Source organism: Eschrichtius robustus, chromosome 21, assembly GCF_028021215.1.
Source record: "Eschrichtius robustus isolate mEscRob2 chromosome 21, mEscRob2.pri, whole genome shotgun sequence".
NCBI lineage: Eukaryota > Metazoa > Chordata > Mammalia > Artiodactyla > Eschrichtiidae > Eschrichtius > Eschrichtius robustus.
Genome location: NC_090844.1, coordinates 21,839,679 through 21,983,857, shown reverse-complemented (window position 1 = coordinate 21,983,857; position 144,179 = coordinate 21,839,679). Strand labels below are relative to the sequence as shown.

Below are 144,179 nucleotides of genomic sequence, written 5' to 3'. Positions count from 1 at the left end.
TTGATGATGGCCATTCTGACCGGTGTGAGGTGGTACCTCATTGTAGTTTTGATTTGCATTTCTCTAATAATTAGTGATATTGAGCATCTTTTCATGAGCTTTTTGGCCATCTGTATGTCTTCTTTGGAGAAACATCTGTTGAGATCTTCTGCCCATTTTTTGACTGGGTTGTTTGTTTTTATGATATTCAGCTGCATGAGCTGTTTGTATATTTTGGAGATTAATCCCTTGTTGGTTGCTTCTTTTGCAAATATTTTCTCCCACTTTAAGGGTTGTCTTTTCGTTTTGTTTATGGTTTCCTTTGCTGTGCAAGAGCTTTTAAGCTGAATTAGGTTTCATTTGTTTATTTTTGTTTTTATTTTCGTTACTCTAGGAGGTGGATCCAAAAAGATGTTTGCTGTGATTTATGTCAAAGAGTGTTCTTCCTATGTTTTCCTCTAAGGGTTTTATAGTATCTGGCCTTACATTTAGGTCTTTAATCTGTTTTGAGTTTGTTTTTGTATATGGTGTTAGAGAATGTTTTATTTTCATTCTTTTACATGTAGCTGTCTGGTTTTCCCATTTATTGAAGAGCCTATTTTTTCTCCATTGTATATTCTTGCCTCCTTTGTTGTAGATTAATTGACAATAGGTGTGGGGTTTATTTCTGGGCTTTCTATCCTGTTTCATTGAGCTATATTTCTGGTTTTATGCCAGTATCATACTGTTTTGATGACTGTAGCTTTGTAGTATAGTGTGAAGTCAGGGAGTCTGATTCCTCCAGCTCCGTGTTTCTTTCTCAAGATTGCTTTGGCAATTTGGGGTCTCTTGTGTTTCCATACAAATTAAAAATTTTTTTGTTCTAGTTCTGTGAAAAATGCCATTGGTGATTTGATAGGGATTGCATTGAATCCGTAGATTGCCTTGGGTAGTATAGTCATTTTGACATTATTGCTTCTTCCAAGCCAAGAACATGGTATATCTTTCCATCTGTTTGTGTCATCTTTGATTTCTTTCATCAGTATCTTATAGTTTTCCGAGTACAGGTCTCTTGCCTCCTTAGGTAGGTTTATTTCTAGGTATTTTATTCTTTTTGACGTGATGGTAAATGGGATTGTTTCTTTTATTTCTCTTTCTGATCTTTCATTTTTACTGTATAGGAATGCAAAAGCTTTTCTGTGTATTAATTTTGTATCCTGCAACTTTACTGAATTCATTGAGCTCTAGTAGTTTTCTGGTAGCATCTTTAGGATTTTTTATGTGTAGTATCATGTGCTCTGCAAACAGTGACAGTTTTACTTCTTCTTTTCCAATTTGGATTCCTTTTATTTCCTTTTCTTCTCTGATTGCTGTGGCTAAGACTTCCAAACCTATGTTGAACAGAAGTGGCGATGATCTCGGGTGACCTCAGCCTGCAGTGGCTTGAAGCAGGATCTCAGGTCCCAGACCAGAGATTGAAGCCAGCCCGTGGCAGTGAGAATGCCGAATCCTGGCCACTAGACCTCTAGGGCCAGTGGCCAGTTCCAAGGCCCTGGGTCATCTGCTTTGTGGAAAAGAATTTTAACAAAGAGACAGAAGGTAGTGAAACAAGTAAAGTGTTTATTAGGAGGAAAAAAAAGTACGTGTGGATAGACAGACACAAGCAGGCTCAGAGAGAGTTGCACCCTTGGGGTAGTTCACATTACTTAAATGGGGCAGTTCTTCCCGGTTCCCTCTGGCCAGTCATCCTGCTTTGCCTGGCTCTGAGTCCATATTTGGTCTAACTCAGGGCCCTCCCCTGTGTGCGTGTGCATCTTTTAGACAAGATGGATTCCAGTGCAGGGGTTTCTGGGAAGAAGGACATATTATGATCTGGCACCCCCTCCCTCTTCTGACCTCTGGGGAACCTTTCTGTTGCATGTGCAGTCGGGAGGGTGTCCTTGACCTCAAGAATGAGAGATATGTGGTTTCTTTATCTTCTCTCCAAGCAGGACTCAGCTCCCCTTGCTCCTGCCGTTATGTTTATCCTGGAGTATCTGTCCACAGGGGACAGATTCCAGCTCCTCAGCCTGGGACCCATCCATCTCCTGCCTCAAATTCCCCCTGAGAGACGTGGACCCCACAAAATCTTTACTGGGAAGATGAAGGCCGAAGGTCTATCTTCTGTAGCTTCTTCAGGCTGGCATGGGGCTTACAGACCCTACCTAATTGGAGCCATGCAACTCTTGCCATATCTTGTTGAGGGACCCCAGGGTGACTTCTGCTGTTATTCTGGCAGGGTCTTTTTCAGGGAGCAGCTGGAATCCATGCATCACCATTATCCTGTTGTGCCCTCGAGGAAACAAGCTGAATAGGTAGATTAGAGGAGCAGGGGCTAAAGACTAGTGAAAGACAGTTATAATCCGAGACTCAAGCAGGGGTAAGAATCTGGTTATACATGGTCAACATATTTTTGTTAATCTCAGGGTTAAAATTTAGCATGTTTCTCCGTTTCTAAAATGGAAGTTCTGAACCTGTTGGTCCCAGCCCTCCTACTTGGGCTGAAAGGTCTTAGTTATAGATTTATAACAGTATGGAAGACAACAAAGCACTAGGCGAAATATAACATAAATCAGTATGACTGAAAAGAGGAGGGGTATAAGAAAATGGAAACCTGTCCAAAAGTTTTTAATACCTTGTGGGATCCGAGAGAACAAACTAGAGAACCAGTTTTCAGTTTTCCCGCCCATACTGAAAAACGAGGATTGATGGTTAATCAATCACCTGCTGAAGCCAGGTGGCTTATTGTTGAATTTTCTCAGTGTTGGTTTCTAGCTGGGAAGAGGTGTTACCGCACGTGCGACAGGAAGCATCAGTGGTTGCACATACTCCTCCTTGTTCTGCCAGTAGATACTCCAGGGCCAGTCGGTTGTCAAGTACCGCCTTGGCCAGGGAATCTAGAGACTCTGTAAATCAATAAGAGACTTAGCAGTCTCACTGGCTGTGGTGGTAAGAGTGCGAGGCAAGTTTTGAAGGACGTATTGGTGGGCAGCTGTCCCCCCACCATGGTAACAGTGCATACCCAACGAAATAGGCATCTCCATCTGGGATATTCCCGGGTAAGTTTCGAGTCAATCCAGTGAATGGTTTTAATGAACTGACCCAGTGCTTGGATTCATTTGAGGAGTGGATTGAGAAAGGGGAAATCAAGGTTCCCAGCCTACACTGCGTGGGTGTGGAATGATTGCGTAGACAGTTAGTAGCCCACGGTTGTTTATCTACGTGGCATCCAAAGACGTATCCTGTTGGGGCACAATAGACTAACTGGCCTAAGGTTTTAAAGCTTAGCCATCCAATCCTGTCGTTGTGGAAATATTTTCCAACCATATACCCAGTGCACTCCATCCATTCCGTTCTGTCAATTGCTCCACCAGTATGGATCCTTCTTCCATCAGGTAGTGGGTTAGGGTTTGAGCACAAACGGGCAACTGGACCTCTGGCTTGGGCGAGGGGCATCATAAAACACTGGGGTGTCTTAATGCCAGTTTTTCATTCCCCAGTTTTGACCTCATGTTCTGCTGCTGCTAAGGAAGAGGTAGGCAAGAGACATGAGAATTTTTTCTGTGGGAAGATGAACAATTTGACTCTGTACATCACAGCACTGAGTCTTGGGTCTTTGAAAGTCCATTTTCCCTCAGGAACTTGGCTAAAATTCTTTACGGGACGGACAAAGGGGTCGCTATGGTCGATGACGGACTTAGCTCGCGGGGTAAGCACATCCAGCATTCTGTCAACTGAGGGGAGGAAGCAAGAGTTTGCAAGGTGTGAACCAGGGAGTTGTCTGTCTGTCCTGTGGACAAGGGAAAGAGGTAGAGAAAATCTAAAGTAATTAATACCTTCATAGTTGCACCAATCAGAGTTGGTTTTTTTGTTTTTTTGTTTTTTTCAATCAGAGTTTTGATCTTGAAAAATGACTGGAAAGCACGAGCATTAAAAGAAGTGTTGTAGTGAGTTGAAACCCAGTGGTTAAGTATGGGTCCTGAGGTTTCAGGTGAGTCACATTAAACCACCCAGCATGAGTAGAGGAGTTCTGTCTCGGGCATAGGTGCAGGGCTACAGCGACACTCGTAATAAATTCCGAAAGCAAACGTGAGAGCACGGAGGACAGTGATTATCTAACTCTACCAGAGCATGTCAGTTATTTTGTAAGTGGACTAGAGTTCTGGAAGGCAAAAAGGAAGATAGTGGCTGCAGGTACTTAGCCTTGGGTCTAAGAAGTCTCTTTGTCCTTCCTGAATAGAGCTTTAGGTCTTGGAGAGGCTTCCTCGTCCACCTGGATTTTTCAGGCTGTCCAGGGTCCTCCGTGTCCTATGGAGACTTGCGGGAAGGGGTGGATTCATAGGAATGGCTGGAATGTGGGTCTTCGGGTTCCTGTAACATATCAGTGGAGGCAGGTTTAATCCTGGACAGACGGACCCAACTCGTGACTCCCTGGAGCTTAACTGCTGTAGGGGTGCTCAGCAGGACTTGTTAAGGACCCTTCCACTTTGGGAGTAGCTGGGTGCTGGGGGACTCATTTTTCCAGGTCTCTAAGAGTACCCAGTCCCCAGGATTTACAATGGAGTGACTGGGGCTCTTACCTGGGGCGGGCTGGGTATGTATGTATGTATGTATGTATTTATTTATTTATTCATTCATTCATTCATTATCAGTCATCAGTTTTATACACATCACTTTATACATGTCGATCCCAATTGCCCAATTCAGCACACCCCCATCCCCACCCCACCGCAATTTTCCCCCCTTGGTGTCCATACGTTTGATCTCTATATCTGTGTCTCAACTTCTGCCCTGCAACCCGGTTCATTTGTACCATTTTTTTAGGTTCCACATACATGTGTTAATATACGATATTTGTTTTTCTCTTTCTGACTTACTTCAGTCTGTATGACAGTCTCTAGATCCATCTACGTCTCAACAAATGACTCAATTTCATTCCTTTTTATGGCTGAGTAATATTCCATTGTATATATGTACCACAACTTCTTTATCCATTCGTCTGTTGATGGGCATTTAAGTTGCTTCCATGACCTGGCTATTGTAAATAGTGCTGCAATGAACATTCGGTTGCATGTGTCTTTTTGAATTATGGTTTTCTCTGGGTATATGCCCAGTAGTGGGATTGCTGGGTCATATGGTAATTCTATTTTTAGTTTTTTAAGGAACCTCCATATTGTTCTCCATAGTGGCTGTATCAATTTACATTCCCACCAACAGTGCAAGAGGGTTCCCTTTTCTCCACACCCTCTCCAGCATTTGTTGTTTGTAGATTTTCTGATGATGCCCATTCTAACTGGTGTGAGGTGATACCTCATTGTAGTTTTGATTTGCATTTCTCTAATAATTAGTGATGTTGAGCATCTTTTCATGTGCTTCGTGGTCGTCTGTATGTCTTCTTTGGAGAAATGTCTATTTAGGTCTTCTGCCCATTTTTGGATTGGGGTGTTTGTTTCTTTGATATTGAGCTGAATGAGCTGTTTATATATTTTGGAGATTAATCCTTTGTCCGTTGATTCGTTTGCAAATATTTTCTCCCATTCTGAGGGTTGTCTTTTCGTCTTGTTTATGGTTTCCTTTGCTGTGCAGAAGCTTTGAAGTTTCATTAGGTCCCATTTGTTTATTTTTGTTTTTATTTCCATTACTCTAGGAGGTGGATCAAAAAAGATCTTGCTGTGATTTATGTCAAAGAGTGTTCTTCCTATGTTTTCCTCTAAGAGTTTTATAGTGTCCAGTCTTACATTTAGGTCTCTAATCCATTTTGAGTTTATTTTTGTGTATGGTATTAGGGAGTATTCTAATTTCATTCTTTTACATGTAGCTGTCCAGTTTTCCCAGCACCACTTATTGAAGAGACTGTCTTTTCTCCATTGTATATCTTTGCCTCCTTTGTCATAGATTAGTTGACAGTAGGTGCGTGGGTTTATCTCTGGGCTTTCTATCTTGTTCCATTGATCTATGTTTCTGTTTTTGTGCCAGTACCGTATTGTCTTGATTACTGTAGCTTTGTAGCATAGTCTGAAGTCAGGAAGTCTGATTCCTCCAGCTCCGTTTTTTTTCCGTCAAGACTGCTTTGGCTATTCGGGGTCTTTTGTGTCTCCATACAAATTTTAAGATGATTTGTTCTAGTTCCATAAAAAATGCCATTGGTAATTTGATAGGGATTGCATTGAATCTGTAGATTGCTTTGGGTAGTGTAGTCATTTTCACAATGTTGATTCTTCCAATCCAAGAACATGGTATATCTCTCCATCTGTTGGTATCATCTTTAATTTCTTTCATCAGTGTCTTATAGTTTTCTGCATACAGGTTTTTTGTCTCCCTAGGTAGGTTTATTCCTAGGTATTTTATTCTTTTTGTTGCAATGGTAAATGGGAGTGCTTCCATAATTTCTCTTTCAGATTTTTCATCATTAGTGTATAGGAATGCAAGAGATTTCTGTGCATTAATTTTGTATCCTGCAACTTTACCAAATTCATTAATTAGCTCTAGCAGTTTTCTGGTGGCAGTTTTAGGATTCTCTATGTATAGTATCATGTAATCTGCAAACAGTACAGTTTTACTTCTTCTTTTCCAATTTGTATTCCTTTTATTTCTTTTTCTTCTCTGATTGCCGTGGCTAGGACTTCCAGAACTATGTTGAATAATAGTGGTGAGAGTGGACATCCTTGTCTCGTTCCTGATCTTAGAGGAAATGCTTTCAGTTTTTCACCATTGAGAATGATGTTTGCTGTGGGTTTGTCATATATGGCCTTTATTATGTTGAGGTAGGTTCCCTCTATGCCCACTTTCTGGAGAGTTTTTATCAGAAATGGGTGTTGAATTTTGTCAAAAGCTTTTTCTGCATCTATTGAGATGATCATATGGTTTTTATTCTTCAATTTGTTAATATGGTGTATCACATTGATTGATTTGCGTATATTGAAGAATCCTTGCATCCCTGGGATAAATCCCACTTGATCGTGGTGTATGATCCTTTTAATGTGTTGTTGGATTCTGTTTGCTAGTATTTTGTTGAGGATTTTTGCATCTATATTCATGAGTGATATTGGTCTGTAATTTTCTTTTTTTGTAGTGTCTTTGTCTGGTTTTGGTATCAGGATGATGGTGGCCTCATAGAATGAGTTTGGGAGTGTTCCTTCCTCCACAGTTTTTTGGAAGAGTTTGAGAAGGATGGGTGTTAGCTCTTCTCTAAATGTTTGATAGAATTCACTTGTGAAGCCATCTGGTCCTGGACTTTTGTTTCTTGGAAGATTGTTTTTTTTTGTTTTTTTTTTTTGTATTTTTGGCTGTGTTGGGTCTTCGTTTCTGTGCGAGGGCTTTCTCCAGTTGCGGCAAGCAGGGGCCACTCTTCATCACAGTGCGCGGGCCTCTCACTGTCGTGGCCTCTCTTGTTGCAGAGCACAGGCTCCAGACGCGCAGGCTCAGCAGTTGTGGCTCACGGGCCCAGTTGCTCCGCGGCATGTGGGATCTTCCTAGACCAGGGCTCGAACCCGTGTCCCCTGCAATGGCAGGCGGATTCTCAACCACTGCACCACCAGGGAAGCCCTGTTGGAAGATTTTTTTTTTTTTTTTCACACACACACACACTGTATTTTATTTTTACAAGGGATAAATAGACAGACACCAAGTATTGTACATGGATGACCACAACAAAAGCAACAATGATTGCAATTACCAAACATGAAACACACTCATACTATGTCATAATATTGACATTCAGTCCAGTAATCCTCCACTGTAACAGCTCCTTTACTTTGCAGTGAAAATTGATTTGTATATTCTTTGCCTCTGAGTCCTTGTGGGATTTTTTTTTTTAAAATTCAGACAGAAAGTCACAAAAATTATACTCATCCTCATCAGTTCACTCAGTCCCATGTAATTAATTTTTTTTTTTATCTTGATCTTTTGTTAGCACTTTTATGAGTTCATCAGTTTTTCATTAGAGTTCTGAAAATGCTTATTCATTCAGTTCAGCAGTGCAGTCAGTTACCAGAAACCTGTACTTGTCAGAGTCTTTTCCATGAATTTCTTGAAGGTGAAACCCTTTTATAGGAACATATTTGCAAAATCATCAGAGTACACCCAGAACTGTCTGTAAATGACAAAAGACTTAAAAATGACCACGGTTAAAGATTTGACGAAAGTTCATAATAATGCAGTTGACAAGAAAATTAGTTACTTCTGAGATATACATTTTAAAGTAATAACTAGGATTATTACTTATAACATTATACCAGAACATATAAGATTTTTAGAAATTTCATGTAATGTCTGAAACATTTATATTAACATATTTCCATACATATTTCCATACAAATACAAATATAAGATTTTTAGAAATTTCATGTAATGTCTGAAACATTTATATTAACATATTTCCATACAAATAACCCAATGAAAGTTTAGTATTAGTTGTTTTGTTTGTTTTTTTATACTGCAGGTTCTTATTAGGCATCAGTTTTATACACATCAGTGTATACATGTCAATCCCAATCGCCCAATTCAGCACACCACCATCCCCACCCCACCGCAGTTTTCCCCCCTTGGTGTCCATATGTCCATTCTCTACATCTGTGTCTCAACTTCTGCCCTGCAAACTGGCTCATCTGTACCATTTTTCTAGGTTCCACATACATGCATTAATATACGATATTTGTTTTTCTCTTTCTGACTTGCTTCACTCTGTATGACAGTCTCTAGATCCATCCACGTCTCAACAAATGACTCAATTTCGTTCCTTTTTATGGCTGAGTAATATTCCATTGTATATATGTACCACAACTTCTTTATCCATTCGTCTGCTGATGGGCATTTAGGTTGCTTCCATGACCTGGCTATTGTAAATAGTGCTGCAATGAACATTCGGGTGCATGTGTCTTTTTGAATTACGGTTTTCTCTGGGTATATGCCCAGTAGTGGGATTGCTGGGTCATATGGTAATTCTATTTTTAGTTTTTTAAGGAACCTCCATATTGTTCTCCATAGTGGCTGTATCAATTTACATTCCCACCAACAGTGCAAGAGGGTTCCCTTTTCTCCACACCCTCTCCAGCATTTGTTGTTTGTAGATTTTCTGATGATGCCCATTCTAACAGGAGTGAGGTGATACCTCATTGTAGTTTTGATTTGCATTTCTCTAATAATTAGTGATGTTGAGCATCTTTTCATGTGCTTCGTGGCCGTCTGTATGTCTTCTTTGGAGAAATGTCTATTTAGGTCTTCTGCCCATTTTTGGATTGGGGTGTTTGTTTCTTTGATATTGAGCTGAATGAGCTGTTTATATATTTTGGAGATTAATCCTTTGTCCGTTGATTCATTTGCAAATATTTTCTCCCATTCTGAGGGTTGTCTTTTCGTCTTGTTTATGGTTTCCTTTGCTGTGCAAAAGCTTTGAAGTTTCATTAGGTCCCACTTGTTTATTTTTGTTTTTATTTCCATTACTCTAGGAGGTGGATCAAAAAAGATCTTGCTGTGATTTATGTCAAAGAGTGTTCTTCCTATGTTTTCCTCTAAGAGTTTTATAGTGTCCAGTCTTACATTTAGGTCTCTAATCCATTTTGAGTTTATTTTTGTGTATGGTATTAGGGAGTATTCTAATTTCATTCTTTTACATGTAGCTGTCCAGTTTTCCCAGCACCACTTATTGAAGAGACTGTCTTTTCTCCATTGTATATCTTTGCCTCCTTTGTCATAGATTAGTTGACAGTAGGTGCGTGGGTTTATCTCTGGGCTTTCTATCTTGTTCCATTGATCTATGTTTCTGTTTTTGTGCCAGTACCGTATTGTCTTGATTACTGTAGCTTTGTAGCATAGTCTGAAGTCAGGAAGTCTGATTCCTCCAGCTCCATTTTTTTGCCTCAAGACTGCTTTGGCTATTCGGGGTCTTTTGTGTCTCCATACAAATTTTAAGATGATTTGTTCTAGCTCCGTAAAAAATGCCATTGGTAATTTGATAGGGATTGCATTGAATCTGTAGATTGCTTTGGGTAGTATACTCATTTTCACAATGTTGATTCTTCCAATCCAAGAACATGGTATATCTCTCCATCTGTTGGTATCATCTTTAATTTCTTTCATCAGTGTCTTATAGTTTTCTGCATACAGGTCTTTTGTCTCCCTAGGTAGGTTTATTCCTAGGTATTTTATTCTTTTTGTTGCAATGGTAAATGGGAGTGTTTCCATAATTTCTCTTTCAGATTTTTCATCATTAGTGTATAGGAATGCAAGAGATTTCTGTGCATTAATTTTGTATCCTGCAACTTTACCATATTCATTAATTAGCTCTAGCAGTTTTCTGGTGGCAGTTTTAGGATTCTCTATGTATAGTATCATGTCATCCGCAAACAGTGACAGTTTTACTTCTTCTTTTCCAATTTGTATTCCTTTTATTTCTTTTTCTTCTCTGATTGCCGTGGCTAGGACTTCCAGAACTATGTTGAATAATAGTGGTGAGAGTGGACATCCTTGTCTCGTTCCTGATCTTAGAGGAAATGCTTTCAGTTTTTCACCATTGAGAATGATGTTTGCTGTGGGTTTGTCATATATGGCCTTTATTATGTTGAGGTAGGTTCCCTCTATGCCCACTTTCTGGAGAGTTTTTATCAGAAATGGGTGTTGAATTTTGTCAAAAGCTTTTTCTGCATCTATTGAGATGATCATATGGTTTTTATTCTTCAATTTGTTAATATGGTGTATCACATTGATTGATTTGAATATATTGAAGAATCCTTGCATCCCTGGGATAAATCCCACTTGATCGTGGTGTATGATCCTTTTAATGTGTTGTTGGATTCTGTTTGCTAGTATTTTGTTGAGGATTTTTGCATCTATATTCATGAGTGATATTGGTCTGTAATTTTCTTTTTTTGTAGTGTCTTTGTCTGGTTTTGGTATCAGGGTGATGGTGGCCTCATAGAATGAGTTTGGGAGTGTTCCTTCCTCTGCAATTTTTTGGAAGAGTTTGAGAAGGATGGGTGTTAGCTCTTCTCTAAATGTTTGATAGAATTCACCTGTGAAGCCATCTGGTCCTGGACTTTTGTTTGTTGGAAGATTTTTAATCACAGTTTCAATTTCATTACTTGTGATTGGTCTGTTCATATTTTCTGTTTCTTCCTGGTTCAGTCTTGGAAGGTTATACCTTTCTAAGAATTTGTCCATTTCTTCCAGGTTGTCCATTTTATTGGCATAGAGTTGCTTGTAGTAGTCTCTTAGGATGCTTTGTATTTCTGCGGTGTCTGTTGTAACTTCTCCTTTTTCATTTCTGATTTTATTGATTTGAGTCCTCTCCCTCCTTTTCTTGATGAGTCTGGCTAATGGTTTATCAATTTTGTTTATCTTCTCAAAGAACCAGCTTTTAGTTTTATTGATCTTTGCTATTGTTTTCTGTGTTTCTATTTCATTTATGTCTGCTCTGATCTTTATGATTTCTTTCCTTCTGCTAACTTTGGGTTTTGTTTGTTCTTCTTTCTCTAGTTTCTTTAGGTGTAAGATTAGATTGTTTTCTTGAGATTTTTCTTGTTTCTTTAGGTAGGCTTGTATAGCTATAAACTTCCCTCTTAGAACTGCTTTCGCTGCATCCCATAGGTTTTGGGTCATCGTGTTTTCATTGTCATTTGTCTCTAGGTATTTTTTGATTTCCTCTTTGATTTCTTCAGTGATCTCTTGGTTGTTTAGTAACGTATTGTTTACCCTCCATGTGTTTGTGCTTTTTACGTTTTTTTTCCCCTGTAATTCATTTCTAATCTCATAGCGTTGTGGTCAGAAAAGATGCTTGATATGATTTCAATTTTCTTAAATTTACTGAGGCTTGATTTGTGACCCAAGATGTGATCTGTCCTGGAGAATGTTCCGTGCGCACTTGAGAAGAACGTGTAATCTGCTGTTTTTGGATGGAATGTCCTATAAATATCAATTAAATCTATCTGGTCTATTGTGTCATTTAAAGCTTCTGTTTCCTTATTTATGTTCATTTTGGATGATCTGTCCATTGGTGTAAGTGAGGTGTTAAAGTCCCCCACTATTATTGTGTTACTGTCGATTTCCTCTTTTATAGCTGTTAGCAGTTGCCTTATGTATTGAGGTGCTCCTATGTTGGGTGCATATATATTTATAATTGTTATATCTTCTTCTTGGATTGATCCCTTGATCATTATGTAGTGTCCTTCCTTGTCTCTTGTAACATTCTTTATTTTGAAGTCTATTTTATCTGATATGAGTATAGCTACTCCAGCTTTCTTTTGATTTCCATTTGCATGGAATATCTTTTTCCATCCCCTCACTTTCAGTCTGTATGTGTCCCTAGGTCTAAAGTGGGTCTCTTATAGACAGCATATATATGGGTCTTGTTTTTGTATCCATTCAGCCAGTCTATGTCTTTTGGTTGGGGCATTTAATCCATTCACGTTTAAGGTAATTATCGATATGTATGTTCCTATGACCATTTTCTTAATTGTTTTGGGTTTGTTTTTGTAGGTCCTTTTCTTCTCTTGTGTTTCCCACTTAGAGAAGTTCCGTTAGCATTTGTTGTAGAGCTGGTTTGGTGGTGCTGAATTCTCTTAGCTTTTGCTTGTCTGTAAAGCTTTTGATTTCTCCATCAAATCTAAATGAGATCCTTGCCGGGTAGAGTAATCTTGGTTGTAGGTTCTTCCCTTTCATCACTTTAAGTATATCATGCCACTCCCTTCTGGCTTGTAGAGTTTCTGCTGAGAAATCAGCTGTTAACCTTATGGGAGTTCCCTTGTATGTTATTTGTCGTTTTTCCCTTGCTGCTTTCAATAATTTTTCTTTGTCTTTAATTTTTGCCACTTTGATTACTATGTGTCTCGGCGTGTTTCTCCTTGGGTTTATTCTGTATGGGACTCTCTGCGCTTCCTGGACTTGGGTGGCTATTTCCTTTCCCATGTTAGGGAAGTTTTCGACTATACTCTTCAAATATTTTCTCTGGTCCTTTCTCTCTCTCTTCTCCTTCTGGGACCCCTATAATGCGAATGTTGTTGTGTTTAATGTTGTCCCAGAGGTCTCTTAGGCTGTCTTCATTTCTTTTCATTCTTTTTTCTTTAGTCTGTTCCGCAGCAGTGAATTCCACCATTCTGTCTTCCAGGTCACTTACCCGTTCTTCTGCCTCAGTTATTCTGCTATTGATTCCTTCTAGTGTAGTTTTCATTTCAGTTATTGTATTGGTCATCTCTGTTTGTTTGTTCTTTAATTCTTCTAGGTCTTTGTTAATCATTTCTTGCATCTTCTCAATCTTTGCCTCCATTCTTATTCTGAGGTCCTGGATCATCTTCACTATCATTATTCTGAATTCTTTTTCTGGAAGGTTGCCTATCTCCACTTCATTTAGTTGTTTTTCTGGGGTTTTTCTTGTTCCTTCATCTGGTATATAGCCCTCTGCCTTTTCATCTTCTCTATCTTTCTGTAAATGTGGTTTTTGTTCCACAGGCTGCAGGATTGTAGTTTTTCTTGCTTCTGCTGTCTGCCCTCTGGTGGTTGAGGCTATCTAAGAGGCTTGATGGGAGGGACTGGTGGTGGGTAGAGCTGACTGTTGCTGTGGTGGTCAGAGCTCCTGTTGATGGGTGGGGCTGGGTTCCCTCCCTGTTGGTTGTTTTGCCTGAGGCAACCCAACAGTGGAGCCTACCTGGGCTCTTTGGTGGGGCTAATGGCTGACTCTGGGAGGGCTCACGCCAAGGAGTACTTCCCAGAACATCCGCTGCCAGTGTCCTTGTCCCCACGGTGAAATAGAGCCAGCCCCCGCCTCTGCAGGAGACCCTCCAACACTAGCAGGTAGGTCTGGTTCAGTCTCCCCCAGGGTCACTGCTCCTTCCCCTGGGTCCCAATGCGCACACTATTCCGTGTGCACCCTCCAAGAGTGGGGTCTCTGTTTCCCCCAGTCCTGTCGAAGTCCTGCAATCAGTTCCCACTAGGCTTCAAAGTCTGATTCTCTATGAATTCCTCCTCCCGTTGCCGGACCCCCAGGTTGGGAAGCCTGACGTGGGGCTCAGAACCTTCACTCCAGTGGGTGGACTTCTGTGGTATAAGTGTTCGCCAGTCTGTGAATCACCCACCCAGCAGTTATGGGATTTGATTTTATTCTGATTGCGCCCCTCCTGCCGTCTCACTGTGGCTTCTCCTCTGTCCTTGGACGTGGGGTATCCTCCTTGGTGAAGTCCAGTGTCTTCCTGTCGATGATTGTCCAGCAGCCAGTTGTGATTCTGGTGTTCTCGCAAGAGGAAGTGAGAGCACGTCCTTCTACTCTGCCATCTTGGTTAATCTCCACTCGCGGGCTGGGTTCTGTTGCCGTATTCTTGTATAGCCCTCTGGACCTGGCCTAGGTTTATAATGTATTTAAGATGGGCTTCGGTTTCTGGGCCAGTTAGCATGTCCAGGGTAAGGATTGGCCTTCCATGTGTCATTTCAAAGGGGCTGAACTTTGTGGTTGTTTTAGGGGCCACCCTGACCCTTAAGGGAGCTATTGGCAGCAGGCGGTACCACGGTTCTGGTTTCCTGACAGTTTGCCCACGGTTTTCTTTAGGGTATGATTAGCCTGTTCTACTTTTCATGAGGACGGAGGTCTCCAGGACAAATGCGGGTGGTATCTGATTCCTAAGGCCTGTGAGAGCTGTTGGGTAACCCTGGCTTTGAATGAGGGTCCACTGTCACTCTGGAGGTGGCGGGGTAACACGAACCTAGGAGTGATTTCTTTTATTGATAGAAGTGCTCTAGCCACTTCGGTTGCCTTTTCTGTCCTACTGGGGAAGGCCTCTGCCCATCCAGTGAAAGTGTCTTTAAATACTGATAAGTATCTGAAGCCTTGGAAAGAGGGCACCTGACTGAAACCCATTTGCCAGTCCTCTCCTGGGTAAGTCCCATGTCACTGGGCTGGGCTAACGAGAGGGGGAGGGGGTGAGGCTTGAGGCTGCCTCCGGATTATGGGTGGTGCAGAGGGCGCAGGCTCGAGTAACCCTTCTGAGTGTCTCTGGGAGCCCTTTCCTGTAAAAAGCTGGAAAACCACGGCAGGCATGGAGTGGTTTTCTCTCTCATTCTCTCTCCCCCAGATGGAGGAATCATGTGGCCCTTTAATAATTTTCCATTGGTCAGAAAGAGGTATGAGCAATTTTTGATCTATGTGCCACCAGCCATCTATTCCCTTAGTTCCCCCTTGGTCTCGTGGCCAGGTCTCTTTGGAAGTTGAGTATCTGGGTACAATGCTAGAAGGGGCAAGGGATGGGATCAATGCCATTTCTGTTGTGGGTATCAGGGCTGCTTTCTTGGCTTCCTGATCTGCCCTGTTGTTCCCTTGGGTAATTTGAGAAGTTCCCTTTTGGTGCCCGCAGCAGTGAATGAGTGCTACCTGTTTTGGTTTTTGAACCACTTCTATGAGATGTAAAATCTCAGCCTCATTTTTTAGGGGAATTTCTTGTATTTAAAAATTCTCTTTTTTTTCCAGATAGCTATGTGGGCATGTGAAACAGGGAAGGCATATTTTGAGTCTGTGTATATATTTACAATTTTTCCTTCCCCTAGGGTTAAGGCTCAGGTTAGAACTATCACTTCAGTCTTCTGGGCTGAAGTGTTGGGCGGCAAAGGTTTCACTTCTGTGACATTATGAGCGCTCATGATAGCATACCCTGCCCTCCTGACCCCATCCTTAATAAAGCTACTGCTGTCAGTAAACCATTCTTCCTCAGGGTTTTCTGTGGCTTGATCTGTTAGATTAGGCCTAGAGGCATAGACCTGGTCAAGGGTTTCGAGGCAGGAATGTATTAGTTCTGGGCTGTCAGCGGGCATCCGTGTAGCTGGGTTGAGGGTGCAGCAAGTTTTAAGGGTTACCTCTGGGGAGTCGAGGAACAAAGCCTGGTACTTAGTAAGGTGACCTCCAGTTAGCCCATGGTGGCCTTTGATCTCCAGGATCCCTTGTACTTGATGGGAGGTCTGGACTTCCAGTGGCTGTCCAAAGGTAAGCTTGTTAGCTTTTTCCACTAATTAAAGTGGTGGTAGCTGCGATACGAAGGCAGCCAGGCCAGCCTTGGGCCACGAGTCTAGTTGTTTGGAAAAATAGCCTGTAGTCTGAGGAACTTGCCCTAGCTTCTGTACTAGGATCCCCCCGAGCTGTCCCTTGCTTTTCAGTCACATATAAGATGAATGGCTTTTTCAGATTGGGGAGACCCAGAGCAGGGGCTCTGGTGAGGGCCTGCTTGATATTATTAAAAGCCTTTTCCTGTTCCCCAGTCCAAAGTAATGGTTTTGTATCTGGGCCTTTAGTGGCTTCATACAGGGGCTTAGGCCATTATCCCAAATCCTGGAATCCAAATTCTGCAAAATCCTGCCATGCCCAAAAAAGGTGTTTGTCTTTAGAGTGCTTAGGCCTAATATAGCCTGTTTTCTATCTGGAGATAACTGTCTACTTCCGAGGTTTATAATATAGTGCAGATATTTAACTTGTTGCTTTGAGATTTGTGCCTTTGTCCGAGAGACTCTAACCTCGGGGCCCCAAGGAAATTAAGGACTTCAATTGTATTCTGATTTGAGGCCTCCATGGAGGGACTACATATTAATATATCAATATCTACATACTGTAGAATAGCCCCTTTTAGGTGTTATCTCCCTTAGTTCTTTTCCTAGGGCCTTGGCGAACGAGTGTGGGCTGTCCCGAAACCCCTGAGGCAGTACTGTCCAGGTGTATTGTTGCATTTGGCCTGAGAGGGCATTAGTCCACTCAAAGGCAGACAGATACTGTGAGGAGGGATGAACTGGGATGCAAAAAAAGGCATCCTTGAAGTTGAGCGCAGTAAACCATTTAGCATCGTCAGGGATTTGGGCTAATGTGTTATAAGGATTGGCCACGAGGGGGTGAATAGGGACCACAGCATCATTTACTGCTTTAAGATCTTGTACCATTCTATATTCCCCATTTGGTTTAACATCTGGAAAAATAGTATTGCGTGGAGACTGGCAGGACACCAAGAGGCCATGTTTTAAGAATTTATCTACAAGGGGTTGTAAACCCTTCTTTGCTTCCAACTTTATGGGGTATTGTCTCTTGTTAGGGTAGGCAGCTTCTGGCTTAAAGCTAATTTTACAGGTTGGGCGTTTATGGCCCTCCTAGGGACTCCTTTGTCCCAAACTGCAGGGTTCACTGGTTGGAGAATATGGCTGGGAACAGGCCCTTGATCTACCTTAGTCAGGGTCAAGATAAGGGGCTGCTTTCCTCCTAACTGTAATGTGGGCCACGAGGGAGCCCAGAAGGGCTCTCCCCAGTAGTGGGGTAAGACACTCAGGGACAACTAAAAAGGTATGTGAAATCAAACGCTGCTCAAATTGGCAAGTGAGAGGCCCAGTAAAGTAATGGGGGCGAGGCTTTCCTTGGACACCAGTCACAGTACAGCTTTCGGAGGAAAGAGACCCAGCATGAGAAATCAGGACAGAGTAAGTGGCTCCCATGTCAGTTAAAAAAATCGATCTTCTTACCTGCCATATCATGGACCACCCGGGGCTCCTTGATGGGGATAGACATCTCATGGGGGGATTTGTCCAGCATGGCAATCTCAGGAGTGGAGGCCCCCCTTCGCCTTTGGGACCGAGGGCAGTCCCACTTCCAATGACCTGTTTGTTTGCAGGCTGGGCACGGCCTAGGGGCATTCTTGGGCCCAGTGGCCTGTTGACTTGCACTTGGAGCCTTCCTCCTTGTTGGTCTTACTTCCAGACAGATAGTTGAACTTTCTTGGCCCCCTTGGGTTGTCTTGAGGTTGCAAGGCGTGGCTGACAGCAATGGCTGTCAGTTTTGCATGAGCCCTGTCCTGTCTTTTCTCACGTTTGGTTCTTTCTTCCTCCTCAGCTTGATCTTGATTATTAAATACTCCAAAGGCCACCTCTAGGAGTTGGGGCATGGGGGGTTGTGGTCCTAATAGTAACTTTTGGAGTTTCTACCTAATATCAGGGGCAGATTGGCTGATAAAGGCTTGTCCCAGCAGGGATTGACCTTCGGGAGTGGAGGGGTCAATGTTAGTATATTTTCTAAAAGCCTCCACAAACCATCCATAAAAGAGGGCTGGATTTTCTTTTTCTTCTTGGGTCACTCCTTTAACCCTTTCATAGTTAACTGACTTTTTGATACACTTTCTTATCCCTTCTAATACACATTGGATCATGTGCTTCCTGGCTTCTGTCCCCTCCCAGGAATCATAATTCCAGCAGAGCCCCTGATTTGGGACTGCGACTCCACCCATAACAGAATGTTCAGGTTGGTCCCTGGCCAGCAGGTCAGCGTGCCTCTGGGCTGCTCCCCAATTCTCTGTTTCTCCTCAGGGGTACAGCAAGTAGATAGGACTACTTGGACATCCTTCCAAATTAAATCAAAGGCCAGAGTTAGGGCCTGAAACCCTTCAGCGAACTAGGGTCTTCAGCAAATCAGCCCAGTGTTTGTTTGCATTGGGCTAAATCAGTTAAAGAGAAGGGCACATATATTCCGATTGTCCCTTTGCTACTCGCCACTTCCCTAAGAGGGGATAATTTCCCTGATCCTGGGTGACAGGAAGTTCCACTGCGAGTTACCCCGGAGGGACTAGTCTCTCTTTCTTGGGGTATCGGAGGGTATAGAGGGACATAGGGAGGTGGAGTTTGGGGTCGGTCAGAGAGCTCTGGAGAGGTAGGTGACACCAGAGAAATGGGTGGCTCTGAAGAAGTAGGGGTACTGTCAGGAGTAGGGGGAGCTCGGTTTCCCCCCTGAGAGTTGGGAGTTAGGAGGGGATCATCTAAAATGTCGCGAGGGTTTTCTAGTTCCCTAGGCTTTTGATTACAAGAGCCACCTAGGGCGGGATTTTGGTAAAGGACCATGAAGGCTTGAACACAGGGAACCTCAGTCCACTTTCCTATCTTGCGGCAATAAAGATACAATTGCAGAATGGTATTATAATTTACAGACCCATTTTCAGGCCATTTTTCTCCATCCCGGAACTTAAACAAGGGCCAGGCAGTGTTACAGTAGAATTTGTTTTTCCTTTCTTAACCCGTCTATTTAAAAAAGTTTCTAGTTCTTAAGGATACACTCCAGAGGTGTTTCTTCTGGCTTGGGAGGAGATCCTGCCATGTTGGGTAACCTGCAACCGAGAACAAAAGAGCTCTCCTGGAAATGGAATTTGGTGTCCCAGAAACAGTACAAGCAGGCGCTTGAAGGAGATTCAGAGCATCCTCTAAATTTCCTTCAGTCTTATTGCTGATGGGGTTTGGAGCAACGTCTACTTCCCCATCGACTCCTAAACAGACGTTTCCAGTCATCCTTGGTACCTTGTGCAAGGTGTCCCCCATGTGGCCAGGGGAGGACATCTGAACCAGTGCAGACCGGTTGCCAGGATTCCCCTTAGGGAGTGATGTGTGGTCTATAGAGCTTATGCCCTATGTCAGGTCTTCCTATGCTGGGGTGTATTCCTCGTGATTAAGCATCTACAAAGTTTATAATGCAGGCTTCTGTGTAGTGGCCAGCCCAATAGGCTGTCCGTAGCAGTGTGTAGGCTGCCAAGGCCTGGAGTAAGGGAGTCTGGTAGATGCAAAGAGGAACCCTTGGAGAAATCGGAGTTGGGCGCTATGGAAGATGGCACAGGTTCAAGACCCAAGGGGCCGGGAGGTAGAGAAATTCTCATAGTAGATTTTTGGACATTGAGTGATGTGAAAGACTAGACAACAGAAGAACCCAAAATCCATTACCCTATCTATCTGGAGGCTAAGATAAAATCATCAGGCACTTCCCAATTTTATCTGACACAGGCAACAGTGAGTTTGGCAGCGGCGGGGACGCAGTTTAGGAATGAGGTCCAGAAAATCCTTCCCTGAAACGGTGCAGAGATACAAAGTGAGAAAGAGACCTTGCTGTACGAACGAGGTGGGAAAGAAAAGCATAGAGGAGGGTTCCATATGGGACAGGGAGAGAGAGAGAGAGACAGAGAGAGAGAGAGACAGAGAGAGAGAGAGAGAGAGAGACAGAGAGAGAGAGGGAAGGAGGGAGGGAGAGAGAGGGGGGGGAGGGAGAGAGGGAGGGAGGGAGAGAGGGGGAGAGAGAGGCAGGCACCCCTTGGACTCCTTCACGGTGAGAAATCACGTTTCCACCAGGTCCCAGAGGACAGCGGCAGCAGTCACCCCAGTGTTAGCTGGATCTGCACGGCCTGGGGGATATCCGCTGCCACCGTCACCTGGGGGAGCCATAACGCAGTGAGTGGACCGAGATTAGGCCCCGTGGGTCTTGAAAAGAAAGCGAAGCAGAGAGCAAGAGAAACAGGGCAAGAGCGAAAGTCAGGGGCCTCAAGCAGCAGCTGGGCAAAGCCCGTGGTTTACGTTGAATTCCTAGGTTTGGGCACCAAAAATGATCTCGGGTGGCCTCGGCCTGCAGTGGCTTGAAGCAGGATCTCAGTTCCCCAACCAGAGATTGAAGTCAGGCTGCGGCAGTGAGAACACCAAATCCTAGCCACTAGATCTCCAGGGCCAGTGGCTAGTTACAAGGCCCTGGGTTGTCTGCTTTGGAGAAAGGAATTTCAACAAAGAGAAGGAAGGTAGGGAAACAAGTAGTGTTTTTGAGGAGGAAAAGAAAGTACATGTGGATAGACACCCATGGGTGGGCCCAGAGAAAGAGTCGCACCCTTGGGGTAGTTCAGATCACTTATATGGGGCAGTTCTTCCCAGTTCCCTCTGGCCAGTCATCCTGCTTTGCCTGGCTCTGAGTCCATATTTGGTCTAACTCAGGGCCCTCCCCTGCGTGCACGTGCATCTTTTAGCCAAGATGGATTCCAGTGCAAGGGTTTCTGGGAAGAAGAACGTATTATGGTCTGACACCCCCTCCCTTCGCTGACCTCTGGGGAACCTTTCTGTTGCATGCGCAGTCGGGAAGGTGTCCTTGACCTGAAGAATGAGAAGTATGTGGTCTCTCTATCTTCTCTCCAAGCAGGACTCAGCTCCCCTTGCTCCTGCCGTTATCTTTATCCTGGAGTATCTGTCCACAGGGGAAGATTCCAGCTGCTCAGCCTGGGGCCCATCTGTCTCCTGCCTCAGCAAGAGTGGACATCCTTGTCTTGTTCTTGATCTTAGAGGAAATGCTTTCAGCTTTTCACCGTTGAGAATGATGTTAGCTGTGGGTTTGTTATATATGGTCTTATTATGTTGAGGTAGCTTCCCTCTATGCCCACTTTCTAGGGGATTTTTAAAAAAAATTTTTTAAATGTATTTTTGGCTGCATCAGGTCGCAGTTGTGGCACACGGGATCTTCGTTGAGGCATGCATGCGGGATCTTTCGTTTCGGCATGCGGGTTCTTCCTTGCAGCTCGCAGGCTCCAGGGCACGTGGGCTCTGTAGTTTGCGGCACGCAGGCTGTCTAATTGAGGCACACGAGCTCAGTAGTTGTGGCATGCAGGCTTAGTTGCCCCATGGCATGTGGGATTTTAGTTCCCTGACCAGGGATCGAACTGGCGTCCTCTGCATTGTAAGGCAGATTCTTTACCACTGGACCACCAGGGAAGTCCCTGGGGATTTTTTTTTTAAAATATAAATTTATTTATTTATTTATTTTTATTTTTTATTTTTGGCTGTGTTGGGTCTTCGTTGCTGTGAGCGAGCTTTCTCTAGTTGCAGCAAGTGGGGGCTACTCTTCGTTGTGGTGCGCGGGCTTCTCATTGTTATGGCTTCTCTTACTGCAGAGCATGGGCTCTAGGCATGCGGGCTCAGTAGTTGTGGCTCGCGGGCTCTAGAGTGCAGGCTCAGTAGTTGTGGTGCACAGGCTTAGTTGCTCTGCGGCATGTGGGATCTTCCCAGACCAGGGCTTGAACCCATGTCCCCTGCATTGGCAGGCGGATTCTTAACCACTGCGCCACCAGGGAAGCCTTCTAGAGAGTTTTTATCATAAATGGGTGTTGAATTTTGTCAAAAGCTTGTTCTGCATTTATCGAGATGATCATGTGGTTTTTATTCTTTAGTTTTTTAATGTCATGTATGTATCACACTGATTGATTTGCAGATGTTGAAGAATCCTTGCATCCCTGGGATAAATCCCACTTGATCATGGTGTATGATTCTTTTAATGTATTATTGGATTCGATTTGCTAGTATTTTGTTGAGGATTTTTGCGTCTATGTTCATCAGTGATATAAGCCTGTAATTTTTTTGTGGTATCTTTGGTTTGGTATCAGGGTGATGGTGGCCTCATTGAATGAGTTTGGGAATGTTCCTTCCTCTGCAATTTTTTGGAGGAGTTTCAGAAGCATAGGTGTTAGCTCTTCTCTAAATGTTTGATAGAATTCGCCTGTGAAGCCATCTGGTCCCGGACTTTTTGTCTGTTGGGAGCTTTTCAATCACAGTTTCAATTTCAGTACTTGTGATTGGTCTGTTCATATTTTCTATTTCTTCCTGGTTTGTAAATTGACTTTTGAAGTGATCAAAAGCCTAATGTTTATTCTAACAGTGTTGCCATTCTTCGCATTTTTTTGTGTACCCACCCTATGCCCTTGTGAGATATGTAATGAATATTTAACTCCTACACAATATGAGATATAGTTATTATTTTCATCATTTTATAGATGAGAGAAGTGAGGCTTGGAAAAGGTAAGTGAACTCATCAAAGATTTCATATCTAGCGAATATTAGTAAAAATATTCATTTATCATTCAGGCTTCAAAGATTATGGATAAAAAAGTGTGCCCCTGCTAATATGGAGGATATTCTTCTAAAACAGAAAAAAAAACTTTAAAAGCACAATGGCCTTATGTAAGAGCATATGTTTCGTCCAAATGAAAGAAAAATCCTTAAGAACAGGGATCCAATTCCCTCTGAAGCTGAGGTGACTGGCCCCATTTCATCTTCAGATGTGGCAACACCACCTAGTGGCAAAGAAAGACATAGCCCTAGTGAATGGTTTTCTTCTTTGGACAACTAACCCCGTTTTTAAGAGTGACAGATTCATTTGGGGCTTCCAATTCAAAATCAGATGACCAAATATGTTTATCTCCTTTGCCTGGAAAAATTTCTCAACAAATACTAAGAAGACAGAAAGAGGACAGAAGGTGATGACTGAACAGAACAGAGAAAGTTCAGGCCAACGGCCTGCGTGAGGGGATAACTGATAACCTAAGGTGGCCCGAGGGGCCCAGAACTTAGAGGCAGTCTGATCTGTGAAGAGGGCTGGAAAAGTGGGGAGGGGGTGCGAATTAATTTGTTCACCTGCTGCCCATGCTCAGGAGGTTTACACTCAAGAGGATTTGATCCGAAGGTGCTGATCTCAGGGACATCAGGCCTGCATTAGACCAGGAGGATAAAGAGGCAGGAACTGAAGAAAAATCTGCACCCTGAATGGTGGGTCCTCAACCTCCTTTCCACACGCGACACCTGCATTCCGTTCTGGAGAAACTGAAGAACGCTGGAGAAAAATACAGCCACAGAAGTCCCTCAGGGAGAAGGCTGTTTCTCTGCTGTCCTTTGTGACGGCAATGTTGACCTGAAACAAATGCACAGCTATGTCTCCAGCAAAGATGGGTTTATTCAGGATCAGCAGAGAAATGCAGTTCTGGGGCTGCAACCGTGATGGGCAGCATGTGAGCTTCCCACATGGCAAGGGAAGAAGAGCGCTTTTACCGGGGGGAAAAGGAAGTTGGGAGGGTTATAGCAAACAGAGTCCATGGCTTTTCCTTAGCTGAGTCCTTGCCAGGAAAGAAGAGGAATCTTTCTTCTTCCTCTTGGGCTCTGCTGTGGTCATAGGGCCTGAGAGCTCCCCCTGCTGGTCTCCAGATTCTGTTTAATTGAGGTTTCTGTTCATTAATTTTTTACACCAGCCTTTAACAAACCCAGCCCTACCTGTGTGAGTCTCTCTAAAATATGAATGGATGGCCAGAAGTCATCACACTTTCAAGGAAAAGCTCTGACATGAAAAATGAAGACCAAAACCAGCAAATGGGGAAAAGAGGCTGAGTGGAAACAGAAGATGCAGGAAGGGGACAAAAGCTACACTTAACAGTATCAGAAGAGAATGTTAAAAAAAAAAAAGAGAAAACAGAAAAAGCAATTCTTTGCAGTTTATAAAAATGGTAACTGAAATAACAATTCACGATAAGTTTTGAAGGCTAATGCTGAGGAAATTCCAGGAATGCTGCACATTAAGAAAAAAGGTAGATAGAGATTGGAGACAAAAGAAAACTAGAAGTTGAGAAAAATCTAAGTGGGGAAAATCTGTCTAATGGAATTTTCAGAAAGAGAGAAAAGAGGAAAGAGGTGTTGTGTGATCCTTCAGTGATGTACCTTGGCAGGGCCCTTCCCGTTTATTACAATGGGTACTTAGTAGGTCTTTCAATAAAGTTATGGGTTACCATTCTAGCAAATATTCTGGCAGAGCTTTCCATGTCAGCAGAAACGGAGCTTATTCTTTTTAAATGCTTCATAATACTCTGTTATCTAGAACTGAATAGCATATTTAACTACGCATTTTTCCATTGGTGATCGTTTAGGTGTTTTTCTGTGTCTTGGCATTACAAACCGTGCTGCTATAAACACCTATAATCCTTCTCCTTGCAGATGTTTGAGTATTTCCCTTAGAAGTATACCTCAAGAAAAGATTTCTAGATCACAGAATATGAGTATTTTTAAGTTAAAATCCAAAGGTTGCCCCTTCCTCATGACACCGATTCATGCTGTTACCAGCTGAGCTTGGGGTGCCGTCTCCCCATACCCAAGACTGGATGCTAATAATCTACTAAACTGTTTTCCAGCCTATTAGATTAAAAAATGACATCTCATTATCTTAATTTGCATTTTCCTGACTATTATCAAGGTTGAACAGTTTTATTTACTAATCATTTGTATTTCTTCTGTGAACTGGCCATTTGCATCCTTTGAACATTTATATTGGATTATTTGTCTTTTTCTTACTGATTTATAGGAACTATTTATATATTCTGGACAGAGGCTTCTGTCTTAGAAGTTATCAATGTTTTATTCTAATCAGTTTTGTCTTTTAACTTTGTTAAAAATCCCTGTTATAATGAGACATCCCTGAAGGCAGGGAATTGGTGTTCCTCATTTTTGTTGCCAAGCATCTGGCAGGACATACTAGACACTCATTTTGTGAATGAAAACAGACATGACCTTGGCTTCATGACCGCCCTGAAAGAACATTTACAGGTGCTTGTAGCCAGAGCTCTCCTGGGTCTCGGTGACTTCTCAGATTGCAGGGGGGAAGGACTGGCTTGGATTTAAGATGTTAAGTGGATCACAGGAATGCCAGTGACATACACTCCCAGTCGTTAAGAGTCATGAAGAACCATAATAGGGTATAGATCATTGAGGGAGTATTCTCTGGTTATCTTCCTGAGCCTAAAACCAGGATCTAGTCAATAGGTTAATGTAATAAAAGGAGAGATGTGTGTGGTTGGACTAGCTTACAGAGATGCTTATGTCTTTAGGACCAGAGAACTGTTCAAAAGTTTGATTTGACGATGGACTATGACTTTTCATATTTTAACACCAGTGGCAAGAAAGTCTCAACCAAATGGGAGATAAACTAGTAAAAGATTGTGGTGAGGGTGAAAATTCACTACATGTAGTCTTTAAGTGGTATTGTTTTAATAGACAGCATGAAGTTTGAGATTTGGTATTTATTCATATGTTAGTGTCAATTGTTACAATTTTTGGATCTTTGAAAGCTCATGGGTGGAATTTTTAGATTTCTTTTTTTTAAATAGATCTTTATTGGAGTATAATTGCTTCACAAAACTGTGTTAGTTTCTGTTGTACAACAAAGTGAATCAGCCATATGCATACATATGTCCCCATATCCCCTCCCTCTTGAGCCTCCCTCCCATCTTCCCTATCCCACCCCTCTGGGTCATCACAAAGCACAGAGCTGATCTCCCTGTGCTGTGCTGCTGCTTCCCATTGGCTATCTATTTTACATTCAGTAGTGTATATATGTCGATGCTACTCTCACTTTGCCCCAGCTTCCCCCTCCCACCCTGTGTCCTCAGGTCCATTCTCTATGTCTGCATCTTTACTCCTGCCCTGCAACTAGGTTCATCAGTACCATTATTATTTTTTTTTTTAGATTCCGTATATATGCGTTAGAATACGGTATTTGTTTTTCTCTTTCTGACTTACTTCACTCTGTATGACAGACCCTAGGTCCATCCACCTCACTACAAATAACTCAGTTTCGTTTCTTTTTATGGCTGAGTAATTTTCCATTGTATATATGTACCACATCTTCTTTATCCATTCATTTGTCGATGGACAATTAGATTGGTTCCATGTCCTGGCTATTGTAAATAGTGCTGCAGTGAACATTGTGGTACATGTCTCTTTTTGAATTTTGGTTTTCTCAGGGTATATGCCCAGTGGTGGGATTGCTGGATCATATGGTAGTTCTATTTTTAGTTTTTTAAAGAACCTCCATACTGTTCTCCATAGTGGTTGTATCAATTTACATTCCCACCAACAGTGCAGGAGGGTTCCCTTTTCACCACACCCTTTCCAGCATTTATTGTTTCTAGCTTTTTGATAATGGCCATTCTGACCAGCGTGAGGTGATACCTCGTTGTAGTTTTGATTTACATTTCTCTAATAATTAGTGATGTTGAGCATCTTTTCATGTGCCTCTTGGCCATCTGTATGTCTTCCTTAGTGAAATGTCTATTTAGGTCTTCCGCCCATTTTTTAATTGGATTGTTTGTTTTTTTTTGATACTGAGCTCCATGAGCTGTTTGTATATTTTGGAGATTAATCCTTTGTCTGTTGTTTCATTTGCAAATATTTTCTCCCATTCTGAGGTTGGCTTTTTGTCATGTTTATGGTTTCATTTGCTGTGCAAAAGCTTTTAAGTTTAATTAAGTCCCATTTGTTTATTTTTGTTCTTATTTCCGTTACTGTAGGAGATGGGTCAAAAAAGATCTTGCTGTGGTTTTTGTCAGAGAGTGTTCTTCCTATGTTTTCCTCTAAGAGTTTTATAGTGTCTCGTCTTACATTTAAGTCTTTAGCCATTTGCAGTCTATTTTTGTGCATGGTGTTAGGGAGTGTTCTAATTTCATTCTTTTACATGTAGCTGTCCAGTTTTCCCAGCACCACTTATTGAAGAGGCTGTCTTTTCTCCACTGTATGTTCTTGCCTCCTTTGTCGTAAATTAGGTGCCCATATGTGCGTGGATTTATCTCTGGGCATGCTGTCCTGTACCATTGATCTATATTTGTTTTTGTGCCAGTACCATACTGTCTTGATGACTGTAGCTTTGTGGTATAGTTTGAATTCAGGGAGCCTGATCCCTCCAGCTCCATTTTTCTTTCTCAAGATTGCTTTGGCTATTCAGGGTCTTTTGTGTTTCCATACAAATTGTGAAATTTTTTGTTCTAGTTCTGTGAAAAATGCCATTTGTTGTTTGATAGGGATTGCATTAATCTGTAGATTGCTTTGGGTAGTATAGTCATTTTCACAATATTGATTCTTCCAATCCTAGAACATGGTGTATTTCTCCATCTGTTTATGTCATCTTTGATTTCTTTCATCAATGTTTTATAGTTTTCTGAGTACAAGTCTTTCGCCTCCTTAGGCAGGTTTATTCCTAGGTATTTTATTCTTTTTGTTGGGATGGTAAATGGGATTGTTTCCTTAATTTCTCTTTCTAATTTTTCATTGTTGGTGTATAGGAATGCCAGAGATTTCTTTGCATTAATTTTGTATCCTGCAACCTTACCAAATTCATTGATTAGTTCTAGTAGTTTTCTGGTGGCATCTTTAGGGTTTTCTATGTATAGTATCATGTCTTCCACAGACAGTGACAGTTTTACTTCTTCTTCTCCAATTTGTATTCCTTTTATTTTATTTTTCTTCTCTGATTGCCATGGCTAGGACTTTCAAAACTATGTTGAATAAGAGTGGCGAGAGTGGACATCCTTGTCTTGTTGCTGATCTTAGTGGAAGTGCTTTCAGTTTTTCACCATTGAGTATGATGTTTGCTGTGGGTTTGTCATATATGGCCTTTATTATGTTGAGGTAGATTCGCTCTGTGCCCATTTTCTGGAGAGTTTCTGTCATAAATTGGTGTTGAATTTTGTCGGAAGCTTTTTCTGCATCTATTGAGATGATCATATGGTTTTTATTCCTTAATTTGTTAATGTGGTGTATCACATTGATTGATTTGCATATATTGAAGAACCCTTGCATCCCTGGGATAAATCGCACTTGCCCATGGTGTATGATCCCTTTAATGGGTTGTTAGATTCTGTTTGCTAGTATTTTGTTGAGGATTTTTGCATCTATGTTCATCAGTGATATTGGTCTATAATTTTCTTTTATTGTGATATCTTTTTCTGGTTTTGGTATCAGGGTGATGGTGGCTTTGTAGAATGAATTTGGGAGTGTTTCTCCCTCTGCAGTTTTTTGGAAGAGTTTGAGAAGGATGGGTGTTAGCTCTTCTCTAAATGTTTGATAGAATTCACCTGTGAAGCCATCTGGTCCTGGACTTTTGTTTGTTGGAAGATTTTTAATGATGGTTTCAATTTCATTACTTGTGATAGGTCTGTTTATATTTTCTAATTCTTCCTGGTTCAGTCTTGGAAAATTGTACCTTTCCAAGAATTTGTCCATTTCTTCATGGTTGTCCATTTTATTGGCATATAGTTGTTTGTAGTAGTCTCTTATAACTCTTTCTATTTCTGCAGTGTCGGTTCTGATTTCTCCTTTTTCATTTCTAATTTTATTGATTTGCGTCCTCTCCCTTTTTTTCTTGATGAGTCTGGCTAAGGGTTTATCAATTTTGTTTATCTTCTCAAAGAACCAGCTTTTAGTTTTATTGATCCTTGCTATTGTTTTCTTTGTTTCTATTTCATTTATTTTTGCTCTGATCTTTATGATTTCTTTCCTTCTACTGACTTTGGGTTTTCTTTGTTCTTTTTTCTCTAGCTGTTTTAAGTGTAGGGTTAGATTGTTTGAGATTTTTCTTGTTTCTTGAGGTGAGATTGTATTGCTATAAACTTCCCTGTTAGAACTGCTTTTGCTGCATCCCATAAGTTTTGGGTTGTCGTGTTTTCATTTTCATTTGTTTCTGTGAATTTTTTAATATCTTCTTTAATTTCTTCATTGATCTCTCAGTTATTTAGTAGCACACTGTTTAGCCTCCATGTATTTGTGTTTTTTACAGTTTTTTTCCTGTAATTGATTTCCAATCTCATAGCGTTGTGGTCAGAAAAGATGCTTGGTATGATTTCAATTTTCTTAAATTTTCTGAGGCTTGATTTGTGACCCAAGATGTGATCTATCCTGGAGAATGTTCTGTGTGCACTTGAGAAGAAAGTGCATTCTGCCACTTTTGAGTGGAATGTTCTATAAATATCAATTAAATCTATCTGGTCCGTTGTGTCATTTAAAGCTTATGTTTCCTTATTTATTTTCTGTTTGGATGATCTGTCCATTGGTGTAAGTGGCATGTTAAAGTCCCCTACTTTTATTGTGTTACTGTCGATTTCTCCTTTCATGGTTGTTAGCATTTGCCTTACGTATTGAGATGCTCCTGTGTTGGGTGCGTAAACATTTATAATTGTTATATCTTCTCCTTGGATTGATCCTGTGATCTTTATGTAGTGTCCCTCCTTATCTCCTGTAACAGTCTTTATTTTAAGGTCTATTTTATCGGATACGAGTATTGCTACTCCAGATTTCTTTTGCTGTCCATTTCTATGGAATATCTTTTTCCATCCCTTCACCTTCACTCTGTATGTGTCCCTAGGTCTGAAGTGTGTCTCTTGTAGACAGCATATAAGTGGGTCTTGTTTTTATATCCATTCAGCCAGTCTGTGTCTTTTGGTTGGGGCATTTAATCCATTTACATTCAAGGTTATTATCGATATGTATGTTCCTGTTACTATTTTCTTAATTGTTTTGGGTTTGTTTTTGTGGGTCTTTTTCTTCTCTTGTGTTTCCCGCCTAGAGAAGTTTCTTTAGCATTTGTTGTAAAGCTGGTTTGGTGGTGCTGAATTCTCTTAGCTTTTGCTTGTCTGTAAAGGTTTTAATTTCTCTGTCGAATCTGAATGAGATCCTTGCTGGGTAGAGTAATCTTGGTTGTAGGTTTTTCTCTTTCATCACTTTAAGTATATCCTGCCACTCCTTTCTGGCCTGTAGAGTTCCCTCCGAAAAATCAGCTGATAACCTTATGGGGACTCCTTTGTATGTTATTTTTTGTTTTTCCCTTGCTGCTTTTAATATTTTTTCTCTAAATTTGATTTTCGTTAGTTTGATTAATATGTTTCTTGGTGTGTTTCTCCTAGGGTTTATCCTGTATGGGACTCTCTGTGCTCCCTGGACTTGGGTGACTATTTCCTTTCCCATATTAGGAAAGTTTTCAACTCTAATTTCTTCAAATATTTTCTCAGACCCTTTCTTTTTCTCTTCTTCTTCTGGGACCCCTATAATTCGAATGTTGGTGCATTTAGTGTTGTCCCAGAGGTCTCTGAGATTGTCTTCAATTCTTTTCATTCTTTTTTCTTTATTCTGGTCCTTGGCAGTTATTTCCACCATTTCGTCTTCCAGCTCACTTATTCGTTCTTCTGCCTCAGTTATTCTGTTATTGATTTCTTCTAGTGTATTTTTCATTGCAGTTATTGTGTTGTTCATCTCTGTTTGTTTTTACTTTAGTTCTTCTAGATCTTTGTTAAACATTTCTTGTATTTTCTCAATCCGTGCCTCCATTCTATTTCCAAGATTCTGGATCATCTTTACTATCATTACTCTGAATTCTTTTTCAGGTAGATTGCCTATTTCCTCTTCATTTATTTGGTCTTGTAAGTTTTTACCTTGCTCCTTCATCTGTGACATATATGCTGTCTTATTTATTTATTTAATTGTGTTCCTGTCTTACTGGTTGTTTGGCCTGAGGCTTCCAACACTGGAGCGTGTTGGCTGTTGGGTAGAGCTGGGTCTTCGTGCTGAGATGAGGACCTCTGTGAGACCTCATTCCGATGAATATTCCCTGGGGTCTGAGGTCCTCTGTTAGTCCAGTGGTTACGGCACAGAGCTCCTACCACAGGAGCTTCGGCCCGACCCCTGGCTCATGAACCAAGATCCCACAAGCTGCATGGGGTGGCAAAAAAACCCCCCACAAAAACAGAGAACAATAACAAAGTAAAAAGTGAAGTTAGACTAGAAAATAACAGATAAAAAATAAAAATATAGATGAATCAACAACTGGAAGGTACAACAGTACCACAATAGTAAAAAAGAGGATGAGGGAAAAGAGAAAGGAAAACAAAGAGGGGGGGAAAGGCCTTGGCTGTGGAGGGCGGGGCCTAAGCAAGGGTGAGGTTTGGGTGGTGGGTGGGGCCTATGTTCAGGACCCACAGGGCTGGAAAAGGCCTTGGGGGCTGTGGGGGTGGGGCTTAGGCTCAAGGAACAGAAGGGGCCCAGGCGTGGCCCCACCCCTGGTCTCAGAGGGCGGGGGACCTCACCTGGGAGCCCAGCAGGCTTTCCTGAGCTCGAGTGGGCAGGGCAAACGCCCTCCGCTCCTCTGCTGCTCCTCCGGTCCCACAGGGCCCCTCCCACCTGCCTCTCCTGTTCTCCCCTCAGCCTCCCTCCTATGCCCCCAAGGACCCACACGGCCTGGAGGGGGCTTTGGAGAGCAGGGAACCGGCCTGGGAACTCAGCAGGCTCCCTGTACACGAGTGGGCGGGCAGTCACTCTCTGCTCCTCCCGCCTACTTCTCCTGATCTCCCTGGCTTCAGGGGTGCCAATCCTGTCCGGCCTCCAGTTCTCCTCCCTCCTCTTCCCCGCACGTCCTACTGGTTCACTTGGGGGTTCCCTCCCGTCTCCTTGGGCATCAGGGTCCCCCGCCAGCAGCCAGCAGGTGCCCTAGTTGTGGGAAGACCTGCATCTTCCCACACCGCCATTTTGACTCCTCCCCCTAGATTTCTTAATTGAGACATTTCTACAACTGAGGAAATGTGGCAGATGGAGCTTCCTGCTACATTGGTTTTTTTCCCCCAACTTTCTACTAATTTAGTATGAAGAAACCTCCAGAAAGCCTTTTCTATCTAAAAACATGTCCAAACAGTGATCAGAGCCCATATGGTTGGAAAACGGGAATGCTAGGAAGGAAGGGTGAGGAAATTTTACTTGTTGCTTATTATATGTCTGTATTACTTAATTTTCTTATAAAAATGTGTTATATATGTGTAATTACATTAAAACAAGCCATCAAAGCAGTCATCTAAATCACCATGTGGTGAGCAGTCAGCCTAACCCTCGTTTTCTAGGTTTGGGCAATACTCTTTACTATATTTTCAAGTCTTTCTGGTAACCAGTGTGAGGCAGGAAAGGAGGTGTGAGCCTTGATATTTACTAGCAAGTGCCCCTATTTCCTCAATCCCCCCGCGGGACTGTGCAGGAAAATAGGCTAGAATGAGGCTTTTCTAAAAGCATGACATCTCAGACTAGAGTTGATCTTCCTGGCCACCAGGTGACGCTTGTGTGTCTCTGCAGGGAAAGAGATTTGAGTAACAATCTAGACAGTAATTTTTAGAAATTCAGGATATTTAACAAATCACCAGATTATCTCATGCAGAAATGGAGTATAGGTGTTTCTTGACACGTTTTTATAAACAGATCAGAAAATTTTACCTTGGTAAGAAATTCTATTTTCTCAATTAAGAAAAGATGACATTCTGATTTCTATCTGAAGATCCCCATATCTAAATTCTAAAGTTATAGTTAAGATTGTAGGCATTAGGTTAACAATCAAAAAGTGCATAGTGGGACTTCCCTGGTAGTGCAGTGGTTAAGAATCCACCTGCTAATGCAAGGGACACGGGTTCGAGCCCTGGTCCGGGAAGATCCCACATGCCGCAGAGCAACTAAGCCCATGCACCATAATTACTGAGCCTGTGCTCTAGAGCCCGTGTGCCACAACTACTGAGCCCGTGTGCCACAACTACTGAAACCCGCATGCCTAGAGCCCATGCTCCATAACAAGAGAAGCCACCGCAATGAGAAGCCCGCATACTGCAATGAAGAGTAGCCCCTGCTCACTGCAACTAGAGAAAGCCCGTGCACAGCAACAAAGACCCAATGCAGCCAAAAACAAACAAACAAACAAACAAATAAATAAATAAATAATGTTCATAGTGTATGCATTTTCGCCTCACTCCAAATTGTAGGTTGACCCCATGCAGGTGAACAGTCAAGACATATCTCAGACTTTCCCTCCGCTGCAGGATAACTGAAAAACATTTGATTCCTTCCTAACTCTGGGTTACATTGCAAAACATTATTCTATCAATTTAATACATCATAATGACACAAAATTCAGGGCCAACCAATTCTTGGGTTTTCACAGCACTTGAGAGTGATTCCAGCACACTTAGCCTCACACCCTTTTTTAACCTCCTTAATGTGTGTCTGTGTCTTAAGACACATACACAAATGTATGAATCATAATAGCAAAAAAACTGGAAATAATTCACGTCTATCAACAGTAGAAGAAATTTAAAAATTGTGGTAAGCTCATAAAATAGAATACTATACAACAAAGCAAACGAATAGGATAATAATACTGATTGAAATAAGACAAGCACAAAATATATATCATGTGATTCCATTTATATAAATTGAAAAACAGGCAGAATTAATCAACGGTTTTAGAAGTCAAGGTAGTAGTTACATTTGGGGAGGAGGTGAGGGTAGTAATTTGGCAGGAGAATGAAGGGGTTTCTGGGTACTAGTTGTGTTCTATTGCTTTACCCAGATATCTTCATTTTATGATAGTTCATTAAAGCTGTACATTTATGCTTTGTACACTTCTCTTTTTCTGTTTTTATTTTATATTGGAGTATAGTTGATTTACAATGTTGTGTTAGTTTCAGGTGTACAGCTAAGTGATTCATTTATACATATACATATATCCATTCTTTTTCAGATTCTTTTTCCATATAGGTTATTGCAGAGTATCAAGTAGAGTTCCCTGTGCTGTACAGTAGGTCCTTGTTGATTGTCTTACTTTATACATAGTAGTGTGTATATATGTTAATCGCAAATTCCTAATTTATTCCTACCCACCCCCAACCTTTCCCCTTTGGTAACCATAAATTTGTTTTTGAAGTCTATGAGTCTGTTTCTGTTTTGTAAGTAAGTTCATTTGTATCTTTTTCTTTTTAGATTCCACATATAAGTGATGTCATATGATATTTGTCTTTCTCCATCCATGTTGCTACAAATGGCATTATTTCATTCTTCTTTATGGCTGAGAAATATCCCATTGTATATATGTACCACATCTTCTTTATCCATTTCTCTGTCGATGGAAATTTAGGTTGCTTCCATGTCTTGGCTATTGTAAATAGTGCTGCAGTGGACACTTGGGTGCCTGTATCTTTTTTTTTAAATTTTTATTGGAGTATAGTTGATTTACACTGTTGTATTAGTTTCAGGTGTACAGCAAAGTGAATCAGTTACACATATACATATATCCACTATTTTTTAGATTCTTTTCCCATATAGGCCATTACAGAGTATTGAGTAGAGTCCCTGTGCTATACAGTATGTTCTTATTATTTACCTATTTTATATATAGTAGTGTTTATATGTCAGTCCCAGTCTTCCAATTTATCCTTCCCCCCTTTCCCCCCCCAGTAACAATAAGTTTATTTTCTACATCTGTAACTTTATTTCTGTTTTGTAGATAAGTTCATTTGTACCCTTTTTTTTTTTTAGATTCCATGTATACGTGATACCATGATATTTGTCTTTCTCTGACTTCACTCAGTATAACAATCTCTAGGTCCATCCGTGTTGCTGCAAATGGCATTATTTTGTTCTTTTTTATGGCTGAGTAATATTCCATTGTATATATGTACCATATCTTCTTTATCCATTCCTCTGTTGATGGACATTTACGTTGCTTCCATGTCCTGGCTATTGTAAATTGTGCTGCAGTGAACATTAAGGTGCATGTATCTTTTTGAATTCTGGTTTTCTCCGAATATATGCCCAGGAGTGGGATTGCTGGATCATATGGTAGCCCTATGTTTAGTTTTTTAAGGAACCTGCATACTGTTCTCCATAGTGGCTATATCAATTTACATTCCCACCAACAGTGTAGGAGGGTTCCCTTTTCTCCACACCATCTCCAGCATTTATTGTTTGTAGATTTTTTGATGAGGCCGTTCTGACTGGTGTGAGGTGATACCTCATTGTAGTTTTGATTTGCATTTCTCTAATAATTATTGATTTTGAGCATCTTTTCATGTGCTTTTTGGTCATTTGCATGTCTTCTTTGGAGAAACGTCTATTGAGATCTGCCCATTTTTTGATTGGGTCGTTTGTTGTTTTGATATTGAGCTGCATGAGCTGTTTGTATATTTTGGAGATTAAGTATATTTTGGAGATTAATCCCTTGTCAGTTACTTCATTTGCAAATATTTTCTCCCACTCTAAGGGTTGTCTTTTCGTTTTGTTTATGGTTTTCTTTGCTGAGCAAAAGCTTTTAAGTTTAATTAGGTCCCATTTGTTTATTTTTGTTTTTATCTTCATTACTCGAGGAGGTGGATCCAAAAAGATACTGCTGAGATTTATGTCAAAGATTGTTCTTTCTGTGTTTTCTTCTAAGAGTTTTATAGTATCCGGACTTACATTTACGTCTTTAATCCATTTTGAGTTTATTTTTGTGTATGGTATTAGAGAATGTTCTAATTTCATTCTTTTACATGTAGCTGTCCAGTTTTCCCAGCACCACTTATTGAAGAGACTGTCTTTTCTCCATTGTGTAGTCTTGTCTCCTTTGTTGTAGGTTAGTTGACCATAAGTGTGTGGTTTTATTTCTGGGCTTTCTGTCCTGTTCCATTGATCTATATTTCTGTTTTAGTTCCAGTACCATACTGTTTTGATTACTGTAGCTTTGTAGTATAATCTGAAGTCAGGGAATTGATTCCTCTGGCTCCGTTTTTCTTTCTCAGGATTGCTTTAGCTATTCGGGGCCTTTTGTGTTTCCATACAGATTGTAAAAATGTTTTGTTTTAATTCTGTGAAAAATGCCATTGGCAATTTGATAGGAATTGCATTGACTCTGTAGATTGCTTTGGGTAGTAGAGTCATTTTGATAATATTGATTCTTCCAGTCCAGTAACACAGTATATCTCTCCATCTGTTTGTGTCATCTTTTATTTCTTTCATCAGTGTCTTATAGTCTTCTGACTACAGGTATTTTGCCTCCTTAGGTAGGTTTTTTCCCAGGTATTTTATTCTTTTTGATGGGATGCTAAGTGTGATTGTTTCCTTACTTTCTCTTTCTGATCTTTTGTTGTTAGTGTATAGGAATGCAAGAGATTTCTGTGTATTAATTTTGTATCCTCCAACTTTACTATGGCTCATCAATGAATTCGGTAGTTTTCTGATAGCATCTTCAGGATTTTCTATGTATAGTATCATGTGACCTGCAAACAGTGACAGTTTTACTGCTTCTTTTCCAATTTGGATTCCTTTTATTCTTTTTCTTCTCTGATTGCCGTGGCTAGGACTTCCAAAACTATGTTGAATAAAAGTGGTGAGAGTGGACATCCTTGTCTCATTCCTGATCTTAGAGGAAATGCTTTCAGTTTTTCACAATTGAGAATGATGTTTGCTGTGGGTTTGTCGTATATGGCCCTTATTATGTTGAGGTAGGTTCCCTCTGTGCCCACTTTGTGGAGAGTTTTTAACATAAGTGGTTGTTGAATTTTGTCAGAAGCTTTTTCTGCATCTTTTGAGATGATCATGTGGTTTTTGTCTTTTGTTGATGTGGTGTATCACACTGATTGATTTGTGGATATTGAAGAATCCTTGCATCCCTGGGACAAATCCCACTTGATCATGGTGTATGATCCTTTTAATTTATTGTTGGGTTCAGTTTGCTTGTATTGTGTGCCAGCTGTCTGTCCCAGCTGATGTCTCTGCTGGTGAGGGAGGCTTTCCCCGGGTGTGGGAATCTCATCTGTTCTTCAGCTCCCCACCAGGGGTGCAGGTCCTGTCCCACGCTACCTGGTTGTGTGGGGATTTTTCTTGTCCTTTTAGGTTTCCAAGGTCTTCTGCTAGTGTTCAGCAGGTGGTCTGTGAGAATTGTTCCATTTGTAGATGTATTCTTGATGTACTTGTGGGGAGAGGTGAACTCCATGTCCTCCTTTTCCACCATCTTGACTCCTCCCCCTGTTAAACATTTCTTGTATCTTCTCTGTCTGTGCCTCCATACTTTTTCTGAGATCTTGAATTCTCTTTACTGTCATTACTCTGAATTCTTTTTTGGGTAGATTGCCTATCTCCACTTCATTTAGTTGTTCTTCTCGGTTTTTATCTTGTTCCTTCATCTGGAACAAGACAGCAGATACTTTTCTGCTGTCTCATTTTGTCTGGCTTTCCGTGTTTGTGGTCTCCTTTTCACAGGGTGCAGGATTGTACTTCCTCTTGCTTCTGGTGTCTGCCCCCTTGTGGGTGAGGTTGGTCCAGGGCCTTGTGCAGGCTTCCTAGTGAAAGGGACTGGTGCCTGCCCACTGGTGGGTGGAGTTGGGCCTGTCCATCTGGTGGGCAGGACCATGTCAAGGAGTGTGTTTAGAGGTGGCTGTGAGCTCAGGAAGACTTGAGGCAGCCTGTCTGCTGATGGGTGGGGCTGTTTTCTCCCCCGACCCCCGCTGGTTGTTTGGCCTGAGGTGTCCCAGCACTGGAGTCTGCAGGCTGTTGGGTGAGGCCAGGTCTCGGTGCCAAAATGGTGACCTCTGGGAGACCTCACACTGAGCAGTGTTCCCTAGGGCCTGTACCACCAGTGCCCTTGCCTCCACAGTGAGCCATGGCGAACCCTCACCTCCCCAGCAGAGTCTCCAAGACCCACATGTAGATCTAGCCCAGGCTTCTGTGGAGTCACTGCTCTGTGCTGGGTCCCAGTGCATGTGAAACCCTGTGTGTGCCCTCCAAGGGTGGAATCTGTTCCCCAGTCCCGTGGCGCTCCTGCATTCAAGCCTCGCTGGCCTTCAAAGTCACGTGCTCTGGGGGCTCCCTCTCCCAATGCCAGACCCTCAGTCTGGGGAGCCTGGTGTTCGGCTCAGAACGCTCACTCCTGTGGGAGAACTTCTGCAATATAATTATTTTCCAGTTTGTGGGTCGCCCACCTGGTGGGTATGGGATTTGTTTATATTGTGAAAGTGCTGCTCCTACCATTTTGTTGTGGCTTCTTCTTTGTCTTTGGATGTGAAATATCTTTTTTGGTAGGTTCCAGTCTTTTTTATCCGTGGTTGTTCAGCAGTTAGTTGTGATTTTGGTGTTTTCGTGAGAGGAGGTGAGCTCAAGTCCTTCTACTCCGCCATCTTGTCCAGAATCCTGTACGCTTTTCTATATGTGCGTTATACTTTGAATTTAAAAGTCTAAAATATATAAATAATTTTTTCCTAATGCCTATGAACCACCCAGAGATTTAAAATCAACAGGCATAAGATTTTAGTATTTATATGTTATATACATAGTAAAAGTTCAACAAATAGCATATTGATTGATTTCATCTGCTAATTAAAGCTATTTTGATATCAGACTAACTTTGAATTTTTTTTTTCTGGCCATGGATATTTTGTTGTAAACTTTTGAGTGCAGGAATAACATTGGTTAGGTCTAAAGTGAGGCAGCCTTTTGTGATCTGTCATGTATGAAAAAATCTGGATGAAGTGAGTGTTTGATAAGGGATGCTTTCCATTGGATAAAGTCCTAGCTCTTTCTAGTGCCTTTGTGATTTGACACCCACCTACCACCTCAGCCTCATCTAGACCTGCTTCTCCCCTTACCCACTTTCCTTCTGGGCACACCATTAGCAATACAAAATTCCGTGTGGTTCTCTGATCCCATGTTGATCACTCTACCTGGACCACTGCCCACACCCATTTTTTTCACCGGTCCAATCCTAGTCTATATCAATTCTCCATTTAGTTTCCATTCTTCGTTGACTTCACAGTGGCCATGTACTCCCCAGTCAGCACAGCCTACCCTGGAACACTGATCATGCACATAACACATTTGCGACGTATCTGTCTTTTCTACCAAGCTGTAAGTTTAAAAGGAGTCGATACAAGTATTCCAAATACCTGTAACGGTTCTGGGCACATGGTAGACACTAATAAGTATTGTTGGAACCAAAGATCTAACTGTGAAAATAGTACTCTCTCATTCTCCATACAGCAGGGAGCCACCGGGAGCATATGCCTCCCTTGCTTTAAACTCTCCAACAGCTTCCCAAACCAACTCAAAGAAAATCCAAAGTGTCCTTACTGTGGTCTATAAAATATTACGTAATCTGGTCCCTGCCTAATTCTCTGTTCTTTGCTTCTGCTATTCTCTTTAATCCCTAAACTCTGGCCTCATTGGCCTCCTTTTCATACCTGCACACACCAATCTCATTCTCCTCTTAGGGTTTTGTACTTACTCCTTCCTCTGTCTGCAGTGGTGCCCTCACAGTGTCATCCTGGCTGCTGTGGTGGCGGCCCTGAAGGGCCTTCAGGAATGCTGTGCAAGGGCATCCGGACCTGTCTGGTCCAGCAGCAGCAGGGAGGCGGCCCTGCCCTGGCACCACTACCCACACAAAGCACAACCTCTCATCTACTGCTCAGACACTGGCTGGGCCATGGGGGCCAAGGAGTCTGACTTTTAAGACTGAGCCAGCCGCTTCCCAGTGCAACGTTGATAGAGGACCTCGTGACCAGGGAGAAGGAGGCTGAGATGGCGCAGCTGCTGGACCATGAGCCCTGGTAGCTCTCGCAGCCTGGACGGAGCAGGCAGGACTGTGGACCCAAAGGCAACTTTCAGAAACAGAAGCTAAGGACTGCTGGCTTCAGAGGCCTCCCCAGCTTCGGCCGGCAGGTGGTGCGGAGAACCGGCCTCTTCCCCATCTGGGAGGACTTCCGGCGTGTCTAGCAGTGGACGCTGGACCACTGCCACGAGTGGAGTTCAGCCACAGACCCCACCTGGACCACGCCTGGCGTGGGGAGGGCTGGTGAGCCTCCTCGTCCTAGCCCCATCCAGCTTCCCCGCGGCCTTGGTGGAAGGTGCGATGGCCCCAGTAGGTCTGTACTGGGCCAGCAGGTGGAGGCGGCTGTCCCCTAACCCCGTTGGTCTCTGCTGGGCACCCAAGAGCCGCACGGACCTGGACCCAGGGTGGCACACCCTCTGCCGCGGTCACACGGGGCCGCGTGTGCGCCACCTTCAGGGAGCCATGGGCGTGTCTGTCCTGGCCAGAGACTTCAAGGACTAGAGTAGGATCCAGGAAGCCTGCAGATCTCCCTCCTTCCTTCAAAGGAAGCCCAGGTCTTCAGAGAAGACCGCTCAGTATCCTCAGACCCTGGGATGTGAGCCTTGCGTGAGAGCTGGTTGTGATGGACTGTGTGCCGGATCAGTGCCCTTTGACCTGCCCTATGGCCACTCTTTGGACTATTTAATCTAGTCTCTCCCCCCCAGTCTAGTGTTTGAAGTTTATTGAGGGCACAGACCTTACTTACTTTATTCCACAAAGTCCCTTGTCGCTGTGAGAGCACCTGGCACAAAGTAGGCTCTTGCTCACAGGAAACATCCTGACACATCCTGTGAACGGGTGCAGGGAGGAAGGAATTAACACATCTCCTTGGAAGTGTGACGGGACCCAGGACTTTACCCCCTCCTCTTTTAGTATAAATGAAGCCTGAGTTCTACCTCCGGGAAGATGGTTCTTTGGGATGCTAGTCTGCTGTCTTCTCAGCCTTCTGGCTTTCCAAATAAAGTTGCTATTCCTTGCCCAACAACAATAAAACAGTGCTGTCTCACTTAGATCTAGATTTTCTAACCATCTGACATTCTTAACCTTCATATATTGTCAACAATATGGTACAGAAGTAGCATAAGACTCTGTAAAATTAAGAATGAAAGTAACTTGACTTCATGAAATTTCTGTTTCCCCAGAGACCCCATTGATCTCTCAGTTTTGAAAATCAAACCAACTTAGTAGTAACATGAAATCACTTGTTCATATTTATATTCAGATAGGCAGTCATTCTAGAGGTATTTATTGAGTAACTAGTATACATATGATGTGCTAGAATCATTCAGATATGTTGACTTGGGATGGGAGGATGATTTAAAAAATTTTTTTATTGAAGTATAGTTGATTTACAGTGTTGTGTTAATTTCTGCTGTACAGCAAAGTGATTCAGTTATACATATATAGACATTGTTTTTTAATATTCTTTTCCATTATGGTTTATCACAGGATATTGCGTGTAGTTCTCTGTGCTACATGGTAGGACCTTGTTGCTTATCCATGCTATATATGAAAGCTTACATCTGCTCACCCCAGCCTCCCACTCCATCCCTCCCCCAACCCCCTCCCCTTTGGCAACCCAACCACCAGTCTGTTCTCTATGTCCATGATTCTGTTTCGTAGATAGGTTCGTTTGTGTCATAATTTAAATTCCACATAAGTGATATCATATGGCCTTTTTCTTTCTGACTTACTTCACTTAGTATGATAATCTCTAGTTTCATTCATGTTGCTGCAAATGGCGTTATTTCATTCTTTTTTATGGCTGAGTAGTATTCCATTGTATATATGTACCACATCTTCTTTATCCATTCATCTGTCGATGGACATTTAGGTTGTTTCCATGTCTTGGCTATTGTGAATAGTGCTGCTAAGAACATAGGGGTGCATGTATCTTTTGGGATTAGAGTTTTGTCTGGATATATGCCCAGAAGTGGGATTGTTGGATCATATGGTAGTTCTATTTTTGGTTTTTTAAGGAACCTCCATACTGTTCTCCCTAGTGGCTGCACCAACTTACATTCTCACCAACAGTGTAGGAGGGTTCCCTTTTCACCACATCAGGAGGATGATTTTCTTGTCTACAATGTCTCATATTTGACAGCTAGTCTGAATGGGTTTGTGAATAGATGTTTCTGGAGTCAAGGCATAATTGTTTTGAGTCTCATCTGTTGATTTGTCTTTCATTCCCTACCTTTCTTCATTATTGTCAACTTTACCTACAAATTTCCCAACTCCAGTTACTAGAATCAATTATATCTGAAAAAGGAAGTTTTCAACCACTTTCAGACCCACTTCCACATGGACTTTGCATCATAATCCTTGTTGTCAGCCTGAATTGAATGCTGTATTAGGTCCTGAGGTTGCGGTGTACCACAAACCGAGTGGCTTTCAACAGTAGGAACCTATTCTCTACATACAAAACCGGCAGAGCCATCTTCAAAGTTCATGCTGGAGTGGAGTGTCTCCAACTGAGGGGGGCCCATGATAAGAGAGAAACCCCCTTATTTACCAGGCAAGTAAGCACTGAAAAATTATAAACTGCCGTGAGGCACAGGCAGCAGGAAAAGCATAAAACTGAGTATAAAACACCAACATAAAGAAAAATCCTCAGGCAAACTGTTGTGATTTTGTTAAATTAACATTTGTTAAGTAGAACCTTGGTACTGAGTCAAATGATGAGCCACAGTTTAACAAAGACTGAAAGGGAAAGTGAAATAGAGAAGATTATTATTACTCAGAGGTCCTGGTGGAGGTCCATGGCAGCCTCGAGGGGCCACATGGAGAGGTTAAGGCAGGATGCAGGCAGAGTGGGACCAGCAGGACCTGGGGCACTTGGCTTTATTAGGGTCCACAGGTGCAGTGCTTTGCGGGTCCCAGGTTAAGGCTGGATCAGTTAATTCAAACCATAAGGAGCAGGGTTTAAGCTCACTCCAGGGGGCTCTTATGCACAAGTGGAGAAAGCTAGGAGGCAGGAGAGACTCTTTATCAGCAGGGGTGTTGGAGGAGTCACATCAGGAACTTGTGACTCTGAGGCTTCCATGGAGGGCACGCACCCATGGGAGGGCTAGTGTCAGTTCAAGGCCCCCACTGGGCACTTGGCTGCACAAATTGATGTCCAGGCAGCAGTATTATGGAGTAATTTAGTGAACCCCTCAACACAAACCAATGCCCACACTCCAAGATAGATCGAAGAAAAATTATCTAAACTGAAACACAAAGAGCAAAGAAAGGGAAAATAGAGCATCAGAGAGCTATGAAAGAATATCAAATGGGCTAACATACATGTAATGGTAAAGAAGAAGAGAAAAAGAATAATGTATATTTGGAGATATGTATGTGTGTATATATGTATGTGCATCTGTGGCATAGTTTAATACATTTACAGTGAAATACCGAGTCCAAAACACTGAATAAATTCAACTATTATTTCATGCTGAGAGAGAACAGGGAAGTTATTTAAAAATTGGGGTGCCAGGGAAGAACCTAGATCACTTAAAAGAACAAAAGTCAGGTTTGCATTAGACTTTCAGCAGCAACATACATGTATGTATGTGCCTAGTATGGGGTCTGGTACTTAAGAGGAGCTCAGTCAAAGGCCACTACTCCACACCAAGAGACCTGGTTATTGCACATCTGTTTTTACTTGCCACTTAACATCCTGTCTTGGGCTTGGACATTTGAGTACGAGAGGTAATTCCTAAGTCTGTTAATTCCTAAGTCTGTTCTAACTCCACAGATGTGGAAATGTCCTTGGAACTAAAGGTATGTTTTTCTTTCACTCCCTGGCTTGCACAAGGAGTTCTTACAGCCTTTCACCTTGCCATTTTGTTTTCTTTGCTGTCCTTGCTTAGATGTGTTCTAGCATGTTAGGCTGTTCAACAGTGATCTGTATGTTGCTACATCGTTATTTCTCTAGCTTCATATTCAATTTGTTGATGATAAGAAAATTCATTTCAGGAATCTCCTATACACTCCTTCCTCCCTCCTTTCCTTTACTTTTTTGGAAGAGTTTGTTGACTGTCTTGACTAATTCCAGTGATACTGGTTTACAGTTAAATCAAGTGGATTAAGATTTGAGAATCATTGAGTACACAGCAACAAAGGCATTTCAAAGAATGCAGAAGGTATTATAAGCATGGGGTATATAAGCATATGAAATTTTCCCAATTTCAATGTTATATACCATTGTTCTGTTGTGGGTTTTTGTTTTAATTTGGGTCTCTGCGACTTGAAACATGGGGGATAAGAAGATGCCACAGTATGAGCTTGGGTTGAAGATTATGAACATTTTAATGATCCTTGATACATAACTGCAATATTACTTTCTAAAAAGGTTGCTAGCAATTTACACTGCTCCCAAAAATATAGGGCTGAGCCCAATTTGGCCATCTCACCATCTTGGGGAGGTGCTTAAAAATAAGTCCTAATGTTATTGCTCTAAAATGCACCCCTCCCCCACGTGTAAAGCCTACTAAGTCAGGGAGTCACGTCAGTCACTTCCAGACCCTTCACATATCAACCTTCTTAGATGCCTTAGAACTTGGGTGGTGGTAAGGTTGAGCCAGACTGCCCGGGTTCGGTCAGTTCCACCACACATTAGCTGTGTAATCCTTTGACAAATTACTTAACTACTTAGTGTTTCCATTTCCTCATCCTTACAAGGACACCATCTACTTCACAGGACTTTTCTGAGGATTAAATATGCGTGTTTACCACATTTTGAAACGAAGTCTGTGCGCTTTTCAATATCCTACTGTGACCTGCCCCCCCCCCCAAAAAAAAGTCCTTAGGGATACTTTTAAATTTTGGTGAACAGCCAAAAGCTATTTGAAGGCAGGTCTGTAAGAGAGCTCGTTTATTAAGCCGCGTCATAAATGTCCTATCTGTAAAAAATGTTGGCATTTAAGTGTTGGCTTAGGAAGAAAATTCATCTCATTGAGCCAGTCATTTCCCTGTGGATCGATGAGCCAGACAGTTGAGTTATTGCTGTTTTGTCTGTCCTCTGGTCATCTAAGTTTGCCTTATTGTCCTATTTAAATGGATCAACTTGGTACCTAAGAAAGCACATAAATTATTACTCTTGAGCTAATTACTTGCATTATTTGTTTCTTCCCTATTCTTAAGAAACTTCTCTCAGATGAATGTTAAAACTTTGAATCTCTCCTCCACGTCTCGATATTTCCCTCCTACTCTGCCTCTACTGATTTCTGCATTGTGTTCTGGAAAGGACCCCAACTCAACGCTCTGCCTCATTCCTTCATCCTTTGTCTGAATTCATTCTTCTATTTAACTCGTCTGCTTAGTTTATTTGTATGATTCATTCACTGACTCCAGAAACTTTTATTGAATGCTTCTGTGGTGCCAGGGACTGTCTGAGGAACATATTTTAGATCTCCAGATAATTTTTGGAATTGCACATCCTCAAATCGAAGGGCACTGGATTTGCTGTATTGTTTAGAATGTTTTCCCTCAAATTTGTAGGACTTAACTGTCTACTCATCTTTGTCATGTGGGAGCTCTATTCCTTCCTGTGGGTGCTGGTGTGGTTCTGGGTGGCCTGCCTCTGCTCATTGTGGGGAACGCTGGAACGCACGCCGTGTGAGCGAGGTCGGCAGCCTGCTGTCTGTGCATGAGAGCCCTCCATCCCATGTGGCTGATAAAGGTTTCATGGTCTTCTCTGGCCCAATGCCCACATTTGGTGCTTTGGCCTGAGAACAGCTGCTGTTGCTGCCTGCTGCCCTGGCCAAGTGGGGAGAGGCCAAAAGATCCAGCCGTGTCAAGTACAGCCTCCCCAAGGAATCTGCCCGAGTTTTCCAAGACCCTCTACCAGTCTGGGGCTCCCCTGCAGTCCTCCATTTCTGTAAAGCTATGCTCTCCTCTGATCTTCTATATTAGATCCTGTTTCCATATCTCAAAAATTCCTCAAAAAGCATTGACTTTGGTTTTGCAATGCCATTAGATTTCATTTTCTTTACTGTCATTGTTTTGAACTTGGGGAGGAAGGTAAGACGAGGTATTTGCTCAGTCTAACCATCTTTATTCAACTTCCCTTCTTAACTGGCATTTATTTCAACTCTGTTCAGTGGTCAGCCTATGTCTTGGAGATTAAATCTGTCTAAACTGCTAGACACTGGTCTTGATACTCAGGAGAGGGTTTATGTATTTAATTCAGATATCCCCCATAAGTGCTATAAGCAAAGTACAAGGAAAGTGCTATGGATTCAGGGTTTTAGCTGAGTGAAGGCATTCAAGTTGACCTCAAGGAACAGGAAGAACTGGATATGTAGAGACAGGTGTGTAAGAAAAGAAGATCAACAACCAGGTACCTTGGCTTGAAATATGGAATTCATGACAGAACTTAGTTACTTAAAGTGATAAGGGAAAAAAAAAAGTCAGATTCTCCCCCCACCCCTTCTTTTTCTGATAATCTGAATGGAAAGTGCAGTAGGAAAAAGATTTCCAGAGATTAAAAAAAAAATCTATAGACAGAATAACTATCAGAGATCATTTACCACAAAACTAGGGTCAAATGATAAATAAAACCCATGAATTTCCATTAGTATGTGTGTGTATATATAGAGAGACCATTTAATGCTGCTTTGTGCGTGTGTATGTGTGGACACACGCAAGTACATACCACGGATGTAGATTCAGCACCAGGTAACTCCTACTGCCGTCTGATACATATTTTGAGAACTATACAGAACTGTATAGGTAAACTCTTCATTTATACCACCCAGACACTATTTAAGCTATTTAACAGGCATTTGATAGTTTTTTATTACAAGAAATTTCAATCTAACCCTGCAGAAACTATTGATAAGGTACTTTTGGGGAATGGCCCATTCTTTAGACATTTTCTGTAGAACTATTCACGATTCGTGACTAGCATAATTGTGAGGGCAAAGGGTGGCTCTCTATCTCGGCAGTCATTTCTGCCTTTTTAATTAAAACATTCAATATTAAAAGATGATTTATTTATATTTTAAAACTCCTAGCTGGGAAATCAGGGACTGAAAGAATCAAGGCTGTTTAGCCAAGAGGTGTCCCCAGTGGGGGTAACTAAGAGCCTTATCTTTATCCTAAAGGGAAATGGATTTTTCAGAGGTTGAAAAATGTGCCTTAGAGCAGCGGTCCCAAACTTTTTGGCCCCAGGGACCAGTTTCGTGGATGACACTTTTTCCACGGACTGGGGTGGGGTAGGGGGTAGTTCAGGTGGTAATGCGAGTGATGGGGAGCGGCAGATGAAGCTTCGCTCGCCTGCAGCTCACCTCCTGCTGTGCGGCCTGGTCCCTAACAGGCCACGGACTGGTACCAGTCCGGGGGTTGGGGGACCCCTGCTTTAGAGGATGGTTCTAGGCCTAAACTTTCCTTAAGACACTTCATTGTTTGGTCAAAAGATGACCAAAAAACAAAAGTATTTTGAAAGCTATAGCTTACATCTCACAGCACAAAACAGTAGGCAAAACTCATCTGTTCTCTACTCTGTGTAGCTTGATTCCTCCGCTGATCTTTTTTTGACATTAACCTAATCATTAAGAAAAAAAAAGTATTATGAATTTAGCTTTTATTCAAAATTAAATAAGCAAAAGCAAAATTTTTAAGAAACTTTTACAAATTACTTACATAAAAGAAAGTTAAGAGGGACAGTCACAAGTCTGCAACAAATAATTACAAAAGTATCTAGGGCAGCATGAATACAGACCATGTCACAGCATGGTGATCTAACTGTGATATGAATATAAGGCATAACTAACATTTGCACCAAGACGAGAATTAAAAAAAAAAAAACAAAAAACCAACATACTTTAAAAGCTTAGTTCTACATTAAGCTTCTTCTCTTCCCTTAGATCCTTAATGGGTTTATACTATGTAATTTTTTTAAACAAACATATCATGTCAAACTATAAATTACATAGATGGGCAGTTAATGTGAAAAGCGCCCCCTAAAATGTACAAACTAACTGGTACTGAACTGAGTTCTCCATTTACCTTTATGTACAGTTAAGTGTAAACCATATTTTCACAGTTTTAAGTGTTTTATGAATAGATGCACAGTACCAAGTCAGGTTTGCAATTGTTCCTGAAAACTGGCTCTAGGTTCTGCATCCGATGCCTGTTGGCTATTGGGATGCAAGTATTTACATAAATAAGAAACTGTGTCCTAGTCAATGGTCAAGACAGTTCAGCAAGAGCGGTATTTCCGACAAAGAGTGATACTCAATACCATAGCTTACGTACTTGTGCAAATTAAGCATCAGGACAGAGAAATCTGAGGCAAATTCAATTTGCAAAAACTTGTATCGCTACTGTTGTAAACTTGGGCAATAAATGACCCTCGGCAAGTTCTGCTCTCTATGGCTTTTTTTTTTTTTCTTTTAAAATTTTAAAGCCAGAGAAAATGCACCCATACTACCCACACGGGCACGCACGCACGCACACACGCACCCACACACACACGCACCCACACACAGAGTTCTCATTTCATTTAGAGTATGGTACATAGTGCAACTTCATCACAATGTAGAGGTTTAACACACATTTAGTGTGTGTTTTTCTGTGCAAGTTCTTAGTGGTCTAAATCCTAGTTGAAGGTATTTGTTTGCAGAACCACATGATTCAGGAGGTTGAAGGAGAAAGAAAAAAAAAAGAACAGTTTCATTACATTTCTCAAACCAGCACTGGATGTGCAAAGGCAGCGGACAATCTGGCCATCACCACAGCCAGATTAGGGTAATTTTAGAGGAAGATCCAAGCAGTTGGTTACTTAGATTGGTCTCTAGAAAAATAAGTCAGTATATGCTGTATCTTTGTCAACCGTTCTTTCAAAGACTTCATTGACAAAACCGACAGCTGATAGCGGGGGTCGACGGGAAGGACGGCAAGAAGCCACCAACACCAGGCGGGTCCATTAGGGATTGCCTAAAAAGAATCCACATTGTATAGTGTTAATAAAACAAATATTTATGTAATTACAGCAGTAAAAAACCACCACCAAGCTAATCTGTATTGAGCACTTTATGGTGTTAGATTCTTTTTCTAACTTAAAAAAATTTAATTGAAGTATAGTTGACTTACAATACTGTTAGTTTCAGGTGTGCAACATAGTGATTTAGTATTTTTATAGATTATCCTCCATATAAAGTTATTATAAAATGTTGACTGTATTCCCTGTGCTGCACTTTACGTCCTTGTAACTTACCTATTTTATACCTAGTAGTTTGTATCTTTTAATCCCCTTTACCCCTCCGCCTCCTTCACTTCCCTCTGGTAACCACCATTTGTTTTCTGTATCTGTGAGTCTGTTTCGGTTTTGTTATGTTTGTTCATTTGTTTTATTTTTTTATACTCCACATAGAAGTGAAAACATACAGTATTTGTCTTTCTGACTTATTTCACTTATTATGATAATCTCCAGGTCCATCCATGTTGTCACAAATGGCAAAATTTCATTCTTTTTTATGGCTGAGTAGAGTTCCATTGTAGATACACACACACACACACACACACACACACACACACACACACATCTTTATTCATTCTTCTGTTGATGGGCTTAGGTTGTTTCCATATCTTGGCAATTGTAAATAATGCTGCTATGAACACTGGGGTGCATGTATCTTTTCAAATTAGTGTTTTCATTTTCCTTGGATATATACTCAGGAGTGGCATTGCTGGATCTCATGATAGTACAATTTTTAATTTTTTTGAGGAACTTCCATACTGTTTTCCACAGTGGCTGCACCAATTTACACTCCCACCAACAGTGCACGAGTGTTTCCTTTTCTCTCCACATCCTCACTAATACTTGTTATTCTTGTCTTCTTGACAATATCCATTCTGACAGGTATGAGGTGATATCTCAACATCACTAATCATCAGGGAAATGCAAATCAAAACCACAGTGAGCTATCATCTCACACCTGTCAGAATGGCTATCTCAAATCCTTTATCCATCATGTAAGGAGGGCACTATTATGCCCATATAAAATGGGGAAACTGAAGCTCATAAATATAATGCAAATTGTCCAAGATATCTCAGCTCATATGTGGCAGAGCCAAGATTCAAATAATCCAGACCTGCCTCATAGCACTCTTTCCTCTTCACTGACCTAAACAGGGTATCTCAATCTCAGGCTACTGGCTTCTGGGGCTGGACAATTCTGTGTTATGGGGACTGTCCTGTGCATTGTAGCATGTTTAGCACATCTCTGACCTCTGTCTACTAGCTGCCAGTAAGTAGCACCTCCCCCAGTTCTGATGGTCAAATTGTCTCCAGATATTGCCAAATGTCCCACAGGGGCAAAACTGTCCCCAGTTGAGAACTGCTTTCTTAAAATATATATTTAAAACACTAAGGGACTTCCCTGGTGGTCCAGTGGTAGGCTCTGTGCTTCCAATGCAGGGGGCATGGGTTCAATCCCTGGTCGGGTAACTAAGGTCCTGCATGCCACACGGCATGGCCAAAAAAAATAAATAAATAAAATATTAAGACAAGTTAATTGATATTTTTAAATGTCTTCAAAGAATTGTGGAATCCTAGGAAGGAATCCTAGGAAGGATATAGGAAAAGTCTCAGCTTCCAGTTTCATTTGAGAAATAAACATATCTCCAGCAAAGAACTTCATCTGATGCTGCAGGGGCTGACTACTGGCTATGGAATGAATTAGGAACTTATATACAAGAACGTTTAAGTCACCTTTACTACACACTGAATTGATTTTTACTGAACCTAAAACGTGAAGTTTCAGAATGACAAAAGGAGCTATGACATGAATTGATATCAATAAGCTCCTCCTAGACTCAAACTGGACTTATCTGTGTCCTGCCTGTTGTCAACTCAGCATCACTGCCACCTTCCATACTTTAGAGACATCAGAAACTACATTTCCCAGGATTCCCTCCCCCCCCCATGTGGGGGGGTGGTTCCAGGTTAAACATGACCAATGAGAGGCACTCTTTCAAGATTTGGAAGTTGGGAGAGGAAGCCATTGTTCTCTGGAGGCTGTTGCCAAGTGTGGGCAGATGTGAGATTTGCAGAAGCTTTCCGGAGCATTCTTGAAAACCACCTGCTCCACTACTGCAAACTGAGATACTGGTGGGGACTGCCCTGGGATTCCCAGGGATGACAGCAGCTTCCCCTGAAGTCCTGAGCCCGTGCTCCACTGTGTCAGGAAGAGAGTCCCTGAGCTCCGCTGACGATGGCCTGATCTGATCCTCCCTCCTCCAGCTCTCCCAATGGGGGTGTCAACTTTAATTCCGACAATAAACCCTTCACTCCCGGGATATATAGAGTGGCTGCTTTTGTTTTCCTGACTGAATCCTGACTCATACAGTATGACTAACTGAAAGCAGTGGAAGAGGACTGCATAATAAAAGTGAGGGTGGTGGAGGTGATTGGAAAGTAATGTTGAAATTTTCTACAAGTTGGTTTGTTAACATTTAAAATGTACTTATTCCATTCTGTGCTCATCAAAAGCTGTTTCTATCAAGTTCAATCAGATTCAGGTAGCCAGGATAAAACAAACACGTGGCAACTGATATTATGCTGGACACAGAATGAGAACTCGATTTGGAGATGATGTGATGTTGAAATTTCAAGTTCAGGTGAAGGATTCAATTGAGATTCAGACAGATGTAGGCCGACCTTTGAAAACTGGAATGAGAGACAGTGTCCATCACAGGGGGATCAATTCTCTGTCCATCTGATATTCATTTACAGCCATTCCTTTATGTAATCTATTCCCATCTGACCACAATCATTGTATCCAACTCAATTCAAAAATGCTTATGCCTAATGCTTTGGTGGGTCTATTACCAGATTTTCCAGGATAGGAACTCTTCTTTATGCCTCTTGCAGTGCTCTGCTTGACCAGAAAGCACCTGCTATATGCTAATTAGATTAAACTTAAATGTAAACCCTACATTCCAGATCAAGACCATAAGAACAATAGTTTCAGGAGGAGTGAAGTATAAACATGAAGAGACAAAAATGAATTAAAGTGGCAGGGTAAAAAGCTGGGGATAACAGAAGAGGTGACAAGATTTTTTAGAAGTATAGAAAATGATACAACTCTCAAAAGAATAACAGCAAAGCTAAGAGGCTCGAAGACATAGCTGTCTTAGAGGCACAATTTACTAGATGGTACCATGTCCCCTTTTTTTTTCTTTTTTTTTTTTTAATTTAAGTATAGTTGATTTACGATGTTGTGTTAATTTCTGCTGTAAAGCAAAGTGACTCAATTATACACATATATACATTCTTTTTTTATATTCTTTTCCATTATGGTTTATCCCAGGAGATTGGATATAGTTCCCTGTGCTATACAGTAGGACCTTGTTGTTTATCCATTCTACATGTAATGGTTTGCATCTACCAACCCCACACTCCCAGTCCATCCCTCTCCCTCCCCACCTCCCCCTTGGCAACAATGAGTCTGTTCTCTACGTCTGCTAGTCCATTTCTGTTTTGTACATAGGTTCATGATAGGTTCATTTGTGCCATATTTTAGATTCCACATGTAAGTGATATCATACAGTATTTATCTTTCTCTTTCTGATTTACCTCATTTAGTATGATAATCTCTAGTTGCATTCATGTTGCTGCAAATAGCATTATTTTGTCCTGGCTGAGTAGTATTTCATTGTATATATATATGTACCACATCTTCTTTATCCATTCTTCTATCGATGGACATTTAGGTTGTTTCCATGTCTTGTGACATGTGCTATTGTGAATAGTGCTGCTATGAACATAGGGATGTATGTATCTTTTTGAATTACAGTTTTGTCTGGATATGTGCCCAGGAGTGGGATTGCTGGATCATATGGCAACTCTACTTTTAGCTTTTTGAGGAACCTCCATACTGTTTTCCATAGTGGCTGCACCAACTTTCATTCCCACCTTCAGTGTAGGAAAGTTCCCTTTTCTCCACACCCTCTCTAGCATTTGTTATTTGGGGCCGTTTTTTTTTTTTTTTTTTTTTTTTTTAAACATTATTTATTTGGCTGCATGGGGTCAGTTGCGGCATGTGGGATCTTTCGTTTTGGTGCATGGGCTTTTCTCTAGTTATGGCGTGCGGGCTCAGTACTTGTGGTGCACGGGCTCAGCAGGTGCAGCATGCAGGTTCTCTAGTTGTGGGGCGCGGGCTCTAGAGCACATGGGCTTAGTTGCCCTGTGGCATGTGGGATTTTAGTTCCCCTACCAGGGATCGAACCTGTGTCCCCTGCATTGGAAGGCAGATTCTTAACCACTGGCAGAGCAGAGCCCTGTGGCCTTTATAATAGTGGCCATTCTGACCTGTGTGAGGTAGTACCCCATTGTAGTTTTGATTTGCATTTTTCTATTAGCTATGTTGAGCATCCTTTCATGTGTTTGTTGGCAATCTGTATATCTTCTTTGGAGAAATGTCTATTTAGGTCTTCTGCCCATTTTTTGATTGGGTTGTTTGTTTTTTTGTTGTTGAGTTGTATGAGCTGCTTACACATTTTGGAAATTAGCCTGTGTCAGTCACATCATTTGCAAATATTTTCTCTAATTTTGTAGTTTGTCTTTTCGTTTTGATTATGGTTTCCTTTGCTGTGCAAAAGCTTGTAAGTTTGATTAGGTCCCATCTGTTTATTTTTGCTTTTGTTTCTATTGCCTTGGGAGGCTGACCTAAGAAAACACTGGTACAAATTGTGTTAGGGAATGTTTTGCCTATGCTCTTCTAGGAGTTTTATGGTGTCGTCTTAAGTCTTTAAGCCATTTTCAGTTTATTTTTGTGCACGCTGTGAGGGTGTGTCCTAACTTCACTGATTTACACACAGCTGTACAACTTTCCCAGCACCCCTTGCTGAAGAGACCATCTTTTTCCCATTTTATATTCTTGCCTCCTTTATTGAAGATGAATTGACTGTAGGTGTATGGGTTTATTTCTTTATTCTGTTCCCTTGATCTGTATGTCTGTTTCTGTACCAATACCACACTATTTTGATGACTGTAGCTTTGTAGTATTGTCTAAAGTCTGGGAGAGTTATGCCTCCTGCTTTGTTTTTTTCCCTCAGGATTGCTCTGGCAATTCTGGGTCTTTTATGGGTCTATATAAATTTTTGGATTATTTGTTCTAGTTCTGTGAAAAATTTCATGGGTGATTTGATAGAGATCACATTAAATCTGTAGATAGCTTTAGGTAATATTGCCATTTTAACAATATTAATCCTTCCAATCCAAGAGTATGGGATATCTTTCCATTTCTTTGAATTCTCTTTAGTCCTTTATTTTATTTTTTGGTGCAATTTTAAAAGGTATTGATTTTTACATTCCCTTTCTGATACTTCATTGTTAGTGTAAAGAAATGTAACCGAATTCTGTATGTTAATCTTGTATCCTGCTACTTTGCTGAATTCATTTATTAGATCTAGTAGCTTTTGTGTGGAGTCGTTAGGGTTTTTTATATATAGTATCATGTCATCTGCATATAGTGACTATTGTACCTCTTCCTTTCCAATTTGGATACCTTTTATTTCTTGTCTGATTGCTGTGGCTAGGACGTCCAATACTATGTTGAATAGAAGAGGTGAGAGCAGGCATCCTTGTCTTGTTCCAGATTTTAGCAGGAAGGCTTTCAGCTTTTCACCATTTAGTATTACACTGGCTGTGGGTTTGTCATAAATAGCTTTTATTATATGGAGATATGTTCCCTCTATAACCACTTTGGTAAGAGTTTTTATCATGAATGGATGGTGAATATTGACAGATGCTTTTTTGCATCTATTGAGATGATCATGTGGTTTTTGTCTTTTCTTGATATGGTGTATCCCACTGATTGATTTGCATATGTTGAACCATCCTTGTGAACTTGGGATAACTCCCCCTTGGTTGTGGTGTATGATCTTTTTTATGTGTTGTTGGATTCAGTTTGCTAATATTTTGTTGAGAATTTCTGCATCTATATTCATCAAAGATACTGGCCTGTAATTTTTTTTTTTTTTTTGGTGGTGTCTTTATCTGGTTTGGTATCAGGGTGACGGTGGCTTCATAGAATGTCCTTGGGAGTGTTCCCTCCTCCTCAGTCTTTGGAAGAGTTTGAGAATGGGAATAAGTTCTTCTTTGGATGTTTGGTAGAATTCACCTGTGAAGCCATCTGGCCCTGGACTTTTCTTTGTAGGGAGTTTCTTTTTTTTGTTTGTTTTTTTAATTACAGATTCTATTTCACTTCTGGTGATCAGTCTGTTCAAATTATCTATTTTTGATTCAGTTTTGGTGGGTTGTATGTAGAAACTTGTCCATTTCATCTAGGTTGTCAAATTTGTCAAACTTGTTGGCATATTGGTTGAGATTTCTTTTTCATTTCTTATTTTATTTGGGTTCTCTTTTCTTGGTGAGCCTGGCCAGAGGTTTGAAAATCTTGTTTATCCTTTCAAAGAACCAGCTATTGGTTTTATTGATTTTTTTCTATATTTTTTAACCTCTATTTTATTTCCTCCCTGATCTTTATTATTTCCTTCCTTCTGCTGGCTTTAGGTTTTGTTGTTCTTCTGATTCTTTTAGGTGATAGGTTAGGTTGTTTATTTGAGATTTTTCTTGTTTTTTGAGGAAGGCCTGTATTGCTATGAACTTTGTTCTAAGAACTGCTTTTGCTGCATCCCATAGATTTTGTATGGCTGTGTTTTCCTTGTTGTTTGTCTCAAGGTATTTTTTAATTTACTGTTTGATTTCCTCGTTGACCCATTGGTTTTTTTAGTAGCATGTTGTTTAGTAGTCTCCATGTAATTGTTTCTCATTTCTTTTCCTGTGGTTGATTTCTAGTTTCATGCTGTTGTGGTCAGAGAAAATGCTTGAAATAATTTCTATACTCTTAAATTTTTTGAGGTTAGTTTTGTGCTCTAGTATGTGCACTTGAAAAGAATGTGTGTTCTGGGTTTTTTTGGATATAATGTCCTGAAAATATCAATTAAGTCTCACTGTTGTATCATTTAGGATCTCTGTACCTTATTGATTTTCTATCTAGAAGATGTGTCCATTTATTGTGAGTGGGGTGTAAGTCTCCTACTATTATTGTATTCCCATCAATTTCTCCCGTTATCTGTTAGTATTTGCTCTATGTATTTAGGTGCATATATGTTGACAAGCGCATAATCCTCTTATATTGATCCTTTTATCGTTATATAGTGTCCTTCTTTGCCTTTTTTTATGGCCTTCGTTTTAAAGTCTATTTTGTCTGATACGAGTATTGCAACTGCTGCTTTCTCGTCATTTCCATTTGTATGAAATACCTTTTTTTCCATCCCCTCACTTTCAGTCTATGTGTGTCCTTTGCCCTAAGGTGGCTCTCTTGTAGGCAGCATATTATAGACTCTTGTTTTGTAATCTAATCTGCCACTCTGTCTTTTGATCAGAACATTCAGTCTATTGACATTTAAGGTAATTATTGATACATGTGTATTTATTGCCATTTTAAACCTTGCTTTCCAGTTGATTCTTTGTTTCTTTTATCCTTTTTTCTTTTTGTGGTTTGATGATTTTCTTTTATTTTATGCTTGTGTTCTCTTTTTGGGTTTTGTGAATCTATTGTATGCTTTTGATTTGTGGTTGCCCTGTTTTTCAAGTACGTTAACCCCTTCCTATATGTGCTTGCTTTAGACTGATAGTCATGTAGGCTCAAACACATTCTTAAAGAATCTACATTTTCTTACTTTCCTTCTCTACATTTTATGGTTTTGATGTCCTTTTTTACATCTTAATGTTTATCCTTTTGCTATTCCTTGTGTTTATTGTTGCTTTCACAAATAGGGGTTTTTCATTTTTTTTCTTTTTGATGTGTATACTGGCTAGTTTATTTACTTTCCAATTGTGATTTCCTCCTTCCTCTATCTTGCTGCTTTTTTATTTAGAGAAGACCTTTCAATAATTTTTTAAGATAAGTTTAGTATTGCTGTATTCTTTTAGTTTTTGCTTGTCTGAGAAATTCTTTATCTCTCCTTCTATCCTAACTGATAATCTTGCTGGGTAGAGTACCCTAGGTTGCAGGTTTTCCCCTTTCAGGATTCTGAATATATCTTGCCACTCCCTTCTGGCCTGCAATGTTTCTGTAGAGAAATCAGCTGATAGAATTATAGGAGTTCCCTTGTAATTAACTCTGTTTTTCTCTTGCTGCCTTTAGAAGCCTCTCTTTAACTTTTGCCATTTTAATTATAATATGTCTTAGTGTGGGTCTGTTTGGGTTCCTCTTGTTTGGGACCCCCTCTGTGCTTCTTGTAGCTGGATATGTTTCCTTCTTTAGGTTTGGGAAGTTTTCAGCCGTAATTTCTTCAAATACGTTTTCAATCCCTTTTTCTCTTTCTTCCCTCTCTGGAATCCCTACTATGCATAGATTGGCCAGCTTTATATTATCCCACAGATCTCTTACATTGCTTTTTTTTTTCTTTTTTGTTTTTTTCATTTGGTTTCCTGTCTGTTGTTTTGATTGGGTAATTTCTATTATTCTATATTGCAGGTCACTTATTCTTTCTTCATTATTCATTCTGCTATCATTGCCTTTAGCTCAGCTTCCATCTCTGCAAATGAATTTTCTAATTTTTCTTGGCTCTTCCTTCTAGTTTCTTTTTACAGTAATCTGCATTTCTGTCGATGGCCTTTCTTAATTCCTTCACTATTTTCATGACCTCCTTTTTTGAACTCGGTATCTATTAGACTGAAGAGGTCTGTTTCATTGTTCCTTCAGGGGAATTCTCTTGGTCTTTTAACTGGGAGTGGTCTCTCTGTGTCTTCCTTTTACTTGTATTTCTCTTACTCTGTCAGTTTAGGAGAAACAATTATGTACTGTAGTCTTGGAGGGCTATTTATACGCAGGAGCATCCCTACGTAGCGTGTGTGGGTTTAATAATTTTTTGGCATGAGGGCTGTTCTTGGTTTGGACGCCTGTTGCCCCTTTGCTCAGCGTGTGCTGGCCGTTGTCCCCTGGATTGGGGTGTGCAGGTGCGTGGCTTATGTACGCTGCCAGGGAGGAGGGGGCAGCGGTTGGCACGCGGTCGTGGGACCCTCAGCAGCAGCGGCGGTCTGCACCTGCCTCTGGAGTCCGAGATGGCAGCTGCAGCTTGCACCCGCCCCTGGAGCTCATGTAGGCAGTGCCCTGTTGCCTGAGAGTGTGTGCTCAGAGAAGGAAGCTCCTATGGCAGTCCTGACCCTCTCCTTGCACACCCCCCCAACAATGGCACCTTGCCTCTCTGGCAGTCCCAGGTTTCTTCCCATATTCCCTCGGTCGTGGGGCCCTACACCCTAGCCCCATCAGGCTGTCTCCACACAGCCAACCACAGTCCTCTCCCCAGGGTCTGACCTCCGAAGCCTGAGCCTCAGCACCCAGCCCCCTCCTGCCCCAGTGGACAAGTGTCTCAGGTTGGTGAGTGCTCGGTGGCACCGACCATCTGGGCAGGTCTCTCTCTGCTTTGCCCTCTGCACACTGGTGGTTGTGCTCTCCTCCGTGCCTCTGACGCTCCCCCTCTGTCCCAGCTGATCTCCCCACCAGTGAGGGGACTTCCCAGTGTCCGGAAACCTTTCCTCTTCCAAAGCTCCCTCCCAGGGGTGCAGGTCCCATCCCAATTCCTCTCTTTCTTTTGTCCTACCCAGTTATGTGTAGATTTTCTTGCCCTTTTGGAAGTCTGAGGTCTTCTGCCAGCATTCAGTAGATGTTCTGTGAGAATCGTTCCACATGTAGATGTAATTGTGATGTATTCATGGGAGAAGGTGAGCTCCATGTCCTACTCCTCTGCCATCTTGATCCTATCTATCTCCCATGTCCCATTTTTAACTCCTTATCCCTCCCTTCTGGAAAATCCTCAGCTGGGGGCTGTCTCCTTGTGCACTTGCTCCTATACACATCTCACCTGACACTGTTTCCATCCTCTTCCTATATAAGATGCAGTGGATACCCCTGTGCTAGAGAATACGGTCATGAATCTAAAGACAGGACAAAGGAGATGTGCAAAACTGAAGATGAAGAAACTTAAAAATCTACCAATTTCAGGACTTCCCTGGTGGCACAGTAGTTAAGAATCCGCCTGCCAATGCAGGGGACACGGGTTCAAGCCCTGGTCCGGGAAGATCCCACAGGCTGCGGAGCAACTAAGCCCGTGCGCCACAACTACTGAAGCCTGCAACGCCTAGAGCCTGTGCCCCGCAACAAGAGAAGCCACCGCAATGAGAAGCCCGCGCACCTCAACGAAGAGTAGCCCCCAGTCCCAGCAACTAGAGAAAGCCTGTGCACAGCAACAAAGACCCAACTCAGCCAAAAATAAATAAATAAATAAATTCATAACAGAAAAAAAAAAATCTACCAATTTGGGTTTACACAAAAAGTGAGACTTTTGGAAACAATATCAAAGCCATCATACCTGGAGGTTTTCCTCCCTCCCGGGCATTGATCCAAAGTGCTGAAGAATTTGGCTTCGAAATCTGTCTCTTAAATTCTGAAACCAGCTGCAGGCTTGAGAGTAGACCAAATTGTGAAGCTGTCGGAGGTTCTCTATCTCATCTTCATTCTCAACCTAGAAATACAACAGTCAGTAAGGTGTCTGTGTCTAATCTTCCCATCCATCCCTATAGAAATGGAAAAAAAACCCATAAAAAATAGGGAATACCTATTTCAGTGCTGGATCAGAGTATTATTCTTATGCAGTAAACACCATACGTTTCTGCCTCACAGAGTGCCAATGGGCCAGACTAAGAAAGACAGCAAGCCTTGACTTCTGAGCGTAGCTGACTTAGCCTTGCTGAGTTAGCAGTGCAGCACTGCAGAAGCCAACTAACAGCCCCTAACTGGGGAGGGGTAAGATGGAGAGTTAGTTCTCAGATAAAGGTCTACAGGGACTGGGAATTCATCTTTATGGATCAACGGCCTTTGAAAGCAGTGGAACAAAAAAAACAGAGGAATACAGTTGCTACAATGAAAGGAAAGATTGGGGGAGGTTTAAGGTGCAGGTGCCATAGCAAAAGCAGTAATAGGACAGAGGAAAAGCATAATTACACCTTTTACCAGGGAACTGGGTCAAAAAAAAAAAAAAAACTGCAACAAATAACTTAGCATATAAAGCCAGAATATCAAAAGAGAGAGAATACATTATACAATCATTATACAATGATGAACTGCTGCTGCTGCTGTCAAGGCCCAAGGCTGTGGCTACCTCCATCCCCTGTGTACGCCCTTTGGACTACTGGTTCATCAAACTGCAAATATAAAATTAAATGCATCAGCCTTCCAGCCTAAGAGCCAGAAGACTAGTCTCATAAAACACAGGTGGGAAGATGGAACATTAACTCATCCATCTCATATTGATTTCTTTAACACTCATATCCCACTCAGTCCATGCCAGGGAGCACTATATTTCACATACATTAATGCATCTGAACAAATACCAGGCCTGAGTCAGCCTTTCCTACTTCAAGAATGACTCAATAAAAAACAACAATGGGACTCTGAAAATATCCTGACGTATAAAAGGTTAACACTATAGCACACAAGAGACAGAAGAACATACTTTTTATTTTTGAAGGATTTGAAATGAAAAATAAAACCAAAGTTGAAAAAGCATCTGCTTTTTCACAATAATGTGAATGTGCTTAATGCCACTGAACTGCATATGTAAAAATGGTTAAAATGGTAAATTTTATGTCATGTATATTTTACCACATGAAAAAATTTTAAAGAAAGGTAGAAGAGCCATATGATTCAAGAATTCTGGTCTTGGAATTGGCTATACAAGATTCAGTCCTCTGCTAACACACATTGGTCTTGATATGAGCAAGAAATAAACTTGTGGGGCTGGGATCAAGATGGTGAAGTAGTAGGATGTGAAGCTCACCTTCTCCCTCAAATACATCAAAAATCTACATGTGGAATGAGTACACGTGGAATGATTCTCCCAGAATATCTACTGAACACTGGCAGAAGACCTCAGACTGCTGAAAGGGCAAGAAAATCACCATGTAACCAGGTAGGAAAAAAAGAAGACAGAGAGGGAGCTGGGAAAGAGGAAAAGTTCCTAGACCCTGGGAAGCCCCTTCACTGGCAAGGAGATTGGCCAGGACAGTAGGGAGCTTCAGAACCTTGGAGAACATAGCAGCTGGTTTGTGGCAGCCAGAGTGGAGAGAGGACAGATGGTCAGTGCTGCCACTGTGGGCTCCCCAGCCTGAGATGCATGTCAGCCGGGGCTGGGTGCTGGTACTCGGGCTTCAGAGATCAGACCCAGCGAGAGGACTGGGGTTGGCTGTGTGGAAACAGCCTGGAGGTGGTAGCTAGAAATCTGGTGCAACCAGAACTGAGTGTGTATGAGGAGGAAGCCTGGGTCGCCTTAGAGGCCAGGTGCCATTGTTTGGGGGGTGCTCAAGGGGAGGGGTGGGACCTGCCATTGTAGCCTTTTTCCCGTGTGTGCGCTCGCAGAGGGCAGGGTACCGCCGGCATGTGCTTGAGAGACTGTCACAAGCTGCCACTGCCTCCCTCCCAGACTCCAGGAGCAGGAGTGGGTTCAAGCCACCTCCCGCCTCCCCTCCCAGGGCCAGGCACCAGTGACTGCATCTGCACAACCCCTAACAAGGGGATAACAGCCAGCACACACTGAGGAAAGAGGCGACAGGCATATAACAACCCTTGCACCAAATATATTAAACCCACACACGCTACACAGGGACGCCCCACATATAAATAGACCTCCCAGACCACAGTAGATAATTGTTTCTCCTAAACTCACAAAGTAAGAGAAATATAAGTAAATTAAGAAGCAGAGGAACCACACTCCCAGTTAAAAGACCAAGAGAATTCCCCTGAAAGAACAATGAAGTTGACTTCTTCAGTCTAACAGACTGAGTCAGAAAGGAGGTAATGAAAATATGGAAGGAATTAAGAAAGGCTATTGAGAGAAATGCAGATTACTGTAAAAAGGAGCTAGAAACTATAAGAAACAAAGAAATTAGAAAACTCATTTGCATAGACAAAAGCTGAGCTAAAGACAATGAATAGCAGAATGAATAATGAAGAAAGAATAAGTGATTTGCAAGATAGAATAATGGAAATTATCTAATCAGAACAGCAGACAGGAAGCCAAATGAAAAAAAAAAAAGAAAGCAATATAAGAGACCTGTGGGATGATGTAAAGACAGTGTGGTACTGGCACTGGAACAGAGTAGAGCCCAGAAATAAACCCACACACCTACAGTCAATTAATCTTCAATAAAGGAAGCAAGAACATACAGTTGGAAAAAACAATCTCTTCAGCAAGGGGTGTTGGGAAAGCTGGACAGCTGCATGTAAATCAGTGAAGTTAGAACACACCCTCACACCATGCACAAAAATAAACTCAAAATGGCTTAAAGATTTAAACATAAGACATGACACCATAAAACTCCTAGAAGAGAACATAGGTAAAACATTCTCTGACACAAGTTGTACCAATGTTTTCTTACCAAGGCAACAGAAATAAAAGCAAAAATAAACAGATGGGACCTAATTAAACTTGTAAGGTTTTGCAGAGCAAAGGAAACCATAAACAAAACCAAAAGGCAACCTACAGAATGGGAGAAAATATTTGCAAACAATGTGACCAACACAGGCTTAATTTCCAAAATATATAAGCAGCTCATACAACTCACCAACAAGAAAACAAGTAACCCTATTGAAAAATGGGAGAAGACCTAATTAGACATTTCTCCAAAGAAGAAATACAGATGGCGAAGAGGCACGTGAAAAGTTACTCAACATCACTAATTATTAGAGAAATGCAAATCAAAACTACAATGAGGTACCACCTCACACAGGTTAGAATGGCCCGTGTAGACCATTAAAAAGTCTACAAATAACAAATGCTGGGCAGGATGTGGAGAAAAGGGAACCCTGCTGTACTGCTGGAGGGAGTGTAAGTTGGTGCAGCCATATGGAAAACCAGTATGGAGGTTCCTCAGAAAACTAAAAATAGAATACCATATGATCCAGCAATCCCACTCCTGGGCATATATCCAGAGAACACCATAATTTGAAAAGATACATGCAACCCCTATGTTCTTAGCAACACTATTCACAGTAGCCAAGACGTGGAAACAAATGTCCGTGGACAGAGGAATATGGATAAAGAAGATGTGGTACATATACACAATGGAATAATACTCAGCCATAAAAAAGAATGAAATAACCGCAACTTAGATGCAACTAGAGATTATCATACTAAGTGAAGTAAGTCAGAAAGAAAAAGACCATATGATATCACTTATGTGGAATCTAGAATATGACACAAATGAACCTATCTACAAAACAGAAACACAATCACAGACTGGTGGTTGGGTTGCCAAGGGGGAAGGGGCTGGGAGAGGGATGGAGTAGGAAGTTGGGGTTAGCAGATGTAAGCTTTTATATATAGCATGGATAAACAACAAGGCCCTACTGTATAGCACAGAGAACTATACTCAATATCCTATGATAAACCATAATGGAAAAGAATATAAAAAAACAATGTCTACATATGTATAACTGAATCAATTTGCTGTACAGCAGAAATTAACACAACACTGTAAATCAACTATACTTCAATAAAAAAAATTTGATCAAAAAAAAAAAAAAACCCCAGAAAATAAACTTGTGACTTGTTAAAAACTATTACCAAAAAAAAGTATCTGCTTTCTACCTTTACAAAATTCAAGGGACCAAACCATGAACTCTAGTAAACAGGGAATGATAAAAATAAAAGTCTGAGTTAGAAAAAGGCGCTAAGAAGTAGGCAGAAGTTTTAAAGGCAAGCTTTTAAAGTTAAGGAATTTCATTGCAATAACAGAATTTAAAATTCATCAAAGGTCACAGAAATTAGAATTACTACACCAAGGGAAAAAACAACTGATATAAAAAACAAATTTGAGAAACTTTTCCAGAATGAACAAGAAATCATTATATAGATGAAGAAAAATTATGAGACATTTCTAAGACCACAATGACATAGAGAATTCAGTTTCCTAAACATCAAATCCATAATACTCTCAATATGCTAATTTACTGTCATATATTTATATATAGTCATAAGATTAGCCACATACTCAAGGAATTTTATCAGCAAATCCAATATATGAAGATGTGAATTTACATAAAAGTAAAATAAGGTTATTAGTTTTACAAAGAATATCACCTTTTAGCAAATAATTCCATTAACCAAATATTCCTAAGGCACAGACTGTATCAGTCAACTCAAAATTCCAACTCATACAATACTTTTGGCTCACTGCACAAAGCAGACTTTCCCCATAACATCTTTATAATAAGATAGGACAGGTAATATCCGATTAATCAAGTTTATCAGCAGAGAAGCAATATGATATAATGATAAAACATAGCACTTGGAGCCAGAGAGCTGGTTTTAAATTATTTTTTTACACTACCTATAGGATCTTTGGCAAATTAATACTCCTCAGTTCTTTCCTCATCTGCTAGCTATCTCATAGCGTTTTGAAATTTTAATGAGCCACTGTTTGTAGAAATGCCTAATGTCAACATTGAATAAGTGCTGACTGAGATGAAGGGCTCAAACAGATCAATGAACAAGTGAGAGTGTAAGATCTATGTTTTTCTAATGCCCTTCCAAAGAAAATTGCCTTTCATTTGATATTTACAGTATCACAAATCATTTTTCTGGTACCTAAACTAATTGCAGATGGTAGAGTAAGTACTGGAAATACCAAAAGGGCAGCATTAACCCTATTAGCATTAACCCTAAGAAAATTTTCACAATAACCCTCCGCAGGTAAGATATCACCAACAATTATACGGACAGTGCTTTATCTGTGATGCCCTAGAGTTAGACACAGTTGGGTGCTGTGTTCAGTTTTAGGTTATCTTAGGCATATCTTAATATAGAACAATTCTTCCAGGATTTTATGTGTTTACATCAAAGTTCAATCTACTGATGATTACATCAGCTTTGACTACTAATAAATTCAGTTTAAAAGGGTAGGAATTAGCAGGTTTCATAACTTACATGGATTGGAAGTTCAATTGAATCCACTGCTATTGTTAAGCAATTACCATGCGAATACACATACATTCTAGGCACTGTGCTGGCTGTCAAGCCAGTAGAAATGAACAATATATCTAGGTGCTGGTCTCCGAAGTTCTCTTGGAACTCACGATGGTTAAGAGCAAGACGAGGAAAAGGTAACTTGGAGCTAATCTGTTTAAGTATTGAGGGTCTCTGACAGGAAGAACTGGTTAATGTTCCTATCAGCCTTTATGCGTGTACAATGCCTAGGACACAGTATACCAGAGCATGCTGAAAAAGAATAGTTTTTAATACCTTAACATCTTCCAGATATTCAATGTCTGCAGTGCAGTATCCATCTTTCATCCCTCTTTTTAAAACCCTAAACCGCTTTCCTCCAACTGTGTCAACCACAGACCTCCCATCAGGCAAGAAATGTACATTTCTAATTTGTAACATACAACCATAATCTGCAAAACTAAAGGAAAAACTCCAATTAATATCAAAGTTCAAGCAACAAGCATGCAAGTTCTCAGCAATATTCAAAGAAAATTCCAGAATCAATAAAAATATTTACATAAAAAGCATACCCATTTTGTGTATCGCTGACACACATCCCAAACTGTTTAGTTCCAGTCTGTATACTTCTTCGAATCATCAATCTGTATCTTGGCTCAAATACATGAAGAGGGCAAGGCACAGTGGGGTAGGCCATAGTGCAAACAAATATTGGAACATTCTTGGTCAAGCTGAAGAAGAAAAAAGTTTCATTATTATATATCAGGACATACAACAAAAATGAGTGAAGCTTGCAACAGTAATAATAGGCAAATTCACTCTAAAATCAGGTGATTTTTATTTTTGGTAAGAAAAGGAATCAGCATCCTTTTCATTTAAGCTCATACTGATACAATATTAATCCTAAAAATCTGCTGGTGATCCTCTTACTAGTAAATTTGAATTTGATATACAAAGTTATCATATAGAGCTAAGTATCTTTATGAATCACAAAGCAATTGATTATAATTACTATTTTATATTAAAATCTGTTTAAAATATTTCTAACATGACAGAGTTAGTATACTCTTACTCTTAGATAACAATAAGAAAACGTGAGGTCCCACAAAAGACAAAAAGCAAATCATTCAAAATTTTTAGGCATTAAAATATTTTCATATTAACAAAAACAGGTAATTCAATGAGATAACATTTTTTCCAGATAATTAAAATGACAACACTGTTATTGCCATATTGGCAAGAAATGTGAAGGATAAAGGCAGTGCGCAGCTTTGGCAAGGGTGTGGGAAAACTGGCAGTGTGAATAGCACAACCATGCTGAAGAAGAATCTGGCCATATGCATCAAACGCTTTCAAAAAGATTCATATCCTTTGAACCAAAAGGCTCACTTTTTTCCTGCAAGTACTGTAAGAATGTTCAACATAGCACTGTGTATAGTAGCCAAAACTTAGAAGCAAAAAGAGAAGGCCAGTAAAATAAATTATGACGTAACCATAAAATACTACGTTTAAATGTTCAGATTAATGAGAAAAGGAAGTTACAGAAATGATAGGATTAAAATGATCCCATCTTTATTTAAAATGTATTTATATACATTAAAATTGGGAAGGATATATGCCAAAATACCAATGATGATTACGTTTGGGTTACAGATTATGGCTCCCCCCCCACTAATATTTTCTAGTCTTTCTTCAAAAAGACCACAAATTACTTAAGTAAAGGCAATATTTAATACACACGTTTAACATACCAGTCCTAGTTCCTCTACTTTTAAAACTGTATATTCTGCCTTCATTGAGCACTCTTATGAACATAAAAACTGGGGGGGGGGGGAGCCAGTATACCTCTTAATTAGCAAAACTTGTAAGTACCAGGGGATGAGCTACCCCTTAAAATAACAGCCCTGTTAGTACACAGCAAGATTCCCTGAAGCCTTTCCATCACACTCAGCTTCCCTCACATCACTACTCTTTCTGTCATCCATGGATTTCCACTCTTCTGTGAGGGGTCTGGTCCTGTCACTATGTTTTAGTATTTCAAAAATATATCTGAAGCATTCTTATATCCTAGCTTTTTGCAGTGTTGGTCAAAAAGGCTTATAATCCTCACATCAGAATATTTTCTATCATAAAATCACCCACTAAAATATCAGTTCCATGAGGAGACAAATCAATATCAACTTCTATAAAGAAAAGATTAGAAACCTTTCTTCTATTGAAGGCCACTGGCCCAATGAAGACATTTGGTAGACACATATTGAAAAGGAAAATCTGCAAGCACAATTATTTTTTTCTTAGAAAGTTAGAAATATAAAATGTTTAATCTGTATTTTTAAAAAATAGAAACAGCATATAAAAATGACCATTTTGTTCTTTAGTGTCCAGTTAAAAGTAAGAAATTAGAAACCATGAAAGAAACTTGGACACTCAAGAAGAGACTGGTGAAAAGACAGGGGAAGAGAAAGGAAAAAGAAAGGTAGAAGAAAGCTATACAGAGCAACAAAAGCATGTCCAACCTACCCAGCCCCAATTAGCTTTTATGTGCTCTTACTAGTGGTACCACTGAATCCCAAAGTTACCACCAGGTTTTTCACCTTGCTGATACTAAGTCATTTCTGCTAACAGTCAATATCTTCATTAATTGAGAATTTAGCCCCTAAGTCACCCCTTCCAATTTCAGTCTCAGGCCTCAAGGTCCCACCCCCTTCAAACCTCTGATTGGCTAACCCTCCTGCCAATCCAGGCCATTTATCCTCCACCTTGCCCCTGCACCACCATGATTGATGCCTGAGGGATGCAGTTCCCAGCAACCACCTCACTGCTCTCCATTCCCGATTGATTCCAGGGCCTGATGTCACTGAAGGAAAACCCTCCTCCACCTAAAACACTGCTTCAGGGCAGAGAGCTGAGTCAGTCACTCCCAACAGAACATCTAGAAGTTACCAAATGAACTTTTAAAAACTTCCGTCTGTTGAGGACAGGGGAAGCTGGCCAATATTTGTTTAAAATATGCCTTTGACTACACTGGGTTGAACTAAAGACAGAACCCAGCTTGCTGTGAGGCTTCTTACTATTTCAAAGGGTAGTAGTTCGTAATTTGATTGTTAATTTTTATGAGAAGAAACTTACTGTGAGAGTTCAGCAGTTTCTTCATCATATATTTTTTTTCTCTCAGACAGTTCATCAGGCAGATACTTCACTATTAAATCTTCCAACAGCTGTGTGACACAGTACCTCCTATCTGCTAGATACTGAAAAACAATATTATTTTACATTCCAGTGCTTTTTTTCCTACAGTATAAAACAGGCAAAACAGTTTAACTTGATATAGTAAGGTCTTTATTACATATTTATACAGTCAGTTCTGAATTAATTAGTGAGGGGGACCATTACAATGGATGGTGCTAAACAGGTAAACCTGCCTGAGGCTTAGCTCAAGAGCATTAAAGACACATACTTGCAACCTGAACCAAGTTCTGTATATAAGACCCTTGTCTTGCTATGATCATACATCTTTATTAGCAGCAGTCAGCGCTGCCCTGCCATCTCCCACACCAAAGGCCAAGTTCCATCTCACAGTGCATGAGTATCTGAAACTAGCATTTGAATTGAGAAACAAAAATAAGATAAGGAATGAAGAAAATGATGCATTTGCCTTATTTAAGAAAAGCAAAACTACTCCCCCTTTTTTGTCCCCCATTTCAGTGGCAGAGTTTCCAGGTAATTTTTCTTTCAGATTTTCCTTCCATTGTCATCCCACTATGACTAATGATCCCCTTATTAAGAGGCTGCTTTTCCTATGTGAGCCACCCTCTGTATAAAATGGTCCATTTGTGCCACTCCCTTAATACTCTGAACACTGCCACCCTCATGCGTTTTTGTGTTATTCTCTCTTCCAACTGCCAAAAGCCATATGACTATCCTTCAGGGTCTGGCTCCAATTTTACCTTTTGCATAAAGTGTTAATTATTTTTTTGTTTCCCAAGAATCCCTTACTTAACCCTTTACCATATAAAAGGCAGTTACCACCTTTACCATATAAAAGGCAGTTACCATACCCTGCACTATATTACATGGACAGGGATACATTATATCTCTGTAACTAAACTAAGAACTGCATAGGGCCAGGGACCAGGTCAGTGTGTGTGCAGGATTTTGGACCAAAAAAAAAAAAAAAAAAAGCCCAATACCAATTATTTAATAAAAGTAATGAGGAAAAACTCTTGGGAGACAATCACAAGATAAAGAGAAGCCACCTTTTTCTCTGTAGATCCAGCAAAAAGTTTTGTCATTATCCAATGAAGTACAGAGTAGGAAATATGAATGGTGGGGAAATGGGTTATAGTAGTGGTTTTTAAGGTTTAGCATGAACCAGGGCTTGTTAAAATGCAGATTGCTGAGCCCCACCCCAGGGTTTCTGATTTAGTGGCTCTGGGGTAGGGTCTGAGAATCTGTATTTCTAAGAAGTTCCCAGGGGATACAGATGCTGCTGGTCAGGGGAACATACTTTGAGAACCATTGGGCTGTAGACTAGAGAGACGTACTCTTGAGCAGATAATATGTACACACATAACTGAAGAGTTTATTATAAAATTAATCAAATGACAGATACTATAAAAGCAGTTTCATTACCGTTTTCTATTAAATTAAGATGTTTTAAAATTTAAGACTCATGTATTAAATTTGGGAAGTACAGCCTCTCTTACAGTACTGGTAAGAATCTATTTTTTGTACATTACTCGGAACCTAGGCAATTTGGCAATTGGTTTTAGTAGGAGTCTTATAAATATACATCCTTTGATCCAGTAATTCTCCTCCCAGGAATTTACCCTAAGAGTCAAAGACACAAACCACAGTGTCAAAAGACACAAACCACAGTATACTAAAACAAAACAAAACAACTTACATACCCAACAATAGGAAAATGTTACATCACTGGACTAGTATACTGCTACTGCTTTAAAATGTATTCAAATGAAAAAATGAGCAAAATGAAATGACAAGTAGGAGAAGTAGAAAACTGTAGAGCACGTCAATTTTATCCTTGTAAATATATATTTAGACTTTACCAATTATATTATATAGGGTGTCTTCAGGTCAGGACAAAGGATAAAGTTATTTTTAAACAGTATGTTATGTTTTAAAATAATATCCTTATTTTATTTTCCTTAAAAGTCCAGACATTTTTTCAGGTGAGAGAACTCTAAAGCAATGTATCTAAATGTTAATCTGAAAAAAGCATAATAAATATATGAGCGTATCTAAAAACTCTGGAAAACCAGGAAGGACAGCATGTTTAGAGTACTTCACCTGAAAACATTGAGTATACTAGTTGAAATAACTAACAAACTCTTTAAGAAGGAAGTTTTTTTATCTTATGTTTCCTGACTTTGTGAACATTCTTTATGTGGTTTTCTGTTTCACTACATATAGGCTGGTTATGCTGTAACAATACATACATGCCATAGGATATCTGTACAGAGCTATGTTTTATGTATAGGAAATAACTGTGTTTTCAATAGCAAAATGGTTTTATCAATTTTTAAATTATTTGGAAGACACTTCTTTTCTTCAAACAATCCAGGGACAGAAGCACTCTCCCTGATCAATGCTACTACTGCAACTGGAACTCAGAATTCGAAGGCTTTGGCCTCACCTTTGGGGACTTCACGTCACTCAAGCACGACTGAGAGGGTGTTGCTCTCCCACTGGTTATGGAAGATACCCACCTGAGATGCAGCTGTTTGCTAATGCAGGTGATTAGTGCTTTTCAGTTACTAGACAAGGAGGGAAGTGGGAAGCTGTGCCTCCCTCTCTTCTCGCCAGGCCACCACTTTCTAGAGCTGTGCTGTCCAATGCGGTAGCCACTACTCACATGTGCCTACTGAAATGTAAATTAATTAAGATTAAACAAAATTTTAAATACAGTTCCTTCTACACATGTGGCTGGTAGCTACCATGTTGGACAGCATAGATACAGAGCAGTTCCATCAATGCAGAAAGTTCTACTGGACACAGTTGCTCCAGATGTTAAGGGGATTGGACTAGACCTGAAAAATGGTGGTGGGAGGCAGGGCAGTTGGGCTTCCCCAATGCTGTCATCATTAAAATTCAATAGATTCCTGACCAGGTACTTGACCACACCTCCTTTGTTTAAAAAATTAAGTAAGGGGTCTTGGCCTTCAGACCCTCCCTGCTTTCTCCTCCCCTCTCCCAACTCACTTTTCTCTAACACTAGCATACGGGTAACGAAACAGAATCCCTTTTGGTCATTCAGCATATACAATGTAATTCTGAACCTATTAATCATTGCCATGGCTGAATAAAATCAAACCATGTTGCTACACTTAAGACCAATAAACAGATAAGCATAAAAATGTTTACCTCTTTTAAGCTTTCTTTACAAAGGGGACAGTATGGTGTGTGATCTAAACAACGCTCAAGACAATTCTTACAGAATGAATGTCCACAAGGGGTTGTTACTGGCTCGAAAAACAACCTGAAATCAACCAAAATACATGTTAGTTTTCACAATAAACTATCCATTGGAAAAACTGAACGAACTAATAATGGAACCATAACACTAATCTCTCTTTAGAGTAGAGGAGGAAGAAGGAGGGTCTGGTGGGCAGGAGAGGAGAGAAGGGGCAGTGGTAAATACAAGTATATCCTCCTGAAGCGTTTAAAAGTTCACCATCCACAGAGGTACCCTGCACTGGGGGCCTGGAGCTGTACTAACATAACCGCCACTCACACGTGGCTATGGTGCCCTTGAAATGGGGCTGGTCCAAACTGAGATGTGCAGTGCATCTAAAATACACACTAGATTTCAAAGACTTAGTGCAAAATTAATGATGTAAACTGTATCATTAATAATTACTCATTTGTTTTTGTACAGATTCTTTTATCATCACTTTAAAATTGGTTTTCTTAATAAGCTTATAAAAGCCTTACTATATGAAATTCACAAAATAATCCACTAAATTATTACCATTGAATCCTAAAGAAATAGGAGGCTTAATATTCAAACAATATGGAAAAACTAATTTTTCTTACATTATAATTATTTCCTGAAACATGATACTTTGGAAGTTCCTAGAAGTACTGTTAGATGTATAGGTACTTCAGAAATCATCTAGGTCTAATCCCCTCGCCTCACAGATGAAGAAGCCAAGACTCAGAATTAAGGGACTTGCTCAGAAATACCTCTCGTCACCCCTGGCCTGGTGTGGACAGTGCCGGGTGCTTTACACCGTTCCCTTGCCTCCAGCACAGTTTATGTACCTGGAAAATGTTCTTTTTAAACTATCAGTCTTAGAATTACAAGCATTCTACATAATGGAAATCCTTATCCAATGTTACTTAAAAAAAGATTTTAGAGTTAAGATATATAAACAAGATAGAATCACATACACACAATACATCATTGTATTCTTACCCAAATCTAAAACCATGGAGTCTCAATAATAACATGTAGAGCTTTTATAGTACTTTACAATTCCCCAGATACTTTTTATATTTTAGTCATCTGATTCTTACAGGACTTCAGTATAGGCTATGCAAACCCTGACCCCACTTTCTAAGTAAGGAAAAGCTCAATAAGGTTCAGAGATTACATTATTTGCCTAAGATGTGAAAGGGAAACCTAGGACTAAAATTCATATATTTTGATTTTTAATCCACTGTTCTGTTACTTCACATTGCCTGTTATTAGAGTAGATTACCTTTATCTACTCTGTACTTTATTTACATTAATATAAAATATTCATCTTTTATAAAATTGTACATACTTACCTCATGCAGAGAGAACACTCAAAATCTGAGACATCTATTAATTCTTCTGGGATGTCACCGTAAGTTAATGAAAACGTACAGACTTCATTGGGAGTTTCTATTAAAACAGAGATGGGGTTATCTTCTTTAGGAAGAAGTTTGAAGGCCATTCTAAATAAATCAATGTGTTTTATATGAGTGTAGTGAAATTTTTACCTCCCTGTCTTTTCAGCTTATTTCTTCCATCTTCATTTACAATCACATCCTGGTCTAAGAGAGACAGCTTTCTTTTCAGCAGAACACCTTTCTCTTGAACAGAGAGTGAAGGTTCTGAGGACACTCTTTTTAAACAATCCTCTCTGGCAGGCATGTCTGTTGAATTTATAGCCCGTGCTGACCGAGCATGGTTTAGGCTTCCTTTGACAGTCTCTGAAGTGACCTCTGCTATTTCTTCATTCTACAAAAAATACAACAAATAAGGGTAACTAACTGTATTTCTTTACTATCCTTATTCTCGCCAGAACCAAACTGAAATTTTGATGTCTTAAAATGTTCATTTTATTGTTCATTTAAACAGCACCAACTTTTAATTCTAAAACCCTGGCAAGTAAGTGATTTTTGCCAGTACTTAGATAGCCCTGGACATCAAGCTGGCTTACATCATAATAAGGTTAAAGCAGTTATGCTAATATAGTTCCTACTCCAAGGAAACTGAAATAAACACAATGTTCTATATTTTCCAAGAGACTGAAAGTTTTCTGACATTGAATGACCTAAATTTGTGATTAATGAGCATATACTTTACATAAAAGTTTTCAGTATAAAATAAAAGGCCACAGATGAAATTCTATTAAGACAACGCTTACTAGGTTGAAAGTACCTAAACAGATTTTAGTACTTGAAACTAGAAAGTGAAGATCTTATCTTGTAAAGAAATGGATACACTAGGCCCATGATTGTCTTTACTCACCCCCTTACCTGCTCTGGGCTAAGCTCACTGGCACAATGAGACTCTTCTATTACTGAAGGAAAACCAAAAGGTTTGTTTTTAATACATGGTAATGAACTCCAGGAAGGGTCCTTCAGGCCTTCTTTTAAGTTTTCAGGTGATAATAAATCACATAAAATCTGTAAGAGAAATATTATAAAAAGTAATGAGAAATATAAAATATTTGGTTGAGGATAATTTAATATAAAGTTACCTAATATTTAAGAATTTGGGGGAAATTTGTAGCAAATAACTTAATATGGAGTATAATCTACAAAAATATCAAATTACTATATCATACACCTAGAACTAATATAATATTCCGAGTCAGCTATCCATCAATTTAAAAGAAAAAGAAAGAAAACTTGTAGCCAACTTTATTTTTAATGAGCAGGGAAGGAAAAGGTTAAGTAAAAAGCAGAACTTCCATATTGATTAAAAAGTCTTGCAAAACCAAGGTGTGCCTCAGTGGGGTCAAATCACCTCAAATACACGATTCAAAAGGAAGGCACGGGGTGGTGAGTTTAGTAGCCTGAGAAGGTACCCAAGGTAAAGGTTGACGTTTTATTTATTTATTTATTTTGGCCGCACCCCGAGGCATGTGGGATCTTATTAGTTCCCCGACCAGGGATCAAACCCGTGCCCCCTGCATTGGAAGCACGGACTCTTAACCACTGGACTGGCAGGGAAGTCCAAGGTTGACGTTTTAATATGAGGTTTGTAGAAAGAAGAGATCTTAAGTGGAAAATATTTACCTTTGAACATCAGTGAGTCCTATCCTGTCAAAATAGTTCATGGTTCATCCCAATGTATATTTTAAGGTGGACTTAAGAGTGTTTATGTGAACTTGCACCTTTAACTACAAAACTCTAAAATTCCATGTGTTTACACTGAATTTAGTTTCTCCCTGAACAAGTGACCTGCACAGTCAGTCACCACTGCCCACCATTAATTGTGGCACCAAATGGCAGCTGTCCGATATGAGAGGCAGCTGCAGTATCAAAATCTTGGGTGCTTTTCTCAGGAATATGTCTAAAACTCTCAAAGAAGCAGGGTGGTTAAGACAGAGGAAGAACCTGGCTACAAGGAAATGAGAGGGATTCAAATTTGTTTGCTTGTCAAATAAGCTGTGTGTATATGTACAGCAGACGATTTCTTAAAGCCTCAATTTGGAGGTTTGGTTTTTCAGCTGTACTGTGTCTCAATACACAAAAATCAGAATTTTTCATGAGTCTTTACAATGTAATTAAAAAGGAAATATATACAATGTAAACAAAAGTGTGTGTATCTGTATGTGCTCAAGCAATACCCCATCTATAATGAACAAACATTTTAAAATTTGGGTATGTTTTTACATTTCCCGATTTTAAAAAAAGGTATTAAACACACACCCATCCTAGAACACAGCAACTCCACTCCTAGGTATTTACTGAAGAGATATAAAAACGTATGTCCACAAAATGACTTGTATAAGAATGTCCATAGCATCAACTGGAAACAATCGAAATGAAAATCGCCACTAACTGTGAATATCACAAACTGTGGTGTGTTCATACAATGGGATACTTGGTAAACAATAAAAAAGAAAAAAATTACTGGATGTATCTCAAAAATATTATGTTGAGCAAAAAAAGCCAGACACAAAAGAGTATGTAGACACAAAAGAGTATATGCTGTATGATTCCATGTATACGAAGTTGTAGAATAGCAAAACTATTCTATGGTGATAGAAATCTGAGCGGTAGTTGCCTCTGGAAGCAGGGAGATCGGGGATTTGCTGGAAAGGAGATGAGGGAACTTTCTAGGATGATGGAAATATTCTATTGATTGGGGTGCTGTTATGTGACTGTATAATTTCTCAAAACTCACTGAACTGTAAAATTCATGCATTTTATTATATGTAAATTATACCACAATTTACAAAAAAAATACTGAGGAAAAATAAATATTTCAAGGCAGTAGGTATTTTGCATTCACCTGACCTTATTAACGAACAAACAAATATTTACAGAAGTATAAGGATATCCAGCAGCATGGAAAATGCAAAATCATAAACCCTTAAAAAGTCTGCAATCTCACCAGGGCGATCACTCTAGCAAAGAGAGAACAGTCAGAAAACACACAACAGTAAACCATTTTTTGTTAAATCAGTGGGCTAGAACATGTATGCAAACAAACCTTATAGAGGATATAGCAATGTTAGCTGTATTCATAAGGCATTTGGAATCTGAGAAAATTTTCAAAATTCTCATACTTCAAGGTACATAAGAATCTCCCAAGGTGCTTGTTAAACTAAACTATGCCCCAATTCCGGAGATTGTAATTCCAAAGGTCTGTGGTAGGGCCCAGGAATCTCTGTGTTTACCATGCACCCGAGATGATTCTGAAAAAAAGCCACACTCTGAGAAACACTACGAAGGTAATAAATAATGTGGCATCTTTGGGGGACATCGAGGGGAGCATCATGACAGGGCACTGAAATTATATTAGGGTAGATTTTCCCAAAACATTTTTCAAAGACTCTAGTCATCCCGGATGCTCTGTGGGTAAATCTGGCAAAAGCTGAATGCTGTTGTCATGCTAGCAAAGCAAAAACTCTTGACAAAATCTGAAGAAATCGGTTTGGTTCGACCCAATGTTTTCCAAAGTCATTTGATCAGAGAACCCCCTTTCCCTTTTTCCGCTTAATTAACACCTACTGACACATCACTGTACAAACTTTGGAAAGGGATGTAATGCAGTACTGAGAATATTAAGGCAAAACAAATTGAGTGGGGCAATACTACTGGCAGCCATGGAAAGCGAGCAAAGTTGAGACCTGAAATGAGAGGCAAAGGAAGCCAATAAAAATTCCTGAGCAGGAACATCATGACAACAATGTTTAATTAAGGATGATTAGTCTGGCTCCCATGGAACAAACTATTAGAGAACATTTAAATTTAACTAGGCAAAAATAATGCATTTAACTATCTCTGAATGAAATGTTTTGATTTCGGTAAGAATTCAGTATGCTAATAAGTATATAAGCCTGAAAACTACTTGGCAAACTGCTACTGAATTTGACTTATGGACACTCCTTATGTTCTTACCCCAAGATTCTAATTGGCATTTGTAAAAAGACCTGTGTCGTAGCCCTACCTTGAAGTATTATAGTTGGTAAACTGATTACCTTTTCTACTTCCAGCTTTGCAGGTGCGAAATCTTCATCAAGTGCTAAGCACTGAAGAAACAGTTGTAAGGCATCACCTAAAAAACCAGCATCATGGAGGACTTTTCCTTTCCTGAAGTAGACCTTCAATAAAAGCACATATACACGACTTTTACAGATGGAATTGTTTTTAAAAAAAATCAGTATCAAGGGGAAAACAAAAAAAAGTCTGCTTGGAAATACTCATTTTGAAACTCTGAATGACTCTGAGGAGGCCCAAGCATTCTAAAGGCATATTTACACCCTACCCTGGAGAGGCACCTATGGGGGAACTGAGGCCCAGAAAATGACTTCAAAACCACATTTCTAATTATATCCCTTCAATGATAAGTCCAGAGGGTTCTTTCTTTTTAACAGTTGTAAAGCTGTCCGTACGATCATTTTCCCTCTTAACATTCATTGGACTTGTACTAACCAGTCATGCCATCACGGGATTTTGAATCATTTTCCTTATTAATTTATAACTTTTAGAGCATCCTTACTATACTGTCCTCAAAGGCACAGCTTTGAATGGAGGAAAAAGTCACATAAAAAAATGACTTCTAGCTTAAAGAATATATATGGGAGATGAACTAATTTGCCTTGGCAGTTTGATAAAAAGGAGAATTAGTAAACTGATTATATATTATATACATGCTGCAAGCCTTTTTTTTAAAACAGCATGGGCAAGGCAACCTCCTTTGACCCCATCTACCACAGTAAACCACAGCCTAATCATCCAGTTCCCATCACAATCCTCAGTCAACTGTTCAGCCACAAGGACCTCTTCTCTTTCCGTTGATAAAACCTCCTCCATTGATAACCAGTTTGGATCCAGCTCTGCAATAGGGCCAGTTGTATCTCTTTGAGGAAATGCTGTATATTAAAGTCTGTTTTTTTCTGTGCCTTGAATTCAGGTTGTTCTTTGGTTAGGAGACAAAGGTTTCTTATAGTTTAAAAAACTGTCATGATATTCATCCACTCAAAATATTGACCTTAGATTTCTAGAACTCTATATTGTATTTAAAGAATCACCCAATCCATTCCATTATAATTTATAACCATAACTGAATGCATAGTCCCTGCAGTTGACATTTGTAAATGTATGCAAATGTAAGACAGTAATTTTACCTCAGGCCAATTTGGCAGTTGAAAGAGAACTGCATTTAAATCTTCTATGGCTGCTTTAAACTCTCGCAGACCAGCATATGATTCAGCTCTGTAAATTTTCAGAGTCAAGTCGCTGGGCTCTGAAATAAATATACTATGAAGGTTTGATTATTTTTAAAAGATTATTGTATAACCCACAAAATACATCACACTAGATTAAGAACTGATCTAGTCAGTAACCACCAAAGAAAAGGCAGTGAACCAAGCACTGGACAGGTGCAACCCACTAGCATGTTACAATTTATAATTTATATCAAATCCTTATGAGTAGATTATTTTAGTGGAGGAAATTATGCTTTTTAAAAAAACTGAAAATATTTTTATAATATGAATAATCATCCCTACGAAAATGTTTTCTTAAAATAGGTCATTCTGTTAAAATTTAAAAGACTCATGTCTTAGATGTTTAGAAGATTTGCCTTTTTGTGGTAAATCTTACTTTTTTATACCAATTTTGAAATCCTATTTATAAATGACCATATGTGTAACCACTGCACATGGGATCCCATAGTTACAAAGACTGACCAAGGCACGGTCTTAGGAGAGTACACAGTGATCCTGCTTCTGGAGGAAATGGGTTGATAAGAGTCAGCTTTTTTAAGAGGGAAAAAATTTTAATTCCTGCCATTCGCAAAAATAGTATTGGACAGTCCCCAGACAGATTTAATTTCAAATATTTGAGGGAAAAAAGCTTTGTTGATAATTTCACTATGTTCTCCATCACTACTTGAGAAACTAAACTAGTATCCAATTGCACTCAAAATTTCAGACACTTATTTGGTCCATATATGATATTACAATCAATCACTACAGGTACATATATGCTAAAACTGAAGTCTAGGCCAGAAACTAATTTTCAGTACATCTACAGATGACATAACTTGACTCTTCTTTTAAAGCTATTCATCTTTGGAGGCTTCCAAAATGTATGCTTATAAAACAAAGCATTCATTGTGGGAAGGGTGTAAAGACACGTAATGCCTCATCCAAAAAAAAACTATAATAAAACAAAACTCGTTAATAGCTCCCTGATTTACTCTAGTTTTTTTTTTTTAATCTATTTATTTATTTTTGGCTGCACTGGGTCTTTGTTGCTGAGCGCGGGCTTTCTCTAGTTGCAGTGAGCGGGGGCTACTCTTCCTTGCGATGCGTGGGCTTCTTATTGTGGTGGCTTCTCTTGTTGCGGAGCACGGGCTCTAGGCACGTTGGCTTCAGTAGCTGTGGCTCGCGGGCTCTAGCGTGCAGGCTCAGTAGTTGTGGCGCACGGGCTTAGCTGCTCTGCAGCATGTGGGATCTTCCCGGACCAGGCCTCAAACCTGTGTCCCCTGAGTTGGCAGGCGGATTCTTAACCACTGCACCACTAGGGAAGTCCCTACTCTAGTTTTTAAATGATTGCTTTTCTACAGATAAATCTAGATTTAACAATTAAATTAGGCAGGCCTTTTTCAGTTGCTGGTACTTGAGAACCCGAATTATATTGTTCCCTCAGATTTATACCAATGAAAAATTTTCAAGAATAAAATTAATATTTCATGAAAATATTTCTTACTTCCTCAGTAGAAAAAGACACATCTGGCATATTCCATCTTTTGTTTCTTAAAGCAATATAATTGTAAATCATTATCTTTGAACAAAAACGCATAGAAACTGAAAGCTCCATGTGATTAATCAATCAAGAATGAAGAGTCCTAGCACCAAGCTAGACCCTGCAGGGGTTTAAAAGATTTTACTTTATCCCTGTCTTCGAAGAGCTTACAGTCTCATTAGAAAATTCTATTTTCTTGTGAAATGGCACCATGTGATCCTGATTTCACAAGCAAAACTGGAGTTTGGGAAACAGAGAGCAACGTGTGCCAGACCAGTCCAAGGAGTAAGCAGTCACTACAGCAGCATCCAAACCCTTGAGCTGGAGAGGATGGTGACCAGGACATGCACAGCTCGGGTGCTTCCAACAGCATCCTTGGGACCCCGCCTGTGCTCCAGCACCTCCAGAGACAGGGGGTTCACAGTCACAACAAGCAGCCCACTCCACACACGGATCCCTCACTGGGCTTTTTATCTTCTCACATGTTGTTTTTTACAGCAAGTCCCCATGGCATGACACTTGACACAGTACACATTCGGACCTCATGAGTAACGCACCCTCTGATCAAGGCCTCGCTGCTCAGTGGTGCCCTTTATGCAGCTTCTCTAGGGCAGCACTGAGGGAAGGGGCGGAGGAGACCTCCGCCTTTAAAGCACCCAGTCAATCTACAATGCTTCTCCCCTCTGAGGGAAGCAAGAAAGGACTGTGCCCCTCTCATCTCAACACAGAAGCACTCGGGCTATCCAGACTCCCTGGAAAGCTCGTGTCTACTGGGATTAGAAAAGAGGTGGAGCCCATGAAGAGATGAGAAGAGGATCACATTTTAAAACTCTTGCTCCCCAAATCCTCATAGGTCATGTTTTTATTGAGAACTTCAAATGTCAATGGACTACATTTGAATGACTCTGTTTGGGGGGGAAAAAACCCACCTCATCAGTTGAGTTCACACTCTCCAATATGTTTTAAAAGAGATTAGGACCACCCCACTTATTTCCTGCAGATCCTTAATTCAAAAAAAGAGCCAAATGCACTAATTGAGGCCCTTCGAATAGCCTAAGGATACAGAATGTCTGCCCTCCGTGTCCACTTTTGCGAAAGGCAACTGAAAAAAAACGCCATCAGCCTGGCGTGTGTGTGATTAACTCAGGTGTGAAACGGGCAACAAACATTTACTGTCTGCTCCCTACCTGGCCCTGCAGACGCTGGAATGAACTAGTCACCTCACTGCACAGGCCACCGGGAGGGCCTGCCTCTCAGTCCACAGCTGCAGGTATGCAGTGCCTGGCACATTACAGACTCAATTTGTTGGAAAAATGAAGAAGTATAAAGATGGGGTTTGGGCTAAGTGTACTGAGCGTGATTTAAATCCCACATCTGATTTTCTCATTCTACCTCCAGGTGCATCAAATTTCCAACAGCCTGCTGTGTTTTTCCTCAAGTTCAGTACACTTCTCACACCCCACCCCCCAAAAAAGGTGTCTGGTCACTATATTCTGTTAGTAACATTGACGTCCCAAATCAAACTCTTAACTGTGGTCAATTTTACCTCCTCTAATATTTCCCAAATCCATCCCTGGTCTCTTCCAATCCTACTGCTAATTGCCTTAGTTTTGGCTTCCAAAATATCGTTAAGACTATTGTAGCAGCTTGCTCACTGCACCCCCTGCCTCCAGTTTTACCTATATCCTCACCATCCACAGATAAATAGGCATTTGGCACAACATCCAAGTTTCTCCCTGCTTGGGTCCTGCCCATCTCTCCAGCCTTATTTCCCATCGTTATGAGCCTCCCACTTGATTCCAACAAGACCTAGCTACTCACTCAGCCCCATGCATGCCATTCTACTTCACGTCTCCTCCTTTTTTCACAGAGCTTCCTCCTTAGCATTCTTTGTGAGACCACCTCAAACCAACTCCCCTCGGTCTGGATAACTTTTTCTAATCCAGTAAGACTCAGCTCACCAGTCTCTTCTCCAAGACGCTTTCCTTTGCGTCTACTGCCACTCAGCATCCCGTAAGGATTCAGAGCATGAGCCTGGAAGCCAGACTGCCTGGGTTCAACTTCTGGCTCCTCCACTCACTCGCTGTGAACTGGGGCAAATTGGCAAACCCCTCTGTACCTCAGTTTCCTCAGCTATAAACTTGAGTTTTTGTCCACCTATGGTCAATTAATCTACGACAAAGGAGGCAAGACTATACAATGGAGAAAAGACGGTCTCTTCAATAAATGGTGCTGGGAAAACTGGACAGCTACATGTAGAAGAATGAAATTAGAACATTCTCTAACACCATACACAAAAATGAACTCAAAATGGATGAAAGACCTAAATGTAAGACCTGATACTATAAAACTCTTAGAAGAAAACATAGGCAGAACACTCTGACATAAATTGCAGCAATATCTTTTTAGATCCTCCTCGTAATGGAAATAAAAACAAAAATAAGCAAATGGGACCTAATTAAACTCATAAACTTTTGCATAGCAAAGGAAACCATAAACAAAATGAAAAGACAACCCACAGAATGGAAGAAAGTATTTGCAAATGAAGCAACTGACAAGAGATTAATCTCCAAAATCTAGGAACAGCTCATACAGCTCAATATCAAAAAAACAAGCAACCCTATCAAAAAATGGGCAGAAGATCTCAATAGATGTTTCTCCAGGGGAGACATACAGATGCCCAGAGGCACATGAAAAGATGTTCAACAAGGCTAATTATTAGAGAAATGCAGATGAAAACTACAATGAGATATCACCTCACACCAATCAGAATGGCCATCATCAAAAATCTACAAACAATAAATGCTGGAGAGGATGTGGAGAAAAGGGAACCCTCTTGCACTGTTGGTGGGAATGTGAATTGGTACAACCACTATGAAGAACAGTATGGAGGTTCCTCAGAAAACTAAAAATAGAATTACCATACCATCCAGCAATCCCACTCCTGGGCATATATTCAGAGAAAACGGTAATTCGAAAAGATACATACACCCTAGTGTTCACTGCAGCACTATTTACAACAGCTGGGACAGGGAAGTTACCTAAATGTCCACTGACAGATGAATGAATAAAGAAGATGTGGTACATACATACAATGGAATACTACTCAGCTATAAAAAAGAATGAAATAGTGCCATTTGCAGCAACATGGATTGACCTAGAGATTATCATACTAAGTGAAGGAAGTCAGAGAAAGACAAATACCATATGATATCGCTTATATGTGGAATCTAAAAAAAATGACACAAATGAACTTATTTACAAAATATAAACTTAGAAATCACAGACTTAGAAAGCAAACTTATGGTTACCAAAGGGGAAAGGTGGGGGGAGGGATAAATTGGGAGTTTGGGATTGACATATACACACTACTATATTTAAACTAGATAACCAACAAGGACCTACTGTATAGCACAGGGAACTCTACTCAATATTCTGTAATACCCTAAATGGGAAAAGAATTTGAAAAAGAGTAGATATATGTATAACTGAATCAATTTGCTATACACCTGAAACGAACACATTGTTAATCAACTGTACTCCAATATAAAATAAAAAATTAAACAAAATCTACCCCAAAGGGAAGAACTGAACTAATTTTAGGCAGACTTTTTTTTTTTTTAAACATCTTTATTGGAGTATGATTGCTTTACAATGTTGTATTAGTTTCTGCTGTATAACAAAGTGAATCATCTATATGTATATGTATATCCCCATATCCCCTCCCTCTCGCGTCTCCCTCCCACCCTCCCCATCCCACCCCTCTAGGTGGACACAAAGCACTGAGCTTATCTCCCCGTGTGATGCACTAAGCAGACTTCTTTAATGCAAAAATATCCACAAAAAAGCAAAGGGCAAGAATTTAAGTTACGTGAGATGCTTTTTTTTCAGCTAATACAGTTATTTGATAACAACAAACTATGTACTGTTCTAAATAATTTACAACCTTCAGAACAATCCTATGTGGGTATAACATTGTCCACATTTTTATAGATAAAGAAACTGAGTACAGAGAGTTTAAGTAATTTGCCCAAGATCAAACAGCTCGTTAAGTGGTGGATTCTAGATGCTACCTCCAGCTGCCTGGCTCCAGAGTTCTTGCTGTTCGCCTCTATGGTAATAACAGGGGAGGGGGGGAGGGGGGAGAGGGAGAGGGAGAGGGAGAGAGGGGGAGAGAGAGAGAGAGGGAGGGAGGGAGAGAGGGAGAGAGGGAGAGAGGGAGAGTGTTAATGTGTGCAAAGTACTTAGAACAGGGCTTGGTATATTTTAAGCACTATTTTAAGTGTTTGCTATTATGATTGTGTTCCTTTACTGTATTTGAGCAGCATTTATTTAATTTTAAAAATCTGTTTTTGAGCTCCCTCCATTATTTACTGTCTCTGTATCCTCAAATCCTGGCTTTGATAAATGTTTGCTGAACCAGGGGAAATTCATTAAAATCTGTCCCCTTGAGCTTCTCAATTCATGCCCTCATTTTCTCTTCTCTTCAACCCAGTAATACTGTGAGTCATTAGGCAAATAAAAAGACTGAAATAAAATTCTGCTACAATGAGGAAACTAGTTTTAAGTTGTCCAAGGCCCCACATGGGCTGTGGAGGGAGAGTTCTCCAGAGTGGTGATTCCTCATCTGTTTTCCAGTACGTGATGGGTAGTAATAGGAGTGTACACATCATTTATTTCATCTTCAAGAAACTTGTTTTGAATAACAAAAGTTATAAAATATTTAAACTTTGAAAAATACAGAAAATTAAGAATTAAAAATGCTTTTCCCACCACAAAGAAATTCATTAAAATCTGTCCCCTAAAGTTCCTCAATTCATGCTCTCATGAATTGAGAAATAACCAGTATTGGCATATAACCTGTACTTTTTATGTTTGTGTAGATTACATTTTTAATGTACAGTTTTATAAAATACACCATATATACTGTGTATAATCTGCTTTTTCTGTCAATGTAATTATATCCACAATATTTTTAACGGTTACAAACTATTCCACTACGTATACCATCTATTTTAAAATTCCCTATTACTTCTAATTTTTGCTAATATAAAAATTCATTACTATACATTCATTGCTATACTGCAATGAACATATATCTATAAGCTTTTACATATCAGTTTATTTCCTTAGTTATTTTCTATAAAGTTGAGTGACTGTGTAGAAAGTTATATAGGTATACAGTCCTCAATACATTCTGCTCACCCTTCTTTTATAAAACTTTATTTTACACTCCCAGAAGCTGTGTATTTGTTTCCTAGGAAAACACAAATGAAAATAGCATCATTATTTTAATGTGCATTTTTTCAGTGAGTTTGACCTTTAAAACTGTTTATTGGCTATTTGGATTGTTCATGTGTAAGTATTCCTCTTGAGGGTCTTTTTTCTTAGATATTTATATGTTGAGCTGTTTCAGGAATTCCAAGGGCTAACTGAAATACCAAATTTCTTTGCTTCTATTTCTTTGTCACATTCAGTATGGTGGAACTTGGTTATCACAGTTAAACTAAGAGCTGCCAATTGACAAGTTGTTAGTGATTGATTAATAAAGTCCAGGAATAGTAGTCTGGCATACTAATTAAAATCATAACCATTGGATTCAGAAGATCTGGCTTCGGATCCACTTTGGACAGTTTACCTAACTCTTTGAACCTCAGTCTCCTCACCTATAAAATGCTGGCGATACCTACATCTTAAGACTGTTTTGTGGACTAAATAAGATAGTGCATGTTAACGGTTAACATAGTGCCTGGCACAAGAGTGTTCAATAAATAACAGTTACTGTTAACATTACAAAATATTTGAAAACAAGTTGATAAAGAAATGAGATTAACTCTTGATACAAGGTATTAGAAGAGTATTTTCTACCTCTTTTACCCAAATAAACCTTAGCTGGATGAGAAATATCTTTAGCGATCAGTAATGCAGGTTGGACAAAAGGAGGGGAAGCAGAAAAGAAAAAAGAAAAGAATGATCTTATCTTACCAAAGAAAAAGAAAAAAACTGAACAGAAACTTCTGCCTTGCATTTTAGAGTTCTCTTAAGTCATTCACCTTCTACAGTAAAACATAACAATTTTGAAAAGTATCTTTACAATGTAAGAGGCAGAATACTATACAAATTTGTTTAAAATTACACTTGAATATATCTAAGCCTCTTAGAAATATTCCACTAAATAAAAAAACAATTCTGAATAAGCCAAAGGTTAATATAAAAATAATGAGAAATCTATGATAACTGAGTTTTGATAAATTTTTCATCATTTGATGAATTAAAAAAAGTAAAAACATGGAAATTATTTAAAACACAGCACTTAAGAGTTATTTATATACCCCCCCTTTTCATCTGTAACAATAAGAATATGCTGTTATAACTGATCTTTATAGTAACCCTGAGGCACCGCAAAAATCCTTCAAGTGACTTCTGAATTAAAGGAAAGATGAATCACAGATATACTGGATATAGGCTCAGTTTGTTAGAAATCAGTTAAGCAATAAGCCCCTTTTCTGGTGATTTTCAATACTGTAAATGCCAATTTGCTGCAATTTTAAAAGAAACAAGAAATACAAACTTTATAAGGACAGGAACTTGATTTTGCTCACCTCTGTATTTCCAGCACCTAAAACAATGCCTAGTATACAGTAAGCACTGAATAAATACTTGTTAAATGAATAGCAAGAACACCTAAGATTTATGTTTTATATGCTAATTTTAAAAATCAACTTCAGTCTTAGAAGCAATATTCACATGCCCAATTTCTGCTTTCAGTTGCAACTCAGTTGCTTGCTTGCCTTTAAAAAGTCACTTAAAATTCTTGGAGCTCTTTTCTTCAGTTCTAATTTGGTTACTTATTTGCCTTAAAAAAAGTCACTTAAAATTCTTGGAGCTCTTTAATCTGTGAATTAGGGGTACTAATACATGCTCTCCTACCTCACATGATCTTTTGTAAGAATCAGTTAAGATAATGGAAGTGAAAATACTCAGTGAAGTATAAAGCACCATATAAATGTCAATGTTTACTGTTTCAGGTACTTTGCAGAATAAGTTAGGGCATATATAAGTTTACTGATGAATTAAATTCAAATCTCTTCATGTTAACCTAGTTGACTAAGATATTAAAAACCCTTTACATGTTCTTTAAATGTATTCAGTATCTACCTATAATTTGACTTACCTTTTTATAACGAAAGCCTTGCAATGTCTATATTTTATTGATGTATGCTAAAATGTTACTACTAATTAACATATGCAGGCGAGAATCAGGATTTAACCCTCACTCTGGTAATATTGATGTGGTAGAAAAGAGCAGGACTTGACATTATAAGATTTAGATTTCAATTTTAGCTAAATCGCCTTGTTGCTGGAGCACAAATTTTACATTTTAAAAATATTTTAATTAATATTTACTGAGTATTCATCCATCAGGCACCATTCAAAGCACTTCACATGTTTTGACTCTTAATTCTCACAACAGCCCTAGGCTGTTGTTATGGTTGCTATCTTTCTATGAGGTAGACACTATTCTCACTTTTCAGATAAGGAAAGCAAAACAGGGAGGTCAGACACAGGCCCAAGGCCAGAGAGCAGGTGGAGGCCGCGCTGGGATGCAAACCCAGGTCGTCAGACACCAGCATGCACAGCTCTAACTACTAGGCTGTACTGCATTCTCTAACCCTAGGTGCCTCAATTTCCCTCTGAGGATAATGGTACTCCACAGGATTCTTTATGACAATGAAATGACAAAGAATTTTAAAATACTTGGTAATAGTCAAGGACTACATAATTAATATTCAAAACAAAACTTTCCTTCTCCAAGTATTTCAAATAAAATATTCTCCTCCTTATGACCTTTATTTTTTTTTAACCAGTTCAAACTGTAAATTATACTGTTCTGTTGGTCTTCTTTCGGGGGGGAGAGTGGCAAGTCAGTGTAAAAATTCATTAAAAATAAAAGGAAGAGGGACTTCCCTGGTGGCACAGTGGTTAAGAATCCACCTGCCAATGCAGGGGACACGGGTTTGATCCCTGGTCCGGGAAGATCCCACATGCCGTGGAGCAACTAAGCCCATGAGCCACAAGTACTGAGCCCACGTGCCACAACTACTGAAGCCCGCACGCCTAGAGCCAATGCTCCGCAAGAGAAGCAATTGAAATGAGAAGCCGGCGCACTGCAATGAAGAGTTAGCCTCTGTTTGCCGCAACTAGAGAAAGCCTGCGCGCAGCAACAAAGACCCAACACAGCCAAAAATAAATTAATTAAAAACAAAAAGGGAAAAAATCTTTATTGAAAAAAAATCAAAGAGAGCACAGCAAAGTTGCATTATTTCAAGACTCTTAAGTATAAAGGTTCAATGCAGAAAAGACTTTTACATAATATCCTTGAATACTAAAAAGACAAAGTTATGAAACATCTGAGAGTTAATACCAAAAGATCAATGGATTAAATGTTATCTAAATATATTTCAGTTCAACAGAAACTTATGTAATCTCAATGGGAACGTTCCGATTTTGGCAAAGGTTTTCTAACTTTCCTTTCTTGTTGACAGGGATTAAATTTGGATGTGTGTGGGCTAACTGTAGACTAGATTATTTTTTCTAGTTAATAGTATTTACTTGTTTCATTGTAAGAATTATATGAAGAAATTATAGTGAAGGTCGTTTTCCATTGTTAACAATAATGAAAGTATCTTAAGTAACTACAGCTGTATAATTATATAAATACATTTCAAATGCCTAACATAACTGGCTCTCAAAAATTTAAAGCTTAACTGTACAAATACATTTATAACTCTACTAAAGCTTTTTTATTTATGCCCATAAACTGTTAAACACATAATATCTGTACTTTACCAACTATAATTTGTTAGCTCTAAGATTTTTTCCCTACTTTGCACTAAAAATTCAAAGGATGAAAAAAGTTATCCTCATTAGTACCATTCAGACACATTTTTGAGTATGGAATTAATGATTTTTGAAAGACCTAAAAATGAGGGGAAAACAGACTGATGAGGTGAAAGTCAGGAGACTTGGGTTCTAGTCCTGCAAAAGTAGAATTAAGCAGCTGAGTGGACAGAATTCCCACGTGCAGTCTATGCAAACTGAAAAAAGGAGAAAGAATAGATCTTTCAGTCTTTTTCTGTTAAAAATAATACCCTCAACCCCAGGCCCCAAATCTTCTTTAATTAAAAGATTATTGGTCATAAAACATTAAGCTAAATCTTACTTAGTAAATGTACTCCATGTTCTTCCATGGATTAGGGCCTGAATTCTTTCGAAATGCCTAATTTAAGAGGTCAAACCACTAAATCAGTGGGTGTTAATACTGAATAGGGCTGTCAGTAAGTTTCATCCTTTATTTTTACACTAGTGACAAAAAACTTCCTTGGAAATTTATGTTAAACATTTTCATTGGATGAGTTATACCGGTAGGATGAACCCTGGTCCAACATTTAGGAGAAATGGAGGACATGGTGTTGCCTCCACAATCAGCTGGCTGTGTATGACTGTGGGCAAGTAATTTCACTGCTGCAGCTTCTGCTTCATTTTAAAAACGAGGACCGGGCTTCCTTGGTGGCGCAGTGGTTAAGAATCTGCCTGCCAATGCAGGGGACACCGGTTCGAGCCCTGGTCCGGGAAGATCCCACATGCCGTGGAGCAACTAAGCCCGTGCGCCACAACTACTGAGCCTGCGCTCCAGAGCCCGCGAGCCACAACTACTGAGCCCACGTGCCACAACTACTGAAGCCCGCGTGCCTAGAGCCGGTGCTCTGCAACAAGAGAAGCCACCGCAGTGAGAAGCCCGCGCACCGCAGCGAGGAGTGGCCCCCGCTCGCCTCAACTAGAGAAATACCGCGCGCAGCAACAAAGACCCAGTGCAGCCAAAAATTAATTAATTTTAAAAAAATGAGGACCATGTCCTAGATGGTCTGTACTTCACCATTCATACTCTATTCACCCAGAGAGGCTGAGTTGTATTGGAATTTTGTATTCCAAATAGTTCTCTTTTGTTTTGGATCTATCATTCTATTTTATAACTGCTACTCCCCATAAAGATACTGAAAACATGAAAATATGCCAAGTTTGTGCTTTGAACTCTAAAGGTATTAAACAGCTCAACACAGTTACTAGCTCGAAGTGACTGGGCACTTGGTGTAAAAGACCTACAACAAGATACTTTCAGTTACAGTTTATAAATGCACCTCATACTTAGCATCAGTTTATATTTTGGAAGTCTGTTTTCTTGGGGATTATTTCCCCAAGTGTTATTCCATGCCTGTATAGACCTTAGTCTTGAAATATGCTTACTTAACACAAGGCTTAACAGTGACAAAATTGACATTTGGGGCCTGATCTTTGTGTGGGAGACTGTCCCGTGCATCACTGGGTGTTGAGCAGCATCCCCGGCCTCTACCCACTAGCTGTACCAGCACCACTCCCACATGGGGTGGCAACCAAAAATCTCTCTAGATATTGCCCCAGATAATGTCCCCTGGGGGTGGGGTGGGGGGCAGTAAAATCCCCCTGGTAGAAAACCACCGAATTAAAGAACAGCTCTTCATTTTACATAGCGAACTAACTCCGGCAATGTCCCTTTCCACAGCCCAAAAAGAAGTGCTAGCCTAAGTTAGGAGGCCGAAACTGCTTCTTGGAGGTGAAGAAACAGACAAAAGATCTTCAAGGCCTTTTCCCCACAGCTTGATCAAGAGTGGAAAGGGAAACAAGCGTGGCAACGAACTCGATCAGAGACTGCCTCTTTATCTTTACCGTGAACTAGGTGTTTTCGAAAGTAAGCACACGTGTGCTTCTGAAATAAGCACGCTCGGACACAGACAGGGGGAAATCATCAAGAGGAACCAGGTCGGCAGGCGTTTTCAGCTAAGACTGGAACAACCCGGAGCAGCTCCGCAGCCCGGCGGCCCACGGGGCCTCCGGGTGCGGGGTGCGGGCGCCGAGCTCCTGCCACGCCCACCGGACGTCACCCGTTACACAACGCCCCCCCGCCCCCCGCTTATGCAATTCTGCCTCCAGCGGTTTCCAATTGCCCCGGTGACTTCTGTGGGAGACCAAGGTATACGTTGCACACCCAGCCTCGTCTGGGGATCCTCTCCCCGCCCCGGCTGGCATCTCCCCGTGGCGGACCCGGCCCGGCCCGAGCGGCCAATTACCGGAAAGAGCGCGGCAGGAAGAGAGCAGCCGCTCAGGCTCGTCCAACTCCCTCCCCATCCCGCGCTCGGGCGGCCTCGCCCGGCCACCCGCGCCGCGCCGCTCCGCTCCGTTCCGTTCCGGGCGCGCCCGCCACAGCGCCAGGCCCCGGCGGAGGGAACCCCGCGCCGCGTCACAGTCGGCTCGAGGGCGATCCCCACTGTGACCGAAGCACCCCGGGGCGCCGCCCCCTCCCACACCCTCCGGGACCCCGAGACCCGACCCGCGAGCGGCAGCCGGCCTCGGGAAGCCTCCCGGGGGCGTAGACGAGTTCGTGGCCGCCCGCCCGTCGGGGAAAGGAGGGTGGGGTCGCGGGGCCCGCGCGGTCACCTGTTCGCAGCTCCTCGCAGGCGGCGACCAGGGCCTCCCGGTAGCGCCCCTGGTGCAGCAGCTCCCCGAGACGCCCGGCCGCCCGGGCTCTCTCCCGCTCGCCCGGGAACCACTTTTCGGCCAGGTGGTTGAGAACGACGCTGGTCCTGAAGCCCGAGGCAGCGATGGCGGCGGCCAGAGGCGGCGGCCGCGGGGAGGTCCCCTCAGCATCAGCGGCCGCGTAGGGCGGCAGCCGGTCCCGGCAGAGGCGGCAGCGGGCGCGGAGCTCTCTCCGCAGGCAGCGGCGGCAGTAGCTGTGGCCACAGGCCACGGTCACCGGCTCGCTCAGGAAGCCCCGGCAGCCCAGGCAGCTGAGCAGCCCGCCGGCGCCGGGGTGGGCGCCCTCCGCCGGGGTCGCGCTCCAGCCCAGCCCGTGGCGGAGCCGGTAGTTGAACACCAGGCAGTCCACCAGGGTACCGAGGCACTCGGGCCTGACTGGGGCTCCGCGGCGCAGCGCCGCCGCGTACGCCTCCAGCGCTCCCTTCAGGTGGCCGCCCAGCGCCAGCAGCTCGCCCCGGCGGAGCAGCAGCTCCCAGCGCTCCGACTCCGCGGCCGCGCGCTCCAGCCGGTCGCCGCCGCCGCCCACTTCCCAGAACCGGCCCCGGCTCCGCGGCCGGGGGTCCGCCTCCTGGCTCTCTCCCTGGGAGCTCCTCGCTACGGCCGGAGAAGACATGGCCCGCAAAGGGTTGCTCCGCCGCCGCCGCCGCCGCCGCCCGCCGCCACGGTCCCGGAGCCTCCGGGGCGCGCGGCTCCGCACGCGGCCCGCGAGCAGGGGGGCGTGGCGCGCGGACACGGCGGGGCGGCGCGCGCCCGGGAAGCCCCGGGGGCGGGGCCTGACGGGCGCGGGCGGGGCTGGGCTGCGCCGAGGCGCCCGGGACTCCCCCGCACTCTCCCCCCACCCCCCAACCCCCGCCCCGCGACCGGGTCCCCGAGGAGCCTACCGCCTGCCCAGCCCCTCCCGAAGCCCCTCCTGGCGGGAGACGCGAGGTCAGATGATCCCCCAGCGGGGATCTAATTGGCTTCTCCGGAATAAGGGCCTGGCTTGTAACCGAACAAAGCCCGAAGGAGCCCAGACCTTCCTCGCCCCACTGGTTTCTCCGCCGGACGACCCCGCACCTGCCGCGGACTGTCCCCTAATCCCTGCTTCGTGGGTGCTCTCCTGCCGGGCGGCCGGCTTCGCGGGACTGAGGCCCAAATTGCCCACCCTTCCCTGACATAAACGCCCACCTGAGTGGGGACCCGCCCCCTCTTCCTGGCCCCTGAGAGCCTCCCGGTGTAGTGTAGGTGCTCATCTGCGTTTTCTCTAGTTTATGCCCAAGTTACAGATGGACACATAGAGGCAGAGGGCTTAGGAACGCGCAAAGTCAGTCTGATGACTTTGTGACTCCCCAAGTCTAGAGTAGGTCTACTTTAGGAACAAAATAACTCCACTCACCTACCTGACGCGACTCCCTCCACAGTGTAAGGCAATTTTCCGTGGTGCCAAATTACTAATGCTTTTCTGGTTTAACCCCGCCCCCCCATCGCGAGGGAGGAGGCCCACAGGTTCCTCTCCACATCTCATTTACTGCCCAACAGCTGGCTAAGGCCTATATTTGGCATTTTTAAAGAGAAAACACCAGGTGAATGTTTTTCACAGGAAAGTCATATCACTGCAACCCAAGCAAGGTCTGCAGTTTTGCCCACAGAAGAGAAGGAAAATGATCTGGTTTTTGTATAATGGGTTATATTTCCTTTAAACTTGGTGGCAGCGGGTTTAAAGCTCTCCGTTGAAAACATTTATAGATTTGATTATAAGGTACTAGATTGTTGATGCTGTCCTTTTTCAAATAGTTAGAAACAGTGGCCCAGAGAGGGAAAGTTATTTGCCCAAAATCACACAGCTAATAATATACAAACGTTTTAAGATCACTTTACTCACATTCCACTATTATTAGATCTTAGATAAAAATATTTCACATGAGATTTTCAAAATGGAGCTAAAAGGACTCTTAACCTGAGCATGCTATGTCTGAAACTGGCTAACGTTTAATCAACATCCCTCTTTACAGAGAACAGGCAGTTAGGCTCAAAACTGCTTTGAGTTACATGTGTTTCTACTACACAATTAGCAAATCTCACGACTTCAGAGACGTAGATACACTGCCCCCAAAACAACATCCACATTGAACCTGAAACAGATTGCCAGCTGAGACCCAAGGAGCAGCTCCTAATCATCTGAAGTGTGGTGTATTGGGATTGATTCACAAGCACAACCTTGAATCTAATTCTAGACCCCTGAATTACTGCCTTCCCTCAATAAACAGAAGAATGACATTAGTCAGATGCCCACATACTCATCTGAAACTTGAAACCATAAGTAGGAAAACAAATATCCTTATGCCCATGGACATTTACTTTTGTGATGTATTCCTATCCTTAAGAGCCGCTTGCAAAATGTACAATAGTAATGAATACATGTGTTCATGATTACACAAAAAAAGTATAAGTTGATAAACACGCTTATGTTTCTTATCAAGTATAGTTCAAATCAGGTTTTATTAGGGAATTTCCCCCAAAAGTAAAATATATGGTTCAGAAAATAATATGAAGCATCATTTGTCCTTTGGAATTTCTTCCCCCAATAAATGTGACAAATAGCCACATCTGATTCTGGTGTGAAATAAAATAGTACAATTATGATAATGTGAGGGGGGGAAAATGGGACTGTAGGAGGAATCTTGCTGTGTTCTCCTTGGCATTTGTGAATGATTATAATTCCTGTTTGCTCGTTTATACATTTACGTAACTGGTTCTCATTTATGTAACTTATTTATGTAAGAGGTTGTACTGCCTCTGTGGCCTTTGTGTGCAGCACAATTTCCCTCTGAATCAGGAAGTCTGGGGCAAAACGATCACTGGCTCTAAGACCGGTCACTTGTCTGTCATGCTATGCCACCAAAAGAGGATATGTACTTTGATGCGACTGCTTTTTAAATTCAGAGGAGAGAAAAATTAGTATCTTTCTTCATTCATTTTCTAAAATTTGGACTTTGGTCTCTGACTCACCCAGCAGGCTGCCATGGAAGAGAGGGAATCCTGTGGAAAAAAAAAAAACAAAAAAGTCCTCTGGGCCAAGAGGAATAGGATGGGGTGAAACTCTCCTCTCTTTCCCTTCCAGCATTACTTGTGTCTTTGCTAACAAAGTAGTAAAATCATGAGATTTGTATTTCATTTCAGTTTTTTTGTGTTGTCTTCTAAAATAGATCAGTTATGTAAGAGAGTAAGAAGAAAAGCATATCTATTTCCTAATTTGGAAAATGCTTATCACCATCATTCCCTGCGTATCCCTGCCCTCCCCCGCCCCACTGCAACAGAAGGAGACTTTTCCTGATATAGTTAGATAAACTATTTAAGAATCACGTAACATAGTGCTTTTCCAGTGCACAAGTCAGCTGAAGATGTGTATTTGAACCCCTTCTTCTTTCTTTTTTTTTTTTTTTTTACTGTGGGTGAATTTACCATTTGTTTCCTCACATTCTTACCATTAAAAAAACAGAAACTGAATTTAAGCTTTAAAGAGCCAAGCAAAATTATGTCCTCTTCCTGATTCATTTCAGTTGGTAACATTCTAGTCAATGCACTGAGAACAGTGAATTCTAAAATGAAACAATCAGTACATACCCAATAGCGTATCAGTACATAACGCACAGATGGAAGGGACTTTAGAGCCACCTTGCATACCCCTCGTTTTACATACACGGGGACTCTTAGACCTGAGAAGCTGCTGCTTTAATAGAAGTCATACTAGAAAGGGAATCCAGAGACCTGGTCTTGACGGCGTCTATGCCTCTATATCCGGGAGGAAATCCCCTGGCCTTGCTGAGCCTCGTTTGCCATGTGAAAAATGCTAGAACTGGAACTCTCTTTCAGGTGCCTTCTGCCTCTGGAGCTGAGTCCTAGGGGTTGGTTTGAACACAGTGAGAGGAGGCAGAGAGACTCCCAGACACAGGAGCACAGCAATGTGACACCTGATGAAAATATAACAGCAGAAGGTGAAGGCTGAGAAGAAGGATGAGAAGCACACTTGTTTGGTGCACGCCCAGCCCTGTCCGGAGGAGGGAGAACCATCTCTGGGACATGAACATCTGCAGTCACTGGACAGGGATCCCCCCATACACCCCTCCTCGCCCCTTATATAAATCTGTGAGAGGCTGGAGGAAAGCCTGGGGGGGGGAGGGGAGCTGGTTATATAACGGGCATTTGTGGGGAAATTTATATAAGATGCTAAAAATACAGTATATGATTGCTATAATGGTGTTCTAAGTGAAGAGCCCTAATGAGGACAAACTGAGTAGGTTAAATAGAGGTGACGGTAAGTAGATGTCTAAACCCAGTTGCCTGCAATGACTACTGTCTGACCAAGTATACTACCCAGTATTAAAGTATTCTGTCATCCCCTTGGGGAACACTGTCGAAGTGCTCAAGGGCACCATTCTTAATTCTTTTCTAATACTCTGAAGAACCTAGAAATACTATGTAACCCATATTCTATTTTATTGGTAGTCAAATTGATAAAATGAATGCAGTTCCCAGTATCAAGCTGTTAAATAGAAATAGACATAGGAAAAAAATGCGATACATTATTTAACAAGTTCTAAGAATTAACTACATATAAACTCTCCTGGATTGTCTATCCTCCTTTCTTGTCCCCCGACCCCTCACCTTAGCACTTACTGTCACCTGACATCATATATATATATATGTCCCTGTCCTCTAAAATGTAAGCTCCTTGAGAACTGGGATTTCTGCCCATCTTGTTCACTGAGGTGTCTCTAGCACTGAGGGCACTAGATAATCGTTGTTGAATGAGTCACACACAAAGTAATGATATCACCTAATATTCTTCATTCTCATCGGGGATAAAAAGACATTTACCATTAACACACTAGGACAATTTATATTCTTCATTTCTCCTTTCTCTCATATGTCCCATCGGGCCTGCCAGAGAATCCTTTTAGTTCTGCTTTCAGGATATATACAGACTCTGACCCCTTCTCACTGTTTCCTCTGCTCCCAAACCCCTGCCAGCCCCACCATCACCCTGGCTCAAGCTATCAGCATCTCTCCTAAAATAACACAATGCGTCTTGGTATTCTTTAGGTAAGAGAAAAAATTTTGCAAGTGGAAACAGATATAGAGAAAAATTATAAGCAGCAAATATATATATGTGCACATGTATAAATAAATCAAGAAAACAAAGAAATAAACAGCCTAACATAGCAAATAAAGCTTTAATAATTTGAAAATTATAAAGCACTATTCGATTGGATAAGATCTAGCATTATTATTACTATTATTATTTAGAAATGCTTACTAAACTCCTGGGAAAATCAGAAAGTCTTGGAACATCTGAGAAGACCCGGTAGGATGCCTACATAGGTCAAAAAAATCTTGGAGTCATCCTCAACTCCTCTCTTTCTCTCACACTTTACATATGGTGGGCCAGAAAATCCTTTTGGTTCTACCTTCAGAGTGTATCCAGACTCTGACTGATACAACTGACTCCTCTCCTGCCACCACCCTGGTCCCAGCCACTAGCAGCATCTCTCACCTAGATTGCTGCCACTGGCCTCTGCTTTTGTCATGACGCCCTTTCATTCTGTTATCAGCACAGCAGCCAGAGTAATCTCCTTAAAACATAAACACTATGCTCCTCGAAACACAGCATCTATTTCTCATTTTAACTCAGAAGAAAATCCAAAGTCCCAACCATGGCCCAGAAGTCAGTACTTGGTCTATCCTACCCTCCAGCTCTTTTGCTCTCTCTTTTCTCACACTTGTCTCGACACAACGGCCTCGCAGGACCTTGGTCCTTTCTGTTCTCCTGGCCAGGGATGCTCTTCTGCTTGAGATCCTCCAGGCTGCCTTTCTCGCTTCCTTTAGACTTAGAGCAAATGGCACCTGTGATGTCTTGCCTGGTCTCCCTATCTCTTTTTCCTGTTTTTTACCTTTAGCATTTATCCCTAATATACTGCATGTTTTCTTTTTCTTATTTATTGTCTCCCCCCAAAATACAAATTGTACAGGGAAAACTTTATATAATAAACTGCTTTATTCTCTGTTGGATTTTCAGTGTCTAGAACACGTAATAGGTCCTCAATAAAAAAAGCTATTGAATGAAAGAATAAGGAAGGGACTCTGGTGCTCCATACAGACGGTACACAGAGCTTACACACATGTGTGCTTTGATGCTCAGCTTCTGCTTGTGATGGCTTTGGCCATTTGTGCCACAGCTACAGGGGAGAGTGAAGTCTATGGATTTAATGATGCGGAATGGACCTATAACATGATTTCGTAGGAAAGGACTGGACAAAATAATAATTAAATTTGAGAAAGAGAAGTTGTAATATCACCTTACTTGAAAAGGAACAACACCAAGTGAATTTACTCCTTGAAAGTTCATGTATGTGCTGGGAATCTGGTAAACTGGTAAATCCCCAGTCAACGCCCCACACCCATCGAATACAGAGGAGCCCTTGCTCCTATCCCCCACCCACGTGGTTTTGTTTCATTTGTACATTCCCAGGATTGTACAGCTTGACTGGGCTGTCACCTGGTTTAGAGGATAAAGGCATGCAGTGTACCTTTGCTTGGCTCATTTTCAGCTCCTTTGTGACATTTTTAGAATCTGAGTTATTAGATAAATCATAAGGATTCAAGTTTGCAATTCATAAAATAATGAGTGACTTGGACAAAGTGAATATTTGTAGAATTTCATCTGAAAGACTGAAGTATGTTGATTGTATGGGGAGGGCGTTGGAACTGGTGGAGGAAATCATGCATGTTAGGTAGGAAAACACCAGTGACTAGGTTAGGTCAGATGATCTGTGTCCCAAGACAGTCTACAAGCTCAGTGTCAAAAAAAGGAGAGATGATGGAAGAGTTCGTAACCAGGAGGTGAACACGTATAGATCAGAGAGTCAAAATAAGGACATAATGGTAGAATAAGCAACCAGGTTAGTCGTTGAGAAAGTTAAGAGAAAGAAGCAGAGGAGGAAGATATGGAACACAGACTGATACGCATTATAGGTCATCTTTATTCAGCGTCCAGTGCATGCTGTAGGCCAGGCTGGTTTAGGGCCTTGCTCCAGAGAGAAGGATCTCTTTTCCATTTCTTTTCCAGCTGTGACATAGCTAGATGAAGCGACAGTCTTTCAAACTTAAGTAAGAACGGACATTCTTTCAAACTTAAGTGAAATAAATAAACAACACGAAGAACTCTTTCATCCAGCATGGAATACTAGTTATCACAAAAATAAACAAAATGCATTATTAAAGGGTTTTGAACAAGTTTAAGAATTGGTACATTAAAATACTACTATAGGAAGTCAGACTCTACTGAAATTTAATTTAGTCAGGGAAGACAATGCTTTCCTATGATCCATCCTTTGGTATTTCTGTCGATAAGAGAATACTGGGCTGAATGGTCCAGGGATCTAACCCAGTAGGATAGATCTCATATTCTTATGTCTCTACTTAGTTAATCACATCAACTCCCTTAGGAAACCAAATCAAAAACACGTGATAAATTTGAATAAAATGCCTTGTAATCAGAAATGCCTTGACCAGAGCTCTAAGTAAAATGTGAAGTATAGGAACATGTTTCAGTATACAAGTGTCAGTTTTGATGACCCTTCCCACTGCTAGCTGATTAACTCATATGAACCCCCAGAATTCTGGCCACTAATTTAACCTGATCCTGACTCTGGTTTTGTCTGTGAAAATTCAGGACCTGAAATCTCTGACTCATGTCTAAGGTGACAATACTTCTCATCCAGCGTGGAGGGAACCAAAGCTTCCCACATGCACATTTATTACCAGGGTAATTTTTCTACAAGTGCCTTTGGCCTTAGAAGATTTATTAATCCAGTTATCAAGATATTATTGTCCCCTGTTACATCAACTCTGGTCTAAAAAAATTAAGGCCTGTCCCACAGGCAGGCTTCTCTAGATTTGGATCAAATCTTTCTGACCAGAAGGGGTACTTTGAGTAACAAAACAGCTCATTTTTGTTTCCCTTAAATTTGATGTGGCCAAGTTATCTGGCTCCAAATATAACTAAATAACTCAAATGCAGCCAGCAAGAGCTGAGTTTATGAAGCTTTCATCTATATCTGTTTACATAAACAACTTGCTTCAAGAATGTCTTGGAATTGTTTATATGATAAATCAAAGTTGTTTTGTGTTTATCTGGGGAAAAAAAATAGAGCCACTTCAACACATAAGAAAAGTTTGCAACGGCCGAGACGGTGTGAGTTAAAAGACACTGTTGCGTGCCGTAAGGCCAAAACCCCTTTTACCCAGAGGGTAAACCACCTGGATTCTGTACACCCATGGTCAAAGTTTCTCCAATTCTGTGTACGATGAGGGGGTTGTGACACATAATTTCTGAAGTCCCTTCCAGCTCAGAGAGGCTGTCATTTTTGAACAAACAGACCCCTGCCTTTTCATACTTTTCCAGTGTAAAACCAAGCAGTTTGGGCCCACATGTGAAATTTTTCATTTTGTAATTAAGAAACCCCCCCCTTGAGTCTGCCCCCAGAGGGGTGGGCCGTTCCCTATGGAGGCAGAGTCGACACAAGCGCACCGCGCTTCCACCCCTGGTGTCAGCGCAGTTGCGGGGTTTGGGGGCGGAGGGCGGTGTCCCTACCCGGAGGGGTGGGGACAAAAGGTAAAGGGCGGTGTGGCGGCTCCAGGTGACAACGGCAGCAGAGGCTTAAAGGTGGCCCCACAGGGTGGTTCAGGCGGAGGCTCAGAAGAAGGCGAGAAGCTGAGCATCTCGGCTCAGGTCAAGGGATGCGAAGGTGCCCGGGCCTGTCCGCGAGGCTACGCGAGGCCCCTCCCGAGTGCGCCACCACATCTGGCTCGGTGCCCTCGGATGGGCGCAGTCTGGATCCAGACCCCAGGTTCGTCCCCAGCTGGCTGCAAAGGGCCGAAGGGAGGGTAATCTGCGCCCCCTTCCCTTCTGAGCGCCCCCTACCCCGGGGGCTCTGGAGCAGAAGTGGGGCCTGCGCAGACTGCGGCTCAGCCCCCTGCCGGCCAGGCCTGCGGAACACAGGAGGCCCGCGAGATGCGGAGCCACGCAGAGCTGTCTTGATAAATGATGGCCGTGAGCTGTGCATCCGCGCGTCTGCGTTACCTCCTTACCCAGGGGAAAGCAGCGTGCAGTGAGCGTGCTTACTACCTGCACAAGGGAGCGTGTGGTAATTCAAGTTCGCAGCGATCTTTCAGAGCGACTTTAACCAGCCCAGCAAAGAGAAGTGATCCACGGACACGCCAAGCGCAAATGGCGACCGGGATCCACCAGCCCCAGCCTCTCATTACCTGATGCTATGCTCCTGGCCCAACCAGCTGTAAGCGGCGCGCCAGGTGTGGCGAGACACCAGGGAAAGAGGCCGGGGCCTACAAAGACCTTGGAGCTAACCAGGCAGCTTCCCTTGAAGTTTGTAAAGATAGCCATCCACAGTCAAGACACACAACAGCGCCACCGGAAACTAGACACTGTCCACTCTTTTCACCTTCAGCTGTGTCCCCTTCAGTTGCAAGAGATGTCTCTGCTCACTGGAAAAACCTTCTTTAGCCCCCAAGACCATCAATGGAGGCTTACAGTTGAACCCAGGCCAACCCAGCTGAGGAACATAAGGGACTTACCTGTGTTTGAGGCCAAGCCCAGAGGCCACGGAGCTCCAGGGAGAAGGGGATCACCCCCAGGTCAGCATCAGGAGCCTTCCCATGGTGTTGGGGGCTACCTCCTCTGTTATGCTGAAGGCAAAGGAATCCAATATGCCTCCTGCACGTCCTGTGTTCATGGAAGCACACTCTCTCTCCCAATCACAACACCCGCAGTGCCTGACAAAGGGGCAGCGGTGTTAATGACGTCAAATCCAAGGTGGCAGAGGTGAGCAGGTGGAGGCCACTCCTTTATTCTTATCCTTCTGATAATTACCTTTGCAAAGTACAGAGCATGCACTGACTTTCCAAGGCTTTATAATGTTGTCCAAAATATAGATACTAATAATATAAACATAAATTAGTGTGCCATGAAATATGTAAGAAAAGAAAATCGTTTTCCAACAATGGGTGGGAGAGAGGTTGTGAAGCAGTGGCTACAGAGCACATAAGAAAATTACGAATCATTCTGTTGTTTTGAGAGGGGATCTAAATTGGGAAACAGATAAACTTATCTCCCTCCCCTCTTAATCAATGACTGGAAACTAGGTGGTAGGAGTAGAACGGTATACATATTTCAGGAAAGGAAATAAAATGTCTTATTGCCTGAAGATACCATATAATTGCTTCTTTCTCACAGTATTGCCTTGTCCTAGCCTTGGGTAGTTTGTAGGGGAAAAAGTCTTTTCACGTGCTCTGGTTTTATACACCAAGAGAATGAGAGGTTCACGAGGTTCACGTCTGGTGTCAGATCTAAAATTAAGGCCCAATATTCTCTGTTGCCTTGATATGTGGTGAGATTGGGAGGGCCGTGAATATCCTAATAGGAAGTTCCCCTCCCCACTCTGCTCCCATGGATGAAGTCCCAGCCAAATAAGCCTCCAAATCAAGGAAACCAAAGGCAGATCCTACTTAACCTGCAGTAGTGAGTTTCAGTTCCCTGCCAGCTAGTAGAATTATTCAAACAAGACAATCACATCCTCCAAAGGAACCAGATGTCACCTCACTCTCTTAATACTACAGGTTCAGTTTGTTCCTGGGTGGCCCTGCATGGCATGCAGTGTCCTCTCCTGGGCTGTGATGCACTGCTGTGGATCTCACCTGTCCAGTGTTGGTGTCATGTTTGGCTATCCCAGTAACCCTTGGGCAGGAATCCCTCCCTCTCCAATGGGATGAACAGGAGTCGATTAAACTATGTTTTATCCACTGAAATAGAATCTTTGTTAAAATAAAAATCTGTATGTTTAAATAAAATAAGGCTGTGTGTGATTTTAGAAAGCATAGACAGCAAGTATTTTTCACCAATAACTGGACAGCTAGAAAAAGTGATCTCCCTGGATATTTTCTTTTTATCATAGCCTGTCCTTGTGAGAGACTGGCAGTAAAAGTATAAGTGGTTGGCCAGCCATACAGTGTCATGGACAGCACAGATTATCATGACAGCAGTGACTCCGGAAATTAGTTAGTGCTGGATAAAGGAGAGAGCCATTGTTTCCCAGGAAGCAAACTAGACAAATACAAGAAACAAGGCCTCCCACCAATTTATTTATGTGTGGGTTAGGAGTGTGATTAACACCCATTGTTTACCTGATCAAATATAAGAGCTAAGCTCCCAGGGATCCTGCAGGACAGCAGACATGAGGGCTCTAGGAGAAAGGTATGAGTGAGAAAGAAGGGGAAAGAGGGGAGGTATTATCATCAAGTTAGTTCTGACCCATTGCACATGCCAATCAGGGGCACAGGGACCCTCCATGCTTTCTACCCAGGAATGATTTCCTCCCCTAGTGTCAGGGGCCAAGGCAGTGAAGGCCAGTGCAGGCTGCATAAAGAAAAATAAAAAAATTAAAAATAGAAGTACTATATGAGCCAGCAATTCCATTTCTGGGTATTTATCTGAAGAAAATGAAAACACTAATTCGAAAAGACACATGCACCCCAATGTTCATAGCAGCATTATTTACGATAGCCAAGATATGGAAGCAACCTAAGTGTCCGTCCACAGATGAATGGATGAAGAAGATGTGGTATGTGTATACAATGGACTATTACTCAGCCACAAAAAAGAGTGAAATTTTGCCATTTGCAACCACATGGATGGACCTGGACCTCAGCAAAATAAGTTAGACAGAGAAAGACACTTATATGTGGAATCTAAAAAATAAAACAAATGAATGAATATAACAAAACAGAAACAGACTCACAGATACAGAGAACAAATCAGTGGTTTGAGAGGGGAGAGGGATGGGGGAGGGGCAAGAGGTACAAACTATTAGGTATAAAAGAAGTAAGATACAAGGATGTAATGTACAGCACAGGGAATATAGCCAATATTTTATAATAACTTTAAACAGAGTATAATCTATAAAAATACCAAATCACTAAGTTGTATACTTGAAACTAATATAATATTATAAATCAATATACCTCAATAAATAAAAAAGATGATGTTACACACTAATGTAATCCTGGCAAGTAGCAGAGAGGTGTGGTGTGCTCCAAGGACAAAGAACAGGTGAACTCAAAGGGCCAATATTGCCAGAACAAAGAGTTACAGGACTCCTATCACTCTGTCACAGTGTGACCACTGCAATGTCCCAGAGCCCGTCCCAAGCAGCATGCCCTGTCCCTTTCCCATCCCATATAAGGAAAGACATTTGCTGTGTTTTTCTCCCGATCAGCACGCTGAAAGTATACATACTCTGCCCAGTCAGCAGATGACTTACAGGTTCCCTGGCTATAAAAACAGGCAAGCAACCCAGGCTCACTGTCGACTTTCCCTGGCTACCAGGAAGTTGGCCCGCAGTTCTTGCAGTGACCCTTCTCTTTAATAAACTCTATCTTCCTTACATTCTGCCTCGTGTCTGGAAATTCTTTTCCAACCCGCGCTCGGACCACGACATTTTCGTGGCCTATACAGGGATCGCTCCTGGGGGGATCTCCTCCCCCACCTCCTCTCCTCATTCTGTGGGACCCTCTGTGAACAGGCAAGCTGCCGGGGAAGCAACAGAGGACTCTGGCCAGGGCCACACCCCGGTGTGTTCCGAAGGCTCCACGGCTCACTTCGCCCTAGTAACTGCCGCCCAGAACGGGTGAGGGTCCCTCTGTCTTCCTTCTGACTGAGGACTAGGCCGATTGGTATCGTGCGGGCACGGGTCAGGCATTTAAAAGCCATCAGGGCGCCTGCCGCTTGAAGACTCCTGTGAAAGGATAAGGGGGTCATGGAATGGACCAGGCTGTTAGAGCATCTGCCCCCAGCAAGACAACTTCCGTGCACCGTGAGGCGGCACACACTGGTTCAAGCAGAACACTGAGCCCCCTCCCCTTGGCCGCCGCCTTCCCGGCAGGACTACGAGGCTGATTCCTCAGCCTGTCTTCTCTGTCGCTTTCACTTTTTTCTCGGTCCGGATTGACTTACAGGAGCCTAGGCGTTGCCTCTGAGCCATCCTAGGAGTGCATTTCACGTTTCAGGGCATCGCCAAGCGGTGAGTCACCCGGTGGGTCCCGGGAATCAATCTCTCTTTTCTTTCCCTGCCCGAGTCGCATGGTACCTCAGTCGTATGGTTGGTGCCTCAGTCGCACGCTCAGGGGTCACCTCTCACGGTCGGATGCGATTGTTGGGACAGTCGGCCCATTTTGTGCCTTAGTCGCACGGAGAAGTCACCGGGACAAAGGGGACGCCTCTCTGTCAGCCGGTGACTCTCAGTACGCCCATTCTATGGCATACAGGCTAAGAATGGGTTCTGGTACGTCTCGGGAGCCTCCCTCAGACTCACCCCTCCGCTGTATCCTCAGGAAGTGGAAAAAATTTGACCCTGAAAATCTCAAAAAGAAGAGGCTCATTTTCTTTTGTAACACGGCTTGGCCCCAGTATAAACTGGGGGACCAAGAACAATGGCCTCTTAATGGCACACTAAATTATAACACGATCTTCCAACTTGAACTCTTTTGCCGGAAACAAGGAAAGGGCTCAGAGGTTCCTTATGTCCAGACCTTTATGGCCCTTAGTCAGGATCTGGATCTGAGGGACTCATGCCGCATGTGTCTTTCTGTTGCCGCCTTACCCCCCTGACCCCCTCTGTCTCCCTCTCCATCAGATCTCCTAGACGACCCTCTACTCGACCTTTCCTGTCCCCCACCACATCAACCCCCTTTGCTTCAGCCCCATCTCCACCTCAACCCACAGCTCCCCATCAGCCACCCCCTTATCAGGGCGAAAGCCCCATCTCCCCTCCCCACACAAGATCGAGGACTGCCCAACGCCAGGAAACAGATTCTAATATGCTTCCCTTAAGGGAAGTAGCAAATGGAGACATGGGCACTATTACAGTCCATGTTCCCTTTCCCGTGTCTGACATTTCCCAAATTCAAAACAAGTTAGGTTCCTTCAGTCCGGATCCCACGACTTTTATTAAGGAATTTCAGGCCCTCACTATAGCCTTTGACCTGACCTGGCGAGACATTCATGTAGTCCTGACCACTTGTACTCATGAAGAGAAAAACAGGATATGGGCATTAGCCCAAGCTTGGGCAAGAGGAGGAACAGCTCTGTCTCCAAAACCCGGATGGTTGGGGACCCATTTGGGGCTGGCTGGCTTAATGACTCTCTTTGTAACTACACCCTCAATTTTAATCAGACTAGCCTGGAGCGGAATCCCTGGTCAGAGGAAAATAAATATAATGTACATGAAGGTAATTTCACTTTGTGTTGGGGAAATTCAAGGAAAGATGCGACTAAGAAATATATTAACGAAGACCATATCCCCATAAACAGCTCGGCCCCGGGAACTAAATACATGGGCATCGGTGTGAGCACGGGACACTTACTTAGTTTAACCTCCCGGCAAGATTCTCCTCCAAAATATAACATAATTCAGCTATATTCGGAAACTTGTTATGCCAATCCCCCCATCACACTCATAATCAGTCAGAGCCTGGATTCTCCCCTTTATGTACAGATGATTACTTCCTCGGAGTTCGGCCTTCCCAGTATAATCCTAGGCCACGGGACCCCAGTCTATTTCCAGAGGAAAACTCCCAAAAGGTCAGGGCTTGGCTCTGGGCACCCAAAGCAGGGGTATCCTTGAGGGGCACTGGATTTTCATCTCTATGTGGTAACGGGGTCTATCTGGATCTTCCCACACTTTGGAGGGGCTCCTGCACAATTATTGCTGCAGTCCCAGAGGCTACCATTATGACTACAAAGGATTTAGCTTCCTCAGGAGGCATTCCCAACCTTGCGTCCTTCCTCGAGGAGGCCTTAAGACCTGTCTGGGAGAGACAAAAACAAACCACTGATTAAGGGGGACATGCTTATGATAACCCAATTCTTGATCGCCCCAAAATAATACATAGCATCTTTAGAGGGCTCTTCTGGTTTGAAGGCGTACCCCTTAGAGAGGAGCGTTCTCCATCTCACCATCATGGTCCAGGAACCTTAGAATCTGGAAGGTTGGAACCTCGGAACCTTGGAAGGCTGCGGTAGCAGCCACCGAGGAACAGCAGTCAGCCCTAGGCTCTCTGGCCAAGGTGGTTTTACAAAATAGGAGGGCCCTTAGTGTTATAACAGCTGAAGCGGGCGGTGTCTGTGCCCTACTAAATGAGACAGGCTGCTTCTATATTAATACCTCCAGCCACATTGAAGAAGACCTTCAGATTCTAAAGGAAAACATCAAATTAATAGAAGATTTAAAAGAGAGAGCAGGACAGGGCCCCAGCTGGCTTTCCAGCCTCGTCTCCTCTATGGGGATCCAGATATGGACATGGCTATTGCCCTTGTTGGGACCATTAATCCTGATAGCCTTTGTTTTGTTGTTTGACCCCTGCATTATTAACACATTATCTAAGTTCATCTCCCAACAGGTTCAAAAGATTTAATTCCACATGCTGCTACAACAAGGGTACCAGCCAGTTGGCACATGGACTACATTGGAACAAGCCGCCTTATCATTCTGTGGGCTCTCATCCCCTCCGTAAATATACCCTGACAGAGAATGGGCATTGGGACCCAGGGCCCCTACGACACCCCGCCCAGCAGGAAGCAGCCAGAGAGACTGTCGCCCCTTCTCCTTACAAAAAGGGCTCCTGAATGCCTGAGAAGGAGCTAGGCAGGTAGGTAGACATGAGCAGGGTATCCAATAGGGCCAAAGAATTGGCCCTGTAAATAAAGAGAGGGGGGAATGTGGTGTGCTCCAAGGACAAAGAACAAGATAAACTCAAAGGGCCAATATTGCCAGAACAAAGAGTTACAGGACTCCTATCACTCTGTCACAGTGTGACCACTGCAATGTCCCAGAGCCCCTCCCAAGCAGCATGCCCTGTCCCTTTCCCATCGCATATAAGGAAAGACATTTGCCGTGTTTTTCTCCCGCTCAGCACACTGAAAGTATACATACTCTGCCCAGTCAGCAGATGACTTACAGGTTCCCTGGCTATAAAAATAGACAAGCAACCCATGCTCATTGTCGACTTTCCCTGGCTACCAGGAAGTTGGCCCGCTGTTCTTGCAGTGACCCTTCTCTTTAATAAACTCTATCTTCCTTATTTTGTGCCTGTGTCGGGAAATCTTTTCCAACCCGTGCTCGGACCACGACAGGAGGCCTTTGACCTCCTGAAGGCAGCACTGTGGTTGGGTGGCTGCCGCTGCTTGTGTTTGTGACAGGCACCTTCAGAGTGCTCCCCTAAGTGGACCACACAGCCTTGCTTGCACATCATCAAATGCAATTGGGCGGTCCATTGTCATAGTAGCTGCCATTTATTAGCTACTATGTGCCACACACTTGTGCATTATCTCCTTTCATTTGCTTAACAGTTTTTTTAAGACAGGCACTATTATCCACATTTTACCAATGAGAAAACTGCATTAAGTAACTTATTCAAAGTTGCACAGCTAATAAGAGGTACAGCCTAGATTCAAACCCGGAGCCAAGGTTCGTAATAGCAACCAGGATGTGTCTGGACATTTCTGGGGAGAAGAGACTAGAGAAGGGGGCTACTTAGGACAATCAACTCCAACTGTGATGCTAATAAAGAGAAGTCATGGCTTTCATACAAACACAGATAATTTTGTTTTAGAGGAAAAAAAAAAAATCAAACAGGTGTCCCATTAGCATACACCATTAGCGTCTAGTTGGAACACAGATGGATCCCTGTAATAGGAAGTGACGATCCAGTTAAAGAAGATGAAATAAATGCATATCCATATTGTGTATTTTGATGCTGCTCTCCAAAGAGCTTGCAACTTATTGCACAAATTTATTGAAGTAGGATTTTGTGTTGTATATAAAGCACAATCCAAAACATGCATACTCTGAAGGGCACTAATAGCCAGAGCTGCATCGGTTGTGTGTTTATTTCTCCTTTCCTTACATAAGCGTGTTTACACAACATCAATACGCAGAGCAGCAGCCAAATGATGCTGTGCTGATGGGAACAGACAAGTTCTGCCGAGCTCAGCACTTCAGGACAGCGCTGCCTTCTGAAGGTACCTTGTCATGAGAAATGCTCACCTTGAGAACACACCTCCTAGAGATGTATAGTCGGTTCATTTACTTTTAGTGCTTCTTTTGGGTTGAGAGTAGCTTGTCTTTAATTTCCATTTATGGTTAGGTTTTGATTTAAGCAATTGTAAATCCTTCAAAGGCTAAAAAACTGACCTGGCTGAATACCTGGTCACCTTCCTAAAGGTCTCTTGTAAGAATTCTTTGTTAGGAAGTATTTCAGATATAATGATTTATAATGGCATTTACAGAGCTTAATGTTAGTTCTGAAGGATTCACTTGTAACTTATGTAGATTTGAGTTACATTCATGCTAATTGTCTTAGTTCAGAAAAGTGTTTATATAGACATTAAATCACTGTGTTTTGGGAGACAATGTCTTCCATTAGACCTGCCTGTGGTTAGACAACATTACTTCAGTCTCCCTCAGCTCTTATTTTAATTAGTGATTACGTACACCCCATAAGTATATAATTATCTGTACATATCTGCTCTACAGCCTCTAATTTGCTTTGACTCTTTTTTTTTTTATTACATTGAAAATCTTCTTTTTAGGATAGATGTATGTCTTCCTCCTCCATAAGCCCCAAAACTCCTAGCAGAATACTCTGAACACACACACACACCCCAGGATTTTGTCTGACAACAAGAGTTCCAAGTCAATTAGTGAGTTTTTTTTTTTTTTTAAATTTTATAGCTACTTTATTTATTTATTTATTTATTTTTGGCTGTGTTGGGTCTTCAGTTCGTGCGAGGGCCTTCTCTAGCTGCGGCAAGCGGGGGCCACTCCTCATCGTGGTGCGGGGACCGCTCTTCATCGCGGTGCGCGGGCCCCTCACCATCGCGGCCCCTCCCGTTGCAGGGCACAGGCTCAGCAATCGTGGCTCACGGGCCTAGCCGCTCCGCGGCATGTGGGATCTTCCCAGACCAGGGCTCGAACCCGCGTCCCCTGCATTAGCAGGCAGACTCCCAACCACTGCGCCACCAGGGAAGCCCCCAATTAGTGAGTTTTAAGTCGCGTAGCTTTGGAAGTACCTCATAGGAATCAAACCTAAATGATTCCTCCCAGATACAAGCCATCTCTTGGGTGGTTTCTTGTTTTCCAATTACTTTTTTATGTAATCAAATGGCCACACACTCCTCTGAGAGCCCACGTTAGAAGGAAATTCACCATCTACACGAGCATTCATCTGTAAAAGATCTTACTATATCCAGAGGCTAAAGATAGTTTAAACGTACATCCTATTTCTGTGTTATTTACCTCCTTTCTTATTCACTTTTTTTCAGCCTTTTCACTTAGATCTATCGGTAATATTCAATACTTCATTTTCCCAAGCCCATGTCTTCAAGTATTTCTAGAGCTCTTTTGTGTCCATCACTTACCTTATTTATAAAAATCAAATATTTTAAAGTCTGAACTTCTCTAATGGTTAAATTGGGAGACAGATTATTTTCCATGGCAAAGGATTCTTCACTTTACAAACGGGACCAAGGACCTCTAATCTCTTCTTTGTATAAACATTATTGAGCACATCTGCAAGATGAAAAGAGTTCTGTGGATGGACGGTGGTGATGATAATACAATAATGTGAATGTACTTAATGCCACTCGACTGTACACTGAAAAGTGGTTAAGATGGTAAGGGTTACGTTAGGTGTATTTTACCACAATTGAAAAACGTATATTATTGAGCACCTACTGTGGGCCTGCACTGTGCTCGATGCTGTGGCCATGGCACTGAGCGAGACAGATACTGTCACTGCCCACACATCCTGGTCTAGTGGGACAGTATAGTCTACTGACCAGGTAATGCTTCCCATGTGGCACGGTGCTGTGTAAGATGTGTAAGATATGTCACTGTAACTGAAAATCTGGCAGTGGGCACCTAATTTACCTACAGGAGCTCACAGAAAGCCTAACATCGAGAGGTGATGTTAACATGAGATGGGTTTGGTCATTTCAAGTCGGCAGAGAAGGGCTTCAGTGTTGAGGGATCAGCCTGGGCAAAGGGTTATGAGGTCAGAAATAATTCAGTGTGTTTGAGCAACTGAAGGAAGGCCTGGTGTGGCTGAAAAAACTTCTTGGGAGCAGAGGAAAGTGTGGAATGACAAGAAGTTGGAGAGGAGCCAGCATCCTGATCATTCAGATAAAAAAGCTTTGGATTTTACTTCAGGTCAAAGGAAAGCCACTGAGAGGTTTTAAGCAGGGGATTGACCTGGTCTTATTTACATTTTAAACAGACCACTCTGATTGCAGTATAGAGGCTGGGTTGAAGGGGAAGGAGTAGAAGCGGAGAGAATACATAAGAAACTCTTTGAGCACTTCCCACTACTGCATCTAAAAATGTAATTAAACCTAAAAATACAACAGAAATTATATTTTTTCAGGGGTAACTTTTAGGTGGACTAAATGCAAAATACATCTATTAGTATTGGTTTCTTTTGTTATAGGAATCTAAATTTTTTCTTTGACTTTTTTCTAGGCCAGTACACTTTAATTTGCTTTTCCTTGTATTTTTGCTGAATATATAGTGAATGACTTTTGACCAATGAGATAATTTACAATAAAGCTATTTGTAATCTGTCCAACATTACTCATAAGTAATGTATTACTATTGCTGTTATTTAAATATCAGATGATAAAGATAATCTAAACAACATTTCACTTGCTGAAAAGATATTCCTAAATTATTGATTGTTGTCTTAACCCTCAGAGGTTGATATTGTCATTTGATATTTGATCCATCTTATTTGAACCATCCAGTTCTTCCCCGGCTGATGGACCCTGGAGTCCAAAGAGGAGGGTCCTGGGGAAGAAGCACATCTCTGGAGTGGGCCACATACTTCAAGAGATGTCTTGTTTCAACACTAAAAAATTAAAACTCTTGAATCACCAAAAACCAAGGATTGGCAGAAAACACACACGGAATGAGGGAAGAGTTCCCATTACCAACAGTGAAGATAAAGTCACATTGATAAAATGTACCAAGGCATTCCTGGCCACATTGCATCCTCAGTCTTCACTTCATGAAGCAGAAGCCCTCTAAAGTACCTGGCACATAGTAAGTGCTCAGTAAATGGAGGCCATTATTTTCTTATTACTCCAAGAGTTTTATATATGTGTGTGTGTGTATATATTTATGTATTTTTTGATACTTAAAGAAGATACATCACAACTGTGCCTACTGCATTGCTCAAAACCTTCACGGGCTGTTCAAACTAGAAAACAGGACTTTGTGTCCCTACCCTCGGGGTGGTGATTTGAGAGGTCGTCTAAGCACCATCATCCTACCTGCAGAATTCCCACACACTTTCCCATGGCTCGCCGTCCTCATCCTCTGCTCTGTGTCACTCTATGTCTATCCAGATCCAGCAACTATATCCAGAAATAATTGAGAAGCAAGGGTGTAGAAGGAGGAAAGTGTATATTGGTTCAAGGATATTAACTGCTGAAGCAAATAAACCCTAACATTTCAGTTAACGTAATGGAAGTTTTTTCTTTCCTCACACAATAGTCTAAATTGAGTCGGAAGATAGTGATGAGGAGCTGGGGCCGGGTCTGCTCCACACAGTCATTCAGGGATCCAACTTCCTAGAGGCCCTGCCCTCTTACACATGTGGCTTCTTCGGGAGGGAGGTAGGGGGAAATGGTGAGTTGTTGTTCAACAGGAAAGAAGTTAGTCATACAAGAGGAATGAGTTCTAGAGATCTGTGGTGTAACATAGTGCCCCTTGTTAACAATATGCTATTGTGCACTTTGAAATATATTAAGGAGGTAGAACTCATGTTAAGTGTTCTTATGACAGTTTCTAATCCCAAACAACAGAAATAGAAATTAGAAAGAAAAGACTATATATATATATATATATATATATATATACACATATATGATGTTTGTGTATGTAAGTACATATGTAATTTTTAATTGCCCTGAAAAACTCTTAGGTAAAAAATTTTAAATTTCAGTTACTTTTTATATTAAAATAGTGACAATGCAGATACTCTTTATCAAATGTTATGTTGTTCATATGGTGCACTGAACTTAGAGAACTCTAACTTCTTATACTCAAATACATTCATTATTAAACAATAAATGAAAACAGATGAAGAAAATACTCAAAGGAATTTAAAAGAGGTGATTCAGAATAAAACTGAGGAGCACAAAAGTATGGAATTCATAAAGATAAAAGCAGAAGTTAATTAATCAGATAACAGAAATATATCACATCTTAAACATCTTTCATAAACCTTGTAAGTGGTAACACAAGAAGTCTTTAGATACAAGATCTCGGGAACTAAGAAATATGTATATGGGACTTCCCTGGTGGCACACTGGTTAAGACTCTGCCTGCCAATGCAGGGGACATGGGTTCTATTCCTGGTCCAGGAAGATCCCACATGCCGCGGAGCAACTAAGCCCGTGCGCCACAATTACTAAGCCTGCGCTCTAGAGCCCGTTGGCCACAACTAGTGAGCCCACGTGCCACAGCTACTGAAGCCCACACGCCTAGAGCCCATGATCCGCAACAAGAGAAGCCACCGCAATGAGAAGCCCGCACACCGCAACGAATAGTAGCCTCCGCTCGCCACAACTACAGAAAGCCCGCACACAGCAACAAAGACCCAATGCAGCCAAAAATCAAAAAATAATTTAAAAAAAGAAATACGTATCTAAATCCATATCAACCAATGTTAACTCCACTTGCAAGGTGTGAAGATTTGCTAACAATAATGCATTATAGCTTCCATTTCTTGTTGAAATGGCTTACCATCATCTCCTACGCAAGCCCAGACTGATGCTTAAGATTCAGAAATGCACTATTGTAGATGTAGCAAAAGATCTTCCTATGACGACATTGTTTTCTGTTATGAAAATTTGGAAACAACCTAAATGTACAAAAAAGAGTCATAGTTTAATAAATTATTCCATTCTTATAATGTAATACTATGCAATCAATAAACTAGTACCATAGAATAATATCAAATAACTTGGGGAAGTGTTCTCAATATATTCAGATTCCAAAAAAGCAACTCAGAAATTGGACTGTAATCTCATTTATTTAAATACGGAAAGAGAAGGGGGGGCGAGGAAGGGAAACACCAGAAATTGTAGATGAAAATGTATAGTGGGGTTACTAGTGATCTTCTTTCTTTGTGCTTCCCTGAATTTTTTCAGTTCTAACATGAACTTATTACTTTTATATTCATGAAAATAAACCATAAATATTACATTTTTTAAAATGCCTTCACCAATATTTCATAGGACAAAGAAGCCAGGTATAGCAATGTCACAATTAATCATTCATGTATTTAAGAAATATTTATAAGGTGTGTCCTACATGCCAGGCAAGTATTTAAGAAATATTTATAAGGTGTGTGCTACATGCCAGACACTGGAGATACAGCAGTATCAAAGCAACATAAAATCCCTGCCCTTTTGGAGTTTGCACTTTAGAGAAAGGGAGAGAGAGATAATATGCCAGTATAAGTATATATGATATCTTCTGGTAATAGTGTCATAAAGAAAACATAGCAGCATAAGGATAAGGAGTGATAGAGAAGTGCTGTTTATAGGATGGTGGTGTTTTGCTTTTTTTAAATAGAAATATAGTTGATTTACAATATTGTGTTAGTTTCATGTATACAGCAAAGTGATTCAGTTTTATATATATATTCTTTTTTCAGATACAGCAAAATGGTTCAGTTTTATATATACATATATTTTTTTCAGATTGTTTTCCATTATAGGTTATTACAAGATAGTGAATGTAGTTCCCTGTGCTCTACAGTAAATCCTTGTTGCTTATCTATTTCATGTATAGTAGTATGTATCTGTTAATCCCATACTCCTAATTTATTCCTCCCCCCTCCCTTTCCCCTTTGGTAACCATAAGTTTGTTTTCTATGTCTGTGAGTCTGTTTCTGTTTTGTATATAGATTCATTTATATTATTTTTATTTTTATTTTTTCATTTATATTATTTTTAGATTGCACATCTAAGTGATATAACATTTGTCTTTCTCTGTCTGACTTGTTTTGCTTTTGCTTTTCAGAGAAGAGTGTCTGAAACAGAACATTTGCAACTCTATTATTCTTAATGTCTTTTGTCTCCCAACAGGAACTGGCGATAATCTAAGATCAACAAACTCAAAACAGACTTTTAGTTACTGAAGCTTATTAGACACCTGTATTTTAATTTTAATACCATGACTAAAATGAGGGAAAGCAAGGGGAATCCACAGGTGAAGCAGATGAAACTCGAGTGCTTAAAAAAAACAAAAAAAAACTACCTGATTCTTTTGGCTATTTTTTTTTTTTTTAATGATTTTAAACCACTTTTATTTATGCTGCTTTCAAGTTCCCCTGCCTAGAGCAGGAAGCTCCACCCAGACCTACTGAAGCAGAATTCTTGTTTCAACAAGCCCTCCAGGTGATTCTGATGGAAGCTAATGTCAGAGAACCACTGCGTTAGACAGGCTGAGTGCAGATCCTTGGAACGCTGGTATTCCACTTTTGATTGTCACAACAGTGGCTGATTCTGACTATTAAGTATCTTCTGATTGAATGGGTTTATATTAACTGTGCCAATACTAAAAATCATACCTTTGGAAACTATTCTTCCAAATTCAATCAGTTCAAATGTCAAAAGAACTTCACAGAACAGATTAAATCATTACATTCTTCTTTAAACAAAGCATGCAAAATGCCAACATAAGAAATGTACAAAAGTTGTAACTCAACTATACTCCAATATAAAATAAAAATTTAAAAAAAATTAAGAATGAAAAAAAGAGAAATGTACAAAAGTGAGATTAAAGGGTGATAGTGGTGGACCTTGAACCTTACTTGTTGACCTTCCCAAGCCCTAAATCCTGCCCCTTCTCCATCCCTACAGCAGCCCCTGAGGCACCTCTCTGGAGTTTCTGCAGGATACACTTTGAAAATCATTTGCTCTTAGACTAGTCATCTGGCCCTTAATTACATATTGCTTTGGCCTTGTATCAACTTCTCAGGTTCGATAATTTCCTAGAACCATTCTGGCAGAACTCAGGGAAACACTTTATTACATTTATCAGTTTATTTCAAAGGCTACAACTCAGGAACAGCCAGATGGAAGAGATTCAAAGGGCAAAGTATGAGGGGTGTGGGGGAGGTACATGGGGCCCTCATGCCCTCTCTGCGGTGCCACCCTAGCTGAACCAAAAGGCATCACCCACGGGGAAGTTCTCTGAACCCTGTGATATAGGGGTTTTTATGGAGGTCCCATTCTGTAGGATTAGATCGATGAACTCAATCTCTGAATGTCCAGAACCTCTTTCCTCTCTGGGGCTCAGAGTTCCAACACTCTAATCACATAGCTGGTTCCTCTAGCAACCAGCCCCCATCCTGAAGCTACCTAGAGATCCACCAAGCGTCACCGTAGTAGCATAAACTCAAGTATGGTTGAAAGGGGTTTGTTATGAATAACAGAAGACACGCATCATCTCTATCACTCAGGAAATTCCAAGGGTTTTAGAAGATCTGCGTCAGGAACCATTGACAAAGACCAAATATATAGTTCTTACTGTAACACACTTCTTATACTTTCATTTTGTTATTTTATCATTGCTTTTTGTTTGTTTAAGTTTTGAGCAGTCTGAGTCCTTTCAAGAATGAGGCAGGAAAAAATATCATGAAGCACAAAATAACATAAAGAGGGCATATAGAGCAGACATATAATCAAAAACAATATAGCCAGCAAGACTATAGCCAGGAAACTAAAGGCATGGGTTCTGTGTGCAGTGTATTTCTTGTATTTTTCATAGTTCTTGTATTCTTCCGTGTCAACTAAATGGAAGAAGGAATACAACTGGCACATAGAAGACATAGCCCAGCAAGGTGGCAATGAGAGTTAGCAGCTATTCACGTGGTTTTCAATTTTTTTTTAATCAAATAGGACCATTATTTTTCTCCAATGGACCTCATGTTTAGGAAGATTTTATCCACTAGACTAACTTACTAAGTAATAAATTATTTCTCCAAATTTTTGTCAATGTAGATATAGATCATGCATTCTCAATGAGAGCAGAAATTGGTTTTTATGGAGTGGCTGAAAATATCTTACTCTTTTTATATATAAAGCACAGATATATAGATACATAGAGAGATATACACAGTACATAAAAACATACGTAATATATCTATGGTATTAAAATGTCATAGGAGGGTGGTTAGGAACAAAAATATGTCTAAAAAAATTTCTTGGGGGATAAAGAAAAAAAACGGTAATGATGCACTCATATATATGACTTCCAAACAGAAGATTTGATCTGTGAGAGCTTACCAGTATTATCACACTCAGCTGGAATTTCAGTCAAAAGTAAATAAATGTCATATCTCAGCTTGTGGGTAAATGTCATTGTTCATTCAATAGTGAGCATTTTGCCAGGCAGTGTTCTAGATGCTAGGAATACAAAAGGATAAAAGAGCCCTGTCTTCATGGAGCTTACGTTCTGGTCAGGAGAGATAGTACACAAACGGATAAAAATATGTATAATATATCAAACAATGATAAGGTATTACATGAAAAATAGAGCTTGACAGAGAGAAAGGGTGTGCGATTTCATATAAGGTGAACGGTTAAAGAAGTTTCTCTTTGGTACAATGACATTTGAGTTGAGTCCTGAAGGCTCCGAGGCAGAAACTGTTGGGGTAACAGGGGGAAGAATGTTCCAGGTAGAAAGAACAGAGGTTCGTTCAAAGGGTCTGAGGTAGGAGTGGGCTTCCCCTTGGAAGTATAATAAAGAGGCTAAAGGAGTAGGAATAGAATGAACAAAGGGAAGGAGTGGGAGACGGGACCAGAGTAGCAGGTAAGAGGGGAGGTGGGGTAACAAAATCCTATCACTGAGTAAAATAGGAAGCCTGTGAAGGGTGTGAAGAGAGGAGCTCATGATATGATTTCCATCTTCAGAGGTTGGTTACCTTGTAGAGAACAGACCTTAGTTTGGTGAGCATGAAAGAGAGGAAATCAATTGAAAGGCTACTGCAGTAGTCCAAGCAAGAAACGGTGGAGACTAGCCTAGGATATTCAGATTTGGGATATATTTTTACAATATGCTCTTTTGAAAAATCCAAAACAGCTCAATGTCCCCATAATAAGTTTCCAAATTGGGAACTACAGGATTATCCCAAAGTCCTAGGTCTTATTTGGGGTGAATCTTTGGTAATTCTTCAGGTTGGCAAAAAATAAATCAGCAAATCTCCTGTTAAAAGACAAGCTTTGTATATTTTGTTACACGGATGTCTTTTATTTTGGAAGCTGTCAATATCTCCTTAATGCAAGTGGTTTAAGTTGGTGTAACTTGCTATATCATGTAGCTTTTTAAGTGCATTTGTATTTCCAGAGCTCAGAAAGTACATAATGAGCATTAATGAGTCTTCCTAGGCAATTTTTAAAGTTACTTCTGGCATTGATCAACTGTTATCCTTACTGTGGTGAAACTTTCTTCCAGATAAAACCCGCGTTTGGCTCTGAAGTCTGTTTTCCAATAGCTATTAATCAATTTTGCAAGCTGCCTCAAATTCTTTTTGGTGAAAGGCTGTCATAAATAAGTAAAAATAATCATTGGTTAGTCCGGAGGTGGGGAAGTACAAGCTAGTATATGTGCAAGGCAGCAGGGCTGGGACATATTCTACATATAGGAAAGACTGATTCTTCCCTGTGGTTATGTGGGTCATACCGCTTGTATATCACCCTCTCCTCAGGTGAATACAAAGGGCTGTAAGGAGCATATAGTCCAAGAGTCTACTATCAAAACAAGTCCATTTCATGAGATGTGAGCTGTCACTTCAAGCAATGACTTGAGATCTTTGGTTAGGGGTTACAAAGCATGTTTTCAGAATGGGCCTGTTATCTCTTACAAAGAATAGGATTTACAGGAAAAAAAAAAATGAACAAGACTTTTAAAATAGAGACGTAAACTGGTTTCTTCATTCCTGGAGTGCAAGTAAATTATATTGCTAAGTCATATGTATATAAACATATGTTGAGAAAATATAATATTTGTTCTCTGTATTACAGGTTTTGTTTGCTCTGTGTGTGTTCCATTCAAAGTATGTTTTTAAGTATTAGTAAAAGGAACAATAATTTGGCTTATCTTACACCTTATATAAAGAGAAAAAAGAGCTGGCAGACCTAAGATTGAGAAAGGTCATAAAATACTTAATGACCTGTGGACCAGAAGATCAACATTGGGCTAAGATCAAACTCACGTTAAAAGTGGTGCAGCCAGCAAGCCACCAAAAGAGAGTGGGGTCTCTCCCATCCTGATTGCCAGTGGAAGGTTTAACTCACTTGTATGCATACTGCTGAAGAGACAAGCCCACGAAACGAAGCCAGCAAAGCAGTTGCCCCTTGCATGTCAAGCACTGAGGGGGGTGTCATTACGTTTATGACCTTTGTTTATGACCTTTGGGGAAGCACAGGAAGAAAAGGAAGGTCTGAAGGATGAGGGGGGTGGTTCAAGGTTCTGGTATAATCCTGCTATGGCCACAAAAACCACAAATCCCTAAACCCCAAGTGCTGTGTGAGTGTCTATCCCACACCAACTATGCAAATTACAAATTTTTAAGAATAGCCTTAGAATCTATGGCATGTATCCATATTATCCATGCATAAAGTGTTTTAATTTGAAAACAATCACTATAATATTTCCCATACAGTATAAATATATAACTGATATACATATATATGGTTTAGATATATATGTATATCAGTTATAATTTAAGATTTTCACAAGAATATGTTAATGAGCAATTAAACCACCTCATAGTTCGAACTGGTTCTTATCTTTAAAAAAAATTAATTTCAAAAAAGAAAAAAGAAAAAAAATATTACTTTCAAAAACTAAATAGAAAATAAATCTTTTTTAAAACAGCATGTGGGAAGTAGAAAACAAAATAATAAAAATGCCATTAACGTGAAGGGGGGAAAAAGCAAGCCCTAATATTCCTATTTTTAGAGACCCCTGCAAGTGCAAGAGTTTTTTGAAGATCTCTAATGCCCACACTTCTGGTGCTTTAGGAAGTCAGTTCTGCTCTGCACAGGCCAAGACTGGGAGCCCCTTTACAATATTTGAAAACTTTAACGGAAATTCTAACTAAGTTTGCAGCTCTAGAGATGAACAAGTACAGGAAAAGCAGTTTGAAAGTCAGCAAGGGCCTACAAATTCGTAGGGGTCTTCTCTCTAACTCTTGCTCTTAAGAGTAACTCTTTGTAGTTGTTTAGGTCCTTACATGGAAAAAGAATGTATTTTGCCAGAGAAAAACAAAAATAATGAACTGGATTTACGGCTAATTCCTCTCAACTGTCTTCTTCCACAAGACCTTACTCCAAGGATATTCAGAGAAATAATGTTCCAGGTCTAGAGACAGTTACCAGAATTGCACACACTACACAGCAAACATTTCATTTTTAGGTTGCATGTTTTAGCATTCTAAACTGCCTTCTTTCTACCGAGAGCTGGGCACTAAATTTCTTTCTGAGTGAGAAGGTGACAAAAGTTTGGGGACCATGGTAATACTGTCTCCGTTATTTCCAGATTTGGTGGCTGTCCTTTGGTTACATAAGAGAGTGCCTCGTTTTGAGGAAATGCACATTCGAATGGTTATAGTTAATGGGGCATCATGACTAGGACTTAATCAAATGGCTCCGGGAAAAAAACAGCTGAGAGAGAGAGAGACAGAGAGAGAGAGAGAGAGAGAGAGAGAGAGAGGTGCAGGGGGTGGGGAATGGTAAATCAAACGCTGCATAATGTTAATGACTGGGTGAGGAAATGCCAAGGTTTTTTGTATTATTCTTGCAACTTTTCTGTAAGTTTGAAATTATTTCAAAATAAAAAGTCAAACAAATTTTTAAAGGGCGCAGTTTGAAGAGCCTCCAACTGGCCACCTTTTGTACTGCCTGAAGCGCAAAGAAATGACTGTAATTTTAACCCAGTGAATGAATAAATAGGAATTTATGAGTCCACAATGATACTTAACAAAGGATGAAAGAAAACAAGAAAGAGGAAGGAAGGAAGGAAGGAAGCAAGGAAGGGAGAACAGGAAGGAGAAAAAGAAGTACCACCATTGGAGGCTACTACCATGCCAAGAGCTCAATCTGAATTTTTTGTAGAGAAAAAAATAAGCATTTACTCCGCCTTCAACACAAATAATCAATAAACAATGTATAATAAGAAATAGAAGAGAATTTTATTTGAGCCAAGCTGAGGACTATAGCCTGGGAGACACAGATTCAAGAAGCACTTGAATTGTGTTCTGCCAGACTACAAAATGGGGGAGGCTTATATAGGCAAAACCCACCAAGTTACATAAATTGTTTGTCAAGAATTACGATTGGAGCTGGCAAGAAGTAAGGGTGCTTGTTAAGCAAGGATTGCTGGGGTCCAAAATGGTTGCACACTTATAAGGGGAGACCTTGAGACCATAATGTTGTAGCTGGCAGCTGCTAGCAGATATTATTTTGAAAATGGCTGGTGGTGGTGTTCTTGAGTTTGATACAGTTCACAAAATTCAAGTTCTCAGTGATGCAGTAACATGTTTGAAACTATACCCACAATGGCCATCTGACTCCATTTTGGATGCCTGAACCACAGTTACTCCATTTTGATTTTTAAATGATCTTAAATAGGTCATCATGGTCTTTTTGAGAAGAATTATCAACATCACCAGTTGCTGAGTGAATGGAAGATTTTCTTTTCAGAAGAATGTCCATTCATACATGTGGAAGAAATGATAGACTAAAAAATCACCATTTAACAACCACCAAAGAAATAATTAGTTATGCAAGGATCATCAATGCATGTTGGGAAAAAAAAGTGTGTGTGTGTGTGTGTGTGTGTGTCTGTGTGTGAATACATAGGTAGAAAGACAAAGACAGTAAAATAATGACATTGTTATTGAATCTATGGCATGGGTGTACAGACATTCTCTGTATTATTCCTTCACCTTCTTTGAATGTTTGAAAAGGTGCAAACATACAAAAGCTTCTCCAATATCAGTACCACTCCGTGTTTGACTAGAGTACAGAAATCACGAGATAACCCATCCTATCAGTTGTTAAAAGACTGTGGAATATTTATTGCTTTGCCTACCCCCCAACCACAAAATATACGTAACGGAGGGGATTCTCTGCTGGCTGCTGAATTTAATCAAAGAGCTTAACTCCTGAGAGCTGCAAGATGATTTGTTTGGCAGGCAGGCAGAAGTGTTCATGAAATAAGAAAAACTGGCATAGGAAGATCTGTTCTCGAGCCCCCAGGTGATGGGTACTCCTTGGCACAAAGCAGAGAATCAGGCTGATTGATATTCTGAAACCAGAAATTAAACATCCAGCTGCACTTAGGACTTACCGTCTGAGAGTTGCTATTATTCACATACTAGGATAATCGAATTCCCCCTTATTCTCTACTCTTATTAATACACACCTATCTCAAGAAAAGTCGGAGGAAATAGTTAACATTAGGTTGTGCCTTGTATTCATGGACAATCGTTCTGGTATTTTCTTCACCTAAAAACTATCTCCATGGTGGTACAGGGCAGAGGAAGCGCATCAATTCTCGCAAAACTTTAGTGCCGTCCTCAAATCAACAAATCCACTCACAGGTCATCTCCAAAGAAAATGTCCACTGTTTCTAAAGCCATTCAATAAAAAGCTCTTACAGTAAATAAAATTGTTTTTGCATAGGGCTTCCCTGGTGGCACAGTGGTTGAGAATCTGCCTGCCAATGCAGGGGACACGGGTTCGAGCCCTGGTCTGGGAAGATCCCACATGCCGCGGAGCAGCTGGGCCCGTGAGCCACAACTACTGAGCCTGCGTGTCTGGAGCCTGTGCTCTGCAACAAGAGAGGCCGTGATGATGAGAGGCCCGCGCACCGCGATGAAGAGTGGCCCCCACTTGCCACAACTAGAGAAAGGCCTCGCACAGAAACGAAGACCCAACACAGCCAAAAATAAAATAAATAAATAAATAAATTTATTTTAAAAAAAAATTGTTTTTGCATGAACATAACAGTGTGATTTTTTTTTTTTTTTTATGTTTGCTGTGGGTTTGTCATATATGGCCTTTATTATGTTGAGGTAGGTTCCCTCTATGCCCACTTTCTGGAGAGTTTTTATCAGAAATGGGTGTTGAATTTTGTCAAAAGCTTTTTCTGCATCTATTGAGATGATCATATGGTTTTTATTCTTCAATTTGTTAATATGGTGTATCACATTGATTGATTTGCGTATATTGAAGAATCCTTGCATCCCTGGGATAAATCCCACTTGATCGTGGTGTATGATCCTTTTAATGTGTTGTTGGATTCTGTTTGCTAGTATTTTGTTGAGGATTTTTGCATCTATATTCATCAGTGATATTGGTCTGTAATTTTCTTTTTTTGTAGTGTCTTTGTCTGGTTTTGGTATCAGGGTGATGGTGGCCTCATAGAATGAGTTTGGGAGTGTTCCTTCCTCTGCAATCTTTTGGAAGAGTTTGAGAAGGATGGGTGTTAGCTCTTCTCTAAATGTTTGATAGAATTCACCTGTGAAGCCATCTGGTCCTGGACTTTTGTTTGTTGGAAGATTTTTAATCACAGTTTCAATTTCATTACTTGTGATTGGTCTGTTCATATTTTCTGTTTCTTCCTGGTTCAGTCTTGGAAGGTTATACCTTTCTAAGAATTTGTCCATTTCTTCCAGGTTGTCCATTTTATTGGCATAAAGTTGCTTGTAGTAGTCTCTTAGGATGCTTTGTATTTCTGCGGTGTCTGTTGTAACTTCTCCTTTTTCATTTCTGATTTTATTGATTTGAGTCCTCTCCCTCTTTTTCTTGATGAGTCTGGCTAATGGCTTATCAATTTTGTTTATCTTCTCAAAGAACCAACTTTTAGTTTTATTGATCTTTGCTATTGTTTTCTGTGTTTCTATTTCATTTATTTCTGCTCTGATCTTTATGATTTCTTTCCTTCTGCTAACTTTGGGTTTTGTTTGTTCTTCTTTCTCTAGTTTCTTTAGGTGTAAGGTTAGATTGTTTACTTGAGATTTTTCTTGTTTCTTGAGGTAGGCTTGTATAGCTATAAACTTCCCTCTTAGAACTGCTTTTGCTGCATCCCATAGGTTTTGGGTCGTTGTGTTTTCATTGTCATTTGTCTCTAGGTATTTTTTTATTTCCTCTTTGATTTCTTCAGTGATCTCTTGGTTGTTTAGTAACGTATTGTTTAGCCTCCATGTGTTTGTCTTTTTTACGTTTTTTTCCCTGTAATTCATTTCTAATCTCATAGCGTTGTGGTCAGAAAAGATGCTTGATATGATTTCAATTTTCTTAAATTTACTGAGGCTTGATTTGTGACCCAAGATGTGATCTATCCTGGAGAATGTTCCGTGCGCACTTGAGAAGAACGTGTAATCTGCTGTTTTTGGATGGAATGTCCTATAAATATCAATTAAATCTATCTGGTCTATTGTGTCATTTAAAGCTTCTGTTTCCTTATTTATGTTCATTTTGGATGATCTGTCCATTGGTGTAAGTGAGGTGTTAAAGTCCCCCACTATTATTGTGTTACTGTCGATTTCCTCTTTTATAGCTGTTAGCAGTTGCCTTATGTATTGAGGTGCTCCTATGTTGGGTGCATATATATTTATAATTGTTATATCTTCTTCTTGGATTGATCCCTTGATCATTATGTAGTGTCCTTCCTTGTCTCTTGTAACATTCTTTATTTTAAAGTCTATTTTATCTGATATGAGTATAGCTACTCCAGCTTTCTTTTGATTTCCATTTGCATGGAATATCTTTTTCCATCCCCTCACTTTCAGTCTGTATGTGTCCCTAGGTCTAAAGTGGGTCTCTTATAGACAGCATATATATGGGTCTTGTTTTTGTATCCATTCAGCCAGTCTATGTCTTTTGGTTGGGGCATTTAATCCATTCACGTTTAAGGTAATTATCGATATGTATGTTCCTATGACCATTTTCTTAATTGTTTTGGGTTTGTTTTTGTAGGTCCTTTTCTTCTCTTGTGTTTCCCACTTAGAGAAGTTCCGTTAGCATTTGTTGTAGAGCTGGTTTGGTGGTGCTGAATTCTCTTAGCTTTTGCTTGTCTGTAAAGCTTTTGATTTCTCCATCAAATCTAAATGAGATCCTTGCCGGGTAGAGTAATCTTGGTTGTAGGTTCTTCCCTTTCATCACTTTAAGTATATCATGCCACTCCCTTCTGGGTTGTAGAGTTTCTGCTGAGAAATCAGCTGTTAACCTTATGGGAGTTCCCTTGTATGTTATTTGTCGTTTTTCCCTTGCTGCTTTCAATAATTTTTCTTTGTCTTTAATTTTTGCCACTTTGATTACTATGTGTCTCGGCGTGTTTCTCCTTGGGTTTATTCTGTATGGGACTCTCTGCGCTTCCTGGACTTGGGTGGCTATTTCCTTTCCCATGTTAGGGAAGTTTTCGACTATACTCTTCAAATATTTTCTCTGGTCCTTTCTCTCTCTCTTCTCCTTCTGGGACCCCTATAATGCGAATGTTGTTGCGTTTAATGTTGTCCCAGAGGTCTCTTAGGCTGTCTTCATTTCTTTTCATTCTTTTTTCTTTAGTCTGTTCCGCAGCAGTGAATTCCACCATTCTGTCTTCCAGGTCACTTATCCGTTCTTCTGCCTCAGTTATTCTGCTATTGATTCCTTCTAGTGTAGTTTTCATTTCAGTTATTGTATTGGTCATCTCTGTTTGTTTGTTCTTTAATTCTTCTAGGTCTTTGTTAATCATTTCTTGCATCTTCTCAATCTTTGCCTCCATTCTTATTCCGAGGCCCTGGATCATCTTCACTATCATTATTCTGAATTCTTTTTCTGGAAGGTTGCCTATCTCCACTTCATTTAGTTGTTTTTCTGGGGTTTTTTCTTGTTCCTTCATCTGGTACATAGCCCTCTGCCTTTTCATCTTCTCTATCTTTCTGTAACTGTCAACAGTGTGATTTTTAATGTTTCTATTCTTGCTGCAAAATATATTTAAAATTATTTTAATCGTATATAAATCTCTGAATCATACCACATCTAAATATGATATTGATGACCATCTTTGAATATAAAAACAGATCTGATCTACAACTGCACGGCTTATGTTGCCACATCCAACTGCTCCCTGGGGACCAGAGGTCCACTTCAGTGATAGTATTTAGCAAACTGAAATGTATTGCTATTATATGCTAGAATTGGGCCATCCATCATGGACCTACCACAAACTCTCAGATGGAATAAGGCAGCTCTGCAATTGTGTGCAGCAAAACTCCCAAATGGTGTAGGAGGAGAACACAGCGGAAAAACAGAATTGCATTGAATTGTAACTTTCAGGGAACGTTTGCTGGGGAGGCAGCAACTGTGAAAAACTTTCAAGGACCCTGGCTTTATACACACCAATCCTTAAAATAATGGTTTTGGACAAGCTCTCATTTTAGCATTTAGTAACTCTATAATTATGCCTCAAGGGAGTGGTGGTGTTCCAAGTGGGATGTACACTCCTCTGGGTGTACACGAGAAGATTCACTGGAGAACTTCTATTTCTGTTTATTTTTCATCTAAACACAAGATGGGAAGTAAGCTTTATTAATATTTAATATACAGGTTGACACTGGAGGCGTCCCTACGTGTAAGCTGCTGTTGTCTTGTGACCTACGGCACACCAAGAACCCAAGGGGAGAGCGGGGGCTCCACCACCCACGTGCTGACATGTGCCTTCAGTGTTCAGTGTATTTGGATGGAATGCTTCACATGACCCAGTGAAGTTGGGTCATGTATTACCAATGGATGGGTTTGGGCACTTTGAAAAAGAGTTAATACTAAAACAAATGTAAACAGCAAGGTCCTACTGTGTAGCACAGGGAACTACATTCAACAGACTGTGATAAACCATAATGGAAAATAACATGAAAAAGAATATATATATGTATAACCGAGTCACTTTGCTGTACAGCAGAAATTAACATAACATTGTAAATCAACTATGCTTCAATAAAATTTAAAAAAAATTAAAACAAATGTAAAAATACTTCATATACCCAGACCCAACTGAGCAGTGAACCCAAGATTAGATGTCACTTTCAAGCCATGCAGTCTAAAGAACCTAAACTTCTTTAGAAGTAGAACTACTTCTCAACGGGCTGAGTAACATTTACTATTTCACTGATCTGCAAACAGAGCTATAATAGTTTTGGTTATAGTAGGTTTTAATTGTACACAGTTCACAATAATTGAGCAAATTTCCATACTTAAGTATTCAGAGACACGATAACTAATTATAAGGACCAAGTGAGTCAGTTCCACCAAACTAGCTGATTGGTGAAACAGGGGAGCCCTGAAATTGTGGTTCTCACCAGAAGAACAACACGAGGCTGGGCCAACTGCCTTGGTAACCCTCAATCACATTTCAGGTGCCCTGAGCAGCTATTTGTATTTGATTTTGCGTGAGACACTGAAATCAGTGCAGTTTACCTCAAACCATCCTCTCATCTAGGAATACTTGGGGAAAGAAACTTTTCTCATTCCAACCAGAGGTTCTCAAAAGTTTATATACTATAAGACAGAGTGTAATAGTAAGACGATGACAAATTACCTGATACTTGCTCTACGGCTGGCACTGTGGTTAGTTTACATGCATTATCTTCCTCATTACTCAATGTTTCTCAAGAAATTTTATGACTCTGACCACACCTCATCTTAAAACAACCATGACTTAATGTCTTAATTCACATAAGCCAAATACATGTGCAGACTGTCTTTTTCCTGATAATCATTATAAAGCACAAGTTTTCTTTATGCAGATACTGCAGGCTTGTTTTAATTATTCCAGCCTAATTATTCCAGTAGGTCACTATATCTGCTTTCAATTCCTTCTACATGAAGTTTTTCAAAATGCTGTGTATGAAAGACCCACACCCTAGTACTTCTGTCCTTCTGGCTGAAGCCCAGCCCAGGGACTGTGTGAGGCCTGTAGTAACTCTCAGTGCCCCCTGGGCCCTGCTGGGATTGCCCAGAAATGCAGCTCAAAACAAGTGGTAAATGCCATCTAAGGCTACATCCTGGCTCAGGGGGCACGCTACAGACTGGTGGAACATATATTACCTCATTGCAAATTTTCTTCTCTGGAAAGAGGAGAGATAAGTGTAATGACCATTCAGGAGAACTTAATACGGGCCCTGTGGTTGGCTAAGTGCTAACATATTTGTTACTTCACACTGGCAGGTTCTAGAGTCACACAATCTCAGTTCAAACCCCATTACCCCATTTACGAGCTGAGTTACTTGGGCCTTGGTTTCCTCATCAGGAAAGGAAGGATAATAACAATACCTACTTCGTAGGATTGCTGTGAGGATTAAATGAATGATTTTTTCTAGATAAAGTGCTGAGAACATGCCAGTTACATAGTAAGCTGTCTAGGAGAACTGCTCCTGTGTTGTCTACTACAACACACTCTACTTCTGTACTTTTTGTTGGAACGAATGATTCGGCTGAGAACCAACTTGTAGAAAGGTACACTTCAACTAAATTTGAACTTTATTCCTTTTACTTCCCCTCCGCCTGGAACAATAGTGTAATTAACCTATTACTGGTTTGAAATATATTATTTTTTATTAGCTTATTAAGAAATATTATCCTAAATGCTGTTGTCTTGTGAAATATTATTGTTATAAATTATAATTCCTGCAGTGAACCTGTGTTAAATAAATTATTGGCAAAGACAATCTCAGTCTCTGAGCATAATTTGCCCAAATAGAACATTGGTGCTTCTGACCAACCGTCCATAAATCAGAAGTTCCCATGACCCCTTCCTTGGGTTTGATTAATTTGCCAGAGTGGCTCACAGAACTCAGGGAAACAGTTTACTTACAAAATTTCTAGTGTATTATAAAAAGATATAACTCAGGAACAGCCAGATGGAAGAGCTGCACAGGGCCAGGTATGTGGGAAGGGGCTGGAGCTTCCATGCCCTCTCTGGGTGTGTCACCCTCCTAGCACCACTGCTTGTTCACCAGTCTGGAAGCTGTCTGAACCCTGTCCTTTTGGGGGTTCTTATGGAGGCTTCCTGAAGTAAGACGACCGATGAAATCTTTGCCCATCTGTGATGGATTCAACCCCCAGCCCCTCTCCCTCCCTGGATGTCAGGGGGTGGGGCTAAAAGTTCCCACCTTTTCAGTACTTGGTTGGTTCCCCTGGTGCCACCAGCATCCATTCCTAGGGGCTTTCCAAAAGTCACTTCATTAACATAAACTCTGGGTGGTGAAAGGGGCTTGTTATGAATAACAAAAGATAACTTTATCACTCTTATCGCTTAGGAAATTCCAACAGTTTTAGGAACTGTGCCAAGGACAGAGTTGGAAGACCAAATATTTATTTCTTATTATTAATCACAGTGTCACATAAGCACTCAACACATGTTGGTTATTTTAATCTAAATCCTCATAACAACCCTAAGAGATAGATACTATTATTCTCCTTTAACAATTGAGAAAATAAGCTCAGAGTAACTAAGCAATTTTCTTGGGTCATGCAGCAAGTAAGTGATGATGCTTGTATTTGTACCTGAGCTAGTTGGCCTGACTCTACATTTTAAGTTTTTTTCTCTCTACCACACAGCTCCAAAGAGAAAAATATATGTGTCAGAAATGAGAACCAAGGAGAACCTTATGAAACCGAGCATGGCCCTGTGGGGCCCTCCCAGGGAACAAAAGCCTTTCCGTGTCCCCCATTTCTGGTTTGTAGGAAAAAGACTTTAGCCTTCTAGACTTTCCCTGAGTTCCAAAAGGCAGTTACTAATTAGGGAAGTGAGGGAATGTGGGAACAAAGGAAAAGCAGTCAGGAAACAATAGTGCAGCATTAAGACAGTCCTAGTTCCTCCTCAAGGGATATACACAACAATCCAATGCATAAAAAAAAATATTTAAAAAAAAATCCGATGCATATCTTTGAGTTGTTCTACTGGAACTAAGGCCCACACCCAGGTGGAGGATGGTAACTTCAGGCTGAGCAGGAGAGTCCTGGAACACCACCCTGTTACCTCACCAGCAGAAGAAGGTCATAACCCCTGCAGCCCAAATGTTGCCTTTAAAAATGCTTCCCTGAAAATCACTGGGGAGTTCGTTTGGGTCTTTTGAGCACAAGCTGCCCACTCTCCCTGCTTGGCCTTGCGATAGACCTTTCTCTACTCCAAACTCCGATGTCTCTGTTCATTTGGCCTCCCTGTGCATCGGGCACATGGACTTGGATTCAAGTCATGTCTGTCCTTCATTTCTCTTTTGGTCAAAATATCTGGAAATCAGATTTTATCTAAATGCTTTCCAGAATATAATGATTATGGTAATAAACAGTGAGCTCTAAATTTTGAGGAGCTATTTTATGAGGTGTGGGAAAATCTAATTATTTCTTCAGTGATATGTAATAGCTATGTATGGAATGTGGCTTTGGAGTTTCAAGTTTAAGTGTAAAACTGTTATTCTTGTTACTGTTTATAGATGAACTAATTTAAATATCTACCCAAGTTCTAAACTACTTATTGCTGTACCATAGCTTTTCCCCCTCCTTTTTGGTTTACTTCTACATATGTTTGTGTGACAAAGACTAGAAAAACTAAGCTTTTTTTTTTTTTTTTTAAGAATTGAGATGCTTTACTTCTATAAGCAAAGACTCCCTTGAAATTGAGAGAGCTAGCAAGTAACAACAATGTAGCATACTTTTCTTTTTTCCATGCTGTAGATAACTGGAATAGTTTAGGCACCACATCTAATCTCTTACATAAGTCTTATGCAAGAGATGTGAGCCAGTTTTCCCTGAAACAGTGCCAGAGCTAATTCAGATATTGAAGGGCCTTTGCTTCCTAATATTCCTGGTAAGCATGGCCTATACTTACTTTACTTAGTTCACTTAGGTTATTTATAAATCACATGGGTAAACACACACACACACACACACACACACACACACATTTATAAACATCCTTGCCAACACAGTGAAAGCTCATATTGTATTTGTTCAAGTATGCTTAGCCTGGGCAGGGAAGGGGAAAGAGAGAAAGGCTTGGGATGATTAATGCTACTTCTTTAATCTTTCATAGAAACACATAGAATAACTGAAGACATTTTGGAAACAAACCACTAATACTCATCAGGCCTTTGGTAGGACATAACTCCAGCATGGAAGGCTAACAGCCCTGTTCAGTGGCTCAGGAATTTTAGTTTTCTTATTTTAAGAATGGGGAGAGTTAGGCAGCTGAAAGTTGAGTATGCCAAAGACAAGGGGAGATCAGAAACAGAGATAGATTAAGGTCTCAGAGATCCTGCGGGTCGGCCAGAGCCTCTGGGGGTGCTGTGTCACAACCTTGTATTTCCTCTAACATGTGACTCGTTGTGTTAGCTGGCTAAGCAGAAACAAGTCCCGTTAAGATATGTTTGGGTGGGGAGCCCTTTTTCTCACATTGCAAGGTAGAGCACACAATCTCAAATCCAAGTATCAATTGAGAGTCCAGCCAATCAAAATATCTATTGTAAAAAATCAGTAAACAAAAACTTCAATTAAATAGAATCTGGAGACCAGAAGGGGGAGCTCTCATGCCCTGTGATGACAGCAGAGCCCCAACAGGAAGAGGAAAGACTCCTCTTCTTTCCAGGCAAGGACTCAGCCAATGAAGAGCCATGGACCCTTTGTTTACTGTAGCCCCCTAACTTCCTTTTCTCCTCTAAAAAAGCATTCTTTCCTTGCTGAGCAGGGACTTGCCCATGGCTCAACATGGTTGCAGACGTTGTAATTCTCTCCCGATCCAAATAAACCCATCTTTGCTGGAGAAATATCTGGCAGTCTGCTTGTTCCAGGTCAATACTATCTATGAATAGAAATGATGAATAAGAGATCTATTTATCTATTTATGAATAGGAAATGAATTTTAACGAAGATTTTAAAAAACCAAATAATTAATTGAAAAAGACTAATTTGCACTATACATCATGAACTATATACATTTAATTAGAGTTTAATTAATAATTTAATTGAGCAATTTTTAATATATGGTGAGAACACTCATACCACTTTATATCTATCCTTTCTTCCCAACAAGTGGTGACTTGTTGACTTCGTTCAATGCGGCTGGTAGAATTGTTTCTGTTCTAGTCTGGTCAGAATTCTCATCTTATATTGAGCCTCCAGGTTCTACTGATCTTTTTATATATTTTCTGTGTGATTCTAGACCCAGGGAGTCTTGTTCTGAGGTTGTCACTCTTACGTATTAAAGTCAGAAAATAGTCTCTTGTATTATAGATGTTCAAAGTGCTGGTTTTAGATACCGTCTCCACCACCTATATTTAAAGGGGCTGCATTTCTCCAAGGATCCCTGTTAAATGCCTGCCACATAATGGGAATGTCTCCCTCGCTTTATTATGTGACCTCGCATTTCTCCCTCTGGCAACAACTTCTGTATTCTGCCTTATTTGAGCAATAGAAACATTTGAAATTTAGCGATTTCAAGCAGGAAGAGTAATTTCCTGATAGATCTAAGCAGATATGACCCCTCTATTGTTCTAAGTCACCATGACACTTTCAAATCATTAAGCGCTCTACCTGGGAGCAGAACTTCAGAGTTTAATTGTTTAACCATTTCATACTCACTATTATATGGGTCTTATTAGAATCCCATGGTCCATAATATGAACAGAATAAAATTTTAAAAAATCTTCCCAAACAATGAATATAACTGCCATATTTGTCTCAAAAAATTTGATTCTTCCAAGAGATATTTCATGTTTTAATCTATCCAATTAGTGCAGCCAGAATAGAACCAGCTGTGGACAGAGGGAACTAGGGAGCCACCCAAATACCATGGTTTTTAAAGAGAATAGGGTATATCCCCTATCCTTAATTTTCCTCCTGAAATTCTATAATGAGAGGCATTTCAATCATTACTTTGAAATTGAAAACTAAGTTATTCCTGTAAAGGGTTATACGCTCCCAAAGGTTAAAATCTGAGCTGGGTTTAGTGAACAGATACCTTGAAACAAGACAGGCTCTAGTAGATGCCATAAGAACAGACAAGTGTGCATAGGCGCTTTGTGTGATGAGATAAGGGAGCAGAGACCGAGAAGCCCATTAACATGGTGGGGAACGGGAACTAGAAACTGGCATTGGCCAGTTCCCAGCACTGTGAGGAGCCGCCTAATCCTAGACAATTGCTTTTTTTTTTTTTTTTTAAATTAATTAATTAATTTATGGCTGTGTTGGGTCTTCGTTTCTGTGCGAGGGCTTTCTCTAGTTGTGGCAAGCGGGGGCCACCCTTCATCGCGGTGCGCGGGCCTCTCACTATCGCGGCCTCTCTTGTTGCAGAGCACAGGCTCCAGACGCGCAGGCTCAGTAATTGTGGCTCACGGGCCCATTTGCTCCGCGGCATGTGGGATCTTCCCGGACCAGGGCTCGAACCCGTGTCCGCTGCATTGGCAGGCAGATTCTCAACCACTGCGCCACCAGGGAAGCCCTAGACAGTTGCTTTTTGACAGTAGTAATGAAGCCTACAGAGAATCTCTGGGTCCAGACCAGCACTTCCCAATAGAGCTTTCTGCAGTGATGGAAATATTGACTATTGCTCTATTCAATACGGCAGCCACTGGCAACATGTGGTTGCCAAGCATTTAAACTGTGGCTAGTGCAACCAAAGATTTAATTTAAATTTTTAATTTAAAATTTTAAGTGTAAGTAACTACATGAGGCTAGTGTCCATTGTATTAGACAGTGCAGCTCTAGACCATGTTCCCTTTGACAGTTCTGCCTATATGTTGCCAAGACCAAACAAAACTCTAATTCTTTAGTTCCCTCCTTCTTCATTTTTTTAATTCAAAGAATATTTCCAAGTGAGAGATATCAAATTAGTATTACTATTACTAGTTTCATATATTAACTTCCTACTAAGTACTGAGTTCATTTATTATTATTTTAATTCTAACAACAGACCTTAAAGGTAAATATTAGTTTTTTTTTTAACAGATTAAAGAAACAGGTTCAGAGAGGTCATGAAGATAGTAAAGGACAGTGTTGGATCTGTCTGACTTTGAGGTCTATATTCTTTCCCCTACCTCACACTAAAGACACCAAACATACAAAAATATTTTACAGTTATATCTATGTCTGCTTTTCTAGATGAATCCACACTTTTATTACATTTTATTAGCATGAATAATAAAATTTTCTCCTCCTCCATCACTTTCTGTACCTATGTCTCTCTATTTGATACAGCCTAAAAGAGTGACTGATGTCCACAGCAGAATTGGTTCTCTTACGAAACACAAATGGAATTATGAAAAACATGGACAAATTTATGACTAAAAGGGCCATAATCTGCTATTAGCTCTCTGGGATATATAATAGTTACTTTTAAAGCTTGTTAGGTAGCACAGCTGCATATCAACCATTGCATGTTACTTGAAGTAGCTATTCACAGCTGAACACTGGGATGGACTGACCCTGGTATGACTCAATTCAAATCCCTATGTTCTTATGATAGGCTATTAGCAAATGAAGGAATCATAATTCTACCTAGAGCTCAGTTGTAAGTTAATAATTTATTTGTTTAGGGAAGGTCTCAAGCTTTATCAGTATCATTATGCAAAAATATTAACTGCTTGAAAATGTAAGATGTAGGAAAATCAAATATAAGCAAAACTATTCAAATAAATTCATGAGAAGCAATATTAATTTTAGAGAAGGCAGAAAAACATAATACAGTTGTAATTCATAATACAATTAATGAATTTTTAAGTGCTCTTTTAAGCTGTCAGATTTAGTTTTCTCAAACCAGAGTTTGGATGGTGGTAAAATTAGCAAAAGTGGAAAAAGAGAAGACTAAGTATCCAATTAAAGCCACAGTGTCAAGAGAAAGCCAGGTTTTTGAACAAGCAAGTAAGGTCAAGGGTCAGCTATTTTAGGAACAAATGGTACCCAGAAATGTGAGCTGAAAAGGAACTCTTAAAGCTAAGAGTTAGTCCTCAGGAGAAAACCAGGTGATATACAAAGTAAATGCCCATGATAACTGGCAAACTAAGAGTAGGTCAGGTATTCGTAAAGAGTTCACGTGGGTGGGCAGTTGGCATTGATAGGACAAGCGTTGCTACAAGAAAGGAGAAAATGAAGTCAACAGTGGAACAATTCAGCCACTAGGGAGTCTACAATACAAGACAAATAAAGTCTCTGAGAGCACAGTATATGGTATGCTCTGAATGTCTGCATCCCCCTCAAATTCGTACCTTGAAATCTTAACCCCCTGCAGAGCGATGGTATTAGGCAGTGGAGCCCTTGCAAGTTGCTTAGGTCATGAGGGTGGGGCCTTCATGAATAGGATTAGTGTTCTTATGCAAGAGACCCCTCAGAGCTCTCTCAACCCTGCCACCATTTAAGGACACAGAGAGAAGGTGCTGGCTGTGAATCAGGAAGCCGGCTCTTACCCGAACACAACCATGCTGGTGCCTTGATCTTGGACTTCTTAGCCTCCAGAACTTTGAGAGATAAATGTCTGTTGTTTATAAGCCACCCAGTCTGTGGTATTCTGTCATAGTTAGTGCCAATGGACTAAGACAGTATAGAAGCCTAACCACTGAAGAACTAGGGTTGAATAAAAGAAGCCAATTGTAAGTCTTGAATATACAGCTGAGAGGGAGCTAAATGCACGACCGACTCATTGCTGAGCAAGTGAGCTGCTCCCTTACAGTCAGGGACAATGAGGTCTCAGCTGGTGTGGGGGAGTAGCTGGACCAAGAGAAACCTCAGTTTAGTCTTTAAAGATGTTGAGACCGCTGCTGTGTAATCTTCTTGAGAAGGAATAGTGGCCCTAGGAAATAACACCAAGCACATCTCTTCTTGAGGCTGGCTGGAAGGTCGGAGTGCCAGGTCCCTTATGTGCCCTTGAATAGACACAGAGTGGGGGCAATGGTAGCTTAGCAGGGAGCAGGGAGCACAGTAACCTAATTCTCTCTACCTTCCATCCTCTCCCTAAAGGCATAATCGGAATTAACCAGAGAGTTTCACCCAGGTTGGTGTAGGAACACTCTCTGCAACATAAGGTGTTTTCTGATGTCAACAGCAGATGGTCCTCTTTTCATTTCAGTGTCCCCTTTCTTCCCTGTGAGAAGCAAATGCTACAGTGTCTTTCCTGGGTCATTTCATTCCCAGGAAAAATGCAGAATGTTCTTTCTGTATTTGCTCCAGGGATGGGGAGGATTGTGAGTACAGAAGGCCACACTCCTACAGTGCCTGATATAATGTCCCCGAATATCTCTGCTAGTGAAGGGCACACTCTGGAAAACTCACGTCTTGATGTTCTTCCACTGGCGTCCATTTAGTCCCTTTCAACATGTGTTTATTGTATTTTCCCATCCACGTGTGTAAAAGTCATAGCAGTTGCACTTAAGCGTTTAGCTTGTTTTCTTTATTTGATAGGGGACTTGGTTTCTGAGAGGAGTCAAAGATGGAGAAGAAATGGGCGAGGTGTATCTCAGGGCCCACTGTCCGAAAGTCAGCAGTGAAATCTGCTTTTGCCCTTTTCCACCTCAATTTTTCATCGTTTTGCATATGTTTGATTCTCCCTCATAACTCCGGGGTTTTAGTTTCTTTTTGAAGCTATTAATTGGCTAGAGTTACAGAACACTGGAGCAAAGAACCAATCAATCTCATAACTATCATAAGAAAAGCATTAAAACCAGCAAAACATATTAAGAATATTCCTGTAGACATTTATAGATATTTTCTGTAATAAAGAGTGAAGTTTATATTCTGTCTGGTAGCATAATATGCTTAGGAAGAGGCAAAGATGCTATTGAACAGTGAAAAAGAACATTGCAAAGAATTTTCCAGTTATGCAGTTTTAAGGGTGATGTTCTAAGATGGGGATAAATCTAACAAGGGCAATAGTGTTTTCTCAGATCTAATTTAAAAAGTATTAGCTTCTGGAAATCTCTTACTTGTTTCTTTGTTTACAATTATTCTGAACGTTTTCTGTTATCTGTGATGAAATTTGAAAAGAGCTGGATCCTTGGCTGTGGGAGTGACCTGCTTTTGCTTAAAAAGGCACTTGTTGGGTAGCGTCTCTGCATGATTTTTGAAAGTTATCAGAGGTGAGAGGGGTAATTGAAGCTTCCAGAATCAAGAAAAACTACAAAAGCAGCTCATTTTTATAAATGGTATTGTCTGTCTTATATAACCCCCTGGAAGACACCCAGTTCTCACTTCTAAGAGCTCTTATGAGTCAATTTGTCATTTGATATTTTGTAGAGTTTGCAGTAAATGGTAAGAAGTGAATTCTTCTATTAAACTTCAATGATTAACTAAATCCACTCGATTTCGTACTGTAGTTCCTTGAGGGAAGCTATTCCATGTCTTTCCTCTCCTTGCCCAGCCGGCTCCCAATATGGAGAACAGTTTCTTACATGTACTACAGGCCCAACAAGTATTTGTAGCATTAAACTGAATTCGGGAAATTTCCCTTCTTTGGGGTATGGAATTGAAAACACATGAAGCCAGAAAGTTCTGCCACCCTCACCCCACCCCCATCAACCCCCAAGTATCTGCCTTTCCTGGGGCGGGTGATGAGAATCTCCCCAACCTCTCCCCTGTTTCCTCTTCCTGCTCATCCCTCCTCCTCTTTGTCCCCCAGTCTCTTCTGTTTCTTCCCTTTCCCCTCTTCCTTAGAGATTCGAAGCAAGAAATCTATATACGCAGAGAACAAAACCAACCGGGAAACAAGATGCCGATTTATTAATAGCTGGGCAAGGACTCAATCATTCCAATGCAAGGCAGATTTGGAGAATAAGGTTTAAATAAGGAAGTCTAAGGAAGGCTTCTTTTTGTTTCCTTGTCCCTGAGTCCAAGATTATCAGGAGTCCACTTAGCTGCCAGAACACATCAAGACGGATAGAAGAACGTCTTACTGCAAGACAGCAGCCCCATCAGGGTCCTGGGCCGGAAGCACAGAGCTTACCACGTGGACACAGGAAACGACTCAGATGGGACTGTCCTTTAACACAGGTGTTCTGACCACAGGTGAGAAGTGGCCAGTGGGAGGCTCATGTTCTCACCAACCAGGAAACAACCGGTTCTACTTTGGACAGGCACTAGTGGAGGACCGGGGAGAGGGCAGAAGAATGGGGGTGCCTGCTGCCCTCCTGGACTGAGACGGGGAGTGGAAGAGGGAACTGAGGGTTCCCCGACAGGGAAGTACAGACACAGAATTGCAAAGCGAGTTTAGGATTCCTTTTGTTCGCTATTGTCCAGAGGAAACCAGGCCACAGAGCTCGGATTTTTGCCTTGGACCCAATTCAGTACACGAATCATCACCACTGGACCTCTGCTTGACCCTCACCCCCCTCCACCCAGCTTCAACCTCTCCATATTATTTCCCTCTATTCATCAAGTTGCCACCAAATTAGACATCTTTTAAGTTCCTTACACAGCCTCTGTACTTTTCAGTCTCCATATCTTTATTTTAGTCTCTCCCACCTGTCATAAACTTCTACAGTGGGCCCTGAGTATCCACAGGTTCTGCATCTGTGAATTCGACCAACCGTGGATAGAAGATATATATATATATTTTATATTCCAGAAAGTTCGAAAAGGCAAAACTTAAATTTACCTAGTGCAGGTAACTATTTACATGGCATTTACATTGCATTATAAGTAATCTAGAGATGACTGAAAGTATATGGGAGGATGTGCATGGGTTCTATGCAAACATTACACCATTTTATATAAGGGACTTGAGCATCCACAGGAGTCCTGGAACTGATTCCCTGCAGGTATCAAGGGACAACTGTGTATCCTTCAAGACCCAGCTCAGATGCTACTTCTATATGACAGTCCATGATTGCCCCAACCAGAAATAGTTGCGCCCTCATGGGTGTGTCCGATGTGTGTCTTATAGTGCAGAGAGCAAGGATCTAGCAGTCTGAGTCTGAAACCTGGCTCCCCAGCTTTTTAGCTTTGCCCTTGAGCAAGTTACTTACCTTTTCTTGTTACTTGGTTTCCTCATAGTATATCATATAGGGATTTGCTATCTCTCAGTGATTGACATCATGTAAATTATATAATATAATGCCTGGCACACAGTAAGTCAGCCTCCAAAATGGGAGCCTACCATTACAGCTTGTAGCCATCTTTAGCATCAATCACAAAATATGGTGAATTATATTTATTTGTAGACCTGAGTTATCTCCTCCCATTGGATAATTCACTTGCTGTGGCAGCAACCATAGCTTCCCATTTTTGTATCCCTTCCATCCCCACCCCAGGGTCTTGCATGATGCACACAAATACAACAGAATAGACTTAAATGTACCAAAATAGACTTGACCCTCTACATCAGTTCATATCACTCTAAATCATTAATCGCTGCTTACCTTGAATGGGCACTGTATAAACTAATTAGTATTATAGAACACTACATATATTAAATTTACTCAAAATATCAGATGACCAAAGTTTATATTTTTGCAGACATCGGATGTATTTTTTAAAACAGTGCTTTGTTTGAATAAAGTATTAGAACCTATTAATCTTTTATCCTAACGTTTGCTTAGCCATTGCCAGAAGTTCAGGCCTTGCCAACATTTTTTCCTCCACCTCTTCAAGAATTATTTCCTTTAGATTTAATCTGATTTTTTTATTACAGCACACTCTTCTTTTCAAGATCATTTAATAGACACCTCAAATGAATAAAGGTTGTTTAAATGTTGTTCATCATTGAGGGTAATGATGATTCTTTATAATCCATACCCTGTGCCTTTCTGCTTTACCAGGGCAGGTTTATGCCACAGCCGGGCTGGGAACAGCATCTAAACTCCTCTGTGGAGTAGACAGACCCCTTTTGTGAGTGTATAATCGATTCAAGCGTATGCCTCTTAAGCTCAGCTTGAAAAAAGTAAAATTAAAAAAAAAAAACAAAACAAACCTGTGAGTATGGCAAGTTTAGATCACATTAACTCTACACTGTCATTAAAGGCAGAGTTCTTCCAGAATCTGGAAATAACCAACAGGGCCTCTTTGTTTCAGCCCTGCACTCCTAAAAGAGCAATTCCAATCCCAACAGCCCAGAGGGTTACACAGTTGGCCCTGGGCGCGCCTGCCAAACGCCCAAGACAGTTCCCAGGAACTTTCCGACGGCTGAAGTGTTGACAGGCTCGCAAGCAGAAAGGGCGGGCTGTTAATAGGAATATACATCGCAGAGAGTCAGAAACCAACCTACTCAGATTTCCCAGACCATCCTCCACTCCATTTCGCTCTTCCAAACAATCCAAGTACAGATTCTCTTTTTTAAACCTTCCTCCAGTGTAGTATTTGCGTCCCCGCTTCCCTCCACCCGGAAAAAAAAAAGAAGCTGTAAGGTTCTCGATGCCAAGGAGAGTCAGCTCACCTCCTCTCTGCCCCCCAGGTTCTCGCGGATTCCAAGGGGGGGCGCGGGGAAGGGCGGCTTTGGCAGCAGCTCCCCTCCTGGGTCTGCCCTAGTCTCACTCGGCACCGCCCTCACCTCGTGTTCAGTCCTGTCTTCTGGGGCCTCAGGGCAACTGGAAAGTATCTTTTGCTTACAAAGAATGCGGGAACCCCTGCGGTTCAGGAAGGTTTTTATTTTACTTTCTTCTAAAAAGGCTTTATTTTTCTAAAAACACATATAAGACTATTCTGATGGTTTTAGGGACATCAGTGCCTCCGTTCACAGATATTAATGCTAGATAATGAAGCTCTGAGTCGGTACATTTAAAAGTTAATGAGAGATCAATTAGACCTCAAGAAAGCTGGAGGGCAAAAGTTAATGAGTCAGAGAGAAAGAAAGAGAGAGAGAGAGAGAGAGAATGCTAGCTGCCCTAAAACTGATCTTCCCCTTCTTCTACAATAATAAAAGCCTTGACATTGAGCTGAAGTACCTGATCACCTAGAATAGAGCCTTCCTTTCTCAAGTTGCCCAGCAGCTAAAGGAGGCCATGTAACTAAATTCTGGCCAATGCGATGGAAGAAGAAGCTCTAAATGCTCTTTGCAGAGCATGTTCCTAAGTTCAGAGCAAGCCCCTTCTTCCAGCCCTTCCTCAATCCAGCTGCCCGGACGAGGGACTTGGTGCCAAAGGCAACATGCTAGGAATGACAGAGTAACAAGATATATAGAAGGAACCTTGCACAATGCAGCCAAGTGTCTATCTCTGGACTATTACGTGAGAGAGAAATACATTCCTATCCTGTTTATGCCACTGTCAATTTGAGTTTCTATTTTATTTCATGTAGCCAACCATATTTGAAGCAGAGATGGGTTTTCAATGAAGTGAGTGAAGCATAAACTTCAGAAACCCTCCCTTGTCTGGGATTATTCCAAGGCGGGAGGAAGAAACTTGGCCTTGTGTTCCCATGGTCATTTTGTATTCTTTTCCTTAAAGCGTTCCCCCAAACTGCATAGGCCCCATGACCTGAATTCATACCTCATGTTCAGTAATTCAATGAAGCTTTTCAGGTGTACCCTTCTGGTAAGCGAACCTGAAATGCAGAACAGCAAGTAAATACGTCAGAGTTCTCTCCTGCATGAGCTACACGCTAACGTACTTGGTGAGATTTAAGAATATCACAGTCTGTTGTTTCTCAAAGTATATATTCCTAGATAATAATGACTGTTGTAAGAAAAAGGGGTTTTATGATCAAATAATTTGGGGAAATACAGTATTAGCTAAAACATTTGTGAATATGTTGTTAACTTTAATATCTCTCAGAGGATTTAATTCGCAGGTGTGAATAGGGAATCTCCCCGAGAATGAGAATGCTGTGTTTTTTAAACTCATTGGATTACTAAACCCCCCTATTAAGGAGTGGTTCACGGGCTAGTTTTCTGTGGGGCACAATTTAGAAATACTCACCAGGTCTCAGCTGGAAATATTTGTAGACTATCTCTTAGGACAAAGTCTGTGATTTTTTTCTTCCTCACCTTATTTTTTCAAGTTGCTCCCTGTCTGGAGTTTGTTGCCCAATAAGCATGAATTCCAAGAATATTGCCATTTTTAGATTTACACTGGCACATCACTCAAGTCTCCGACAAAAGCTAGGACTATTATGTACAAAGTATTAGGTCACCTGTGCAGGAAAGGGTGTGACTTCAAGGGAACTGGGGTCACACTGAGGTTTTATCTCCCACGAGGAGGTTTTTTGATAGTGAGGTATGGAAAGCTACAACCACGATTGAGAAGTGGTTCTACATAAAATACCTTTTTTTTTTTTTTCTTATGTCAATGTTTGTAGAAATGTCCCAGCTCATCTGTGAGAGTTAGATTTTCATTATAGGGAAATAATTAGTCTCCAGGCTTCTTGTCTTTAACTGAAATTTAAGTGTTCACACTTGTATTTGTCTTCTCAGGTTTCTGTAACAGAATTCCACAAACTGGGTGGCTCAAAACAACTCTCTTCTAGTTCTGGAGTCTAGAAGTCTGAAATCAGGGTATCAACAGGGCCATGCTTCCTCTGAGACTCTGGGTAGAATCCTTCCTTGCCTCCTCCTGGCTTTTGATGGTGGCTGTCAGTCCTTGGTGTTCCCTGGCTTACAGCTGCATCACTCCAATCCCTGTCTCTGTCTTCACATGGTTTTTCTCTTTTTACAGAAAGTAGAACTTCAACATATCTTTTGGAAGGATACAGCTCAACTCATAACACCGCCAAAGAACCTGTAATTATCTATTGGGCAGCAAACTGTCATAGTGGACAGAGTTCTGAGTTAGGAGGGAGAAGCTCTGAGTTGGTGCTGGGCAAATGTCTAGCCTACATTTCCATACACATAACCAAGGATAACAATACACTCCTTGATTTCCCTCTAAGGGTTGTGACAAAGATCTAGAAAAGTGCTTTGTGGCCTTTCAATGATAATAGAAGTGCTGTTGCTGTCTTTAAAGGGCAACATGGCTGGTGTGGGCAACTGACATTTAGTATATCATCTCATACCTAACTTTAGGCAATCATTTTTACTTCTACTGCATATAGCTCCTTAGTAGATAATAATTTTTTTTTTTTTTGCTATCCTTGCATTGTCAACTAAGTGATGTCAGGTGGTGAGGGGAATCCTTGCAAGTGCAGCCAACTCACAAATTGAATATGAAGCACTGAGTAATAGAAAAATGCCCATATTGCTTTAATAACAATTTTTTGTGTTTTAACTCAAGGTAAATGACTAAAAAATGCCAGTGGAAGACTTTTTAAAGACTAGATGTTAATTGGTATATCCAAATTTACTCAGCATCCATTGTATATAAACTACTACTCTTAAAGTTTTTGATGCAATAATAATGAAACAGTAGAGCTGTGGTTCATAAACTGATGTCCTGAGTCTCTAGAGGCACTGCAGGTAGTAATAGGGATTTGCATGCAAGTTCTAATTTTGCAAAAGTCCCTAAGATCATATTTTCATTTAGTTAGCACAACATAACTAAAATGGTCTTCTTTTTTCTTTGGATTGAATTTATTACATAATTTTGATTATACTGGTTATCTCAGGCTGGGTAGATGTTCTCTTTGGCAACCATATACCTTTTTAAACAAATAAAAATGAATTATTTATGATGACATAGTTAAGATCATTTAAAAATCAAAATGGAGTAAATGTGGTTCAGGCATCCAAAAATGGAGCCGGGTGGCCATCGTGGATTTGGTTTCAGACACGTTTCTGCATTACTGAGAACTTGACTTGTCTGAACTGTATCAAACTCATGGACACCACCAGCCATTTTCACAACAGTATCTCTAGCAGCTGCCAACCTTATGGTCTCAAGGTCTCCCCTTATAACTATGCAACCATTTCAGACCCCAATCAATCCTTACTTAACAAGCACCCTTACTTCTTGCCAGCTCCAATCCTAATTCTTGACAAACATCTTATGTAACTTTGCAGTTTAGACTGTTTATTATTTACATCGACATTTATAATGTGTAATTTTTTTTGGTATACAGAATCTTAAAAAACATGAGAATAGAGGGAGATTGAGATTTTAAGAAGGGATTCTTAGTAGTTAAAATGTTGACAAAAGGGTAGATTTAAAAGGTATATACTGATCATATGACCCCCTTTTAATGAATATAGACAAAACAAGACAGTCTTCCAAATACTTTGTTCTATTTCTGCTTAAAAGCAGAAGTCTTACTTGACTTAAATGCATTTTAACTATGAGCTTCTAGAATTTCCTGAACAATTTTCCGCTGTTTAAAATGTAGTTGGCTGATTGATTCCTTTCACATTTCAGAAATGTCCTGTATCATTTTAATGATTATGTGGAGTGTGACTTTGTTCTCAGCACTGTAAGTATACAGAGCCAAAACACTAGAGAGAATAATTTATATATTTAGGCAAAACCTCAGAGAGGGCAGAATGCTTTTATGATATAATGCTTAAAGTAAGACAAAGCCTGGGAGGGCAGAATCACCATTCCCGGAAGATCTCAAACCCCAAATCAGAATATTCTACACAAGGAGACTATGATGTTCTAGTACATTTACTGAAGCAATCTGCCCTGGTTTATGATGTGATAATCCCACATGGTTCCCCACACTGTCTGGAATCCCTGAGAAAATCAATAGAAACTGCAACCCCGACTCTTCTTAGCTGGTTTCTATCACTTTCCCTAAACTTTAATTTAATATGATCTTATATATCATACATTTTTTTTTCTTAGAGTCGAATAGGTCCTTATAACAAAGCATTTTTCACTCTCTGGAAAAGATGTTCCCAAGGGCCATCGTATGTTTTCCCTTTTATCCAGAGACTCAACAATAAACAGCTCCTCATCTTTACTTTTTCTAATAACTTGTCTTAAAATTAGTTCACTTCCTTTAAAGGAGGGGATATCACATAACATTCTCTGTTGGAGGGCATATACAGTGAGA

General features: G+C 40.9%; 1 protein-coding gene and 1 pseudogene across 3 annotated transcripts; one reads left to right on the top strand and one right to left on the bottom strand.

Moving 5' to 3' along the window:
• Positions 1-38,949: 38,949 nt before the first annotated feature.
• On the top strand, positions 38,950-40,089 carry LOC137755867 (alpha-ketoglutarate-dependent dioxygenase alkB homolog 4 pseudogene; annotated as a pseudogene).
• A 7,335-nt stretch (positions 40,090-47,424) lies between these two features.
• On the bottom strand, positions 47,425-91,786 carry LONRF1 (LON peptidase N-terminal domain and ring finger 1). Of its 3 annotated transcripts, none has more exons than XM_068532249.1 (12): positions 91,016-91,786; positions 77,860-77,978; positions 76,711-76,833; positions 73,532-73,681; positions 72,770-73,010; positions 72,575-72,695; positions 71,165-71,279; positions 67,910-68,031; positions 65,353-65,511; positions 65,078-65,240; positions 59,150-59,302; positions 47,425-48,700 (listed from the first exon to the last, which is right to left on the bottom strand). In XM_068532249.1, the coding sequence occupies exons 1-12, from the start codon at positions 91,725-91,727 to the stop codon at positions 48,542-48,544; spliced, it is 2,337 nt and encodes a 778-aa protein (XP_068388350.1). In that variant the 5' UTR covers positions 91,728-91,786; the 3' UTR covers positions 47,425-48,541. The 3 variants fall into 3 exon arrangements, with proteins under 3 accessions (XP_068388350.1, XP_068388351.1, XP_068388352.1); XM_068532250.1 differs by having other exon boundaries at positions 72,575-72,671; XM_068532251.1 differs by lacking the exons at positions 47,425-48,700; positions 65,078-65,240 and having other exon boundaries at positions 59,187-59,302.
• Positions 91,787-144,179: the final 52,393 nt, after the last annotated feature.

What these genes read in the sequence shown, in the direction of transcription:
- LONRF1 (XM_068532249.1), bottom strand. Translation starts at nt 91,727, where the DNA reads ATGTCTTCTCCGGCCGTAGCGAGGAGCTCCCAGGGAGAGAGCCAGGAG. An exon ending in TAAGCTGAAAAGACAGGGAG is followed by an intron (nt 72,696 to 72,769) that starts GTAAAAATTTCA and finishes TTCCTAAAGAAG; the next exon opens with ATAACCCCATCTCTGTTTTA. An exon ending in AATATCTGGAAGATGTTAAG is followed by an intron (nt 59,303 to 65,077) that starts GTATTAAAAACT and finishes TTGTATTTCTAG; the next exon opens with GTTGAGAATGAAGATGAGAT.